This window comes from Spermophilus citellus (genome assembly GCF_964194105.1).
Source record: "Spermophilus citellus genome assembly, chromosome: 7".
In the NCBI taxonomy this organism is placed as follows: Eukaryota; Metazoa; Chordata; class Mammalia; order Rodentia; family Sciuridae; genus Spermophilus; species Spermophilus citellus.
This window is the reverse complement of record NC_138188.1, coordinates 47,781,856-47,925,429: the sequence shown is the minus strand read 5'-3', so window position 1 is coordinate 47,925,429 and position 143,574 is coordinate 47,781,856. Positions and strand designations below refer to the sequence as shown.

At 42.6% G+C, this 143,574-nt stretch overlaps 4 protein-coding genes across 4 annotated transcripts; 2 read left to right on the top strand and 2 right to left on the bottom strand.

The window, feature by feature from the left end:
* Window positions 1–14,991: 14,991 nt before the first annotated feature.
* MLF1 (myeloid leukemia factor 1) lies at window positions 14,992–53,509 on the top strand. Its single transcript, XM_081301210.1, has 8 exons — window positions 14,992–15,162; window positions 42,344–42,491; window positions 46,171–46,212; window positions 47,073–47,156; window positions 48,472–48,600; window positions 50,003–50,162; window positions 51,758–51,896; window positions 53,388–53,509. Exons 1-8 carry the CDS (start codon window positions 15,116–15,118, stop codon window positions 53,491–53,493), a joined length of 855 nt encoding a protein of 284 aa, XP_081157336.1. The 5' UTR covers window positions 14,992–15,115; the 3' UTR covers window positions 53,494–53,509.
* Window positions 53,510–57,246: 3,737 nt separating this feature from the next.
* On the top strand, window positions 57,247–98,461 carry GFM1 (G elongation factor mitochondrial 1). The gene is made up of 18 exons (XM_081300912.1): window positions 57,247–57,398; window positions 58,237–58,389; window positions 59,203–59,335; window positions 59,764–59,968; window positions 62,177–62,293; window positions 65,351–65,501; window positions 68,880–69,037; window positions 69,759–69,843; window positions 72,925–73,062; window positions 74,563–74,664; window positions 75,083–75,139; window positions 77,404–77,541; window positions 78,212–78,294; window positions 87,529–87,691; window positions 89,243–89,387; window positions 96,342–96,502; window positions 97,350–97,403; window positions 97,560–98,461. Exons 1-18 carry the CDS (start codon window positions 57,351–57,353, stop codon window positions 97,689–97,691), a joined length of 2,223 nt encoding a protein of 740 aa, XP_081157038.1. The 5' UTR covers window positions 57,247–57,350; the 3' UTR covers window positions 97,692–98,461.
* LXN (latexin) lies at window positions 78,362–84,746 on the bottom strand. Its single transcript, XM_081300913.1, has 6 exons — window positions 84,508–84,746; window positions 83,142–83,204; window positions 81,725–81,902; window positions 81,303–81,439; window positions 78,904–78,966; window positions 78,362–78,656 (listed from the first exon to the last, which is right to left on the bottom strand). Exons 1-6 carry the CDS (start codon window positions 84,634–84,636, stop codon window positions 78,558–78,560), a joined length of 669 nt encoding a protein of 222 aa, XP_081157039.1. The 5' UTR covers window positions 84,637–84,746; the 3' UTR covers window positions 78,362–78,557.
* Window positions 98,462–102,087: 3,626 nt separating the features above from the next.
* Window positions 102,088–134,902, bottom strand: RARRES1 (retinoic acid receptor responder 1). Its single transcript, XM_081302116.1, has 6 exons — window positions 134,306–134,902; window positions 114,528–114,590; window positions 112,264–112,447; window positions 108,006–108,142; window positions 102,835–102,897; window positions 102,088–102,755 (listed from the first exon to the last, which is right to left on the bottom strand). Exons 1-6 carry the CDS (start codon window positions 134,591–134,593, stop codon window positions 102,603–102,605), a joined length of 888 nt encoding a protein of 295 aa, XP_081158242.1. The 5' UTR covers window positions 134,594–134,902; the 3' UTR covers window positions 102,088–102,602.
* Window positions 134,903–143,574: the final 8,672 nt, after the last annotated feature.

Here is a 143,574-nt window from a genome sequence, read left to right as displayed (position 1 = left end):
CAGGCTTCATAGGAGAGAGATAACGGAACTAAGACTGGACGGGTGAGAAGGCTGTAGCCCCAGAACACGGATGCCTCCGTGCCTCTTGCTGAGGCTACTCCAGGAGGCTGTAAGCCAGGGACAGCGCTCTCATGGCAGAGTCCAGTGGAGAACTGGCTAGACAAAGCAAGACCTGGCGTGGCTGCCAGCATCACAGTGGTGCATGACACTGCAGGGCAGCCATGGTAGCCGAAGGGATTCCAGAGCCTCTAAGGAAGAATCGCATCTGCCTGGCCTGGCTCAGCTGTGTGACCCCTTTGTGCTCCCTGACACTCCTAGTTGAAAGTTCTGCTCTGCACTCCAAATGAGTTGATCCAGGATACTTGGCTTCTGTTGGCTTTTTCTTCTTTTCCCTACCTAAAAATTCCTCGCATTCCAGAAGAGCCTACAGGGTTCCTGGCCATTTTCAGTTGACACAAGCCTTGGATAGTTTCATCAACTTTTGCCTGCTGTCCTACAGGCCTTTCTGTGTGGAACTCTTGATGGGAAAGTGAAAGAGTGGGTCCTCTTCATCAGAAAACATCAAAGTCTTTGCAGCAGAGCAAAAATGGAGGTAAAAAGGAGCACTACAAATTCTGTAATCATCTTAACCATGTATAATGCAAATGGACATTGATACACTTTCACCATTTGTGAGGGCTTTTTCTTTAAAAAAAAATGCCCTAACAATATATTTTGATGTTATTTTTGCAATCATTTTTATCCCCAGAATTTGGCCCAATGCCTGACACAGAGGTCTCAAGTACTTTTTTATGAAGAAAGAATTAATTTGCCAATCTCACATGGGAAATCTATTTAACAGTTTGTTATTTAAGTTGTTCAAGCAGGGCTGTGGGTATATAGCTCAGTGGTAGAACACTTGGCCATCATGCATGAGACCAGGTGCTCAATTCCTACACCAAACATAAAAATAAGTTACTCAAGCCATTTGGAACCTATATAAAAATAAATAAATGATCTGGGCACAGTGGTGCATGCCTGTGATCCCAGTGAGTTGGAAGGCTGAGGCAGGAGGATCACCAAGTTTTGAGGCCAACCTGGGCAATTTAGCAAGACCATGTCTCAAAAAAGGACTGAGGATGCAGTGGTAGAGCACCCTTGGTTCAATTCTCAGTACCACAAAAATAATAATAAAACAAGTGAATTTTATAACCACGTTAGTTGATTTCTCTGATCTCTTTCTCCAGTGTCTCTAACAGAGGCCTTTGGACATCTTGAACTGCCACCCTTACTGCCTTAGAGACTGATATGCTGTCACTCTTACTGCCTTAGAGATTAGGAGCAAAGGCTGGTGTCAAAGCCAGGATCTTGTCAGTCCTATATTTGTCCCAGACCTTCATTCTAGTCTAATTATTATATAAATATTTCAAATAATATGGATGTGATCTTTCAGGGTCCACCCTCTGTTTCCTCTGATTTCTCTCCTTCCAAGGCACTAGGTCAGTTTTTAAGAAATAAAGCCTCCCAGCATAATAGGACAACACTCCAACTCCACAATGTAACGGTTTATTTTTAGGTCTTGAGGAGAGATGGTAAAATGATACCCCTGCAGTCCTCAAAGCATGAGGAACTGAACTGACCTCTTCTTGGCATCTTGTTACATGGCTCTCAGGAAAATCCCACAGCATAAAACCTGGTATAACTCCCTTTATAATCTTTTTAAAAATGAGTCTCCAAAATCCCAGGTTTTCAGTAATATCCACAACTTCAGTCTATCTACCTGTACATATTCTAAGAAAATTATAATAAACCTAAAATGGAGTAAAAAGCATAAAAAGGGACTGGGGTTGTGGCTCAGTGGTAGTGCACTTGCCTAGCATGTGTGAGGCATTAGGTTTGATTCTCAGCATCGCATATAAATAAATAAAATGAAGGTTCATCAACAACTAAAAATTTTTTTAAAGCAACTGGGAAATAAATACAAGCACAATAGATTGAATAACTATATTAAAATTGGATTTATTTTTTAAACATTTTGTAATTTGATTATTTAGCCATATAATAGCTTTTCTCTTTCCTCCTTCTGCTTTGGTCAGTATAATTGATGGAGCAGACAAGTTACTAACGAACTTAACAGTATGACAAAACAGGGTTGTTAAAGTCCTGCGTATTTGAGTCAGTTACAGTCTAATCACATGAGAAAATGGAAGGTCATCTAAAATTATGATCTTCAATAAGCATGCTAGTCCCCATTTTTAAAGTATTTAATAAAAACAGTTTTTGCATGCCTGCCTAGAGTGTAAGTAGCAGCCCTTGCCCTGTATCATGGAACAGCTGCTCCACCCAGAAAGAAACCAACTTGCTGTAGTAGCCGCAAGTCATTTCTAAGAGACATCATTTATTTAATTCCTGACTGCCTTGGAAGCGGGTTTACGAAGACACTGGAAATCTGGGAAAGCAAGTGCCATAAAAACATCATGCTCTTTCCCTTTCTTTACTAGCAGAGGCAGTGAAGGCCTGGGGCTCACATCCTGAAATCTTAGTGCTTCAGGTGGTGGGTGGCCACATACAGTTCCTTAAATCTGATATGATATCTTCCACATTTTGTGATTTTTTTTTTCATTGAGAAATACCAGAACACAAAAGGAAAAGACAATCATCCATGTGCAGCCAGCTTCAATGTGAAGAAAGTGCCTTTAACTGGCAATTTCCTCTCCCGCCCTCCCTGGGCTGCCCTCCTGGAGTCATGTGCGTAGAGACACATGGGCTTGCTCCCCAGACCATGGAACCCTGCAGGCTGTGAGAAGCATTGTCTGCGCTGACTGCTTCCCAACTCCATCTCACAACTGCAGAGCACCTCATCTGTGTGCTGGGTCTGATGTCTGAGTAGGTCCCTAAAGAGCTCTGCTGAGCCTTGGGGCCCACACGTCTCACTGCTAACTAGTGAACACGTGATCAACAGCAGGGAGTAAACGCTCCTTGGGTGATTTCATTGAAGCAACAGTTATATCAGTTGCTTCCTCAAAGCACTTAAGAACTAAAAGGTCACTTTGCAGTTAGGATCAGCAACATGAGCCCTGGCCCTCTGAGTGTGCCCTCGGGATCATCCTTCATTCACCCTTCTCCCCTGCTGTGTCCCAGGAGGCTCCACATTCTGCATGCCCAGCTTGCTGGGCCCTCTGCCTCCTGGGTACCTTCAGCCAGTAGGAGGCCCTGGCAAAATGTCAAAGGACAGGAGCAGGAGAACTAGCGTCTGTCCCCCTTCTGGGCCATGTTTCGGCTGCTGCTAAGGCCACACCTCTTGTTGGCCCTCCCTCACAGTGTTGCATTAACCCTGATGGTTCCCTGAGCCCTGCCAGCATCTGTATTTAGTGACTTCCCTGTGCCCTTTCAAGTGTGCCATGTATTTCCTACTCAGACTAAGCTGATACAATGTATCATTTAGGATTAAGTACAATTAATTGTGGTTCCATAATAACAGCACCAACAACTTAAGGAGGCTTAAATAAGAAATGTTTCTCAAGTGAGAAGGTATCACAGTATCTATGGTGGCTTTGTGTCAGGGACCTGGCTCCCTCTGTGTGATATGGAAGTTACTGAAGCTCTGGCCATTGTGCCTGCCCTCTGGTGGCATGAAGGATGACTCCTTCCTGTTTAAGGGACTGAGGAGTTTAAAGTCAAAGAAGCTTATAAATATATACTTCATTAACTAGAATAGAGTCAATGACTTGTCACATTCATAGCAGAACATATCCCATAATTATGAATCATAAGAAAATGTTTTCTTTAAAAATATAGTAAATTCCTGAAAAAGAACCTAGCTACGTGGCACATCTAATGTTTCACGACTGTTGCTGGGTAGCATAACCCCAACCCATTCTCCAAAAGCTACATGCCATGACATCTGGACATGGAGCAGGTGACATTTGGGCCCTGAATTCCTGAGCACCTCTGCCCTCAGCCCTCACCCAGGAATGTGCTGGACAGTGAGCTGATCCTGTCCAACTGAGAGATGCAGCAGGAATGTTCCCACTTGACTTTGTGTCATGTGGTGTGAGGATCTAGACACTGGAGGCACCAAGTCAGCAGTTGAGCTTGTGCTTGTTTGCCTCCTTGCTCATTTAAGTAGTTTCTGTGACTTAGGTAACGTCTCTATTCAGAGAAAGTTTTCATTCATCTTGTATTCTAGACGCATGGAACATGTGCAATTCCATTCTAACCCTACATTTACCAGCCCATCTTCACTATGATTTCTGTCTCCACCAGCAACGTCTTTCTGTCAACAAGTATTTTAATTTGCTGAGGATTGAATTAATGGGGTAAGTGAATAGATGTGAGTGAAACAATAAATTCATTTTTTTCTGGCCTGCACTTGGTCCTGAAAAGCCAAAAGAAACTGTGTGAGGGAATCAGGAGGCATGGCTTTTCTGCTTTGGAAGAAAGATTGAAAGGATTTAAAAAGACAGAAGGATTTAATGTTTCACTTCTTCCTTGGCCAAGTATCAAGGTAGCAGACCAACTAGAATTAGGGATCCAGTTCTGGTCAGTTATGGAGGTATCAGTGCCTGCAGCCACCCTGTGCTCATGTTTCTGGGAAACAAACGGATGACAGGAAGTGACTGGACGGAGAGTAGACCTAACCATGGAGACAGAGGACAACTCCAACACTAAGCCATAAGGAACAATTATGGTATGGTATCTGTGGCCTTCTGTGAAGGCTTTGAACCCTCTGAACATTCTTCAATTATTTGTATCAGTCTCAGGGACCTGTTTGTAACCAACAGATGGCCTGGGAACATGGCCTAGCCTGCCTTACCCCTTGTTCATGAATCGTGTCTGCCTGGCCTTCTTGAAACACACCCCTACACCCAGAGTTCCTCACAACACAGTGGCTCCTGCCTGGCCATGTGGCAGGAGCCACTGTGTTGTGAGGAAGCCAGGCCCCTCTGGAGTCACTTCACAGTGTCACTTCACAGTCCCAATGGAGTGTTTAGCCAGAAACCAGCATGACTGTGAAAATCCCATGGGTCAGGGAAGACATTTACAGCCTGGTCTAGGTCCCTCACCCACAGGATCTGTGCACATCATGCAGTGGCTTTAGAGACCACAAAGTCCGGGGTGGTTTGACCTTCAGCTTGGCAGCTGCCTCTCAAGCACATTTCAGGACCCAGGAAACAGCAGTCATGATTTCTGCCAAGCCCAGTTGCTGTATGAATGTGTGAAATAACACAAGGCCTAGCAAAAAAGCAGAGCCCATAGCAAAGAGTTCAAAATGGCCATAGAGCGATTTCTGCTTCTGTGTTCCCTGTCCTGCTCCCTGGTGAGGGACGTCTTCATGTTCATGAGCTGTCACCTTACTCTGAGGCATGCTCCCATGCATAGCTACGAGCCAGATACACCTGTGAGAGAGCTTGGATTAAACATAAGTGCAATTAGAGAACAAGAGAGCAGGCGTGGAGACAAACAGGGACATTCAGTGCCTCTGGCTGGACTCAAGCAGGTCCAAAGAGAGGACTGCCTGAGTAAGATGGAATGAGCCATAATCATCAAAATGACGGAGAGTTAGTAAGGAAAATTAATTCCCAAAAGAAATCACTGTAGATCTCATTATTTCAGAAATAACCCACCTTAGGACTTTAATTAAAAAAATATTTATTCAAAATAAATGAGTGCTGGCAGCTTTCTGCAGAATCTGTAATCGCAGTTGTACTACATCTTCTGTTGAGGCAGACGCCATTAATCTCATTTGAGATGCCCTCCAGTCTGACAGCCTTTACAGCACGGTGCACTCTCTTGCAGAAGCCTTTTTATCTTCCCCAAAGAGTTACAGCTCATGCAGATACCTAATGCAGGAAAGCCCGGGCAATTAGGGATCAGCTCTGGCACTTCCGGCATGCCAGCTAGTGTCTCCTGATGAGTTTGTTCTCCAGAGGAGGCCAGCGTCTCAACAGTGCCTTCAAGTTAAATGATGGTTACTTTCCCAATTTTATTCACAGCTACCATTCTTTGTTCAAAAAAAGCATCAGGTGTTCTATCAAAATGCATAAAATATGGTCAGGTAAAATAAAAATTCAGTAAGTCACTGGAGAAATGAGAGTAGATAAAGATAAGTTAGAAAGAGGTTAATATCGAAAACATACAATGTGAAGTTCTGTGGAAAGATACACTTTGAAGTTTGCCAGCTGATGTTTGGGTCATATTTCAAGTCTTATATAATGATTAACTCAGAAAGCTTTGTTTTGCACCCATTCCGATTATTTTATGAAATTCCCTAATAGATAGGTGTATTAGGTTAGTGTCCCCCAAGCATGTCCACCTGTAACCGGTGAATGTGACCTCATTTGGAAGTAGGATCTTTGCAGATGTAATCAAGTTAAGATGAGGTTTTATTGGATCAGAGGAAGCCCTAAATCCGGTGTCTGATGTTCTTTTAAGGAGAGGGATTTGGATTCAGAGACAGCAGTAAAGGCCATGTGATCACAGAGGCAGAGCCTGGATTGACTGGGCAAGCCAGGGAACACTGAAAGTGTCAGCAACCAGGACAAGGCAGAATGAGGCAAGAAAGGATTATGCCCTAGGAATCCCGGAGGGCACAGAACACCACAACCACTCAACTTGAGACTTTCAGCTTTCAGAACTATGGAAGAATCAATTCTTGTCCTTTTAAGCCATCCAGGTTGGGGTACTATTATAGCAGCAACCTGAGAAATTAATGAAATACCTAAAGATCTACCCTCTAAGATTCTTGAGTTCAGACTCAGCATAAAAGTTTGAAGGGGAAAAATAAAGTGAAAGAAATAATGTCCTAAAAATACTGGCTGGTGGGCTGGGGCTGGGGCTCAGTGGGAGAGCGCTTGCCTAGCATTTGTGAGGCACGGGGTTCCATCCTCAGCACCGCATATAAATAAATAAAATACAATCCATTGACAACTTAAAAAAAAACTAGCTGGTAAGCTTTTGTTTAACACCTATGACACCTATATTTGCTGACCAGTGACAAAGCAGGTAAGGGACAGACAGATGGCTACTATTGAGAGAAGCACGTCGGGAGCCGCAGGCTGCACGTAGCTTACCATCTCGTTCTTGTGTGGATACATAGGCTTTGGCTGTTTGACCACATGCATTGTTAGAGTTATTTTTGCCAAAGCTCTCCAGAGAAGATAGTCTTCAACAAAAAAATCAAACATTTTAAGGCAGAAGCCAAGATGATTTCAACCCACACTAAGATGGATTAAAGAAAACATAAAAAGTAGTTTTGTACTCAGACCTGAGAAACTTGCACTAAACTTTTTCAGCCCAGACAAAAAAAAATTAGTTTGTAATCTAAACACCCTACAGAAATGTAGCTACTGTCTCATGGCCCTGAGTTTTTAAAATACAAACTGCAGAGACATGGTTGGAACTAGTCATGGACAAAGTCCTGCTGCTTAGGTCATGGCGCATCTCAGCCTCTTAACTCACAGCGCGCCATCAATGTGGGTAGAGTTACACTCGGAAACTGGTATATGAATGGTTCCAGGCTTCCAAGTCTCTTTCCTGCCTTGGACACTCTCAGTAGCCAGATCACAGGAGGGTAGCCTGCAGGATAAATCTGGCCTCCAGGTGTCTGTCTCCCCATGGGTAGCCATGCTGCTCAGAGGCATGACCTCACTGGAGGCCATGTCCCAAGGAGGGTGCTAGATCTGAGGGGATGAGGCTTAGGAAGTTCCATGGAGTGTGTTGCCATTCATTCTTAACTCCTAGTCCCCCAGTACCTTGTTACCCTCATGGTATACACAGGAATGCCATTGAAACTGGCATGGTCTGGAGACTGAAATATCTGGGAGTCTGATATTCCCACCATTCAGTAGTGAAGGCTGGCATAGGTGGGCCTGAGGGCATTACCAGTACTCATCCTTTTCCAAAATGATCTTCTCATACCTTGGACAGACATCTCTTGGTTGCCCTATAATTGGAGCCTCTAGCTGCAACTTGGTCTCTCTCCACTTCTTATCAAGGATTTAAAAATAACTTTAAATATAGCCCTTCAAACAGCCACATTAAACCATGCCCGAGAACAGAGGCCTGAACAGCATTTTCTGAAGAATACTCTATACTAGGCAGTTGTTTTAGGCCCTGTAATTCTAACACTTTTCCTTTTCTAGAAGCAACAAAGTGCTCCTGTCCTGTGCTGGAAAGGCAGTAGCAAGTTTTATAGCAGAGTCCTCCTTAGGAAATTGCTGTCTGAGAAGAAAGGCTTCAGACTCTCAATGACAATAAAGTCAAGCATTTCTGAACATTAAGTTGATTTTTAAAAACTAATCAAGAAACATACAGGCATGGTTATATCATCCTGATTTTTAAAAGTCAGAAGGAAGAAAATACTCCAAAAGTCTGTCAGTGGTACACGGAAGAATCACCTTCCAGAATATGTCACAGCGATGGAAAGGAACAAGCGGCCACCACGGGCAACAAAGTGGATTAGTTTGCAAACAAACAGATGAAGGAAGAAGCAACCTTGGAATTCCGTGACCTTGAGGATATAGGCAGGGAAGAAACACAGGGAATTTTCTAGGGGCCTGGAAATGCCTCATTTCTTCCTCTGGATGGTATTTACCTAGGTAGGTACTTTGTAAGGGAAGACTATTAGACTCCTTTAAATCATTATTTTAAAAGACGACACATCCTCCTAAGCACCCACCCTTAAAGATTTGCATCAAGGAAATGTCTGTGCTTATTAACAGCAGGATAATCTTTGCTCAGCCAACCCTGCTGCAGTTCTTGACCTCTCTGCTTTTCCAGCACCCTGCCTCTCTGGAGCATCCCATTGCCTCTCTCAGTTCTCCCTGCACAGCAGTGTGGGGACCCATGGCAAGACCTGCCTCCTCAGCTCTGCCCACAAGCCTGCCTGGAGCATCTTTCCAAAAAGGCAGACCACCCAGAAGGTGACATTCACTCTGTATTTTTCAAAATAAAATAGGACTCAATTGTAACTTATGCACAATGAATGCTGGGCCATGAGTCCACATGTCCACAGAAAGCAAGTGGTAACAGCAAATAGACTGGAGTCTGTCAGGTTCCCAGCTTTGCTCCCTCCTGGCCCTTACCATCAATAACAGGCACCAAGGAGAAGTTGACATTGGAAAGCTCCCTTTGTGAACTCAAATTTTCTTTGGATTTTCACTTCATTGGTGGAAGAACCTGCACTAAAGAGTGCTTTTCAAAGGGAGAGGGATGTTACTGCTATTTGGTCAAAATAATTCCTCATTGTTTCAGACTGAGCCACACCTGTTAAAATGTGTAACCTCCTTAGCCCTACCCAGGGAGGGGATGAAGACACCTCAAGGACATAGCACAGAGGTTCCAGAAAAGGGGTTGGTCAGTGGAGTGGAGCCCAGATGATTAATTATGTTAAGTTGCAGGGAAGTAAAATTACATTTCTTGCACATAAGTTTGTGGATGGAGCTTGGCACTCATTAACTCCTGTCCAGGAGGAGAATTTCGCATGAGGAGTGGCCTGAAGTATGCAGAGAGCACCAGTCCTGCCAGGGATGGCACAGACTTGTATGTTAAGATCATTTTCCCCATTAATGGAAGTAGCTTGAAAAAGAGGAAGTTTTTCCTAATTTGAGCCATGATGACATGTGGACTAGAGTCGTCCATACTAGCAGTCCAAAGACCTTGGGACCTGTGATCTCATTAGATAAGTCTCTAAACCACCCACACCATTTCCACATCTTTAGAAGGTTATAAAGCAAACCTGTTAGAGCAAGACAGCTGGCTCACAAGAAGATAAACACCAGAAACAAACCACGTCTTTTTAGAGAAAATGGATGCATAATACAAATTATTTTAATTTTAAGGAAAGAAAGATTATGGGATTCCCAAACTATCTTAGTTCCTAAGCCTGCAGAGCCTCAATAATTTTTTCCTGGTACCCCGTGCATCTAGAGAAATGCTGAACAGGTCTGTTTATCATGTAGTAAGGCTTAAGCAACTTATGTTTTCTATCCTAAAAACTTGCTAACTTTTAAAAGTAAGGCACATAAAAGTAATGCAGTCAATCTAATATTGAAATGTGTAACTAACCCCAGCTGCTACCTGGCTCCATGACCAACACACGCCAGGGTTCTATTCCTGCAAAAATCTCCCCATCACCTGTGAATTTGTTGTGGCATCCATCCCAGAGCACTTCTGAACACTGTTTAAGATGGAGGGATCCAACAAAGGAACCCTAGCTACACTGAAATTAACCATGGAAAAATGTTTAGAGGCCTAATACCTTGGCTCTGGAGAGTAACAATTAAGTCAAGGTCCAATACTCACAAGCCTGCCTGATTCTTTTGTGGCACTTGAGATAATGTCATCAGAAATAGTCTGAAAAGTCCAAGGTGCTTGCCTTCCACACTCCAGCCTACTTATGGGTGATGGCTCATTTCCCTACCGTCTCTGAAGGTGAGATTTATAGCCTCAGTGTGTGCAATGGGAGTTGGTCTTAACCACTATCCAACAGGTCAATGCTACTCTGAACTCTCAACGTCTTGAGTGGAATTGTGAAGTTGGCTTGGGTTTCACTCAATCTTTGGATGTTCCTGGTCAGTGTACTTCCAAATTAAACATGAGCAATGGTGTAACTGGAGATTACACATGTATAAAGGCCTGCCATGCAGATGTGCTCAGTAAGTGATGCATTTACTTTTTCAAAATAGGGAGGCAAAGTAAATGGTGGAAAGAATATAGGCTTTGGAGTGGGACAAGTTCTAGAGCTGCCAGTTGTGTCCTAGGTGGGCTGGAGTGTGGAAGGCAAGCATGAGCCAAGGTGAGCCAGGGTGCATCCCCCTGTCCCACTACAGCAGCACAGCCTGGCCTGATGAGGACACCCGCAACCCAGATCCACAGTCTACGAACTCAACCTCCTGCTTCCTGACAAGGGGTGGGAAATCAGGAGTGGGACAGATCTGAATGAGATTGCAGGACTACCCAACAGCATTGGTACTTTCCCAAACCCTGATTAGCATAAATTTGACCAGTTGTGCTGACTGAAGTGCTATATAAGCCCCAGAATAGCACACTTAGGCAGCATCTCTATGGGGTCCTCCCCTTCCCATGATGAGGGAATTCTGTTTGTATTCTTCGGGTGTGAATAAATAATTTTCTTGTATTCCGCCACCTCCATGGATTTCATGCTTTGGATTTGTGAGATAAGAACCAGGAAAGAAGTTGGCAGTGAGCTGTGGGGTCTGTCACAACATCTGAGGGCATGGCCCCCATTAAGAGCTGTGATACTGAAAGCTGCCACTCAGTGGTAGTGGGGATGATTTGAACTTTGCCTGCAGTAAAACCCTTGACCCTCAGAGCTCATACAAGCAGTATCCCTGCTGTGATGAGCTGCTAACACTAAAACAGGCTTTCTTGGCACTAGAGGCTACAGTTCATACAGACCACCCACCAGCGGAAGCAGAGAATCAAGTTTCCTCTCAAACCCCAGTTTCACAAGTCTAGGTTTGAAATGGATAGACAGTCATCAACTTTGCATGTTGTTGTCTTCATATGTAACCCAGGGTTAAACTTCTCAGCATGCATAGTTAGCATGAGGGTTAAATGAGAATAGGTACCAAAGCACTTAGAACTGTGCTTTGAGCACCAGAAGTGTCATGGGAGCTACCATCCTAATGGGTGATTTCCATTTCACATGGTTCATCTCCCTGCTGTCTCTGAAGGTGAGCTTCAAGACATAGGAATGGAACTGTACATCATATGCACCAGACACATGCCACTTTATACCTCTGTACTGATCTAGAATGTTCTTCTGATATTGACTCCTTCCTATAAGTTTTTGCTCAAATTCACATTCAGTAATATACACTGTATTTTCCACAGCTGTAAACCTCCACCCCTTTCCCTGAACAATTTTCCCCTTAGCACTCATTGCCTTTTAATATACTACTTTGATTGTTGTTCATTTTGTCATAGTAACAGAAACCTCAGGAGGGCAGAAATTTTGGCGTGTTTTGTTCATGGATGCCTCCATCTGTCTATCCCATACAGGAGAGGCACTTAATTATTTGTGGAACTGAATGGACTTTATTTGAAGGAATTCTCACTGGATTTCATGCTTTGTGGTTAGGGTCCACTTAACTTGTTGGACTTATTCTGAGAAGTGATTACCTGCTTTTATCCTATACTCAGTAAGGTCTGCACTGTATTTTAATTGCTATGGTGTGAACCTTGGCAACTGGCTGGCCCATGTTTCAGTGGCATCATCTATATGTGGGGATAAGAGCATCTCTACTCCAGGAAACTGGTGAGCATCTGACAGGGTATGTACACACAGTACCTGGCATGCTAGGTAACACTGGCTGTTATGACATATTGGAGCCTACCCTAGGACCCTGTCCTCTCGTCCTGCTCCACATCTCTGCTGCTTGCTTGCCCAGATGTTCATTCTCCTGACCCACCCATTCTTTTTTGTTTCCTGCCTCTTAAAATTATCAGATCAAAAACAGATGTCAAGCTCTCTTCAGCAAGCCCTCCCCCACTTTTAAAAAATTTAAGCATTTGTCATTAGGTCCAAACTTCAGAAGTGCCAGGTAACTCCCAGACTAACCTGTGCCTAGAATAAAGCTTTCATGTTTTAACAATGTGATTCTGAGAAAAATTTCCATGAAACAAAAAGGCAATTATTTTCACAAGTTTCTTTGTTTGGCCTTAATCCAAAACTATTTTAATATTATTAACTATCACATAGCTTACCCCATTTTGATTTTTTCACCAATTCATTTTGATTTGATTTGATTCATTTCAGCTTAGTTAGCTTAGCCAGACTGTCAAAATTCAAAAGATAAAAAGGACTACGGATGGGGCTGGGCTTGTGGCTCAGTGGTAGAGCGCTCGCCTACTAGACGTGTGAGGTGCTGAGTTCGATCCTCAGCACCACATAAAAATAAATAAACAAAGGTATTGTGTCCAACTACAACTAAGAAAAAAAATTTTTAAAAAGGGACTAGGGATGTAGCTCAGTGTGGAATGTTTGCCTGAGCAAGACTAAAACCCTGTGTTCAATGGGGGCAGATAGTTATTTCAGGATGTTATAAAATAATTTATTTGTCTTAATATCAGTTTAGAATTTCCCTAATGTATATGCTTTGGGGCTTCATTCCAAGGCCAAAGAAAAAGAAAATATCCTATTCCCTGGAAGGGGCTGTTCCATCTTATCTTAGCATGTGAAGTCAGCCTTGTCTCATGCCACCAGCCTTAGCAGGAGGAGGTTGACAGAGAACTTGGCTAAGGTTGGGGTAAGAGGTCCAGAGGATTAAATTTCCAGCTCCCAAAATAACTCAAGTACTCCTGCCACATCCAAGTCAGAGTCTGCTGCTTATTCACACTGGCAGAGTGCCATCTCTCTAGCCTGATAAGCCACAGATGCTTCTCCTCTTCTCAGCCCTTCAGAGTCTGGAGGCCACACTGGATTAAGGGTGCACATGCAAGAAACATTCTCTTTGCACCTGTAACATTCTTCTCATTTAATTTCCCTCTCCTGCCTCCAGGGTCCTGGTAGGCACACAGTAATGCTTTCCAAAACTCAGTTATTTGAGCCTCACTGTCATGGAACCCCCCCCCCCCCACACACACACACCATATCCAAATCCACTACCATATTCAAATCCCACCAGTACTATTTCTTTTATTTCCCTCTCTTCCTTCCGACTTTTCTTTTTGCTGTGCTGAGGATTATACTCCAGGCCTTGAGTATGCCAGGCAAGCACTGAGCTACATCCCAGCCACCACCTGCATTATTTAAGTCAGATCACTTTTTCACTAAAATTTTTAAAGCCTAGCCTCAAATGCAGTATCAATTTTTGAATACTACTGCTTCAAAATCAAAATGAGTTTTCTAGACATAAATGAAGTCTCCTTCATAAAAACAATGAAAACAAAAATACATAGTAATGGAATTTCAGTTAGATAGGGCTTCCTGCCCTGCAAGCCCTTGTTTCTTAATCCTGCTGTTAGGTTAAGGAATGCTGGAGACTTTTTTTTGACACATCCTACATAAATGGAGTATAATGATTTCTCATACTTTGGTTGTACGTGTAGAATCACATCCGTCATGTTATCATACATGTACATAGGGTAATAATGTCCGATTCATTCATATCCTTCCTACCTCCATACTCCCCCTCCCCTCTATCTAATCCAAAGTAACTATTCTTCCCTAGCCCCATCTCCCCTCATCGTGAATTAGTATCTGCATATTAGAGAAAACATTTGGCCTTTGGTTTTGGGGACTAGCTTATTTTCTTAGCGTGATATTCTTCAGCTCCATCCATTTACCGGTAAATGCCATACTTTCTTTTTTTCTCTTTTCTTTCTTACTTTTCTTCTTTTTTTAACACCAGAGACTTTTTAACGGTTTCAAAATGACATATGGTCCTTGGAACAGACCTGAGAGGACCAAAAGAGGGCACCTTTCTCTTTTGCTTTTTGATCCCACGTCTACAACATGGCTCAAACGGTTCGCTCCCTGGGAAATATGCTCTGGGATTAGACTCACTAAGGGCAAATTTGTGAAATGTGACTGACACCTCCCCGTTTTCTTCGGGAGCGAGCGCACCCCTTGCAGACTGAGCTCCAGGGCTCTGAGCACGTGTTTCCTCAGCGGGCACGGAGCGCGGTCGATGGTTGGCCTCAACTGCCAGCCAGTCCCAAGCGTGCCTGCCCCCACGGCCGAAGAGGCTTTGGCGGTCTACGAGGGCGCGAAGCGGGCACCCTGAGGGCATCGGGGCACAGAGCCGCGGAGCCTGGCAGCTACCACCCCGTAAAGCGGCCTCAGTTGCCATGGCGGCGCGGGGTCCGCCCCTTATGATGTCACGAACATCGTCCAATGATAGGCCGCCTTGTCCCACATCTCCCTCACAAGTGCGGCTCTGGTTGCCAAGGCAGCGCACTTGCCACGCCCTCTTTGTGACGCAACTGGCCGCGTCCAATGGGAGGGCATCCCGGCTCGCGCTCTCCCAGGCTAGGGGCCCCAGTAGCTCAGAGCGTCGCGGGCTGGGAGCTGCGCGCGGGCGCGGCGGGGTCGCCGTTTTCCAGCCAGTCCGCGTTCGCGTCCGCGTCCGCGTCCGCGTCCGCGTCCGCCGCGCCGGCGGCTGCCAGGATGTTCAGGATGCTGAACAACGGCTTCGAGGACGACCCCTTTTTCTCGTGAGTGTCGGACCTGGAAAGAAGGGAGGGAATTGGGGCTCGGGGAAGAAAGGACGCGGAGACCTGGAGGGTCTGGGCGCGAGGCGGGGAGGGTCCGGGGACTCGGGAGCCAGGAGGCTGAGGACCTAAAGGTCCGGGGTCGCAGAGAGGACGTGGGGGCGCGGGGCGGGATAAGCGGACGCGAAGGCCAAGAGGGCCGAAGACCACAGGCTCTAGGGTCGCCGAGCGGGACGGGAGGACTTTGGGGCGTGGGACGATGAGGGGAGGATCTTGGGGCGCGGGACCCATGAGGGTCTGGGCGCGGAGCGGGGAGGGTCCGGGGCGCGGGGCGAGAGGGCTGAGGACCGCAGGGTCTTGGGGCGAGGGGAGAGGAGGACTCGGGGGCGTGGGGACCGCAGGGTCCGAGGCACGCGGCCGGGCGGGAGCGCTCGTGGGTGCGGACTGCGCTCGGACTGGTCACCAGACTGCCCTGACCTCGAGCAGATTTGCCTAGGCAAGTGCGGGGCCCTGTAGGTGACGCGGGCGCAGCTGCTGGCGAGAACTAGGCTCTCAGCACCTTTTCGCGACCACTTTTTCTGCGAATCCTGGCTGGGAACATCTCTTAGGACCCGAAGAGCTCTTAAATTGGGGACGTTTTATGGCTACTTGCTTGGTGTGAGTAGGTTGTGACCAGAGCCTCAGGTGCTAGGTGCAGGTTGCTAGGTGCACTGTTTGTTTCTTTGGTCGCCTTGCTCACAAAGCTAGCCCAGTTTGGAAAAGGGACCCCTTTCAAAAGTCCCAGTAGGGCACATAAGTGGACATCCAATACCTGGGTGAACAAGAGCGATTACTTTGTGAGTGGTTTCCAGGGGAGTAATGGCATGCCCCAGGAAGAAGGCATCTGGAGTTAAGTTTCACTAGGATCCATTTTTTTTTTTAATTCTTCCTTTGGCCATAACATCCTCTAATTGGATACTCAAGATAGCTAGCTTTGTGATGCTTTTTTGCCCAAGTGTTTTGCCAGTTTGAATTTTGACTTTGTCCTAATTTATTTTGATTATTGAATTTTGTCTAGCTTAGGGAACTTTTTTTTTTTTAACATGAAAAACCTAATTTCTTTAATTTCATTAAAATTCAAATAGTTAATTTTTGAGCAATAGGAATGGAAAAGAACTAAGGATGAAAGCTCTTTCTAAGGAGAGAGCAGAGACAATAGCTGACTTACTATCATCTCTCTGGTTTAGGCTTGCCAACCCAGGGCTTTTTTTTAAGGTTGAAATATTACAGCTTGCTGCTCAGGTTTTTAAATTTTGTTTTTAAAGAAAAAACTATCCGTAGATTATTAGTTCAGCCATTGAATAATTCTTATGCAAATGTGACATCAGTTCAGTGAACAGTTTGAGTTGCATTGTATCCCTGATTGTAAGAAAAGGAGCAATGACCTTAATTAAGCCATGAATGTAATTAAGTCTCCTTTCAAATGTCTAGCAGAAGTGTAATTTAAGTGTTGGGTGAGTCCTTCAGGGCAAAGCCATGGTTGAGATTCAGAGTCAGGAATAGTAACAGACCACAAATAGTAGGCATGCATCAAAGAACACTCTTCTCTGTGCTGAGCAGGAGAAAGCTATCAACTACCTTGAGTGGGGCTTTCTTCACTTTCTGTAGCTGCCTTCAAAAGCAGGCAGCCATATCAGAAAGTAGGATAACAGGATTGTGATTGACTTTACAAAAGCAATTTCATGCTTGCAATTTCTTTTCTTTAATTATACATAAAGTAAACACACTTGTGGATACAGGAAAAAGAATGAATTTATATTTTATCTCAGATAATCTTTCATTTGACTCACCCTTTTTATCCTAACCCCAAATGAAATGAGTATCCATTACTTTGATGAGTTAAAACACAAGGAATTTAGACGTGGCAAACATGTTAAATAATCCACTGACCATAAGAACATACAAGAGAAGTGGAACGCATATCCTGTGTCCACCATTTTCATATAGATACTGCCTGGGTTGTGAGCATTATAGTGACCTTTTGATTCCCTAGTGGAGAACTTAACAGGGAGAGTATTTAATAAAAGCTGTTCAGTGGTGATCTGGTGTCCTTCACTCTCTGTCTTGTAGTTAATTTGTAGTATTTTGTTGGTTGCTGAAAGTAATTACTATTTGCATTCAAAAATGCCATTAATGTTGGCATTTTCTAATGAGAGCACTACCATTTTCTACGTAATCCATTAGTTCACAGTTGAGCCTAGTCAAGCACATTCTACTAACTTACTAATTATTTAAAAATAGACAAAAATACATTGACTTCTTGGAAATAAAATTAGAATTATTAGTTTCTAACAAAATAGAGATAGATTAATAAAATATGATAGTCAGATAATAGTCAGATTATTAAATGTTTAAAAGATTTGAATAAAAAACCCTCTGTACTTTTGAATTCAAATATATCCAGTTTCAATGTTTACCTTCTCATAATAGTATATATTAAACAATTTGTTTATCAGAAAATTAAAGGAAAACTTTTGGGCCAGGGCTGGTCTCAGTGTTAGAGTGCTTGCCTCGCATGTGTGAGGCACTGGGTTCGATCCTTAGCACCACTTTCAAAAATAAGCAAATAAAATAAAGGCATACTGTCCATCAACAACTAAAAAAGAAAGAAGAAAAAAGGGAAACTTTTAAAATAATAGTTTAAAATTTGATGTTTAATGTTTTACTGTGTATTTGGGACTTAGAAAAAAAAACTTGTGTATCTAATTATGTCAGGAGCCGAATTTATTTCAATGAGAAAATTTCCTTATTTTCAAATATGCTTTCTTAAATAATATTGTAATTTGGTTAAAAGAACAAGTGTTAAGCACTTCCTGCCATGTAATTTTCTCTCAAGAATACTACTTTCTATCAAACTTGTATTTGCTAAATTTTAACAACCGTGTGTGCGCGTGTTTAGATATGTATAGACAGGAAAATTAATTTGAGGATAAAATGATTTTGGCATCATGATACCCTCAAGAATGTGGATTATAAAACTTCAGATATATTTAGCATAAGCCAGACTTTTCTACCTGGTATAGAAATGTGAACTTTGAATCTTATGAGCTACAGAAATGAGTTCCTGAACAGGAAAATCTACAAAGAATAGCTGTGTTACTACATATATTGGTTAGAGATGGAAGGCAAAGAGCAGGCTAGTGGATCTGCCTTATTTTTTTAGGAATCAGTTACTGTGGTACTGAGCCAGCCAGCTCTTGATATGAGCATAACATTGAGATCTGACCAGTCTTTGGTCCAAGTTCCCTATAGGTTTTTTCAGGAGTTGCTTCTGTTGTTTTTGGGTTGACAGGAGCTAAGATACACATACCCCCAGCCTCTGCTATTTCTTGTGCACCATAGAGATGACTGAGTTGATTGGAGAACACTGTTGATTGGAGAACCTGTGCACTGATGGCGCTGAGAGTGAGTGCACTCCTTGTGCAAGGGTGCATGGACTGTTCTGGTGGCTGGGAGCACTCTCACAGCAGGAAATAAAGGAGTCACAGCTTTCAGGGCTGCTTGCTTCCATGTTTTCCCAGTCAGTCTGAGGAGGGCCCTTTCCCAAGATGTCACAGTTGGGCCTGGTGTGGTGGCACATGCCTGTAATCCCAGAGGCTCAGGAGGCTGAGGCAGGAGGATCATGTGTTCAAAGCCAGCCCCCAGCAAAAGTGAGGCATTAAGCAACTCACTGAGACCCTGTCTCTAAGTAAAATACAAAATAGGGCTTGGGATGTGACATGCTCAGTGGTCGAGTGCCCTGAGTTCAATCCCCAGTATCCCTCCCCCCAAAAATGATGCTATAGTTGGGTTCTAATTAGTATTTTGACACCTTTCATTCTATTGCTTAATAAAGGCAAGGAGAATACTCAGCTAAAATACAGGGCTGTGATTTTCAAAGTCCAGCTTTATGCTAAGAACTCAGTAGCTATTGTGACTTTCAGCATCTACAGTAATTTTTTCAGAAATATTTTGATATGGAAATTTTTTGTAAGTAAATTTTGCAAATTTCAAGATCCTATTTGAGGGCTGGGGTTGTGGCTCAGTGGTAGAGTGCTTGCCCAGCATGTGTGAGACATTGGGGTTGATCCTCAGCACCACATACAAATAAATTAATAATGGTATTGTGTCCAGCTACAACTTAAAAAAATGTTTAAAAAATACTCTATTTCATAGAATGAAGCTCTATAATCCTTAGTCTTTAATTGAAGTAATATTTCAGGTAAATTATTCATTTGGGACATTATTTCTAATGTCAAAACTTGGATTATCCAAGTTTTTTTTTTTTAAGGGATCAGTCTACTTCAAACTAGGGAACACTTCTTTATGATCAAGAGCTGCTATAATCTTCTAGCCAAGCTTTTTACCAGGACTATGTACAGTAGAAGGGAGGGAGTCTCCTTAGTGAATGGGAGTGTCATGTCTGTGATCTGAGAACCTATGGAATGAAGTAATGCTTTCTTACTTAGAAGGACAGATAGCTATATACACACTAAAGAAAATTGTAACTTGGGTAAAGTATGTATTTTGTGTATGTGTGTGTGATAGAATCTTTAAAAAAGGAACTTATTCTGAAAGGAAACATTACCAGTCCTTAAAAAGAACAGCAATTCAGTAACTTTTGTGTTTTAATAATTTGCAAAAAAAAAAAAAAAGATAAGGGTTTTGACATATTTTGGGGGAGGCAACAATTTATTTTCCTGCTTTGTGAGATAATCTGGATGTTAAACAATATGGAGTAGAAAGAACATTTGGGACCAGATTTCTTTGAGCTTGGTTGTAGTTTGTGTCACCAGTCCTGAAAGACTTGGTTGGCCATGATGATAGGAAAAGTAAGTTTGTGCTGATTTTGCTTATGGAAAGTCTGAAAACCATAGGAAGTTTGGTAAAGAAAATAATGCAACCCTATTATCTAGGTGTATTTTGTTTCTATTTTCCATATATGAATTCTTCCCCATTGAGATCCGACTTTAAGGTTAAATATCTGTTTACTCAGTATATACCATGCACACTTCCCTCATCTTTAGCTATTTTTTCAAGTGTGATTTTAGAGTCTGCAAATGTTTGGATACACAAAGAATATTTTTCACATTAATCTAACTAATTTCAGATTATTACCTTAGACTAGCTCATGTACATGAAACAACTGTTGTAAGATATGAACTTCTTAAAGCCTCATGATATTTTCAATTGGCTGCCCTAGGATAATGAAATACTTATGTGCAAAAAATAACGTGAATGGGGGAGAAATACATAAAATACTATTTCTCATTTGAGAAAACAAATGATTAAAATTTTAAAATATTAAATCAACCTCTTGCTTTTAAAAGTTCTATTTTTACTTTGAGAAAAGTGAATTTAAATTTGAGCAGAGACCCTTATGACCATACCTATGAGCAGCAGCTCTTCTGGTAGACAAGCTGAAGCTTCTAGAAGGCCCACTGGCTCTTCCAGAATGGCCTGACCCACTTTTGTGGATCTTCTGTTCATGTTGCTCACAAATTCACATGATTTTACATATTTAGTGTATGTGTGAGTATGTCTACTCCTATTAAACAAAAACCTGGATAGCATTTTAAATTAGTCACATTTAGTTGATGAATGTGTGGCCCAATTATAATGCAGTGAGAAATACTCAGTACATTTTATGATTTTGTGGAAAAGTAATAGCTGTTTAATTCTCACTTATTCACAGAACAAAATCTGGTGTTCCCTGAAGAATTTTTCTTCATTGCAGTTGAATCTCATCCACATATTTAAAAGAAAAGTTGGCTGTTTTCCTAAGTAACTACAGAGTAGTAATACAGCCTTTATACTAGTTATGTACTCAAAGCTCTGTGTGTTCAGTGAGTGAAGCTCTGCACAGCTTAAATTGTCATCTTAAAATTAGTGGTCTGAAATCCCTTAACCCCATGTTCAACAAAGGTATAACAAATACTGTTAGCAATCTTATTTTTGAAGTGGGAATTAGAAATTGTTCTTTAGCAAGTCATTTATGACTTTTAGAGCTACTTGAACCTTCAAATAAAAAATAGGTAGATAGACAAAATTTTGATTTCTTAATTTTAACATAACTTTTTGATCTTTAGGTCTTGATTTCAGAAACACAAATCAGCTTCCTCTCTGCCCTCTAGTATGCTGAAACATGAGCTCTTCATTGTGTGCTGTTGATCCACTCCATTTGCAAGTTGACACAACTTTCTCTTAGCACTAGTTGCCTATGATTCTGCTAGAATAGTGTTATGGTTTGGATGTCAGATGTCCCCAAAAGCTCACATATGAGGCAATGCAAGAAGTTTAGAGGAGAAATGATTGGGGTTGTAAAAGTCTTAACCCAATCCTTGATAGGAATTGAGTGGTAACTGAAGTGGTTGGGTATGGTTGAAGGAGGTGGGAATTGGGTATGGATATGGGGTATATGTTTTGTATCTCAAAAATGGAGACTCTACTTACTGATCACCATGATTTGAGCTGCTTCCCTCTGCCACACACTCACCATGATGTTCAGCCTCACCTTGAGCCCAGACCAATGGAGCCGGCCTTCTATGAACTAAGACCTCTGAAACCATGAGCCCTCAAATAAAGTTTTCCTCCTCTACAGTTGTGCTGGTTGGGTCCTTTAGTCACAGCAGCAAAAAAGCTGACTAAAGCAAATAATGATTCTTCAATTTTTAACAGGTGGAAAGTCTGGGGATGGCAATCTGTTAAACTATTGTGGGGGGCTCAGGACGTGAGGAGCTGGGAGGTCATCACTTGATCCTGACAGCAACTTGAAAGTTGCACACACTGAAGACAACAGCTTTTCTTAGATCGTCAAAGTGCAATCACAGGATGACCAGCTGCCCCAGCAAGTGGACACAGGCGAATACAGAGGCTCACAACTCACCTAAACAGAAATCCACAACGAGAAACCATGTCAGAAACACCTGTGCCTTCTTTGTTTGGGGCTCAGTGTGAACAAGGGTGAGTTAAAAGCTGGAGAAGGACTGGATCATGGGGTGTTGGACCCTCACTTTTGTGAGTCTTATGCATTAGAGCTCTGGTGAATATTGGGAACAATCTCTTGGTTCTGGTAGGGTGTTTGGGAAAGTAGTCATCTTAAAATTAGCCACCTCATTCTGGTTTTTATTATTATTATTATTATGGTATTTGTAGATGTACAGAATGCCTTTTTAATTTATTTTTATGTAGTACTGAGGATTGAACCCAGTGCCTCATGCATGCTAGGCAAGCACTCTGCTGTTGAGCCATAGCCCCAGCCCCCTCATTCTGTTTTTTTTTTAAATATTTTTTAGTTATAGGTGGACACAATGTTTTTATTTTATATTTATGCAGTGCTGAGGATGGAACCCAGTGCCTCACGCATGCTAGTGAGCGCTCTACCTCTGAACCACAACCCCAGCCCCTCATTCTGTTTTTAATAAGGCCTGTGATCAGGAGAAAGAGTTTTAAACTATGGGATGGTGGGGGTACCCAACTCCAGCTTCTCCAGCTATCCTATCCCATTGAAGGAGGATCAAGACCCATTGGTGGCACTGAGTGTCCAGGGCACAGATTAACAGAAGCCTGAGACCCAGTCTTATGACTGCTGCCTCCCCACCTCATCAATACTTTAGCGAAGGGCTGGGCACCATGGGCCTTCATTCAGTATATCAAGTACACCCTTCAGCAAAGAGTCAGTAGGCATGGTCTGAAGGCAGAAATTGGTTTGAAGAGGCTGAACAAGCTTCTGAACTGAATTGGCTGTGGCATTGATATTGATGTGCTCAGACCAGGAAGTTAAAAAACTATGAGTAATATGCTAAAGGCCTTAGTAGGTAAAGCAGGCAACAAACAAGAACAGACAAAAGCAGAGAGATGGAACTTCTGAAGGGGGATAAGAGAAATGTTAGAGATTAAAAAAAAAAAAAAACACTAACAGAAAGAAGAATGCCTCTGCTGGGCTTACTGGTAGACCAACACAGCTGAGGAAAGAGTCACTGAGCTTGAGGAGACTGGAGCAGAGACTGAAGAAAGCAATATCGAAAGACTGGTTGGTGCAACTACAGAAGGTGTATTATGTATAGTGAAACTGCAGAAGCCAAAGAAAAAGAAAGGAGCAGGTGCAATACTTGTAGCAACAAGAGCCAAGAATTTCTCCAGATTGATGAAAGACATCAAACCACAGGTCCAGGAAGTTCGGCAAACACCAAGCAGGATAAATGCCAAATGCTGAACCTAGGTTATCATATTTGACCCTCAGGAAATCAAAGACAGAACATGGTGAAAGAAGCCAGAGGGAAAACATCCTACCTGAAGAAGATTAGAATATGAATTTTACCTGACTTCTCAGAAACCATGTAAACAAGAAGAGGGTGGCATGAAATACTTGATGTCAGGAGAAAAGACCCACAAACCTAGAATTCTGTATCATGTAAAATTTTTCTTCAAAAGTGAGGTGGAAATAAAGATTTTTTTAGACAAGCAAAAACTGGAGTTATTGCCCATAGACTGGCCCAGCAAGAAATGTCAATAGAAGATCTTCAGAGAAAAGGAAAATGAAACAGGTCAGACACTCTTCTCTACATACACAAAGGAAGAGCATAGGGAACAGGTGAGGGAAGTAAAAGCCTTTTTTTAATCTAACAGGGAAGTTTTTCCAGAGTAATGACATGTGTTTGATGATGTGGTGAATGACAACAGTGATGCAAGCAAGGGAAGGGGTTATTTGAATGTACTTGCCCCTTGAATCAGTGTGACGTTATTTGACAGTGGACTTGGAGAGTTGTAAATTTATATTGTAACTTCAGGACAACCTCCAGAAGTGAGCTTTCACAGAGCTATATGAAAAATGACCTTATGATTCTTGTATGCATTTTATCTCTATCTTTGTATGTATGTGCATATATATGTGTGTGAGTGTGTGTATGTGTGTGTGTTTGTGTGTGTGTGAAAGAGAATTTATTCTTTATTACATTGGTCTGTTTTAGTGGGAAAGGGTAAAATGTATAATAATCTCAATAAACCTAATACTCTGATGTCTTCATTTAAATATATTCATATACAAATTAATTTAGTAGAACTATAATTTTTATCTTGTTAATAACCAGCCTTCAACTATAGAACTGGTTCATTTGAAACATTTTATTTAACAAATTTTTACATTCATCTTTCAAAAATCTCAAATTGAGTTCAAGTTTTAATTTTTGGAATATAGTTTTTGCCTTAGCATATTTAAAAAATTAAATTCCCAAGTAATAACAGCTGGAAAGTGTTAATTTGTTGAAACACAAAAATTGCTAGCATCTTACCAGAAGCATAAAACTTTGAGCCATTTATATGCTTCCTCTCCTGTGTTGAGGAGGCTCAGATTTCTCTCCTATGCAGGTGCAAGAAGATCAATAGGGGAAATTCCAGGCACCCTGAAAGCCAGGAAATGCTTTTTCTAAAGGCATAACATTAGATAATAAGTATAATAATAATTATTGAAGCTGTACTGCTTACAGATGTAATCTATGTAAAAATACTAGCTACCACTCCAGAAGATGGCAGAGTGGAGCTAGGTGGTGATCCCCAACTCCTCCACAGCACAGAAGGGAGGTGGTAAAAAAATAGCTGACAGGAAAGAGCTTTACTACAAGTTCCTATCTGGATTAGAGGAACTGGGAAGAATAGTATCAACAAGTTTTTGTTATTTTCCTAAGATTGAATGTCTTTTCTCTGAAGTGATTTTAGTAAATAGGGTTCAGTAACTTACCTCAAAATGGTGCTAATATTGGGAACAGCAGAAGACACACATTGAGTGAAAGTATCAATACCTGGATATTTGCCCAGCCCGGGTCTCATAAGAGAAAGAAACATATAACTAGGCCCTTGGATAAAAGAAGTGTGATAATCAGTCCAATAGATGGATAAACCTACAAACAGTATGAAAAAGCAAGGGAACAAACCACCCCAAACAGCCCACAATATGTCAATAAAAAAATTAACCCCATTAACACCACAATGGAGGAAATGTCAGAGAAAGAATTTAGAAAGTTCATACTTGAACTATTCAGAGAGCTAAAAGATGATATAAAGAGTGAAATTAAAGAAAAAAATATAGGAAGTGTAATAAGATCACTTTAGTAAAAAGTAGAGATTCTAAAAAGAACTAACTGGAAATGCTGGAAATGAAAGACTCAATAAATCAAGTTATTGAGTTAAGAATTAATTTTAATAGGAAGCATCATAAATAGATTAGACCACTTTGAAGATAGATTTTCAGGCCTTGAAGAAAAAGTACATAATCTTAACTATAATGTCAACAATAAAAAAGTTGATCATGACCAGAATACTTAAGAAATTTGGGATAACATCAAGAGACCAAATTTAAGAATGATTAGGGTACAAAAAGACTCTGAAGTGCAAACTAAAGAAATGCTCAATCTCTTCACTTTCCAAATATTAGGAAAGATTATGGAAATTCAAATACAAGATGTATAAAGAATTCCAAATATACAAGATCAAAAGAAATCCTCTCCCAGACACATTACAATGATAATGCCTAATATATAGAAGGAGGATAGATTTTTAAAAGCTGCAAGAGAAAAATGACAGATCACATTTAGAGATAAGCAAATTCTGATTTTAATCGATTCCTCAACCCAGACTCTAAAAGCCAGAAGGGCTTGGAATAATATCTACCAAGACCTGAAAGAAAGCAGGTATCTTCAAGATTACAAAATCCAGAAAAACTATCCTTCAGAATTGATGATGAAATAAAAACTTTTAATGTTGAGTGGAAAGTAAAAAATCATAACCACTAAGCCTTCACTACAAAAACATACTCAATGAAATATTTCATGCGGAAGGAATGAAAAATAAAAATGAAAGCCAGCATAGGGATGAATTGCATAGTCTATGAAAGGAGAATCAAGTCTGAATTAAGCATTAGAAATAAGTCAAAATGGCAGGAAATAAAAATAATCTCTATGATAATATTTACTGTAAATAGTCTAAACACTTCAGTCAAAAGATATAGATTGGCAGATTGGATTAAAAAAGCAAGACCCAACCATGTGTTGTTTGCAAGAGACTTGCCTTATAAAGATATCCACAGACTGAAGGTGAATGAATGGGAAAATGATACCCTAAACAAGCAGGAGTGGCTGTTCTCCTAACAAAGTAGACTTCAAGCCAGAATTAATTAGAAGAGACTAAGAAGGTCCCTTAATACTGGTTAATAGAATCATCCAACAAGATTCAATGATTGTAAATATGCCCCAAGCAACAGTGAATATACATACACACAACAAATCTTTCTCAATATAATGAATCAAATAGACCCCAACATGGTATACTGGATGATTTCAACACAACTCTCTAGTAAATAGATCATCCAGACATAATATAAGTAAAGACTCTTGAGAACTAAAAAATATTATTAATCAGATGGACCTAACAGACATCTATAGACTATTTCATCCACTGACAACTGAATTTACTTTCTTTTTAGCAGAATATAGAATGTTCTTTAAAATAGATAATACTTCAGTGTACAAAGCAAATCTTAGTAAATGCAAAAAAATTAGACATGATTTCATACATCCTATCAGATAATAATGGAATAAAATGAGAAATCAGTGATAAGATAAAAATTCAAATCTCTAACACCTGGAGATTAAATAAATACTCTTTTGAATGATAAATGAGTAGCAATAGGAAATCAGAAGAAATTTTAAAACAATTCTTTGAAACAAAATGAGAATCGAGATACAACACATCAAAATCTCAGGGCAGTATAAAGGCAGTTTTAAAAGAAAAATTGATAGCACTGAGTTCCTACATTAAAAAAATAAATGTCAAATAATCTCACCTTACACCCCAAAGCCCTAGGAACAAACTCACACCAAAATCAATAGATAGGAAATAGTTAAAGTCAGAGGAAAAAATACAAATGATCAGTAAAAAAGGGTTAGTTGAATGCATAAGCAAGATTGATAAACCCTTAGCCAACTAACAACATGAAGACCCAAATTAATAAAATTAGAGATGAAAAAGGAGATATCACAGACACTACTGAAATCCAAAAGATCATTAGAAACCCTTTTGAAAATTTATACTGTAATAAGCTAAAAACTCTCAAAGATATCAGCAGATTTCTGAAGACATGACAAATTGAACTATGAGGATATAGAAAACTTAATATAAATTGATGAAATTGATGCAACTATTAAAACTACTTATTCCAACAAAGAAAAGCCTAGGGCCAGATGGATTCTCAGCTGAGTTTTACCTAACATGCCATGAAAGATGAGCTATACTAATTAATCAGAAGAAGTAACACTTAAAAAAAATTTGTAGTTGTAGACAGGCAGCATGCCTTTATTTTATTTATTTTTGTATGCGGTGCTAAGGATCAAACCCAGTGCCTCACACATGCTAGGCAAGTGCTTTGCCACTGAGCCACAGCCTCAGCCCCAAGAAGTCAATTAGCAGAACAAGGCTCTGCAAAGGGATAGTTCTCAAGTGAATTTTGTTTCTCATGTGGCTCTGAAAGTTTCAGTTAGATCACTGTTCTTGTGGATTTAACACAATAATTCCAGCTTACAATATAAAAAATTTTCTGAAGAATGTACTAGAAAATGACCAAAAGCAGAGACATACTGTAGAGGTCTGCACAGTTAGAAAAAGGATAAGACAACTCTAGCCTGAGGCGTACCCCATCTCCTCCACGGAGAATGGCTGGAACTCTACTGGAAGACTCAGTCTGGTTCAAAAATCAAGGACAGAGTTCAGTATAACACAGTCACTGAAAGGTAGAGGAGGGGATCCCAAAAAGGAAAGAACCAAGGGTTGCAACTGTGGTTCCAGTGGTAGAGCACTTGCCTAACATGTGTGAGCACTGGTTCAATCCTCAGCACCACATTAAAAAAAATAAAGATATAAATTTGCTGAACAGATTAGTAAAAAAAAAAAACAAAGAAAAGAAAAGAAAAAAGAAAGAACCAGAGAGGATAAACACCAAATACTATGAATAAAATATTAAGCTAAACTACCTGTGTATGGAACAGACTCAAAGAGCACTCAGAGTGATTTTTGCTGTCATTTAATACAGAACTTTTAGGGCTAACCAGATTAATTTTCTGCTTAAAATAAAATTCAATACTTCTAAAGAATATAGCAAAATCTAGATCTTCTACAAAATAGTAGCCACAATGTACAGATAAAGTTCAAAATTACTTAGCAAAGAAACAGATAAAAGATATTCTCCAGATAAGAGATAATCAATAGAGACTTACCTGAAGTGACTCATGTATTAGAATCAACAGACAAGAATTTTAAAGCATTTATTATAATTTTGCTTAATGATGTAAAGGAATATATGCTTGCAATGAGTGAAAAGATACAAAATCTCAGTAAAAGAAGTGAAATTATATACATATAAAACAATTGATACATACACACTAAATAAAAATTTTAGAAGTGAAAATATAAGAAAAAATCCTCTAGATGGGCTAAACAGAAAGGAGATTACAAGAAAAGTCAGTAAACTTGGAGATATGTAGTTAATCTAAATGTGAATTAACCTGAAAGCCAGAAAAAGAAAACTTAGGGTTGGGGAGAAGATGATGATCCTTAGGAGTCTCTAGCAGAATATTGGAATGTTGTCTAACATTAGATGTTACCGGAGGAGAAAGAATAGGGTATAAAAAGTAGTTGTAATAATAGTGGAAATGACTAGATTAGAGAGTTGAGAAGCTGTAAGAGAACTCGAAACAAGACAAACATAAGGAAACCAGGTGTAGGTCCATTATTTTCAGACTTCTAAAAGGAAGTGATGAAGAAAAAAATCTGGAAAACAATACATCAATTGGATGTAACAGAAAGACATTTTGAATCAAGCACTTTTGATATCTTACCAGAAACAGCAAGATAGCAGAGGCTGAAGTAGTCTTCAAAGTGTGGAATGGAAAAAAAGTCCACTTGCCTCATGAAAATATCTTTCAAGAGGAAATGGTGCCTATAATTCCATCACCTTGGGGGGAGCCTGAGACAGGAGGATCCCGGGTTCCAGGCCAGCCTTAGCAACTCACCCAGACCCTGTCTCAAAACAAAATATATAAAGAGGATTGGTGATGCAGCTCAGTGGTAGAGTACCCCTAGGTTCAGTACCAAAAGTAAATAAATAAAATAGAAGGAGAAGAAAAAATGGTGAAATGAATATTTTCAGATAAAAGAAAACCAAGAACTTGTTACAACGCATACCCAGGGGACAGGAATCGTGAAGTCAGCTCTTTAGTGAAGGACATGAAAACAGATGGCAACCTGGATGTTAGTGGAGGAGAAAAGAGCGCCAGAGGGTTAAACTTGTGGATAAATGTGGAGTATCTTCTGAGATGTCAGACGATACTGTAGACATTTAATAAGAACGAGAATTCCAGGAATTAAAATTTTGTTTTAAATTTAAAAAATAAAAGTGAGAGGCTGGGGATGTGGCTCAAGCGGTAGCGTGCTCGCCTGGCATGCAGGGAGAATGGGTTTGATCCTCAGCACCACATAAAAAATAAAATGAAGATATTGTATCCACTGAAAACTAAAAAATAAATGTTAAAAAAAATCCCCTCTCTCTCTCAAAAAAAATAATAATATTAAAATAAATAAGTAAATAAAAGTGGGTTCAGAAGCAAGAATGTTCATCACCAAAAAGTGAATTAGTACACTGGGAAATACTAGAATTTTCCTCCAATATGTAACACAGACTTAAGGGAGCAAGAAAGACTGGTTCTGAGAAGATGTGACAAGGAAGGCTCAGGTAGGCAGTATAGCGCACACCCAAAGGACAGTCTGAAGGTCACTGTTAGGACTGATGAAAGGCTGAAGTCTTTGGGACCCAGATTGAAAAGGTCAAATTTACATTTATAAGGATAGTTGTTGTTTTCTTTTCTTTTTTTTATTGTTGGTTGTTCAAAACATTACATAGTTCTTGTTATATCATATTTCACACTTTGATTCAAGTGGGTTATGAACTCCCATTTTTACCCCATATACAGATTGCAGAATCACATCAGTTACACTTCCATTGATTTACATATTGACATTCTAGTGTCTGATGTATTCTACTGCCTTTCCTATCCTCTACTATCCCCCCTCCCCTCTTCTCTCTCTACCCCCTCTACTGTAATTCATTCCTCCCCCTTGTATTATTTTTCCCTTTCCCCTCACTTCCTCTTGTATGTAATTTTGTATAACCCTGAGGGTCTCCTTCCATTTCCATGCAATTTCCCTTCTCTCTCCCTTTCCCTCCCACCTCTCATCCTTGTTTAATGTTGGTCTTCTTCTCTTGCTCTTCTTCCCTAGTCTGTTCTTAGTTACTCTCCTTATATCAAAGAAGACATTTGGCATTTGTTTTTTAGGGCTTGGCTAGCTTCACTTAGCATAATCTGCTCTAATGCCATCCATTTCCCTGCAAATTCTATGATTTTGTCATTTTTTTAATGCAGAGTAATACTCCATTGTGTATAAATGCCACATTTTTTTTATCCATTCGTCTATTGAAGGGCATCTAGGTTGCTTCCACAGTCTTGCTATTGTGAATTGTGCTGCTATGAACATCGATGTAGCAGTGTCCCTGTAGTATGCTCTTTTTAGGTCTTTAGGGAATAGACCGAGAAGGGGAATAGCTGGGTCAAATGGTGGTTCCATTCCCAGCTTTCCAAGAAATCTCCATACTGCTTTCCAAATTGGCTGCACCAATTTGCAGTCCCACCAACAATGTACAAGTGTACCCTTTTCCCCACATCGTCACCAGCACTTGTTGTTGTTTGACTTCATAATGGCTGCCAATCTTACTGGAGTGAGATGGTATCTTAGGGTGGTTTTGATTTGCATTTCTCTGACTGCTAGCGATGGTGAGCATTTTTCCATGTACTTGTTGATTGATTGTATGTCCTCCTCTGAGAAGTGTCTGTTCAGGTCCTTGGCCCATTTGTTGATTGGGTTATTTGTTATCTTATTGTCTAATTTTTTGAGTTCTTTATATACTCTGGATATTAGGGCTCTATCTGAAGTGTGAGGAGTAAAGATTTGTTCCCATGATGTAGGCTCCCTATTTACCTCTCTTATTGTTTCTTTTGCTGAGAAAAAACTTTTTAGTTTGAGTAAGTCCCATTTGTTGATTCTAGATGTTAACTCTTGTGCTATGGGTGTCCTATTGAGGAATTTGGAGCCCGACCCCACAGTATGTAGGTCGTAGCCAACTTTTTCTTCTATCAGATGCCGTGTCTCTGATTTGATATCAAGCTCCTTGATCCATTTTGAGTTAACTTTGTGCATGGCGAGAGAAAGGGATTCAGTTTCATTTTGTTGCATATGGATTTCCAGTTTTCCCAGCACCATTTGTTGAAGATGCTATCCTTCCTCCATTGCATGCTTTTAGCCCCTTTATCAAATATGAGAAAGTTGTAGTTTTGTGGGTTGGTTTCTGTGTCCTCTATTCTGTACCATTGGTCCACCCGCCTGTTTTGGTACCAGTACCATGCTGTTTTTGTTACTATTGCTCTGTAGTATAGTTTGAAGTCTGGTATCGCTATACCACCTGATTCACACTTCCTGCTTAGCATTGTTTTTGCTATTCTGGGTCTTTTATTTTTCCATATGAATTTCATGATTGCTTTCTCTATTTCTACAAGACATGCCGTTGGGATTTTGATTGGCATTGCATTAAACCTATAGAGAACTTTTGGTAATATCACCATTTTGATGATGTTAGTTCTGCCTATCCATGAACAGGGTATATTTTTCCATCTTCTGAGGTCTTCTTCTATATCTCTCTTTAGGATTCTGTAGTTTTCATTGTATAGGTCTTTCACCTCTTTTGTTAGGTTGATTCCCATGTATTTTATTTTTTTTGAGGATATCGTGAATGGAGTAGTTGTCCTCATTTCCGTTTCAGAGGATTTGTTGCTGATATACAGGAATGCATTTGATTTATGTGTGTTGATTTTATATCCTGCCACTTTGCTGAATTCATTTCTTAGCTCTAATAGTTTCTTTGTAGACCCTTTTGGGTCTGTTAGGTATAGAATCATATCATCTGCAAATAGTGATAATTTAAGTTCTTCTTTTCCTATTTTTATGCCTTTAATTTCTTTCGTCTAATTGCTCTGGCCTGTATTTCGAGGACTATGTTAAATAGAAGTGGTGAGAGAGGGCATCCCTGTCTTGTACCAGATCTTAGAGGGAATGCCTACAATTTTTCTCTATTCAGAATGATGCTGGCCTGTGGCTTATCATAGATTGCTTTTACAATGTTGAGGTATGATCCTGTTATCCCTAATTTTTCTAGTGTTTTGAACATAAAGGGATGCTGTACTTTGTCGAATGCTTTTTCTGCATCTATCGAGATGATCATATGGTTCTTATTTTTAAGTCTATTGATGTGGTGAATAACATTTATTGATCTCTGTATATTGAACCAGCCTTGCATCCCAGGGATGAATCCTACTTGATCATGGTGTATAATTTTTTTTATATGTTTTTGAATCTGATTTGCCAGAATTTTATTGAGGATTTTTGCATCTAGGTTCATTAGAGATATAGGTCTGTAGTTTTCTTTCTTTGAAGTGTCTCTGTCTGGTTTAGGCATCAGGGTGATGTTGGCCTCGTAGAATGTATTTGGAAGTTCTCCCTCTTTTTCTATTTCCTGAAATATCTTGAAAAGTATTGGTGTTAGTTCCTCTTTAAAGGTTTTGTAAAACTCTGCTGTATACCCGTCTGGTCCTGGGCTTTTCTTAGTTGGTAGTCTTTTGATGGTTTCTTCTATTTCCTCAATTGATATTGGTCTGTTTAGGTTGTCTATATCTTCCTGACTCAATCTGGGCAGATCATATGACTTAAGAAATTTATCTATGCCTTCACTATCTTCTATTTTATTGGAGTATAAGGATTCAAAATAATTTCTGATTATCTTCTGTATTTCTGAAGTGTCTGTTGTGATATTGCCTTTTTCATCCCGTATGCTAGTAATTTGGGTTCTCTCTCTTCCTCTCTTCGTTAGCATGGCTAAGGGTCTGTCGATTTTATTTATTTTTTCAAAGAACCAACTTTTAGTTTTGTCAATTTTTTCAATTGTTTCTTTTGTTTTGATTTCATTAATTTCAGCTCTGATTTTAATTATTTCTTGCCTTCTACTTCTTTTGCTGTTGTTTTGCTCTTCTTTTTCTAGGATTTTGAGATGAAGTATGAGATCATTTATTTGTTGGTTTTTTTTCTTTTTTTAAGGACTGAGCTCCAAACAATGAATTTTCCTCTTAGAACTGCTTTCAATGTGTCCCATAGATTCCAATATGTTGTGTCTATGTTTTCATTTAACTCTAAGAAGTTTTTAATTTCCTCCTTAATGTCTTCTATAACCTATTGATCATTCAGTAACCTATTGTTCATTCTCCAAGTGATGCATGATTTTTCCTTCCTTCTTTTATCGTTGATTTTCAGTTTCATTCCATTATGATCAGATAAGATGCATGGTATTATCTCTACTCCTTTATATTGTCTAAGAGTTGCCCTGTGACATAATATATGATCTATTTTTGAGAAGGATCCATGTGCTGCTGAGAAAAAAGTGTAACTGCTTGATGTTGGGTGGTATATTCTATATATGTCAATTAAGTCTAGGTTGTTAATTGTGTTATTGAGTTCTATAGTTTCCTTATTCAACTTTTGTTTGGAAGATCTGCCCAGTGGTGAGAGAGGTGTGTTGAAGTCTCCCATGATTATTGTATGGTGGTCTATTAGACTCTTGAACTTGAGAAGAGTTTGCTTGACGAACATAGCTGCACCATTGTTTGGGGCATATATATTTATGATTGTATATTTATGATTCCCTTGAGCAGTATGCAGTGTCCCTCTTTATCTCTTTTGATTAACTTTGGCTTGAAATCTATTTTATTTGATATGAGTATGGACACTCCTGCTTGTTTCCGCAGTCCATATGAGTGGAATGATTTTTCCCAACCTTTCACCTTCAGTGTATGTATATCTTTTCCTATCAAATGCGTCTCCTGTAGGCAGCATATTGTTGGGTCTTGTTTTGTGATCCATTCAACTAGCCTGTGTCTCTTAATTGGTGAGTTTAAGCCATTAACATTTAGGGTTATTATTGAGATATGGTTTGTTCCTCCAGCCATATTTGTTTATTAATGTTACTAAACCTGATTTGTTTTCCTCTTTGATTACTTTCCCCCCTTTACTGTCCTACCTCCCACTGTTGGTTTTCAATGTTATTTTCCATTTCCTCTTCCTTGCCGCAGTCTGGCTGGGCACAATTCAGGAGCCACTTGTCAAAAGAAACTAACTTTATTTTTAGAACTACAAACGCCAAACAAAACCGCTCCTCAGGAAAAACCCCTCAGAGCCCAACTGCCACCACCGGCTTCCCACAAGCCTCTCACCCCCACACAACCCTCACCACCTCCCACAATCCTCCTGTTCTTGAGGCCGATTGGCTGGGTTGCATGGGCGGAGCCAAAGAAGTCCCCCAATCAGCAGCTCCGTGGAGGAGCCAATCAGCTAGATGTTGCTGGGGCCTCTGTGAGCCAATCATCAGCTGGCAGTCTGAAGGGCAGGGAAACAGCCCAATGAACATCACCGCAGAGGAGCCAATCAGCTAGATGTTGCTGGGGCTGCTGTGAGTCAATCATCAGCTGGCAGTCTGAAGGGCGGGGAAATAGCCCAATGAACATCACCGCAGAGGAGCCAATCAGCTAGATGTTGCTGGGGCCGCTGTGAGCCAATCATCAGCTGGCAGCTGGTTGGGAAGTTTGCTGGCAGCTGGAAGTTTGCTGGGGCCCCTTTGGCTGTGGCTCTCAACACTTCCTGTAATGTTTTGCCAAGGATTTTTTGAAGAGATGGTTTTCTAGCTGCGAATTCTTTTAACTTTTGTTTATCGTGGAAGGTTTTAATTTCATCTTCCATCCTGAAGCTTAATTTCGCCGGATATACGATTCTTGGTTGGAACCCATTTTCTTTCAGTGTTTGAAATATGTTATTCCAGGATCTTCTAGCTTTCAGAGTCTGTGTTGAGAGATCAGCTGTTATCCTGATTGGTTTACCCCTAAATGTAATCTGCTTCCTTTCTCTTGTAGCTTTTAAAATTCTCTCCTTATTCTGTATGTTGGGCATCTTCATTATAATGTGTCTAGGTGTGGATCTCTTATGATTTTGCACATTCGGTGTCCTGTAGGCTTCTAGGATTTGGGATTCTGTCTCATTCTTCAAGTCTGGGAAGTTTTCTCGTATTATTTCATTGAATAGATTGTTTATTCCATTGGTTTGGACCTCTATGCCTTCCTGTATCCCAATGACTCTTAAGTTTGGTCTCTTTATGTTATCCCATATTTCTTGGATGTTCTGCTCATGGTTTCTTAACAGTCTTGCTGAGCTGTCTATGTTCTTTTCAAGTTGAAATACTTTGTCTTCATTGTCTGATGTTCTATCTTCTAAGTGTTCTACTCTGCTGGTAGTATTCTCAATTGAGTTTTTAAGTTGGTTTGTTGCTTCCTGCATTTCTAGGATTTCTATTTGTTTGTTTTTTATTACCTCTATCTCCCTGTGTAATTGATCTTTTGCTTCTTGGATTTGTTTATGTAATTCATTGTCAAAGTGATCTTTCATTGTCTGATTTTGCTGTCTCATGTCTTCCTTGAGACTCCAGATCATCTGAAGCATGTATATCCTGAATTCTTTATCTGACATTCCATCTGTTGCAGCTATTACCTCTTCTAGAGTTGAGTTGACCTGCATTGCTTGTGGTCCTTTCTTTCCTTGTCTTTTCATACTGCTTGCGTTTCTTTCTGCTTGGTGAAACTGTTGTGTTTTTGAAAATTTCCCTCTATTTATATTACTCTTGTATAGTTGAAAAATCTCCCTTGCTGGGCGGGTAGTGGCTGTGATCCTCCTCTAATTGGGGTGATCCGTGTACCACGTTGGCGGGCCGCTAGGTCTGCTCTGCCGGTCGGTCGCAGGTCTGCCCACCCTGCGGGCGCGGGTGGTGGCTCTGCTCTGCCCCCACTCCAATTGTGATGACGTGACTACCACACCCTCGGGTTGTTGGGCCTGATCCGGGTGCGGGCGGCAGCTCTGCTCGGCCCCTACTCCAATTGGTGTGACGTGTCGACCACGCTGGCAGGCCTCTGGGCCTGTTCTGCCGGTGGGTCGCAGGTCCGCCTACCTTGCAGGTGCGGGGGGAGGGGGTGGCTCTGCCCCTCAGCAGGCTGCTGGGCCTGATCTGCCGGTCATCACAGTTCCGCCTACCTTGCAGGCATGGGGGGAGGGGGTGGCTCTGCCCCTCAGCAGGCCGCTGGACCTGTTCTGCTGGTGGGTCGCAGGTCCGCCTACCTTGCAGATGCGGGGGGGGTGGGGGAGGGGGCGGCTCTGCCCCTCAGCAGGCCACTGGACCTGTTCTGCTGGTGGGTCGCAGGTCCGCCTATCCTGCAGGCGCGTGGGGCAGCTCTGCCACTCCGCAGGTTGCTGGGCCTGACCTTAGTTGTTGTTTTCTAAATCCACATTTGATCCCATGATTATGTGACTTTAGTATGTTAAAATATATATAAAGAATCACAAGACTCATGTAATAGATTTTTACAAAAAATATGAAAAACAGCCATTGATTTCTCTTAGCATCACTAGATGCAAGAAGATAATTGAGCTGTGTCCTCGGAATACAGAGAGGAGGTTTTGTTGATTTCTATGCCCAGGTAGGCCATTGTTTAACTTTAAAAAATTTAGCTAGGCATGGTGGTGCATGCCTGTAATCTCAGCAGCTTGAGAGGCTGAGGCAGGAGGATCACAAGTTCAAAGCCAGCCTCAGCAACTTAGCAAGGCATTTAGCAACTCAGCGAGACCCTGTCTCTAAACATTTTAAAAGGGCTGGGGATGTGTCTCAGTGGCCGAGTGTCCCTGGATTCAATCCCTGGTACAAGAAAAAAATAGATGATATGAGATTACTATGCTCAGATTACGAATGTTGGAATCCAGGAAGGAGAGAGAATACAAAAGCAACGTCAATTCAGAAGTCAACTGAACTTTGACAGACAAAACTAGCACCCTCCTTTCCCATATTCTTGCAGTGGCATTGTTTTTCCTTTCCCTCACTTGGAGAGAGCACAGAAGGGAGTGCAGCCACCATCCAGCCCACACCTGAAGTTCTGAACCTGGATGACTTGGAGCAGGCTGGCTGCACCTCTAGGAGAACAGACACAGGAAGAGGAAAAGATGGCCAAGGAGCAAGTCAGGGTTGCCACTGTGAGGTTGCAGTTGTTCTGATGCAAAGAGACAAATGTTTAATCATCACTTCATCAGTATTTTTCAATTTCCTGAATTATTTAGAAAGTATTCCAGCCAACAGGAAGTTGAAAACTGGCTTTAGCTCTCCAGAAGTCAGGGCTCTACCTACCCCACTGCCCAACCCAGTACCTTTGACATAGGTAGTCAGTAAATATTTGTTAAATAAATGGAAGCTGTTTGCATTGAAGTAAGCAAAAACTGAACAAGAGGACCCTGACAAAACAGTTGAATAGGTTCATGGTTCTTCATGTGCAGCCCTTAGAACCTCTGCATTAGGATTGTTCGAATTACTTGCTAAAATGCAAGCTGCTAGGCCATGATATAGATATAGCAAATTAAAATCCTGGGTGTCAATCCAGCATGTTATTTCATGAAGTGCCTCTAGTGGGTTTTAATGTGTTCACGTTAAAAGAAATAGTCTTTAGAGGGCAGGGAAAAGAAGATCAAACCCAGAGAAAAAAAGCATATCTTTAGGGGACAAAGCTTTTCAACATTTCAATGCCATTTGCACTTAGAAAACGTGTATGTGTACCTGGGAGAAGATGGGAGCTAGATGTTATCAGCTCCACTTGGCCTCACTGGTTACCCAAGGCTGAGTATCAGTGTTTTGATATCTAGTAACCTATCTGTGACACTCAGAAGCTCTAGAAGCACAAGAAGTTAGAAAAAACAGTCGAAGAAGAACTTCTGTGTTTTATCCATCAAGGCTCAAAACAGTGCACTGTTCCCATTGCTGATATTCAAGGAGAAAGAGAAATGACTTTTGGGTTTCCATATCTGGGTGGGCAAGGGAGTCCTTGCAGTTACAGTGCACAGGTGCAGGAAGCAAGAGGTGTTTGTGAAAAACAGGGTGAAGAAGCCACAAGGAAGTAGGAGGCACGTACGCATAGTGCCAAAGGAAGGAAGAGAAGAGCTCAAAGAGTATCAGGGAAGGGCAAGAAGGAAGGAAAGAATGGAGAAGGCTTTGCTTGCTAGATTAAAACAAACAGTTCTCATGGTCGTGGATTTCATCAATTCTGCTCACTCTGCTTTTAACAAACTAATTGTTTAGTAGTCTTAGGATCTCAACTGTCCACTTGAGTTGTAACAGGAAATAATAGTCACAGATAAAGCCACTTAGTGAGGAGATGATGCCCTGGGGAAGGGTGTTCCTTCAAGAGCTGATGTTTTCAGGGTCTCTTTAGCTCATCCTAACTTGATATGTTTTTAATATACTGCTCTCTTTGTCACCATCTGTAGATACCCTCTCCAGCCATATAGATGCCCTCAGTGCCATGTTAGTCTCAAGCTGCATTTTGCAACATCTCAATCCTTAGGGACTGTTTTGTGCAATCTGAAAACAGTCAGATGGTTGTTCTTAAAATTGCTTAAATGACATTATTTTAGAAACATACCTGGTAAGTGAAGTCATGGGTCCTCTAATGACATTCAAATGCTAATTCCTGGAACCTTCGAGTGTACATGGGCAAGGAGAACTGTGTTCTCCAAGAGAACTAGGTTGTTAGTTGGCTGACCTTAAAGAGGGGACCCTGGGATTCAGGAGGGCTCACTTGAATCACTGGGATCCTTTAAATGTATAAGAAGGAGGCAGAAGAGTCAGAGATGTGGGGTTGCTGTGCTGCTGACTTCAAAGATGGAGGAAGGGTCTAGAAGCTGAGGAATAGTCTTCAGGAGCTGGAAGAGGTGGGGGAACTGGCTTCCTCTGCCTCCAGAGGGACTGCAGCCCTGCCACATCTTGACAGCCCACTGTAGACTACCGTCCTCTGCTGGAAGATGGTGTGGGGCCACCCATGAGCTGTATTAAGCATTCTCTCTCAGCCTTGAGCCAAGGGGTGTTGGTCTGGCATTGCACTCGGACTGGGCTGCGCAATGCAGGTGGCCTCTACTTTCACTTGGCAGAGAGTCTGCTTCCTCTGGCTCTGGACCTGGGAATTACCATTGTAATCCTTGCCTTATTTGGTGAAGAACATCCTATCGAAACTCCTTTGTTAATTTCCCTATAAATAAAGGGATTCCAGGTGCACGCTCTCTCCAGTGTGGAAGCTGACCCTTCAGGTCCCACTCTCGATTTGAAAAATTTATATCTGTGCTGTGTGATTTTTCTCCGCCTTCTTAGCTTAATGTTGCAGCCAGCCCATTTAAACCCAGTTTGACTCATCTGAGCGGGACAAGAGAAGATAATAGGTTTATGACTCTGGAAGTCACTGGATTAATGGCATTTTGTTAGAGCAGCAATAGGAATCTAATAAAATATCCAAGTATTATAGCCTTAATTTAAAAATATGTAAAAGTCTCATTCTCTGTTAGACTGTTATTGTACCAAGAACTATCCCATTATTCAATCTTACTGCAAGTCTCTGCTTGACACTCAGGGTGCATAATAAACATTTACCGAATTCTAATCATCTCCTGTAGCAGATGGTCTCCCACCATTTCTTGGGAAAGTGTTTGACCATTCTTCAGTGAAGGATGTGTTTCCTTTGATGCTCACTGCCCAAAAAAGCATCTCATATCCATTGCAATCAATACCTGTGGGTCTTCTCCCTTAGTGACTTTTGATTTAGGGGACAAACTCATTTAAACTGAGTTAGTTTTCTCTGGCCCAGGTGTGTTAGTAAGTGGGACGTGGGTTCTGTGGCTTCTTAGGTCTCAGCTGCAGCTGCTCTGGAGCCAGACCACTTGACTGCCTGAGGACTCCACCCTCAACTTTTATGTCCTCGAAGCTTGTGTTGTAATACAGATCATCCCAAAATAGACTTGGCTTGTGGCAAAAATCTATAAAACTACTTATGATACATAAGCCAATTTGTAAACTATTTAGTTTTGTAGATTTGTGTTCAATTTTCTTATGTCTTTGGATGAAACTAACAAAATCAATAGGATGATGGCAGTTTTAAACATGCTGTATGTGGGATGTGGCGTGTGCTGGGCCCTTTGCTGCTGTAACTTAGAGCAGCTGAAAGCAAGCGTGTATCAGGACACAGTTCGCATTGGTTAAGAACCAGAGCACTTGGGCTGGGTGGCTCTGCCCAGAGCCATCTCAGGAGTCTGCAGCCTTCTTGGGTCTTGATTGGTACAGAAACCACTCCTAAGTGCGAGTCGCATGGCTGTTGGCTGGTCCGGACAAGCTGCCCTTTGGTCCCTTAGGAGGCCTGTCCACAGGCTGTTGGTAGGTGGCAGGGGAGCCAGCATGCTGAGTGTGGACACTCACCATGGAGCCAAGGGCTGCTTAATTTCAGAAGCCACACCCCGTCACTTGTGTCCTCTTCATTAGAAGCATATCATGGAGTCCAGCCCACATTCAGGGGAGCTGACATCAGGGCACCAGCATCAGGGCGGGGGCCATGGGAGCTGACCTAGTGGCTGACCACCACAGTGCATCAACTTATAACTTTCCCACCTGAAACTAAGTTCAATAACAAGGGCTTGTGCGGCATGCCACAAATAGGCCTTCCATTTTAAATGACATGAAGTGAAAACGGAAGCCTTTGAGCTTTCAGACAGGAAATTCAGAACACGCTTGAGGATAACCATCACAGGCACTGGGACTGCGGCTCAGTGGCAGAGCACGTGCCTAACACATGAGGCACTGGGTTCAATCCTCAGCACCACATGAAAATAAAAATAAATAAATGGTTCTTTTTAGTTATACATAACATTGGGATTCATTTTTACTTAATTAAAAAAGCATGGAATATAATTTGCTCTAATTCATTCCCCAGTATTTCCCCATCCCTTCCCCTCTACTCTATTGATCTTTCTGGTATTTACATAATTTTTAAAATCAGTGTCTGGTGGATATGCACGATGGTGAGATTCCCTGTGGAAGAGTCATATATGTACATATAGGAAAGTCAGTTCAGGTTATTCCGCTGTTCTTCCCTTACCACCCCTGCCCATCTCCTTCATCTAGACCACTGATCTATCTTCTATTTTGATGGATTCTCTACCTTTTCCCCAACCCCACTAAATCTTAATAGTGTTTCTCAAACTTTTTGAGATTACAAACTAACCCACAAGTTGTTTGGCAGAAAGATCAAAAGAACCACCACCAACAACAAAAAAGATGTAGCAGAAGGCTGAGACTGTAGCTCAGTGGTAGAGTGCTTGCCTAGCATGGGTTGAGGCATTGGGTTTGATCCTCGACACCACATAAAAAAATAAAGTTATAAAAAATACATATATCAAAAAATACTCATTAAAAAAAAAGATGTAGAGAGATTTAGCTGTGTGATGATTCTCATGTCTAAGCTCTTAGAACAGAACTCAGCCTTGGATTGTCTGTAGCTTTGTCTGTTACAACATGGCATCTTCATAGTGTTTCCAACATAGCAGTGGCTCTCAATGCTCATATTTCATAAATAAGAGTTAAATATAGGCCAATGTTCCTTATTATTCCTCATTAGAATCTAAACTGCTGATTGCCAAGGTGGCCCCTGCCTGGCAGCAATATTTTTCAGGTTTCTGGTTTTGCCATTCTCTCAGTTTTCTTGCCTTTTTTTTTTTGTTGTTGTTCTCTCTGCCTGAGGTATGTTACTTCATATTTACTGTTTTTATACAGAAGGAGATAAATAAGGGACCAGTGGATTGGTGACTTTTTATGGAATAAATGAAGGTATAATTATGTTAATATAATAAGTGAATTATATAATTATGTTAATGTATTAAGTGAATTATAGTAGGTAACAGTAGAAGAACAGGTTTGCATAAATTGTATTGATAAGTGTAAGTTTTTTAATGAAATAATTCTACTTTATTTTTTTGCCCCTTTAACAAGCATATTAGCCACAAATAATTCTTTGTAGTATTTAGCCCACTTGTTATTTAAATCCCAAGTCTTACCTCTTCTCTGTCTTTTCAGTGATTCTTTTCATGCACACCGAGAAAATATGCGGCAGATGATGAGGAGTTTCTCTGTTCCGTTTGGGAGAGACATGCTCAGTGTCTCTGAGTGTGGAGGGAGACCTTGCAGCCACAGGGGATGGGACGACAACGAAGACTCCTTTACTGTAAGTTCCTTGCACTGGCTATGGGAAGTGTTGAGGCCATGTGTCTGGCACAGCTGCCAACTGCAGGGGCCCACCATGCCATCAGAGCCTGGAGGACCACAGGGTTGTGGTCACAAGCCAGAGTTGAACTTCTTATTTTCATAGACATACTTCTCACCTCAAAACCTCCTCCAATGTCTTAAATTAGAGCAAACCAGGAAAATTTCCTCCGTATACTCTCTAAAAAATCTTTTGACACATGGTGAAACCTGTAGTATAAGTTTTATCTTATTGGACCAGGGAACAGTGACCTTCTGCAAGATGCCTGTTCTACAGGGCATGGTTAGCCTTCAGCCACATCTCGGAAACCTTGCCCAACACAGCATGTTCCCACGTCTCATCTTTGAGTAGGGCTGAAGGCTAAAACATCCTCTGCTCAAAAAGTTCAAGGACATTCATGGCTTCACTGTTTTCTCTTTTGCTGATTCTGCTTCTGTTGTATTTTCAGCCTTGGGAATGGTAGTTCTAGAGTAACAAATCCATAAGGGATTCTCTGCTATTGCAATGTGGATCTCTGAAACTCAAGGAACATTGAATTGGCTAATGGGAAACCTCCAGAATCTTCCAGAAAAACATTTTTTAATTTTCTCTTTGCAGTAAGCTTATGTAGAGCAAAATATTTTAGATAGTCCTAAGAACATTACATTTGCCACTTAAAATGAAAATAGCCTTTACATTCTCTTTCATCAATATTATTGCCAAGCAACAACTCACAAATTTATTTTCTTTTAATTAGTGAGTGGTATTATCATTATATATATATATATATATAAAAAACATATGAGACATTATATATATAAGCATATATGACACTAAAATATATATATTTTAGTGCTAGTCAGTTTATTTAAAAGTTTAACATCAGGGAAAAAAATTTCTAAAATGAATTATGGACATGAAAAATCATCAGAGCATTAAACGATTTTTTATGCCTGCTCTAACCATGGCAAGGAACGAATAGGCTACATATAGCACTTTATATTTATGTGCATAAATTGGCTACTTGCAGCTTTTGTTCAGGAAGCAGGAGGTGGCAGTTTCATTGCCCTGCTTTGTAAGCATAGAGAGGAGACCTGTCTAATTCAGTTGAGATTTCCTGTTGAAGACACTTGTGCACGCTAGCTATGGCTCTGCTGGTCATCCATTGAAAGCAGAGGTGAGCATTTCTTTCCTGGACACTTGTGTTTAAAGCACTGAATGTTTAATAGGAAATAGAGTAAGAAATATATAATCAAATAGAAAAATTTTGTGAAACTACAGTTTATGAGTTTTATAATTTAGCCTATTATCATTTTACCATGTTTCATATTTCATATTACATTTGCCTTGAGAAAGTGGCCTTAAATCAAGAAAAAACAGCAAAGGTATAAGATTGCATAATTGTGATTATCAAATAATAAAAGTCAAGTAGAAAAAAGTCAAGACCAATATTTGAATAAAAACTAAAATAACTGCTCCCTTATTCTCATAATTGGGCTAACATAACAAAATCCTTTGAACTGGGCAGCTTATAAACAACAGAAATTTACTTCTCACAGTTCCCAAGACTGGGAATTGCGGGATCAAAGTGTGAGCAGAATCTCTGATGAGCGAGCACTCTGCTTCATAGACACTGTGGAAGAATGGCAAACCCTCAGGCCTCTTCTGTAAACCTCCATTCTCCTTCTGAATGGCAGCGTTGTGAATGTGCACGGTGCAGTATGGCAGCCCCTAGCCTCACATCTCCTGACCACTTGAAATGTGCCTTGTGTTCAAGCAGAATCAAAATTAAATAAAGGGGTCTAGGGTTGTGGCTCAGTGGTAGAGCACTCGTCTAGCACATGCAAGGCCCTGGGTTCGATCCTCAGCACCACATTAATTAATTGATTAATTAATTAATTAATTAATTAAATGGGTCCAACTACAACTAAAAAATAAATATTAAACAAAATTAGATAAAGGGGTAGTATCAAACTAAAAAGCCTTCTGTATAGCAAAGCCAACAAGTAACAAAGTGGTGAGAGAGCCCAGAGAATGGAAGAAAATATTTGCAAACCATATATTTGAAAAAAAATTAAAATATATAAGGAACTCAAACAACTCAGTAGCAAGAAAACAAATAACCCTAATTAAAAATGGACAAAGGATCCGAACAGACATTTCTGAAAAGAAGACAGGCAGGGCTGGGTTTTGTAGCTCAGTGGAAGAGCACTTTCCTAGCATGTGTGAGGCACTGGGTTTAATTTTCAGCACCACATTAATACAATAAAGGTCCATTGACAACTAAAAAATATTTAAAAAAAGAAGATAGGCAAATGACCAATAGGTACATGAAGAAATTTTCAGCACCGCTGATAATTAGAGAAGTACAAATTAAAACCACAATGAGCCAGGTGTGGTTGGCACATGCCTGTAATCCCATCAGCTCAGGAGGCTGAGGCAGGAGGATCATGAGTTCAAGGCCAGCTTCAGCAATTTAGGTAGGCCCTAAGCAACTCAGCTAGACCCCTGTCTCTAAATCAAAACAAGACTCAGTGGTTGAGTGTTTCTGTGTTCAATCCTCAGTACCAAAAAAAAAAAAAAGAAAGAAAGAAAGAAAGAAAGAAAAACAACCACAGTGAGAGAGTGCCTCATCTATTAGAATGGTTTTTTAAAAAGATGAAAGATAAGGCTGGGTTTGTGGCTCAGTGGCAGAGCACTTGCCTTGAACTTGTAAGGCACTGGGTTTGATCTTCAATACCACATGAAAATAAATAAACAAAATATATTGTGTCCATGTATAACTAAAAAAGTATTTAAAAGAAAAAAGTTGAAAGATAGTTAATGTTGAAGAGGATACAGAGAAAAGGGAATGCTTGTTGGTGGGAATGTAATTACTACAGAAAATGGGGTGGAGCATCCTCAAAAAACTAAAAAGAGAGCCCCCATGTGACTCAATGATCCCACTTCTGAGTATCCAGAGAAAATGAAATCAGGTGTCTAGGGGGATGTCTGCACTGTGTATTTGTTGTAGCATTATGCACAGTAGCCAAGAGAAGGAAAGGATTGTCTGTCAACAGGTCCATGCATAAAGAAAATGTGGTGTATATACACAATGGAATATAATTCAGCCTTCAGAAAGAGGGGAGATCCTGTCATTTGTGAGAACATGGATGAATCTGGAGGACATTATGCTAAATGAAAGAAACTAGACCCAGGAAACAAATAACCAGCCGATCTCACTGTTAATTGGTTACAGGCAAGATTAACAGATCTTTATTTAAAAGTATAGAATAATTGAGCAAAGGAAAGATAATCATAATCATTATACCTTATGTTTTAATTAAGTCTGGTATAAAGTTGCATTTCCTTTGAGAAATGTGTACCTTAATCTATAGCACATAAATTTTCTTTCAACTGCCCTACCATAGAGTAGTCATACTTCAAGTGACATATGGCCTCTCTGTTTGTCCGCCAGGCTCCTGTCGGGCTCTGTGATGAATATGACAGACAATTTAGAAATACATTTGAATAAAAAAAAGAAATACATTTGAGTCTTTTTTATTAAAAGTTACTGTAATATTTGCAGCTGTGAGTAATGTGGTTGTTTAGTGTGTTTTTATATTTTTCAGGGACTACTATAAATATCATAACCAAAATTAATATGACATTATCTTTCTAGGCAAGGAGTTCTCTCATGCCTTTCGGCAGTTTTGGCGGTTTGGTTCGTATCATGAGACATAAATAATTTTAGCAATTTTTTTGACAAATATTTATTTTTCATGAACTTAGACTGAATTGGCATGCATCTCACTACTAATGCTTTTTCATAACGCTTTTTAGTATTTGTACTGAAACCTTTCCTTTCAAATTTTAAATTTATCATAGTGTTTAGACATGTGTCACATAAAAATACATAAAGTCAGTCTTTGGAAATAAAATATAGATTTTGATAGACTTAAGATTCACTTGCTTTGGCTCCTCACTTGTGTTGGAGAGTCGCGGGTCTTGACATGCTTGTGGTGACTTTCTAGAAGATGGGGAAGGAGTTTGGAAGAGCTCAGATTGGCTGCCCTCTTTAGGAGTTTGTGGCCAGCATGTCCAAGCTGCTTTTTCTTGCCTAGGCACACATATGGATGCTCTGCTTTTGTCATTTCTCCATGCCTGATTCTTTGGGCTTTGGTTCTGAGTCTGTTGCTAGTTTCCAGCATACCTAAAAGCATTCCATGGAGTAGCATAGAGTACCTCAAATGTGGAACGTTTGTGTCTGTTTTCTCTGGAAAAGTGTTTTTTATTCCTTTGTGCTAGATTTGAGCCATCATGGCACATATGACCTCTGTGCCCATGTATATAGTATTATAGTTCCCTAATCATTTACCATTTTTTGGCATTTTTGCATATGCTTTAATTGCTTCCTTAACAAACCGCTCTCATTTTATAGTTTTAAAATTATTTTTGCCTGATTGCTGCGTGAGATCCCATTAAGTGAACTGGGGAGAAGTTTTTCAGCTATTTGGGGAAGATTGTGGTTTGCTGTTTTGTGTGGTACTTGGGGTGAATAACATGCTTCCTGATGTCCTGCAGCACGCCGATGGCAACCCTTTCCAGGCAATGAACCGAATGATGCAAAATATGGGAAACAATATGCAGGAGTTACAAAGGAATTTTGTAAGTACTAAAAATAGTGATAAGAACATGGTTTCAGTCATCGGCACCCTATATTAGAGTGGCTGTTTGTTTATCTAGTACCAGGGATTGAACACAGAGTGCTGTACCACTGAGCCACTTTCCACTCTCCTTACTTTTTATTTCAAGACAGGGTCTAAGTTGCTGAGGTTGCCTTTGAACTTATAGTCTTCATAGTAATAGTAGCTTTTAAACATTTTTAACTCTTAGTCTGCAGTAGCCAAAAATGTCTTACATGATTAATCCATACACAGTACTTATATACTTTATAAATATACCTGAAACAAAAGTTTCATGAGGGCTAGGGTTGTAGGTCAGTGGTAGAGTGCTTGCCTCACATGTGGAAGACACTGTGTTTGAGCCTCAGCACCATGTAAAAATAAAATAAAGGTATTGTGTCCATCTACAACTAAAAAGAAAATTTTAAAAAGTTTCATGAGAAAATGATCATAATATTCAGTGTGTATTGATATTTTCCATTTTATTCCATGTTTTAAAATTCCTGGTCATATTCCACTAAATTTATTTCACAACCTACAAGTGGGAAAGGTAACATTAGATAACTTTCATAATTAAAAAAAAATCAACCTCTAAACATTATTCTGCTGAGTAACTAATATAATTAAACCTTTTATTTGAATTTAATAATTTGTCTTATTTATAACCTGTCTACTTAAAAATATCCATAGCATCTAAGAAATGAACTTGTTATATTAAAAAACTGAGAACAGAAACTTCAGGCATGATTTTAGGGGCTGGAGTCAGGCAGTCCAGGTGCTCATAAACCTGTTCGAGGGCACCTGCCCTTCTCCCATATATTATGTGGAAAAGAAGTAACTCCTTCTGAAGAAGACTTGAGGCACACGGTCTTTGGGTTGTTTCAGGGTGCCCTGGGGCCAGGCATCATCAGTCCTTTCCTAGTGTCTCGCACTGGTACCCATGCAGGGCGTCAAACTTCCTGGCCTATGTATGGTTGCCCATGTGGGCAGGAGTGCATGGAGGGTCAGCCACTGACTGGGATGTGTTTCGAGCTTCAAGGGCACAACATCTTTACTTAAATCTGAGCCGGAGAGACCCAAAGACTCAAGTGGACCACTTGTTCTTTGCAAGGAGAAAGGGAATTGGTATCAAAAAGTGAAGGATGTTAGTACCCCTGGGTGCCGTCTGGATAAACCATATTGGTATTGTAGAAACCTTGGTAGAGTTGAGAGCTAGTCTTGTTACTTATTTGGACCCTTTGGCATTAATTCTTTCAATTTCACTAGACTCTGAATTTAATATTTCTTTTTGCCTCTAGGGTCAGCTTTCAATGGATCCAAATGGACATTCATTTTGTTCTTCTTCAGTGATGACATACTCCAAAGTAGGAGATGAGCCTCCCAAGGTTTTCCAGGCCTCCACTCAGACCCGTATGGCTCCGGGAGGAGTACGTATTGAGTCAGCCTTCTCAGAGCTTGCGGGCTGGGGCTGTGGTGGCGCTGGGAGCCAGTGCAGCTCGGCTGCATTCAGTTATGGTGCTTTGTTGGCGCCCCATGATGGTGACTCCCTTCTCCTGAGTGACTGCTGATGTTTATTACCTTTGCATATTGACGAGGGACACTAAAAGAAGCCTTTGTGTCATGAATTACCTACTTTCAGTTTATTTGAAGTAAATGAATTTAATGAAATATTTTAAGTTACAGAAAGGACATAAGATGGTTACCTTATTCCTGCCACCCCACTTAGTCAAACCACAATGTTTCTCTCCTTTGCCTTAAGTTGTCTAAGTAAAAATGTTACATACACTTAAAGCTTCCAATGTAGTCCTCCAGAGGTCCCTTTCTTCTTTCTTCCTCCAAGAGATATCTTTTTTCTGGCTTGTCATTCTCATATGTGTTTTACAATTTTCTTATTTATGGAGGCATCATAGAATACAATGGGTTATTTTTTCAGGTTCCTGTACTTCCTGCATGTGGCATCATTGCTGCATGTGTGCTCTGCAGCTTCTGAGGTTATTAACTTGATACCCGTAGCCTTGCTTTTTAAATTTCAACTTCTATGTGTTCCTTCTCTTAGAAATGACCATGTTGCTATCCCACAGTGACCAAAACTGTTGGCTTCTACAAACTTTGGCATGGGAATTCCCATTTCTTTGTGTCCTTATTGGTACTGGTAATAAAACTTGAGGTTCACCGGACTCTACTGGAAGTGAGGTGGTTCATTCTGTAGTTCTTATACACACCTCGCCCTTTTGTGCTGCCCTTGCTGTGGTTCAGCACAAGCTTTATGCACATTTTGGTCTTCAGTTGCTGAAAGCAGCATCATCTTCAATGTTAACAGTTGAATCGTGGCTGTCTCACAGCAATCATGTTGCTGTCTCTGGCTGTCATAGTGTGCTCACCCTTCCATAGAGCTGAGAGCATCATCACCATGAGATTCAAGCCTGTCAGCCTGCCTGGGGAGTGAGTAGCAGCCTTATTTAGGTGGGCAGTGAACTAACTTCTGTTAAACTGCCAAAGACTAGGCCCTTGAAGGCATTGTACTTTACAGAATTGGAGCATCCTCTGTTTCAATATTTGGTTACAGTTTGGAAAAAGGTTAAATTGCATTGGTTCTGACTGTTCTGGGGTCTTCATTTTCAGCAGTTCAGGAAATATCAGAGACCAGATGCCAGTTTAATTGCCCCCTGGTGGGAGGGCCAGAACTGAGTGGTTACTGAGAACTTCTGGAGTATGACTCTGTGGCCCCATCTCCATAAGCTATGTGCCTCTGGAGATTTATGTCAAAGCCGTCTATTCTGTATATATTTAAGTAATAACAAAATCATTTTTCCCCCTCATTTTTTGCAGATAAAGGAAACCAGGAGAGCAATGAGAGATACTGACAGGGGACTAGAAAAGATGGCTGTTGGCCATCATATCCAGGACCGGGCTCACATCATCAAAAAGTGCAAGAACAGCAAGACTGGGGATGAAGAGGTCAACCAGGAGTTCTTCAACATGTGTGAGAGTGAGTGGCCAGGCCGCCTCCGCCTCCCACAGGGAAGCAGCTCTGCATGTGCAGACTTGGCTTTCTCTGAACAGCACATCCTGAGCTGTGCTTCATGACCAGTGTGGAGCGAACACAATAGGACTGTGTCTCAGCCGTCAACGGCACATCTCTTTTACAGGGATTCTTGGCAATGTGGAGTCTCATTTATTTTTCTTGTCTTATAAAATGGACTTTTTGAATTATGTTTTAATAATATCAGTAGGCAAAACTAGTTTTTAGATATGTTTTATTATCAAGGAAGTACATTTGAAAAGGATGACATAAAAATAAAAATCATCTACAACCCAACCCCATATAAGTGTCAGCTATGCTTTAGTGAATTCCTTCCAGCAATTTTATGGACACAAATGCACACACATTTTTCAGGTTACATTTTACCACCTAGCTTATGTGTGTGTATCTGAACTCACCCACCCATCGTGTTTTTTTCAAAAAACATCTTGGTAATTACCTAAGTGTTAATCACAAATTCACCATCATTTATTTAAACCATTCTGCATTTTGAGCAGTTAGATCTAAAGATTTCAATTCCTGGTATATGCCATATAAAATATTATGCATATATATGAAGTAGATATTTTCATTTTCTTGATTTTATATTCATTCTTCAGTGTATTTAAGCCTTTCCAGTATCCTACCCTTTCTTATTAAAGTTTTTATTATATTTAAATGTATTAGCAATCTTAATAAACAAATTTCGATTTTTGGCGGGGGTACTGGGGATTGAACTTAGGGCACTTAACCACTGAACCACATCCCCAGCCCTATTTTGTCTTTAATTTAGAGACAGGGTCTTATTGAGTTGCTTAACACCTCGCTTTTCTGCTGAAATTGGCTTTAAACTCGAAGTCCTCCTGCCTCAGCCTCCTGAACCTCTGGGATTACAGGCCTGCACCACTGTGCCTGGCTAACAAATTTTAATTTTATTTTAGTCAATATTAATAATCCAGCTTTTGCATTTTAAAAGTGAAACTACTTAAACTTAATTGTATTCATCTCCTATTTTCAGAAAGTATTCTGAATGTTTTATAGTGTAGGGTTTAAATAATTAAGTCATTTTAGAAAAAATTCTTTTGAGATAGTTTGATAAAGCCATTATTATGCAATAAGAGGGAAGCCTCCATATCTTGACCTTTTTGAAATTGTAATCTTTGTAATTTTACCATTTAAATACACAGAGTATTTCACATAATCAACATGCTGGAGAAACTATAGTTCAGGAAAACACTACCCTGGAAGAATAGGAGCTGTGGTCTCTGCTGGAAGTTGTGGAGACTGGGTCACCTGCTCACACCAGAAGCTAAGAGCCAAGGGAGGAGCCTCTTAGGGGAAGGACAGCAGAGCAGAGAGGCCCTTGGATAGGAAGATGATAAACAGAAAGCTACCCCGGAGGCGGCAGGCCAGGGCTGGATGTCCAGGGAAGCCAGCCTTCAGCTAAGGGGAGAGGGCGGGGACTCCCTGACTGAGGCCACATACCTGGCACAGCCCTGGCCTCCTGGAGCCCACTGCCCCTGCTGCACACAGTACTGTCCTGTGCTCTGGTTTCAATGCAGGTGATGCACATGCCTTTGATGATGAGTGGCAAACTGAGGTCCTGAAGTACAACCCTGGGGGGCGGCCGCGCAAAGTGGAGAACACCAGGATGCGCAGCGTCGGTCACGAGAATGCAGGACTCCGGGAGGTGAAAAGAAGGTAAAGACCATTTGCCCAGTGCGTTTTTAAGGGAAAATTAGGCAGCTGTACCTCTTACCAGAAAGTTCTGACATCCAAGTTGTATGCACGGTATTGTTCCTAAAATATATAAAAATTTCACATTATGTCTGAGTATTCATTACAAATTTAACTTTGTATTTAAAAAACCTACTGTTTTAGCATTGTATGGTTAGTAATTCACCAGCAATCTACACTTCAGAAGACAGAGGCCAAAATCCTCTTAAGGAAAATTAATATACTGTAATGCAGTTCTTCTTGCAAAATGAATTCTAATCTAGATGTGGATAAAGTCCTATATGTCACAGGAGCTAAAGATATTTGCATCTAGAGGGATGATAAAAGGAGAGGGAGAGCTATATTTGGAAGATTAACTTCCCTAAAAGTTCAAAATTTAGTATTTATGGTAAATGAATTTTTAGACATGTATAATATGTAAGACAGTATATGAAATACAACATTTTATGTATATTAGATAATTTGGAAGAATGTTGCAAAAAGTTTAGCCTTTCTTTGAATTATCCTTTGCAATACCTGGGAAAAAATTATCCTTTGTGAAACCAGCACCATACTTTGCCACTGTCTTCTGACATCTGTGCTTGAGTGATGTTAATAAAGATTTAAATAATTTATCTCAAATTTCATAAAGCATATATTAAAAGTTATAGATTTTAGTACATATTCTGGAGTTACCATGGAAGTTGGTTCTCTGGAGGAAACTAAAATGATACCCAATTCCTAGTTGAAATTACCCTGGAGAGAGCACGGCCTCCCCAGGCCTTCAAGCAGAACCCTGTTGAGGGCTGTGTAGAAGGCAGAGGTTTCCTATGCCACAGGACAAGTGGTGTCCAGCCAACCAGAACCTTGTGCAGAATGTCAGGTGCCAGACCCCGTAAAGTACTTGCTCAGGAATTCAGAGCACTAGTATTTTCTATTAAATGCTTAAATACTTGCTCTCATCTTAATTTTAGATAATATCTGTCCTACTTTAAAATTTGATGGTTAAAAATCGAGTAGTGCTAAGTTTGAATATGAAATCCAGGTCCCAATTAGAGAAGATAAACTCTTTATGGATGATTTATAGATCTGTGGCCCTAATCAGCAACATTTTAACCAGTACTGCCCAATAGCATTGTCTAAAATGTTTTTCTACAGTGATGAAAATGTTATATATTTATACTGTGCAATATTATAACTATTAAACACATGTGTCTATTAAGTCACACTGGAATATAGCAGGCACAACGGAGGAGTTATTTTTAATTAAATATATATGTGGCTAGTGGCTGCATATTGAACCAGTACTGTTAAATTGCAAACACTTAGATCTTAGGTAAACAGCTATTGCTTTCTTAACTGTTCAATGAAGTAGTGCTTTCTTAAGTTACAGTGGTTTTTAAACATATTTGCAATGACTCAAAAAACACTGAGCATTTTAAAAGTGGTATCAACATGCATGTATTCATTTCTCAGGGATAAATCTCATCATAGTCCAGCCCTTGAAAGTGGAAGAAAACCAAAAGTTTTTGGAGACAAACTCAACATCAAAGGATCACCTGTGAAAATCAACAAAAAATAAACAGCCATGCCCTTGACTCATTTTGTGTTGGTTGTTTTAATGACGTCGTGGTGCCGGGCAGTAAACGTGGGCCAGTCTCCTCTTGTGAAACCAGCACCATACTTTGCCACTGTCTTCTGACATCTGTGCTTGAGTGATGTTATTAAAGATTTAAATAATTTATCTCAAATTTCATAATGTCAGCTAATTTTATAATGCCAGCTAGCATAAGGCTTTAAAAAGAATAATATAAACTAGTAGTGCTGCTATATAAGAAATCAGCTCTTATTTTGACAAAGGGAAAGAATAAATAGTTCATTAAAAAAAACTATTTTGGCTGATTGTGGTGACACATATATGTAATCTCAGAGGCTTGGGAGGCTTAGGCAGGAGGATTGCAAGTTCAAGGCTAGCCTTAGCCACTTAGTGAAGCCATCATGTCTCAAAATTTTTTAAAAAATACAGAAGGACTGGGGACATAGTTTAGTGGTACAGTGTCCCTGGTTTAGTCCTCAGTATACAAAAAAATAAAGAAAATTTTAAAATTTAAATTACTAATGAACATGAGTATTGTATTCAGACATTATATTCTTTGCTTTGTTGTATGCTTACCCTTGACATTTCTGCTCTTTCCCACAGTTGACTGTTTTACTCATCTGTTTTAGGCCTTTAGTCACTAAAATGCAAATGTGTTAATTCATTTTTATAGCTGAAATTAATTGGCATAATCTCACACATACTCTATTATACTAACATATTATAATAACATTCTAGAACATACTGGGAAGTTGTCAAAAGCCATAACTTTTCAAGTAACACTCTTGCTAAATTGACTTAACAACAGAATCTCAATAGACACTTTCATTGTTCTCCTTTTGCCTAAATCATTACATTGATAACTTGAACAATTATGTTCAAATATGAAAACACATTTTAATAAACTATGCTTAATAGTATAATTTCTTCCCATTACATGGCAGAGAATTCACAGAACTTTGTTCCCCACTGCTATGGTTTGGATGTGAGGTGTCCCCCAAAAGCTGACATATGAGACAATGCAAGAAGGTTCAGAGGAGAAATGATTGGGTTGTGAGAGTCTAAACTGAATCAGTGAATTAATCCCCTGATAGGGATTAACTGAGTGATAACTGAAGTGGTGGGGTGTGGCTGGAGGTGGTGGGAATTAGGGCGTGACCCTGAGGTATATATTTGTATCTGGCAAGTGGAGTTCTCTGTCTGCTTCCACATCACTGTCATGTGAGCAGCTTCCCTTTGCCAGGCTCTTCTGCCATGATGTTCAGCCTCACGTCAAGCCCTGAGGAATGGAGCTGGCCTTCTCTGGAATCAGACCTCTGAAACCATGAGCCCTCAAATAACCTTTTCTTCCCTTGCAGGTGTGCTGGTCAGATCCTTTAGTCACAATAGCAAAAAGCTGACTAAAACACTAATTACTTGCTATGAAAATAAAAATTGAAGTAAACCTATATTTCTTCTTAAGCCACAATGCTTTCTTAGAGGACATTTATAAAATGTGACATTTAGAAATCATCAGTGTTCTGTATGTGGCCTCAGGTGTATAAGATTTTTTTCAATGGTCCTACTTGGGCCCTAAAAAGAACCCAACTGTGGAAAATTTCTCATAGACAAAAGAGACAGACTGATCACCTGATGTATTTACACTTATTCAAATATGAGACTTGCTAACAAAGTATTCAACAGTATGCTACAGGTGCATAATTATCTTTGACCACTAACATTTGAACTAATATAAACTGATCTTTCTCCTTTCTAATTTTTAAAAAATTATTTGGTAGTTATAGGTGGACACAGTACTTTTATCTTATTTTTATGTGGTGGTGCTGAAGATTGAACCCAGGGCCTCATGCGTGCTAGGCGAGTGCTCTTCCTATGAGCCCCAACCCCAGGCTCTTAACACTCATTTTTGTCTAGTGTAAATCATAAATGTAAAATGTCTTTCTATAAAAGCCATAACACTTGAGTAAGATTTTATTTAAGCTAACTTTTTGAGTTAATTTATATGCATTGTTTGCTAGCTTAAATTGCTGAAAGTAGAGGCAGAAGTTTGCTTTAAAAATGCAGACACACAGAGCTGGGGCTGTAGCTCAGTGGTAGAGCTCTTGCCTAGCATGCATGAGGTACTGTTTTCGCTCCTCATGCACCACAACATAAAATAAAGGCATGCTGTCCATCTACAGTTACAATAACAAAAAGCCACAGCCTCAGTTCCCAAAAGCAGATGTCCCAAAGCCACTCTCCATCCCTTTGTGATCAATGGCAGAGACAGCCACGGAGGTTAACTGTTTCCTTGGTTTTAGTAGAATTAAAAAAGACATTCTTGATTTTATTAAAAAAAAAAGACTTCCTTGTTTCTACCTTCAAAATCATCCTCTAAATCACTGGACTGCAGCATAAACGAGAAACACAAGATTCTGCCTATTCTACAGAGGCTATTGTTTATTCTGTGGAAGTTGAAATTATAAAATGTATGTGGGGGACATTCTACAAAACACCTGACTAGTGTGCCTGAAGACCATGGGGTCAGGAAACAATAGGAGCACTGCAGCTATAGAGACCAGAGATGGCACCTCCCTGGGGGAAGCCCTCTGATTCCCATAGGGCTGAGCCAGAAGCCTTTCCCTGCTTCTGCCCCCTTGGGAGGGGGTGCTTTTGTGGCACTTTTGGATTAAAGGACTCTTTCAGCACCCAGTCGATGATTGACAAAATGCAAAAGGAAAACAACCCGGGGAACCACTACTGATTTAAGGGTCAGATTCAGGACTGGGGCTGTGGCTCAGTGATAAGAGTACTTGCCTAGCCTGCGTGAGGTGAGGCGTTGGGTTCTTGAGGCCTTGGGAAAGGGCAGGCAGGGAAGGTGCCAGCGGGGAGCTGTCCAGTCTCCAGGAAGCCTCTCCAGGTTTTAAAAAATCTACGTGTTAAGGAAAACACTGAACTTGCACCAAGGCAGAGCAAAGAGCAACCCCGCATTCACTGGGCGGAGCAGTTTCAGCAGAGAGGCCTCTGCCCGCTTAAGAGGGCCATCAGTCACTGGGCCTTAGCCAGGGCAGAGGCGGGCACTCAGAGCCACAGGAGCGTCAGGAGGAAGGAGAGGGGACAAACAGGGCTGGTCCACAAGGAGGAGGGAGAGGAGACAGGGTTGGAGTACCAGGAGGAGAGAGAGGGGACAATCAGGGCTGGGGGCAGCAGGAGGAGGGAGGGGGACAGTGTGGAGGGAGCCTCAGGAGGATTTCCTTCGTGCACCAGGAAGGCTGCTGGGAGGGTTTGAGACAGAATTTTGGACCTATCAGGCCACGTCCTTGGAGACGGGAGGTGGCACCTGAACTGCAGGTCGCTGCCTTCCACCTGGTCTGGCGGCGCAGCTGACAACTCGGAGCAATGCAACCTTGTGAGATAAGAGCAGTAGTCTGCAGTCGGTAGTCGACCTCTTGGCTCCAGGTTCTTGGGGCTCGACCACAGGCACGTTTCAGGCGCGCGGGAATCTATAACACTGCGCGAACCTCGTCGGCAATTTGGCATTCTTTTCACTTAAATTCTGTTATGAACACCTCCCCACGCCGGAATACAAACAGCCCTGTTTAAAGTCTTTGTCTTTCGCAGCCGTCCTGGTTCTACAGGATTAAACCGCTCTCCCCGGGGAACTAGGCTCTGCGCTGGGCAGTGCACTTCCTCCTCCAGGCGGCAGAGGGCGCCGCCGCCCGTCCGCCGGAGGCTCCGCACCTAGCGCCTCCGTGCTTTCGCCCCGGAAGTGCTCTGCCGAGCGGCCGGCGTGACTCCGAGCGGGAGTGGTGGTGACTTCCTGCGGGAGCCGGTACTGAAGGACTGGCTTAGGTTCGCTAAGCATGCTGCTGGTGCGTGCCGCCTCGGCTCTGTGCCGGCGAGGGAGGCAGGTACGTGCGGCGGGGTGTCAGCCTCGGTCCTCAGGAGGAGCCCGGGCTGCGACCCCTCGGTCCCCAGGAGCTGCCCAAGCCCCGCGTCTGCCTGGGTTATTGACTTGCGCTCCGCTGCTGGCGCTTCTCCGTGGTCGGTGTCCGCCAAGGTTCAGGTTGATAACGGGCGGGCCCGGGCGCAGCCGGCCCTGTCCTTGCGTCTCGTGTCACTCGCTCTCTGTGGATCAGCAAGGCTGTCACCTTTTCCACGTCCTTTTGCCGCCTCCTTTGCAGAAGTGACTGCTGTGCACTTTGGATGTGCAGTTCTGTAGGAAGAAGTTTGTTTTGGCCATGAAGTCCAGTGTCCCGCCCCTTGCTAGTGTAGTTTTAAAAATATTTCATTATTTTTTGTAGAGAAAGTCTGGAGCCTTTGCCGGGCTGCCTTGAAGCTACTGCTTGGGATTGTAAATCCTCAAAACGCCCTTGCTGTGAGCCACAGTGAAGAGGAAGGAGAGAAAGTTTATGGAAAATTTAAATTAAATTCTTTATTTCGTATTTAAATAGTTTTAGGAGCTATTTTCTGATTTTATTTTAAGCAGCTCCAATGTATTTCCAAGCTAACATTTGGCAAAGGTATTTTTCTGTTTTAATTTAGCTAATTCTAAAGAGTATATGTTCTTTGCCTTCTTTTGTGGCTACTACTTTGGTGTTGCAGGTTTAAACATTTCCCCTTCTGCCTCTCCAGGATTTCTTGTATTCATTGAAATTCTTTGGAGGAAAGATGCCCACCATTCTTTCATTTTAATTGCCTATTATCCTTCTAAAAAGTGCATTGAATTGAGCCCTTTCATTTCTTCAGGTTAATTGGAAGGCCTGCCGATGGTGTTCATCAGGAATAATTCCTAATGAAAAAATCCGAAACATCGGAATCTCCGCTCACATTGACTCTGGGAAGACCACGTTAACAGAGCGGGTGCTGTACTATACTGGCAGGATCACAAAGATGCATGAGGTATGTGGTTCACAGTTGATGCCAGATAATTAGAGCTTGGTTTTAGTTGTCTTATATTTATGATTTAGTGAACCTCAAAAAATCTGAGAGAATAAGAAGAGCAGTAACATTGGCTTTTTAACCACAGTCACATACACAGAGGCGAGAGCCCATGTTGGCTCCAGAGACTGTCACTGTTAGTATCCTGAGCAGATTATGTTTTAAGAATGTTAAACCAATAAAATCTATTCTTAAGCAACTGTTAAAATAGTTCTTATATAGTTTTTAATAATGGGTAGACATTTATAATGTTAAATGGACACATGGGTTTAAAATGACATATAGTTTGAGCTTAAAATAAATGTTGGAAAAAAATGTATTTTAAAAAAATTTGAGTCTCCTGAACACATGTGGCATGGAGTAACTTAACTCTCCATCCTGAACTATTTTTTCAGGTAAAGAGTATTTTGTTAAATTACATACTCTCAAGAGCAGAATCCTTCCTGTGAATGCCTCTGTCCAGCTGAGGCAGAACTGGGAAGGATTAACACCTGTTGATGAACTGAGGTAGGGCTGGTGGGAAGGAGCTGTGCAGAGGGAGCAAGGATATTTCTAAGACTGGCATGTTCCCCTGGTCTGTCCTAGCAGTAAGGAGGACAGCTTTGTGGCTGTTAAGACATGCTGACTGTTATCTACTTTTTGAGATGCTGTAGTTTAACTGTTAGATGTCTGAAGATTGTCCAAGTTAACTGTATATTGTTTCCATTTCAGTAGAGATCGCTTTCCTTGTTGGGATGCAAAGACAGAAGTCTGAATTGTTATACTTGTGTTTAGGTGAAAGGTAAAGATGGAGTTGGTGCAGTCATGGATTCCATGGAACTAGAGAGACAGCGAGGAATCACGATTCAGTCAGCAGCTACATATACCATGTGGAAAGATGTCAACATCAACATCATAGATACTCCTGGTGAGTTAGGGTCTTGCCTTTATTGTAGCTCTGTTGCAGAAGCACATTTGGTTCCTTCTTCTACTCTGACCCAGTTTAATTTTGAGTATCAAATTAAATCAATATTACTAATGATTTCTTATTAGAGAAAATAGATGTGGGACCTGAAGCACTTGTTGATTTCCTTGAAAAATAATGCACATACATGTGAGTATTAAGTTCTTGCCTTTTACAGATTGTAGCTGACTCCACAGTTGCCCAGGCCCTTATATTTTGTAGGAGTGATCTCTCTGGACCTGATGGGGGTGAATGGCATTGGTGAGCAGAGGAAACTGCATTCTAATTAGAAGACTTACATAAGCAGCAGTGCTACAGAGCCTTCTAATAGTGCCTGGATTAAAACTTCAGACCACTCTTTCACCACCTTACATGCTGCTTTGTCTCACCAGGCCATGTGGACTTCACGATAGAGGTCGAAAGGGCTCTGAGAGTGCTGGATGGCGCCATCCTTGTTCTCTGTGCCGTCGGAGGGGTACAGTGCCAGACCTTGACCGTCCATCGTCAGATGAAACGCTACAGTGTTCCTTTTTTAACTTTCATTAACAAACTGGACCGGATGGGCTCCAACCCGGCCAGAGCCCTGCAGCAAATGAGGTACTGAGCCTCAGAAGAGAGGGTGTCCTGATCTGGACAACTAGCTTTGCTTCCAGAAGGCCCATTCATAGTATGTTGCTAAGCTCTGTCTTTATGCTTTCCTTGATTAAAAACATGTCTGTAAGTAACTTAGTAAATGAAGCACTGAATTCATTAGTTTGGGTTATGGTGTAATTTGATCAGCCACTTCCTCTGTGAAATGGGGGAAAAATGATGAACTCTAGGGAGGTTAAAGATGACTTCAGAAGATATCTGGCAGTTGATATTGCTTTGCTGTAATTAGAGAAGGTGTAATCTAGGTTCTAGAAGTAGTTTGCATTCTATTTAGACAACCTGAAGGATCACTTCTGTTTTAATTTTGGGGGTTTTTGATAGATTTTAGTGAATGTGTTTACATAGTGTGCACAGAGACGCAGTCTCCTTGCTTTCTGATGATAAGGCATGTGCAAGACAACAGTGAGGCATCCCGCACAAGCTGTGGCCAGTGGTGCTTATGGCCTTTCATGTTTCCTGGTTTTTCACATTTCCTACGGTGTGTTTCACCTGGCTTTTCAAGTGAAGGGCTTGCTTTTCACTTTTGTGGACATGTGAGTGCAGCCGTAGTGTCCTGCTCAAGTTTCACAGCACAGCTAATGGGTGCAGGTGGTAAATGTGTGGACAGGCTGAGAGTGATGTATCTGAAACAGAAAATTGAATGGGAGTGGCATATTTGAGAAAGTGAAAGTCATGTTTTTCTTTTGGGGGCTGTTTGTAATGTTTTCTTGGTAAAAACTAAATGTTCTTACTTTTTGTCCTGACTTTCTTGGACTGAGCTGCACATGGATTTTTTCCTACCAAGTCTTCCTGAATTCCCAAGAAAATTGTCTTTCATCATTTTTTGATTACTTTGGTTCTTTCTTTGCTCCACTCCTATTTATCTGCTTTCTCATTTTGTAACTCATTAAGCTGATTTTGGAATGTCTAGATTTGGCTTCTGTGGCTTCACTTTTCTATCAAGCTTTTTGTTATTTTGTGCTGGATCATGAGAGAATTTTTTTTTTTCTTTTTGGTTCTGGGGATTGAACCAAGGGGCACTTAATCCCTGGACCACATCCCCAGCTCTTTTTTATATTTTAGTTAGAGACAGGGTCTCCTGAAGTTGCTTAGGGCCTCCCTTAAGTTGTTGAGGCTGGCTTTGAACTTGTGATCCTCCTGCTTTAGCCTTCCGAGCCGCTGGGATTACAGGCATTCACCACCACACCCAGCAACATGTGAGAATTATTAAGGTTAATATTCTAGCTTGTGAATTTGATACTAATCTGTGTCCCCCTGAGTATTTAGCCCTCCCCCCCCCCCTTTTTGGTACTGGTTAACCCAGGGGCACTTAACCACTGAGCCACATTCCCAGCCTTTTTTATTTTGAGACAGGGCCTCGCTGAGCTGCTGAGGCTGGCTTTGAACTTGCCATCCTCTTGCCTCAGCCTCCCAAGTTGCTGGGTATTTAGCCTATCTTTTGAAAATATTTCAGCAATTATGTAGTTAATTTTTATAAGCTTTCTTGTTTATTGGAACACTTTTAATAGAGGTAATTCACAAATTTTTAGTTTTCTTTATTCTGGTAGCTCTGGAGGTTAGTGCTGTTTCTTGAGTTCATATTTCTCTCACAAGTTCTTAGTTTCCTTCAGGTAGCAATCCTCAGATTCTCTCCCATAGTTACCCATGCAAGTCTAGAGTCCAGGCTCCATAATGCAGCTAGATGTTTCTTCTCCCCTGGGAATCCTGCCAGGTCAGTGCAGTTCCTATCAGTGACTGTGCCTGGTTGGGGGACAGACTTATGAGTGTGTCCTATGAAAATTCTCTCTCCAGATAGCTGCACTTAGTTTTGCTGTCAGGATCAAAGAACGAGAGGTGGCTCAGCTATTCCACCATCCTTTAATTTCCTTGCCAGCCCCTTGTTTTTCTTTTTCCCTGTGTTTCTGATTTTGCATGCTCAGGAGATGCGGTGGGAAGCCTCTTGCTCTGGAGTTCTTTTTGTTGCCTTAGCAGGGCTGTGGGCATCCCGAGCTCTTGGAGGCTGGCTGCCAGTCCTCTCTCACTGCTTGTCTCTTCTAAAATGCTGATGTTAACCCTTCTCGTTTCTACAGTGTCTGCCATTGATTTATATTTACATTTGTTACTTGAAAGAGATTTTGAGAGAAGAAAAGTAAGTAGGGTATTTTTATCTTTCAGGTCTAAACTAAGTCATAATGCAGCATTTGTGCAAATACCCATTGGTTTGGAGGGTAATTTTCGAGGAATTATAGATCTCATTGAGGAACGTGCCATCTTTTTTGATGGAGACTTTGGGTAAGTGCTAAAAAAGATACTTTTTTTTTTTTTGATACTGAAGATTTAACCCCTGGGCATTCAGCCACTGAGCCACATCCCTAGCCCCCTTTTTTTGTTTGTTTTTGAGACAGGGTCTTGTGAAGTTGCTTGGGGCCTCACTGAGTAACTGAGGCTGACCTTAAACTTATGATCCTCTTGCCTCAGCCCTTTGAGCCACTGGGATTGCAGGCATGCGCCTCCATGCCTAACTAAAAATATATCCTTATATATACTTTAGAAAACACCAAAGTGGCAAGAGTATGCTCTTTAAATGTAGAGTAAACATGTTTTAGAAACGTGGCTGGAAGAATATTCTCCAGAGGGACTATATTTTAGTTCCTTTGGTCCTGGTTTTCTTGGTGTGCATTCTGACAGAGAGCATGTTAGGTTTCGGGCAACTGCTCCAATCATGTTGCTACACGTGGGTGCTTTCAGGGTGGGCGCTTCTGGGTTGAACTGCTAGTATCTCTTTCCCTCTGGTTCATTGGTCCCTTCATTCACTCATGCTGTGGACTTAAAAGGCAGCATTGCTGTGTCTTGGGTGTTGTGGTAAAAATAGAGATAAGGATTGTTAAGTATTTGCTGTACCTGCTTCATGATATTACAAAGGTAAAACAGTTCATATGTGAAAACTTACAATTGTGTGAATGTGGTTTAGGAAATGCAAGAAGCAAGTTTATAACTTTTTTTCCTTCATGTGGTGCTGGAGATGGAACCCAGGGCTTCATGGATGCTGGGGAGGCCCTGTGCCACTGAGCTATATCCCAGCCCTTTTTATTTTATTTAAGGCAGGGTCTCACCAAGTCACCCAGGCTGGTCTTGAACTTGGGACCCTCCTGCCCCAGCTTCCCGAGTAATTGGAAGTACTTAATGTGTGTGCCACTGTGCCCAGCTTGGTAGCTTTTCCGTGTTGTATTTGTTTAGTCAACATTTCAGTGACTTCTGCCTGCACACTACTGTCATTTCCCAGTGGTTATCATATCCTAGTATTCATACAAATCAAGAGCTCATTAAAACAGGTAGCCTGGGTTCACCTCCAGAGATTCTGATTTAGTAGCTCTGGTGTTGGGGTTAGAATTTGTATTTTTGGAAAGTTCTCAGGCAGTGCACTACTGTATTGCTACAGATCACACTTTGAGGATACAGATCTGGTGATGTGGAGAGTCATGTGTTCTGGGGAGCAAGCCCGGTAGGGGGTAGCTTCTCCAGAGCTACTGCTGTTTGAGGGACCTCCTCCTTCTGCTGTGAAGTTAGAATCACAGGTCTGACAGGTAGGGGAGTGACACTGCGATCCTGAACTGTGAACTCTGTCCTCATCAGCCAGCTTGCAGGCAGGAAGAGGATACAGGCTGCCCAGAAAACAAGGTTCCTCTCCCTGTGTGACAGCTAAGTGAGGATGGCTGCATTGACCTGTCATCCTTAACATAAGGCCCAAGGTTCTGTTGCTATTGCTTTACAGTCCAGCTTTTTTCAGGGCAGGGACTTAGAAAGGTGTTTTTGAATGAGTGAAGGAGTCCACTTCCTAGAGTTTGCAAGGAATTATCAGGTAGCTATTTCTCAGGTAGAGGTCCTTTTGTGTTCTTTTACATCAGAATGATAGGTGGGGCTTCTCAAAGTGCATGGGGGTGTCTGTCTGTCAGAAGGTGCAGGGAAGGCTGAAGTCTGTGGAGCCTGCCTGGATGAAGGAGTCAAGATCCAAGGCTGTGAAGGGTGTCCTTCAGGATGTTAAGGATTATTTTCTAACTGTAGTTATCTTTTGTCTTAAAGAATGTGTTTTCTGGGGCTGGGGATGTGGCTCAAGTGGTAGCGCGATCGCCTGGCATGCATGCGGCCCGGGTTCGATCCTCAGCACCACATACAAACAAAAATGTTGTGTCTGCCGAAAACTAAAAAAAAAAAAAATATTAAAAAAAATTCTCGGGCTGGGGATGTGGCTCAAGCGGTAGCGCGCTCGCCTGGCATGCGTGCGGCCCGGGTTCGATCCTCAGCACCACATACCAACAAAGATGTTGTGTCCGCCGAGAACTAAGAAAAAATAAATAAAAATATTAAAATTCTCTCTCTCTCTCTCTCTGTCCTCCTCTCTCTCTCACTCTCTCTTTAAAAAAAAAAATTCTCTCTCTTTAAAAAAAAAAAAGAATGTTTTCTTAAAAGCTAATTATTTTTGCATTAATTTTTTTTTATAAACACCTTGAAAAACTTTCAGACTGTTGTTAAATAAGCAAATATGGTGACTTTGCAAGTTTTTTTTTTTTTTTTTTTTTTTTTTTTGGTGATTTTATCTGCTTTGCTCCTAGAGTGGAGACAGGTCTCAAGATGGAAATATGCCATGTTGTCCCACCTTACTTACCACAAACTGTAGTCAGGGTTGTTATTTTTTTAAAAAGGAGTAGAGTGAGATCTCTAATCCTGCTTGCTAGAGAATGTGATGTTCTGATAAACAAGTTTATGGTTTGTAGGATTTTCAAGAGCTCAGATGGACTTCAAACATAAAATCAAGATTATGTACTTTCCAGTTAGGATGCAATAAAATGGGTTCTGTAACTACATTGAAAAGAAGTTTAATGTCTGCTTTAGTTGATACATTTCCAAGTGATTTTTTGATTTTATAGTATATACTCATTTTGGATTTCTAGAATGAGGTCAGACTAGTTTGTATTAAATTGGGAAGGATTTTGCGTTATATCATTTAGCATAATCTTCTGTAAAATTTGGCTGACATAAAAGTAGAATTGATCTCTATTAAAAAATGAAGGGGTTTTTTCCTCATTATAGTGGACCATTTTAAATGTTGGCTCCTCTATGTGCTAGTTGTACAACCCTGAGTAAGTTGCTTTGCTGTTTAAAGTACCTTTGCCCACTATTCTGAATGAATTTTAAAGACATATTAGTCATATTTGCTGATTGAGTACAAATATATCATGCTTTTCCTTACCTATAAAAAATGTATTAGCCATTATTTATATCTTCTCATTGGTGCTTTGTATGTTTAACTGAATACCATTAAAGTACTAAGTGAAACTTTTCTTTTCTCAGTCAGACTGTTCGATATGGTGAAATTCCTGCTGAATTGAGGGCTGCTGCAGCAGACCACCGGCAGGAGCTGATCGAATGTGTTGCCAACTCAGATGAGCAGCTTGGGGAGCTGTTCCTAGAGGAGAAAGTCCCCTCCATCTCTGACTTAAAGGCAAGTTCTCTCAAAATAATTCTTAGCCAGGTGTGGTGGCCCTCATGTGTAATCCCAGCAACTCAGGAGACTGAGGCAAGAGGACTGCAAGTTCAAAATCAGCCTCAGCAACTTGGTAAAAAGGGCTGGGGATGTGGCTCAGTGGTTAAGTGCCACTAGGTTCAATTCATGGTTCCAAAAAGAAAGAAAGGATCAATATAATTCTTATACTAGCAGATAGGGTTTTTTCCTTCTTTATTTGGGGGAGGGCACATGATGCTTTTATGCACAAGTTTTATTAACAAGATATGAGTGAAATTTATTTAACATATCTGCTTCCTTGAATAGTGTTTGGCATGTCATATTACTTTTTTTGAAAGTAGCTAGTTGTGTAATGTCTTCAAATGAGAAAGGGGTCATAATTTGTTCTAGAAAAAAGATACTGAAACAGTCAACCTCTTGGCTATGTCCTTATTAAAAAGAGAGAAAATAAATGTAAAAAAGTTATAGCAGCAGGGGCTGGGATTGTGGCTCAGAGGTAGGGTGCTCGCCTAGCACGCGTGAAGCACTGGGTTCGATCCTCAGCACCATATAAAAATGAAATAAAGATATTGTGTCCACCTACAACTAAAAAGTAAATATATATTTTTTTTAAAAAAGTTATAGCAGTAAGACAGGTTAAGATATGAGGTTGCTAAGTATTAACAGACTAATTCTTGGTAGTAACACTGCTCTAATATTGGGAAACATTGCATGAAGCCTTATTGTTTCCTTCACTTGATTGTTAGCTCTATAAAAATAGGGAGATTCTTGTCTATGACCAATAATCATTTTTTGAATAAACATTCTCCAAAGCAGATATATAAATGGTCAGTACAAGAAAGGATGCTAAACGTTACTGATCATTAGGGAAATGGAAATCAAACAGCAATGAGATTCCACTTAATACCCATTAGGATGAGTCTTATTCCAAGCAGTACAAACTAAATAAGAGCTGCTGGCAAGGATGTGGAGGTTAGAACCCTTGTGCACCACTGTGGAAAATGGCATGGCAGTTCCTCAGAAATGAAAGACAATTACTGTTTGATCCGGCAGTTTTCCTTCTGGGGGTATATCCAAAATAGAAGGGTCTCAAGCAGTTATATTCAGTCACTGTAGCTGCACTCCTGAAGTACCAAAAGGCAAAATATTCCATATGTCCTTTAGTGAATGAGTGATAAACAAAATGTGGTATTTTTTTAGATCTAAAAAGAGTGAAATTTTGGAGGTTGGGAATATAGATCAGTTGGTAGACTGCTTGCCTCACATGCACAAGGCCCTAGGTTCAATCCCCAGCAACACACATACATACTCACACACACACAAGAAAGAAAGAAATTTTGGTACATGCTGCCACATGGATGAGTCTTGAAGACATTCTAAATGAAATAAGCTAAGTTGCAAAAGAACAGATAGGTTGTCATTCCACCTCTAATCACAGCAGGGCTGGTGGGAGGGTTAGTGGGGAGTTACTGTTTCATAGATACAGTTTCAGTTTGGGATAATGAAAAAGTTCTGAAGATGGATGGTAGGGATGGATATATGACCTGGTGAGTGTATGTAATGCTGCTAAGCTATACACTTGAATATGGTAAAAGTGGTAAATTTCATCTTATGTAGGTTTTACTACAATTTTTAAAAAGACTGAAGTTAGTTTTCCCAAAAACTATTAAAGTCTATTAAAGGGCTCTCCGGGACCACTCCCAGGGTCAGTGATTCACTAGGACTTACAGGACTCGGCACATAGTCATCATTACTGTGAGAGGGTACATAGCAAATTCAGCCCAGGAACATGGCACATGAGATGAAGCCACGGGTAGCCAACAGTGTCCTCTCCCAGTGGAATTACCCAGGACTGCTGAGGTCCTCTGGCATGGGTGTGGCCATTAGGGAAGCTCGTTAGAGACAGGGTGCCTTGCATAGACACCCTCTACCTAGCTCATACCCATAACTCAAATTTCCATAAAGAAAGCAAGTGTTTAGCACACACCATGTTGTGCACAGCAAATCATTCTTGCCAGTTCTGAGAATGGTGAGGACCCTCCTGAAATCCGAGTTCCCAGAGAGCAGGCATAGGCCAGCCTTGCAGGCAGCCTTTGCCGGGAAGGCTGTGGTCCTGTTGACTCTGCTGCACGGTGCACATGGTGTCCTCTGTTTCCAGATTGTGGTAGGATGTGCTACCAAGAACATGGAGAGGCAGCAGTGATTCTTAAGAAACAAGCACTGGGGAAAACAGACTTTGTTGGGCACATTTCAGTCTCTTTGTTTCTATTTACCTACCACTCTCATGTGTTTCTTTGTTCTGTAGGTGTAAAGTAAGTATGGTAAGATGGTCTTATGTCCGTACTTGTATATTTGGGGCAAGTGGGGAGTCAAAGATGTGACCTGGTAGCTCATGGTAGCTGATGTAGCCTAAGTAGTTAGTGACCTAACAATTTCTGGTTCCTAACAAGAGCAGAAGTGAGGCTTTCAGACAGTTTTCAGCCATAATTGCTTACTTCCCATGCATATTTTCCTCTTTTTATACCCTCTTTTATTGTGCTCAGCTCTTGTCCTGCTTTTCCTTGTAGTAATGTTTAGAAATGTCTGTACATGTTCTCCTTGAAGTGTCTCGGGGTAACCAGTTCTGTGTTTTTTTGTGACGACTAAGAAATGATTGCATGCTGCCATATTTCTGCCATGGCGATTTGCAACCGCTGCACTCTTGGCCTCTTCCAACTGCTAGAGCTAACACTCTACCACATCGCCATTGAGCAGCCCTCGCTCAGCCTGCAGAACAGCTTTATTGGGCTTGCACAAAGGGGTGGGGGAAGAGTCCTTTTTCTAGAGTCTGCTACTATCCTGTTCCTTCATTTATGAGTGGTTTGTACGGTTTGGTTTTCTGTGCATATTCAATTTTTTAAAAATAGATATTACTTTCATACAGTTTAATTTAAAAAGTATATTCAAAGGCATTCAGTAAAAGCCCTTCTGTCTTCTCCGATTTGCCCAGTTCTCTGTGCCTCCCTAAAATAGGTTACCTGCGAATAGATCTTTTTTTGCATATATATTGCCTTTTCCTCTGTTTTACACATTTATTAGTATACAATTTGCATTGATCTAATTTCTATGTGTACATACTTTTTTGATTAAAAAAAATTAGTGATTTCAGGAATGTTAAGTGTGAAAAAGGGAATTATTATTATTGTATTTTGACCTTAAGTTATAAGTTATTGGGGCCTGATTTTGGTCTCCACTAGAGTCAGCACTCTTCTGAAGAGTGTCAGTTCACTTTATTCATTTATTGGTTTATAATTGCCCTGAAGCACAAAATGAAATGTTAACATGAATGAATCATTAATTTTCTTTCATTTTTTGAAGCTTGCAATCCGAAGGGCTACTCTAAATAGATCATTTACTCCTGTGTTTTTGGGAAGTGCCTTAAAGAACAAAGGAGTCCAACCTCTTCTAGATGCGGTTCTAGAATATCTCCCAGATCCATCGGAGGTCCCGAATTATGCTGTTCTCAATCAGGAGAAGTAAGTCTTGGCACTTAAATCTTAATTTATGCAAAAACTTCAGACCCTAAGAATGAGTCTTCTAGTCACATTTATGACTTTGTTTCATAATTTGCAAAAATTGATCACAGTTCTAGTTGGGTAACAATTTTGGGATATAGAAAGATGTTTGTTATTCTAGTTCCCTATCATGTTTGTGAGTTAGAAGTACCGTCTGTCTCTCAAGCTTTATATCATTAGAAGATTTTCTCATTTGAGACCAGCTCCTTTTAGCTCTTCTCTCTCTCTCTCTCTCTCTCTCTCTCTCTCTCTCTCTCTCTCTCTCACACACACACACACACACACACACACACACACACACACACACACACTCTTTTTTGTTGTCATGCTAGGAAACAAAGCCAGGGCCTCATGCATGCTAGGCTTGCACTGTGCTTCTGAACTACATCCCTATCCCAGTCAGACCTAATTTTAAGAACTATTTTTAAGAAACAAACTTTTTTTAAGCTCTTATTTATTATTTTTCTTTCTATATCAAACCTTTTCAGTTTTTTAGTGTACTGTGGTCCTATCTCTATGTAGAAACTAAGCCCTAAGTACTTAATTCTTACTGATCTCTTTCAGTAAAATTTTATTGTGGGTGAGGTCAGAAATGTCATGTGTGCTTTTTTCTTGGATAATACGCTGATAAAATATATTTGAAATATTTTACCCCATAGATTTATATTTATTTTATTTTCAGTGACTCAAAAGAGAAAACCAAAATCTTAATGAACTCCCAAAGGGATAACTCCCACCCATTTGTAGGCCTGGCTTTTAAACTTGAGGTAAGTTGCTTTCTAGTGTATTTAACTTCTGTCAGTAGGAATTTTATTTTCTTTTAGGCTCTATTCCTATCACAAAATGACTCTGTACCTCATATGAAAGATTTGGAAAACAGGAAAAGTAGAAAGAACAAATAAGGAATTTCTGAAGTTCTTGGGTTGACAGTCCCATGTTTTTAGAAGCATTTCCTCTCATTGTGGTTTAAAATAATAGATTTTTTATGTATCATACTACTTTATAACTTTTGTTTTCATTTAATATCATAATACATATGACCCATGTTTCTATAAATAGTTTAAACATTTAAAAAAACTTTTTGTAGTTGTAGATGGACAGAATGACTTTATTTTTATGTGGTGCTGAGGATCGAACCCAGTGCCTCAAACATGCTAGGCAAACGCTCTGCCACTGAGTAACAGCCCCAGCCCTTAAAAGTTTAAACATTGGGGTTGGGATTGTGGCTTAGCGGTAGAGTACTCACCTAGTATATGCAAGGCCCTGGGTTTGACCCTCAGCACCACATAAAAATAAATAAATAGAATAAAGATATTGCACCCAACTACAACTAAAAAAAATATATAAAAAAAAGAGTTTAAACATTTAAATGGCAACTTAATACTCTTAGATATACTATCATTTGCTTAAAATTTTGTAATTATTGCACGTTTTTGTTTCCAGGCTTTCATTGTTGTAAATAACAGTGGGTTTGCTTTGGGGAATCTGTCCTGAGGAACTCATGAAGGGTCATGTGCTAATATTAGCTCTAGTTTGCTCACATCTTTGTTGATAAAATGGAACTCTTTACTGTGAATATTACTCAGACATTAAAAATTGTGTTTAGATGCATATTTTTTGACATGGAAAGATGTCACCACTGATGGACCAGTATTTTATATATTGTACTTAAATAAAATCCATGCTTTATTCAAATTTCCTTGGGTTTTGCCTATGTCCCATTTCTATCTCAGTGTCCCATCATGTGTCCTACGTCTCCTTAGGCTTCTCTAGACTATAACAGCTTCTTAGACTTCTCTTATTTATGACCTTGCTATTTCTGAGACATGCTAGTCAAATGCTTTGTAGACTGCCCCCTGAGTTTCTTTAGTGATTAGATGGGGGTCATATGTTTATAGGAGGATGACTGAAAAGATAGAGTGTCATTCTTGTCACATCACATTAAGGGCACAGACTGTCACCATGGCTTGTCACTGTCGATGTTAGCTGGGGTAGGGTTTATCAGTTTTCTCTGCTACCAGGTGATTCTTTGCTCCTCTTACTGCACTCTTTAGAAGTCCCTCTCCGCTCACACTTTGGGGTGGAAATTACCCTCTACATCTTTAAGAGAATAGAATCTACATAGGGTGGTTGGAATTCGGTATGGGAGACTTGCTCTTCTCCCCATTTATTTATTTATTCAGTTGGTCACTTATTTTTATTGGTATGAACTTAATGGATATTTACATTGTACTTGAAGTTATAATCCCTAATATGTTATTTTTGTTGCTCAGATTGGCCAGGCTTGGCCATAGGGAGCTCTTGCCCAGCCCTAAAAGCAGCCATTTCTCCAAGGAGTCCTGTTTCCTTTTTCTGGATAGCAGTATTAGAATCCAAGGTTCAGTGCTAAATGTGTTTCTGTTGGGGTATTGCTTCTGTTCTTAATATTTTTAATGGGGAAAATACTGGATAGGCTGCAAGTGTTAAAAATAGTTTAAGTAATTTTAAATTAAAATGTAACATTGCAGTGAGAACTTTTCCTAGAAGAGTAATTACTGAATTCAACTTACAAAAAAAATCTTAATATTTAATGTATTAATTTATATTACCAGATTGCTTCAGATTGCTTTCACACTCTCAGAATTTATGGTTATTTCAGTGACGATAGTACAGAATATTATGATTTTATTGATTTAATTAATGAAAAATCATGTAGTGTTCATCTTGCGCTACTTCCCACTGACAAAGAACTCTCAATGGTATATTTACAGTGCAGTTAGATTTTCTCTTTTCTAATTGTCTTTTTGTTTTGTCTGTTTTTTTCTTATTGGAGTCACATGTGTTATTTATACCAGTTTTCTCTAATGAAGTTGATTTTTTAAAAAATAATTAGCAGTTTAAAATTTATAGTCAAATATATCAGTCTTTTTCTTTAGTCATTCTATCATTTTTAACATTAGAAACCCTCTTCTTTGTATATATTTTGTCAATGTTTACTTTTGTTTCCTTTGCTTTCTTATGGTTTTGTTTTTCCATTGTTGATCCTGCTAGAATTTGGTTCTGGTGTATGTTGTGAGGTAGATTTTAATGTATCTCTTCTGACTCCAAATAGAAACCAGTTGTCTAGTTGCCAGTTTATAAACAATTCTGTTCTTTCTTTTCCAGTGATTCATCATGTTTCCTTTATCTATTGACAAACATTTAATATTTAAATATTTATATTGTACCTTATGGACTGTTAAGTCTAATTGTTCTGATTCTGTACTTTTTGAGCACTTAGCATTTTTATAAACTAAATTTTAAAGATCTGTTTGGATTTTATTGCTATAGTATTAAGCCTGTAAATTAACTTAGTAAAAACTGGCAGCTTTTAAATATATATTTAATTGGTCAGTGTTAGTGTACTCAGTCCCTTCACAGAATTCTTGTGTTTTTTCCATGTGGTTACCAAAGGCGGCTTTAGATATGTAGTATGCTCCTGCCATTTGTGGTTTTTTTAAATTGTTTTTTCAGTAATTATGCCTCATTTCTGTTTCCTGTCTTACAGTATTAAACTGAACTTAAGAAATAATATTAGAAGGCAAAGGTGTACTTCCTTACGTAAACAAATTTCTTTGCTAATAACCTTTATTTCAGAGGAAATATAAAAAGTATTCTGGGTTATGATACCAAAAGGTGGATCAGCAGCAACCATTTAATTTCTTTTGTTTTCCAAGCCAGTGTCATGTAATTTGAGATGATAAACTGATATGTATGTAAGATGGGCTACTAAAATTGAAAGTATTTGCAGGTAGCTGAGAAGTTTTTCTCTTGATTTTGACTCTTACATTTTTCTTTATTCTTCTACCACACCCCATCTTGACTTCTAGGCGGGTCGATTTGGACAGTTAACTTACGTCCGGAATTACCAGGGGTTGCTACAGAAGGGTGACACCATCTACAACACGAGGACCAGAAAGAGAGTGCGGGTGCAGCGGCTAGTGCGCATGCACGCTGACATGATGGAGGCAAGTGAGGGCTGTGCACCATCCCTGCGGAAGCAGTCCATTATGCTGGCGCCCCCGCCCTGCTAGGAAACCACCTCTGGTTGAATACACGCGTCTTCCTTGCATGTGCTGTCTCTGAAGGAGTGTGCTGCTGTAAGCCAGATAGGCATGTTTGGGGCTTGTTGCCTGCCACTGGTTGTGAGTTTCCTCCACGGCCAGGATGCAGTGAAAGGACAGGTTGTTCCCTAGGACTCCACACAAGGTACAGCACTCTCCTCATGAGCAGCAGTGAGTGTACTAGGTAGGCATTTAGGACAGCAGAATGTAGTTCCTACAGATCAGTGAGGGTTGCACATTCATGTGATTTTCCACATGGCTCAGTGTGTTCACTTTCTGAAATGTGGTGGTATGAAAGATCTGTTTAACCTTAGAGCTTTCAGTCCTGTTGTAGATCCCCTTGCAGGGCCATGTGGTCAAATCTGCTCAGGGTCCAGTCTGGTTCATTGACTTTGGGCTTGAGTTGGCTCTGAATCTGTCCTAGTCTTCTTAGTCCTTCTGGTTAGGGCTTGGCAGAAACCCCGAGTACATGAGGTTGCGCCCACTCCCACTCTTCCAGCCCTGTATTCCTGGAGAAATTCTTCAGTCTAAGCAAAATCTTAGGAATTTTGGGGGAGGGGCCATGACTTTTATCTCTCTTGGGAAGAGGAATAGGCTGACTTGAAGTCGGAAATCTCTGCTGCTTTGTGAGATAGACAGCAGGGGGCAGGCTGGGAGGATGAGTGCTTGTCATAGCCTTTTCAAGAAAATACATACCCCTCTGTAGTCATCAAAGCAAGACGCAAGGCTGCATCATCACTCCACAGCTGTTGTGTATGACTGTCAATCTCAGAGGAAATTGCTGGGAAGCATGCAGCTGGTCTTGGTTCTTAAACTTCCTCCTGTGTTTTTGACTGCTCGCCTCTGTTAGAAATTTAATGTATTTTTAGTACAGTGTGCTCCATTCGCTTCCTTTGTTTGCAAAACTTCCTTTGCAGTTTTTCCTTGTACATGCCTGTTTTTATGATCTCATTGTCTAACTTTGGTAGCACAGATAGTACATGCTTTTTAATTTTTTTTAATATTGTTAGTTGTAGATGAACACAGTATTATTATTTTGCTTATTTAGTTTTTTTATGTGGTGCTGGGTATCAAACCCAGTGCCGCATGCATGCTAGGCAAGTGCTGTACCACTGAGCCACAACCCCAGCATGTTCTTTAAAAATAACTTTAGAATTGTGAGGCACAGTCACTACTTGAATACTTCAGATCCTTCAGGTGATGAAGCCATAGCTCTGAGTTTTCCATTAGGGGGAAAATCTTGTCTGTTGAGGTGTACTTAAGTAGAAGCTGTCTTGGCATGATTGGTGGTTGGTGCTGCATGGGTTACTCTCTGCAGAAGGAAGTTCTGCTTTGTTTTTCTGTAGTTTTTCTTGTGCAGTTACTTTGTAGTTGTGTCTTGATTTGTATTGCTGCTTTTCTCAGGATGTTGAGGAAGTGTATGCTGGAGACATCTTTGCCTTGTTTGGCATTGACTGTGCTAGTGGAGACACGTTCACAACCAAAGAGAACAGTGACCTTTCTATGGTAAGCTCTTCCATTTCAAAGCTTTTTATCACTTGCATGCCAGAAGTCTGTGTTTTTTTTTTTTTTTAATTGTTTTAGTTGTAGATGGACACAATATCTTTATTTTTATGTGGTTCTGAGGATCAAACCCGTTGCCTCACACATGCAAGACAGGTGCTCTACCACTGAGCCCCAGCCCCTGTTAAAGGAGGAAATGCTTATTTGGGGGCTCATGGTTTCATCATATTAGTGAACAGCTTTATTAATATATTACATTAATATATTTCCCTTTTTAGCATAAAAACCAACCAAGATATAAATTGGCTAAAGATGTTGTCTGGTGTTTGTCCTTTTGTAATGTAGCACATTAAATGAATCCATCCTATACTGTTTAATACAGTTTTTGAATTTTTCTCTGTTCTTTTAAAAAATATTTTAGGAGTCAATTCATGTTCCCGATCCTGTCATTTCAATAGCAATGAAGCCTTCTAACAAGGTAGGAGTTTGATTTAAAGTTCATTATATCACAATAAAAACTTGAGATCTTTTTTTAATCTGTACTGGAATACACATGTATCTTGTGATAAACAGCAGTCCTAATGGTCTGTTTCCTCTTTTGGTATTAAGATTTTCTTTTTAAATTTATCAGTGTGATGGCAATAATTCCTCAGTATTTTTTAAGAAAATGGTGATATTTTAATACTCACCAGACTATTTTATAGCTCTTTATTATGTCATAGTGGTTGATGTTCCTTCTTGCATTCTTGAAATATGGAAAATGGGAAATAAGAATATTTGTCCTGAGTTTTAGTGAAACCCACTGTAAAGTACGTGTGCATGTTGGGTAGATGTTTTAGTCAGCTTTTTCACTGCTGTGACCAAAAGAACTAAAAAGAACAGTTAAAGGAGGAAATGCTATTTGGGGGCTCATGGTTTCATAGGTCTCAGTACATAGACTGAGACCATACTTCACCTGTTTGAGAAATCATGAGGTTTTCTAGTTCTTTTCTCAGTGTAGAAAAGAAAGTAGAGGAGGCAAGATACATGAAATGGTTGCCTATTCCCAGAGACTCCAGGAGGTGCAGCCTTTCCTCCTTCCTAGTAAATGTCATAATTTGTTCCAGGTGTTTTGCTGAGATTGTCAAAATTTCCCTTTGGAAAAGTGAGGTTAGAAATGAAACATATTATGCCTTTTCATCCCAAAGTCCAGAGTTTATGTACAACATTTGACTGGATAATTCAAATGCATCCATAATCCAAAAGGTTTTTGTTTTTTTGAAGTTGTTTATATGTTTAAAAGTTCGAAAAGTGTCTGCTTGCTGGAGTAAATTATTTCAAACCAAATAATGAAGTGTCTGCATTAAGCCATGAGACATCGTCGGTAGGAAGTGGGTAGGAGGCACAGACAGTGCAGCGAAGATGCTTCCACTGTGCTGAGAGTATTTGGCTGGTGCAGGGAAAGGCAAGAGACCAACCCGATCCCTAACCTGGGATTTAGTCCCAGTATTGCCACCAACCTGACCTCTCTGTACATAGTTCCCTCCTCTGTAAAAGATGAATAGTTCTATCTTTCAGCATCAAGGTTAGGTTTAAGATAATGTGCAGAATGCATGCTTCAGCTCCAGGCATGTGGGAAACAGTGGCTGTGAATACTGGCAGTGTGGGGCGTGTTTTCTGTTGCTGTCATAAGAGGTTGCCACAAGCTTAGTAGCTTAAAGTAACAAAAATGTACTCTTTACAGTCCTCTAGGTCAGAGACTGACATTCTCAGTGGGCTAAGTTAACCAAACAGGGCTGTGTTCTTTTTGGAGTTTCTAGGGTAGAGTATCTTGCCTTGCTTACTCAGGTTGTGGGCAGAATCCAGTTCCTGTGGGTATATTATTGGGGTCCCCATTTCCTCTGTCATCTGAGGACCATTCTTAGCTTCTAGTGACTGCCTACCTTCCTTGACACATGGCTTTCTTTCATCTTTAATGCCTGCAGGAGTGGGTTGAGTCCCTCTTGTGTTTAGCTTTCTGCCTCTTCTTCCATACTGCATCTTACCCACCCTCCTTTCTGCCTTCCTCTTCCATTTTTAAAGGTCTTCATGATTACTTTACTCCACCCAGGTAATTCACAACAATTTCCCTATTGTAAGTTCTGCAACCTTGATCACATCTTCAAAATCCTCTTTGCCATGTGAAGTAACATATTTACAGGTTGGGAGGATTAGGGCATCTTTGCAGATCTGTTATTCTGCTCACCATGTGGAATTACATCAAGGACTAAAGGTGCATTTTACTGTATCCAAGCAGACTATTTTGAAAGGGGGAGTCTCAGTGTGCCGTTCACCTTATTATTGGTCTTAACAGTCAGTCAGTCCTCCTGAATCTATGAGAGAGTCTTGGTAGATATGCTGAGTGTTTTCTATTGATGGGTAGCATTTCTAAAATGTAACAGAAGTCTCTTTCCACTTAATGAGTAGCTTTACACATATGAAGTTTTTGCAGTGTAATAGGAAAGGGCATAGAGTTAAGTCTTGGACTCCTGTTCTCTGTCTTGGCATGAAGAAAGAATCCTATTAGCTGGTTATTCACTCATGTCTGGCTGTGTGGTGTTCAAGCTCATATTTTTTTAAAAAGGCATGGAATAGAGCTAGGTAAGGGTTATCTTTATTTCTTAACTGCTGGCATATTTGATTTCATTCAGTAATGTTCTTTCAAAAAATACCATTGCTCATTGTGCTTTGTAAAACACATGACTTTTCTTCCTTCTTTTGAAGAATGATCTGGAAAAATTTTCAAAAGGTATTGGCAGGTTTACAAGAGAAGATCCCACATTTAAAGTGCACTTTGACAATGAGAGCAAAGAGACTATTGTATCTGGAATGGGAGAATTACACCTGGAAATCTATGCTCAGGTAATGACTAACTAGGAAGTTAAGTGGGGTTATGTAATTACTGTTAAGTCAATAATGCTCAGTATAATTACTGTAAACTCCATGCTTCTCCAAGTTTCACTCTGGTTTGTATCCACATGTGGTGTACAGTTTCTTCCACTGTGTATCAGTTATTTTTTTGCTTCCAGTTGTTCAGTATTGTGGAGTTCTAGAATTGGGGCTGAGAGGATTTGCAACAAGATTATCCATCTAGGTCAAAAAATTTCTGGTCCTAGCCTTGGGAGACTACTGGCAGTTGTACCCACTCTTTAGGCCATTTCTTCTCAAGTCTGTGCTTAAAGACCATTGTAGGATAGTTAAAGAATATTCCTGGGAAAGGTCATACATGTACATGTAAATGAAAGCAAAAGATATGTCACTGGAAATTATGGAGTGACCATTTCTTTGAAGCTGAGGTAGAAAATTCTGACAGAAAAATATGGAATAGTGGTGAAATTTTAGCAGATAAATTAATTGGCAGTAAGTATAAATTAAGCATTAAATATCACATATTTAATCCTTAATGAGACACTGCAGTGATTTAAGATCTGTTTAAAAAGCTGCTTAGGATTTTTCTTCAGTTCATTTTAAAAATTTCATTATGCCAAAAAATAATCTTCCCCCTCCCTTTTTTTTTTTTTTTTTTTTTAAGAGAATGGAAAGAGAATATGGCTGCCCTTGTATCACAGGAAAGCCAAAAGTTGCCTTTCGAGAGACCATTACTGCCCCTGTCCCGTAAGTATGCAATGTAATCATACACTGTGAGAGTGAAACTGTAACTTAATTATGAGATGTACAAAATCATTACTGGTATAAAGACATTTTTATGTAGTAGTATTTTTTATTATGGAATCGGTACAGTTCTATACCGTAAGCATGACATTATATAGAATGGTACTTCAGGATTTGTTTGGCTCCCCCAGGCCAGATTCTAGTGAGGACTGACTTGCACATCATTAATAGACATGTCTGCACTCCATCTCAATGGAAGGGTCTTTTTATTCCAGCTGTGCTTCCTTTGGGAGACGACTGTCATGTTTTACTTTTGTCCCATATTGTGGGTGCCAGAGAACTTGCATTTGCCAGGGGATAATCTCCTGGAAGTAAGGAAAAGTAGTGGTATGATAAATTTTAGAGAACAATTCAGAAGATACAGTGGGTTTAGACTTTGTTAGTGACAACACAGTCTCCATGAGGAATAGCAAAAAGCAGGCTAGATTGCTACAAATATAATCTGTTTCGGCCTAGTCCCTGTCTGAGTCTACACAGATTCCGAGTTAGATACAGAATTAATAAAACCTACTGTGGCTCTGAAAGACATGGAACAGACAGGTGATATTGTACCTGTGATACGATGTCATGAAGCAGGATGATGTAGTCTAGTTCAATGAAGTCATCGTTCCTTTGCTGTGATAAACAAAAGCCTGGTGTTTAAAACTGCAGCTTTAATTTTAAAATGAGCTTTGATTATTAGATGATTATAATACTCCCACTTAGGTAAAAAAAAAAAAAAAAAAAAAAGGTGTCATGATTTATTTCAGTTTAGCCTGACAAAAAGTAGTCTTCTAAATAAGTATTCTGTCAAACTATATTTTAAAGTCATGATTGTTCTATTTGTTACTCTAAAAGTTGTTTGTATGTTTTTACCTTCCAAGTTATGGTAGCCACTTAGCCTTATTCTGTGTAGCTTATTACTTAAGAACCTTTAGTGTTTCTGTTGTTGATAAAATTATCACTTAAGAGAAACCATAGCAATAAATGTTCACATTAAGAAGCCAGTTTTACGATAGAGATTCTCTTCTAGAAAATGGAAAATTGTAATATATAATCAGTGTGGTCATCTCATTTTATAATTAAACTTTTGTTCCATACTCTTTATTATTTTGGGAATAAAAAGTATCAGCCACACAGAACTGCTGTGCTTGCACAGTTTAAAACCATCACCAGAGATTTGCTGTGCCATACATGTCTCCGTAAGGCTTAGGAGTGACGTGCTGAGCCAAGCCCTGGAGTCCAAGGTGCAGCACAGCTCCTGGGGCTCCTTTGTTTAAATGTGGTTGTCAGTGTGGCCTAGGGTCAGATAAGAGCATACTCCTCTCTTCATAGTGTCTTCAAGTAATCCTTCCTTTGACAATATCAGCAAAGAATAGTGCATACATAAGGGTTTTTATATGTTGGATCTTAATAAGTAAAGATAGATAATATATAGAAAGTAAAGCTGTGATTAAACCCCTCTTGAGATTTTCATTAATGCTTTAAAAATCATCATTTGATGAAGGGTTTCAGGAGTTTGTTGTTTTTGTTTTTTGTCAAACTACTAACATTGTTTTGTACACATATTGCTAAAGACTTGGCTTGAAAAATCACGGTAATGATTTTAGGACTCTCTGTACCTGGAGTCAGTTACTGAGGCTTAGGTACCCTTATGGGAATGTTGTAAGCAGGGTTGATGTCTGTGAAATCTGTTTCTCAAAATGTTGTGCTGTGTAGGCTGGGCTTTTGGCATCGACTCTGAGTACTGTAATTGGGCATCTTGCCCTCCAGTGCCCATAGTTGTCTAAAGTGGTTACAAAAGCCTGCAAAGAAAAGGTGCTCCAGCTGCCTCACAGTTTGTCGCCAGCAAGCTGAAACAAGTCAGCAGGGAAGTCCTTTTCTCTCATAGAGCTGACTCAAACTGTTGTGGCTTCTTTGCATTCTGTGTTTCTTGATTCCCATTAGGTTCTAGTTGAAATTTTTCTCTTCTTAACCACTTAATAAAGCTAAAATCAAAGAATTTATTCATAGATTTTTTTAAGATCTAGAAAGATGTACTTCTTAATAGATGTCATATCAGACATAAGGAAACATAAGGCTAGCAACAGGAGGCGAGGTTGTAAAGTGTGACTAAGTGGGTTATGAAAGAAAACTGCAGCAAGCTCAGGAGCGAGTAGTGGAATTATTTGAGAGGCAGTACAGCAGGCTTCACAGAGACTGTAGTGCTTCTGCTCTTCAAGCTGAGCCTTGGGGAAAAGGCCAGGCATATCTCTTAAGTACCAGTGGCACCAGCATTCAGCAGAGAACAAAAGCAGAGTCCAGGATAGTGCACAAGTGATGTGAACATGAATTTTGGTTGCTAAAGGGAATAATGTGTATTGGGCGCAAAACTATTCTTGAGAGCTCAGCTTCACGTGACTGCCATAGAAGGTGGTTCTGAGAATCTGTGCATAGCACGTTAAAGACAGTCATGCAAGGATTTGGGTGCCTGGGGTTCTGTCTTGCCTCTGCTAATAAAACTCTACAGACCTTTTTGCTCAAGAAGAGGGTTTGAGTGAAACATCAGAGCTATATTTCAAGCCAACATGAAAGGTGAAGAACCATCATGACTGCAGTGCCTGGGGAAGGTGCAGTCTAAGTACTGCTCATTACGAGATCCTTGACTTTGCCTTGCTGCTGTTATGCTTCCTTGTCAGCATGTGCCCAGGGAATGCAGACTAACCTGGCACTGGGAAGAGGAACCCAACTTTGGAGGCAAAGGGGGCCTGTGGTTTGCATCTATTGGCCAACCCAACCACGTGACTGGATCAGTTGCTGTTCTTTGGACTCTTCCTACAACTCTTTATATTCTCTACTCAGGATTGACTTCTTCAAAACACCAGCTTCACTATGTTAAATGCAAAATGACTAGAATACTGTCCAACTGTGAATTGCAATACTTTTAGTCAGCATTCATCCTGCCAATAATGTGCTTTATAGAGAGTACTTACCACTTGCTTGACAGTTTGAATTTTGGCCATTTTATAACATGTGTTTTCAGTAGAATTCTGCCATATTATATAACCACAGGCAACCCAGGCTAAGTGCCGAACTGGATTCATTTGTGGAGACACATTTCCGAAACTGTCTGGTGGGGAGACATATGAGAAATGTAATTATATCACATACACAGTTCTAACCTTTGAAAAAAAATCTAAATTCTAAGTCACGTCTTAGTTTTCTTCAAATGTGTGCAGAAAATAATTAAGCCATGGATCTCTAAAGTTCCAAGGCTTCTTTTTTTGTTGGCTTCATTGGAAATTAATCTTGTTGTCAAAGCCAGGATATTTCCAACATGGTTAACATCTGACAATTTTGAGCATAGAGTTAATTGAGGTTAATCTTAACATTTTTTTCTATGTCCTATATATACCTGGGATATTTTGTGCTTCTAGTGGTTCCTTTGTGGACTTGAGTCTTTGATAGAATGTGTTATCCTCTTCATCTGGACTCTTCCCAGTCTCTCCTTCAAATGTGAAGGAGACTTCTGGTGCAGTGCCATGTCCCACTGGAGGGTAAAGTACTTCAGCTGTGCAGTTCACTGTGACTTGCTGTTGGAAACATGTTTGCAAAAGATCGGTATGTAGAGATGGCATGCATTACTGATTATTCTGTGAGATGGCTTTAAAGCATCAACCCTAAAGGGGTTTCAGACTTGACCCAGAGTGCCTGATTTCAGAGACATCTAATTGGGCCTATCCTATTCCTTTTCTAAAGTTAACAGGCAAGTACCCTAAAGTGAATTTTTTAATTACAACTTTTAAGTATCACAATCTTACAAATCCTAAACCTAAAGCTTTGAGTATATTTCAGTATTAATGGAGTATCCATTTGTGAGATCAGATTTTAATCTGGATTTATATACCAACCTAACACTGGTTACTTTTTAAGTTTTTCCACTACTCTTAACTTCCTGCTCCTGAAATAATTTCCTTTCAAACACAGATAAAGCAGTCTGTGTCTAGATATAAAATTAAAAGATTGCAGCACTGAATTATGCTTTGAAAAGCTGTCTCTGTCTAGTAGCTCAAATACTGTTTAATGAATTTCTTTATTAGTCTGTATCTCTTCATAATTAGACTCAAAAAAGAGCAGGGTTTTAAAAATTCCAAGATAGTTATGGTGCAAATTGCAGTTTCTTTTAAATTTTCTAAAATAATTCGACACATGTATAATTATTTAAAATTTCTCTGCCCCACAGAGGGCCTTAGCAGTGGTATCAGTTGGTCACTGTGTTGCTCATGGATACCTGAAAGCACTTGCCTGCCTTCTCTAAATGCTGGCATAAGGACTGGAAAGTAAATGACTTCACTCAGCCATGTTGGACATAAACTCAGGCTGCCTGTGAGCATGTAACTTCTTAATATATTTGAACTGAAGTATAATCTGTTTTCTAAATAGTTCAGAAGAAATAATTCAGGATGTATATCAGAATACACAAAGATCGTAAATTTTGGAGTGAGCTTACAAAGCTGGCCCTTGTAAGCTGTGACCATATGACTAGATGGTCAGTGTTTAAAAAAGGAGTCAAGGATCTCACAACAATTTAAAAAAAGTAAAAATCTAAAATGCTATAGATTTGATCAACAAAGATGATTTTAAATATTCAGAATAACATTTTATTTATACAAAAGGATATTTCACTTACTTTTTTAAAACTTTTTTTAGTTGTAGACAGACACAAAACCTTTATTTTATTTTTATGTGGTGCTGAGGATTGAACTCAGTGCCTCACACATACTAAACAAATGCTCTGTCAACTGAGCCACCATCCCAGCCCCTTCACTTACTTTTTGTGTCATTTCCTCCACAGAAAATTTAAGGTGGTACTTGTGTCCTCTTCCTGGAATATCCTAAATTTAAGAAAATGTGTAAAAAAGAAAATAAGTCAAATAGTCACATTTTTAGGAAATGCATTCTTCTTTAATGGGGAGAGGAGGGCTGGCTGGTGAGGGGCATGATTAAAGCCATGCATCTTGAGAGAGGCATGTCACCAGTTAACATTTAATTGAGCAGATTCTCTGTCCAGTCTGTTTGGATTAGGACAAGGGTAGAAGAGAAGTATACAAATAAAAAGGACACAGCTCAATTTTTAATCATCATCAGACTCCAACCCCTAGATCTGTAAACTTTAATTCTCTACATAAATAATTTTCAAAGAGCTTTTAATCTAAAGATGACAAATAGGATATACCTTTTAAAAGACTTTTCATAAAGCCCATGGTGCCCTCCAAGTGTTCAGTGAACATGGATTCCATGTTGAGGCAGATTACTGCAGTGTTTGGAGACTCGCTGTACTTAAGTACTGTTTTAACTTGTGTATTAGTGGCCCTGCAAAATGGTACTTCAACAGTTTTTTACAGGAGTAAGGCAAACATTTAGATACTTGTCAATCAAGAGACAGATTAGGAGTTTATACTACTTGTACTATCTGTTGCAGTTTTGGAGTAGAATCTATTCCCTGTCAGCTCTGAAAACCATCAGTGGTTAAAAATTATATCTGATAAATAAAAATAAGGGACTACCAAAATCTAGTAAGGTGGGCATTCTGCAGCCTCGAGCATCCTCCAGTTGCACCCTTCAGCCCGGAGCAGCCCAAAGGCAGCCATGTGATGTGATGGTGGTTACCTCCAAGCTCAGCTCAGAGGCTTTTCTTTTCTGACTTTGGAGGTCAGCTTCTTTTGCTCTTGGTCTTCCCCTTCATTTTGGTCAAAGGGTCTAATAAGGATTGGTCTTACAGTTTAGGCAGTGGAGTCCTTTGGAAGGCAGATTAGCAGATAAGAAACAGTAGCAGTTTTAAGATTCTTTTGAATGATTCCTATGGTGTCCCCTAGGGAAAGTGTTAAAGTCAGCTCTAAGTCCCTATTTCCTTGTCAGGGTGGGCACTGAAATGGTATTGGCGTTTCTCCCTTACCGTGAAGAGAACGAACGAAGGGACTGGAGCTTAGACTACCCCAGGAACGTTAACTTGGGGGCCAGAGGGCCCAGGCCTGCACCCCCGCAGTACCCACCTCCAGGCTCGCTCGTCCTGGGTCTGCCCCAGGGACACCTGGCGGTTCCTGCGCAACTCACCCCTCTCGGGACTCGCTCCTCGCTACCACTCCAGCAGGTCCCACCTTGCCCACCCGACATCTGGCTGGGTCCTATTGGACTCACCTCCAAGCGGGCCTCCTCCACCTTCTGCACCAGAAACACCTGGTGGGGGGTTCCGTGCTGGTAGTTGATGCAGCTCTCGGCCACCGAGACCGCCCTGGAGGCCGCGTAGTGTTCTGGCGGAATCTCCATGTTACAGCAGCTGCCTGGACCCAGCTCTGTGCTGCAAGCTCTGCCTTGGCTGGGCTGGGCGGCGCGGGCGCTGCCCTCTACTTCCTCCCGGCTTAGGAGGCTGCCGTGGCCCCGCCCCTTGGCCCCGCCCGCCCAGCGGCTGCGAGGCCTGCGCCGCCTGCAGGCGGGAGGAAGGGAGTTGGGCCGCTAGGGCTGCGGGGACTTGGTCTTTCCTTAACCCTTAGGCAAACAGGGCTCTCTGGCCTTTGCGTTGCTGGGGCCTCTTAAGTAGTCTGCGTCTAGATATAAAATTAAAAGATTGCAGCACTGAATTATGCTTTGAAAAGCTGTCTTTGTCTAGCGCTCAAATACTATTTAATGAATTTCCTTATTAGTCTGTAACTCGTAAGAATTAGACTAAAAAGAGAGACTGCCTGCCTGCTTTTCTTTCAGATTAGAGCACAACTTTCTTAATACAGCAGGGCCTTACATAGGGCAGGTTGCAGAGGTGTCATAGGTAGTGTGATTTGCCCCTTCTTTCTCAGTTTTCTGTGGGGTTGGATCAGGTCTAACCAAATCCAAGTATGAGAGACTACAAATTATAGTATTAAATTGGGGACTAAGTAATTTGGGTGGGGGAGGGGGAGATGCATCTGCACTCCACTCCTCCTTTGCTGATCTTAGATGAGGTTTTCGATACAACACCATGCATCTGACTCGAATCACTTTGAAAATTTTGCTCTGAAACATACCTAAAAACTGAACACAACAGGACTACATTGAAGTAGCTCTGACAAAAGTGAGGTTTTACAGCTGCTTCAACAGGAGAGCTTTTAGAAGGCAGTGAATTTCCACTATCCAGTTTTTTGAAATATTCCTTTTGCCACCTTTAAAGATTTGCAACTTAGGCATTTCTCTGGGTTTGCTGAAGATCAGGAAGTAAGGTTCCTTTTCATCAGGCCTATGGTTAGAACTTCACCTTAATTGGTTGGCATGGAAATAGAGATTCTTTTCTCTTTTACTTAAAAATGGGTTTTTGAAGTTTTGTAGCTTCATTAATGGTTAGTACTCAGTCCATCCTCAGACTTGAATAATGTGTAGATTTATAATTCAAAGTAAGATTTATGATTCTCTGGGATCAGGTAGATTATACTATAATCTTATGTGACTATATAAGCATAAAACAGTAAAAATGGCTGTGGCTTGCAACTTTATTATGACTGTAAAGTCAAAACAAGTCTATAGGTTAGAGATAAACAGCAAAATCAACATAGTTCTAATTTAACATTAATTTAAGTGTGAGGATGAAGTTTTGTCAAAACTACCTTGCCTTTCACAGCATGCATGGTCTGACTGCGGGCAGGGCTCTTTTGCTGTCACCATGTCTGTTTAGAGTGTTTCTGTTCTTCAGTGTCTTTACCTAAACTGCTGCAAAACCTTCCTTCATGCAGTGCCTCCTTGAAGGTTTTAAGATGAGTGGTTATCAGTTTATATCATTAGCCTTCTAGAAGAGTACTTGGTTAAGAGCATCGGTTTTGGGTTCAAAGGCCCTGGCTGTGCCTCTTAGTAGCTCTGTCACGTTGGTCAAGTGACTTAGCCTCTCTGATCCTTGGGTTTCTTATCTGTAGAGTGATGATTAAAGAGCACCTACTTCATGGGTATGTGGTGAAGAACAAGGGGACCGTCCATGTGCAGTGCTTAGCACAGTCCTTGCACCGCTCCGCAGCCTCTCAATCACAAATTCAGACATGGTCCCTGAAACTGTGGGACTCCTCATTTGCATGTTGGTCCTCCAGAGCGTTGCTGCCCAGTAGATCTCTGGAAGTGTTCTGTGTCCCCCCTCCATGTGGGCCTGTGGAGGGCTTGGGTTGTGACTGGTGCAACCGATAAGCTGAGTTTTTTTGTTTTATTTAATTGTGATGTGTAAGTAGCTAGGGGTAGTGATCACTGTGCTGACAGTACAGATGGAGAGTGTGTGTTGATGTCCTATCATATAAAATTGAAGATAAGGCTTAAAATATCACATAGTAAACTTTATGTCTATGTGTCAATGTGCTGTGGATTTGGAAATCCCCTCGAAGCTGTTCTATGGTGATTTGGCAGTTGTTTTCCCACTTTCCCTTCAGCCATCCCGAAGCCCCTGACTGCTGGAAGATCATTGAGAGGCGGCTAGTCCAGGTTCTTCATATGTGGACTGTTTAGGAAGTGGCCTGTTCCAAGCTGGCATCTCCTAGCCAGGCTGATATTTATTCCACCTATACCCAGAGCACTTCCCCATTCGTGTCCACTTACCTGCAGATACTCTTGAAAGTGACCTTTTCCATCCGTGGTCTTGAGGAGGGCTTCAGGTTAAGGCAATAAATTGTTTGCAGGCATACTCACAAAGTGTTTTTCCTGTGAAATAGCCTGTGTTTACATATTTTAATATGTATATAAAATGTTTGTTCTACCGTATTTGTGATGCTGTATTTGCCGCAGACACAGATTTGTGTCTGAAGTGACTTTCGTAACTTATTTATGTTGGTTGCTGTCATTTAGCCATGAATCATTTTCAGGTGTTGATTATTCCATCTGGAATGAATGCCCTTATAATCTATATGCCTAAATAGCAAAGTCAGATAGGAATGACCTGAGTAAATCAGCCGTCCACAGTGAGAGATGCAGAAAAGGCTGTGTTCCAGGGAAGGAGGGGTTCCAGAGTGGGCAGCTCCCTGGAATGCGGGCCATTAGAACAAGCGCCTCCAGCTGGACTCTTAATTACCTTTTTTTTTTTTTTTTTTTAAATGTGTGCATTGATGGTATACAGAAAAATATGTGTTTTTTTTTTTTTTCCATTTGAATTAGTAGGAGTCAACTCCATTTTGGTAATCATGTAATGCTCTGTTGGTTTTCTGCCTCTTAAATCTCTTCCAGGTTTGAGTTTACCCATAAGAGGCAATCAGGCGGTGCAGGCCAGTTTGGAAAAGTGATAGGTGTGCTGGAGCCTCTAGACCCAGAGAACTACACCAAGTTGGAGTTTTCAGATGAAACGTTTGGGTCAAATGTTCCAAAGCAGTTTGTGCCTGCTGTAGAAAAGGTGCGTTTCACAAAATTGTGTTGTGTTTTCATTTATTAAAATCAGTTCAGTGAGCATGGAATCATACTTCTCTTTTGGTATATTGTCCACCCTGTTCATTTTGGTTGCAGGCCTGCTTCTCTGACTGACTGTTCAGCTTTACTTCTGATGTGAAACTTTCAGCTCACTGAGCTCAAACAATATGGATATGTGCTGTGGCAATGATGGGAAATCATTTGTTTCTTAATCGTAGTTATATTTTTCTTCATAAACGGAAGCTGCTATGTTGCTTGACATCAGCAGTTGACATTTGTTCTGGTCCTTAGGGAATTATGGAATGTTCACATCCTGTTGTAGTGGAATGACATTAAGATGCTGAACACCTGGGCACCGGGTCATCTTTGCTGCTTGCAGATCAGTGAGCCCCTGGGCTCAGTGTTAGAACCAGTTTTCTAATTTGTAAACTGAGAGTAAAATACTTGAACCTGCCCCCCTTCACAAAACTGAGATGTTAGACTCTCGCATCCTGGGGAATCATGAGGTGTTCTGCTGTCCAGATCGCCAGATGGGTTCCAAGTGGTTTTGCTTGTTTGTTTTTTAACCTTTTAACTTAAAATTCCTTATTAATGGGCCATTCTTTTGGCTGTAGTGATGGTGGTGGTGTTTTGGTGGGTGGTGTGTACTGTGCACTGCACTCTTACTTCAAGACTGTTCACACACTTCAAGATACATTATCTCTCTAACATAGGTGAAGGAGAGCTTAGGTATTTTTATCAAACACAATTCACAGTTTTAAAATGTCAGAAATATACTGTATGTGCAGCCATGTGATTGGCTTGACAGGGAAAACTAATTCAATTATAGGAGTTTTATGTGACTAGGTAAAAAAGAATTGCCAGCTTACCAAATTTCACTCTTAAATACGTGCAGCTTATTGTGTATCCATTATGTATATAGATAGATAGATAGATAGATAGATAAATATATATATATCAATGAAACTGGCTTTTTAAAAGAGTTGCATTTGGAAAAGTGAAATAACCTTTGAAGGCCACTTCTTACTGGCATGGTCTGACTTTACACTTTGCGTCTTTATAACATAGTGAAGCGCCCTCAAGGCATAGCAGAGATAGGGTGAGTAGGGGCTTCAGACACAGCTGTGAGGTAAACACCAAAGCTGATGCAAGGTTTCTCTTAGGAGGTTCCTTAGATTTGCTCTTCCTCTGTTTCCTCCGTATAAAATCAAGGATCATGCTGTTGCCTCTCCATGGGTTGTGGGTTGAGGGATTCTGGAAGGCGGGGCTGTGAGAAAGTGATTGTTAGCATCCTCTCCAGCTAGCTCACACCTGGAAGTCATATACTTTCCCAAGGGCTTGCTCATCTAGATGCCACAGTACAGATACTTAACGAGTAATTATGTTGATTTAACATTCTTGAGGGATGAAACCCAGCATACATCCTAAGAACAGTGCACTTCTGAACAGGCTAGTGCATCTTTTCATTTGACATTTTTGGTAATGCATCTTGAAGTGAAATCCACTCCTTCCAAAAGTTGTTTTCATTCATTGACAGGGGTTTTTGGATGCCTGTGAGAAGGGCCCTCTTTCTGGTCACAAGCTCTCTGGGCTCCGGTTTGTTCTGCAGGATGGAGCACACCACATGGTCGATTCCAACGAAATCTCTTTCATCAGAGCTGGAGAAGGTGCTCTGAAACAAGGTAAGCTGCCTCCCAGCGCCCACACCGTGCCGTGTCTGTCCCCTCTGGTAGACCTGCAGGAAGCAATGCTATCCTTAGTCTTTCCACCCAGACACTACATACCATAACCAAGGGATGCGGTAGGTAATGGACAAATATTTATAGAATTGAGTTGAGGTGAGGGTTGATTACCGCATTCAAAACCTACCTAATTCTTCTAAATCATCTGGGTTTTTTCCACGTTTGAATTCATCAATAATCAAGTTCTATTTTTAATAGAGAAGACAAGTGCTCACAATTCTAAGAAATGTTTTAAAAATATTTTAATTATAGTCAGACTATTTTTGTTGATTTAATTGTCAAGAAGTTCATAAGTTTGTAAGTAGTTTTTTTTTTTCTTATATCACATTGCAAGCAAGGCTTTTAGGCATTTTAAGGATAGTAGAAGATTTTGAAAGAACTCAGTAAACCTTATTCACAATGCAAACTTCTTGTTAAACTGCTAAAATTATCCACCTTTTCCAGAGAATAATACATGTATAAAACTGATGAACTAGAATCCTCAGCAAGAAGAAAGCAAATGATAACATAGCCGTTTGTTATCAAGGTTATTCAACAAAGGAACTTTAAAAAAAAGTTTTTGTTCTTCTTAGATATACATGACAATAGAGTATATTTTGACATACATACAGGAGGTATAGTTTCTCATTCTTATAGTTGTACGTGATGTGGAGTTTCACTGGTCGTGTATTCATATATGAACATAGGAAAGTTATGTCCAGTTTGTTCCACTGTCTTTACTAATTCCATACCTTCTCCCTTCCCTTCCCTTCCTTCCCTTCATTCTCCTTTGTCTAATCCAGTGAACTTCTGTTCTTCCCTCTCCCCTCTTTACTGTGTGTTAGCATCCACATATCAGAGAGAACATTTGGCCTTTGGGTTTTCTTGGGATTGTTATTTCACTTAGCATCTTAGTCTCCAGTTCCATCCAGTTACTAGCAAATGCCATAATTTCATTCTTCTTTATGGCTGAGTAATATTCCATTGTATATACATACCATTTTTTTTATCCATTCATCTGTTGAAGGGCATCTAGGTTGGTTCAATAGCTTAGCTATTGTGAATTGAGCTGCTCTAAACATTGATGTGGCTGTATCACTATAGCATGCTGATTTTAAGTCCTCTGGGTATGTGCCAATGAGTGGGTTCACTGGGTCAAATGCTGGTTCCATTCCAAGTTTTCTGAGGAATCTCTATACTGCTTTCCAGAGTGTCAACAAAGGAACTTTGAAATTATGTCCTCAAGCCAGAAAATTCATTCTCTGTTCTGTTTCTTCCATTGCCATTATTTGGTAATTCATTAGTAATGTCCAGATGTGTCTTCACACAGGAAAATTGTGATTCACAAAATGTCAAATATTTTCATCAAAGATGATTGAAATGGACAATAAAGAGTTAGTCACAGTCCCATTCCCTAAACAGTCTGTAAGTCAGGATCTGATTGGTTCTGTATGAATTTTGGATTGTATGGTGCCTTTGGCTCAGTTTGCATCTGTGATCAGGTGTGGGGCTGAGGCTGGAGAAGGTTGCTGATTCCTTATTGTTCTTCACTTATATAGGAGCCTTTAGAAATTTATGTTCCAGTGTCCCATTGTAAAATTGAAAAAGGGCTCTCCATTTCCTTCATATAAGCTCTCTATTAAAAATGCCTCTGTAGTCTGTATTATAGAAATTTGGTACAATCTCAAGATTGTGTCAGATGGAAACAGGAAAAATCACAAAAAAATTGGATTTATTAAGTATGACTCCTATTAAAATTCCTCTAAGTCTTGACCACTTTAATAAGCCTTCAACTGACAAGTTAGTTAAAACTTTTATATGTTTTAGAAATACAGTGAAAACAAACTCGGCACCACGTGTTCTGTGGAGGCTCTTACTGGGTGCTGGTGGCTTTCCTGGTAGGAGTGGCTACAGAAAGCCAGATGGTAGATAAGAACGCCATTCTTGTTACCTGCTTCTATGTTTAAATATAATAAGTACGTGTTTATGTCATGATATGCATGTATATCTATGGAAAACCTTGACATTAAACATGATTGCCATCTAGTAGAGGTGCAGAGAAAAACACTGAATTACAGATGCTTTGAGAGGCTTTATTTCCTCCCAGGTTGTGCAGGTGAGCAGGGGCCAGCATGAAAAACAAATGGCTTTGGTGTTTCTTCATCTGACCCTGTTTCTCCATGATTAAAAGATAAACGTGTTTGAAACATCACATTTTACCCCATAATTATTATTTGTCAACTAAAGTTAAATAAAATTTAAACATTGGCATAGAATAAAAATTAAAATAGACTTACATTCCTAAAAGAGATAAAAATGTAAAATATCAGTTATGAGGAAATTCTTCCCAAATTTTGTAACAGAAACCAACTTTTTAACACATGCCTCTGTTGAATGCCACATCAGAGTTTCCATGTGAAAACATTGGTAAGTGAGCTTAATATAAGAATAGCATTTGCTTATAAGTTATTGTTATATGATGGCAAAGTGTAATACATTTTATGTATTAAGATTAGAAGAAAAACAGCTTGAATTTTTACGTATTCTGGTCTGACTCAGATTTTAAACTTCGTCCTGAGATTAAGCAATGATGTAACTGAAATCTGAAGTGTGAAATGGGATGTTCAGTTTGGCCATATTTCTCCCTGTTGATGTGACCATTGCCATCATTTTGTGGCCAGTTTTTTTTTTTTCTTCTCTAAAAGAAGCCCTGAACCTGTAGCTACTTTGCAAGAGAAATAAAGGCCCAGCCAAGTTACATTGCCAGCTCATTTGATACCACGGTGTCCTGCACTTGTCCATTGCTCACCAGCTGTGAGTTTGAATCTTATCTACTGTGTGGCATTGGGCACATCATCTGAGCTTCGCCAGCCTGCTGGGTGGTGAAAATTCCCAAATATTAAATGGGATGAACTTAAAAAGACCAATGTACATATTTGGGCATAGTGAATGCCAGGTCCTTTCCCTGTCATATTGCTTTTGTGCCGCAGTCTTGGCTGGGCACAGAATCACGAGCCACCACACAGCTTTGTAGATTCAAACAGCAATTCTTTATTCCCGAACTCACACCGGCCTCCACACACGCTCTGGGGCAATCCCAGTTCTCCTGCCAACCAATTCACCTACTCCACGAGGCTTTCTTCCCCAAAATCCTCTCTGAATCTCAGGAGAACTCAGGCAGCAGGAACGCCCTAATTCCAGCAGCAATAATCCTCAACATCGAACTTCCCTAAAATCCAAAGTCTTAAACTGGGAACGCCCTTAACCCAAGGAGCGGGATACTTCCTCAAACTGCAGGACACACCCTAATCCTGGATCCACCCTCGTCCTTGGGCAGGGTCACCTAACATGCAATGTCAACAGCGAAATTAACATGGGGTACGCTGGCAAGGAAATTTCCTACTTGGTAATGGCCCTCAGCACTTTTGACCTAGTATTGTGCCTTGCCACCCATTCCCCAGCTAGTTGTCTCCAGAGTGGCCATAATAACATTGATAGCTTGCTTAGCTTACTGTGCTGTGGATTATGTGAAGTACATGAATTAGGAAGGTGAATGGCCACATATCACAGTGATTTCATAGCTGAGAAGACTGTGACTCAGAGCAGTTAGTTGAAGACCTAGACTTACATGCTGGTTAGTGGTGGAGCTTAAAGTTAAACCCGGGCCACATTGCCTGCTCACACAGCTGCATTAGCACTGGTCTGGCATTATGGATGTCATCACAAGTGGGTTGAAGTGGAGACATGACCATCTCTACCCACCACTTTGGTTTAAAAGGTCCTATGATGACATTAGTATTTTGACCCCATACTGTAAGAAGCTGCAGACCACATGAACCTGCTTTTAGGACTTCGCTGCCATGTGGCTTTTGAAAACTGATAGGGTGATATTAGCTCTGGAATCTTTTGATACAGGGCTAAAGGAAGGCAGAAGGGCAAGGTTCAGTTGGAAATGAATCAGGAGATGGATTTGGGACACAACAGGAAGTTAAATGGAAGGAACAGGGTGAAAGAATATGAACAGAACTGGACAGGCCACCCTAAATATTTGGGTGATGGGCACTGAACATGGCCCTTTCCTTCAAAATGTAACCCTTGACAGTCTATTCTTTCTACATTACTGACCTGTTGAAATGGAGGGCAGTGTGTAATTCAGTCTGGACAGCTGCTCACTGCTCTTGTTCTGAGCGCCTTTTCTGTATTAATTATGTGTCTTCAGAGCCAGGGAGATGCTACTGTTTTGCTAACCAAAGAAAATATAAAAATGAAGCTGTGCCTGCAGCCTGGGGTTCTCTGTCTGATTCAGGTATCTGTGGGGTTTGTCAGAGCCAAGCCAGTGTAACTTGTCAGTTGGTAATATTTTTGTGAGTTCAGGCATTCATCTTTTCACAAGAAAATTCACTAATTGAGACTATTAGTCAAAGGTAGTTTTGAGCTAGAATATGATTTGAGTTAATATTTCTAAGAAGTATGAAATCTGTCAGCCCCCTGTATCCATGGGTTCTGTATCTGTGGAGTCAACAAACCACAGATTGAAAAAAAAAACTTTCAGAAAAAAATTCTAGAAAGCTGAAAAAGGACAACTTGAGTTTGCTTTGTGTTTAGTTTTAGTACTGTGCCAGATCCAGGTGGGCGAGTCCCAGGTGGGCTGTGTGCAACCACTGTTTGACAGCCCTCAGCCTCCCTGCTCCAGCATCATTTGTCCCAGGTTTTGTTCCTGTACTGTGCAGCCAGGCCTGGGATGCTCGAGCTGCTCTGAACAAAGGTACATGCTTTCCCTGTCTGCTCCCTACACGGTACCGTGGATTAGCGGTGTGTGCTGGGTGTTGTAAGTCATGTAGAGGTGATTGAGCAGTAGTGAGAGGATGTGCTCCGGTGGCGTGCAGATACCAGCCATCTGTGGATTCGCGAATCATTGGGGTCAGGGTGTCAGTACCCCCCCCCCCCAAACACCAAGGAGAGCTGTGTGTTGCATTCTGTTCTTGTGGTTACTGCACTTAAACCAGGGGTGTCTTTGTCCTTTTTTTTTTTTTTTTTTTTTTTTTTTTTTTTTTTTTGCGGTGCTGGGATTGTTTGGAATCCAGGGCCTTGGTCATGCTAGGCAAGTGCTGTACCAGAGCCACATCCTGTCCCTAAGACAAATGGGGGAAGGAGCACTAATGAGAAACCAGCCTCTACCTCACAGCAAAGCCTGTTCAAAGAAGGGGGCATGACCTTTGTCCTTAGAAAAACTGACAGAGCACTCCTAGGCACATTCCCACCCTGCTAAGTTGTTTATCTACAAATAACAGGAGAGATCTGCTGCGCCAGGTGTCCCTGACTCAGTCAGGCTAGATGAGGACCCATAGCAACCCCCTAGCAACCACCAATTAGCATGAAACAGGGAAAATATCTGGGATGCTAGATGACCCTCCCAGTAGTTTATGGTGGTTGATAACATAACATGTTGGGAAACTGTGTAGTTCAGCACTACTCCCCTCGTGGCTTAAACCAATCCGTTCAAATGAATCCCCCTCTTGTACTGACCAATCACCCTTACCCAACTTGTTCCCACCAGTGAATGTACTAATCATGTTTTAGAGTTGTTTTATGATTTTCTCGCGGTGTGTGATGATTTGCTAAGAGATGCTATGATGTATGTGAAGTCCCTGCCTTCCCCAAAGAGTGTATAAAACTGCTGCAAACCCTGGGTTCGGGGCCTTTCAGCATCACCAGTTGCTGTGTGCGCATGGAGGACCGAGCTAGCTCTCAATAAACGCCTCTTTGCTGCTTACATCGATCTTGGTCTCTGGTGGTCCTGTGTTAATGAATTTACAAGAATGATTTGCTAGTTAAATCAATTCTTGTGGAAAAGTTTTTAAACAAAACACTTTCTTTGTCAACTTTTCTATCTTGCTTAAAGCCTTATTTGGACGTCATGTAGCCAATCAGGCTACAACATTATTCTGCACTAGCGCAACCTCCAAAGTAAGTATAAATATTTGAAGTTTTATTATACTTTTTCCATATTATATTTAAACATCAGTCAGCATTTGTAACTGTAAGAAGTATTCTGATTATCTATCAAATGGGATAAAAAAACAAATACACATTTTTACTACTGGAATGGTTCTTAACATCTAGCCTAGGATCTTTATTTTGTCTGTGAAGAAGCTTAAGACCCGAGCAGACTGTTTTTACAGAAGGCATATAGACTTGTTTGAGGTAGAGCAGAAGCTGTAAACGTGGACTTCTGATTCTCAATCAGGTGGTGGAATCATTTAGCCTAGAAAAAGAAAGAAGTGAGGCTTGACTTGATTGTTATCCTAAGCATATGGGGGGCATGGTCTGCACCCTCTCCCACCCTGCGATAACTGCTCTTTTTTTTTTTAATGTTTTTTTGTTTGTTTGTTTTTTAGTTGTAGTTGGACATAATACCTTCATTTCACTTATTTATTTTTATGTGGTGCTGAGGATCGAACCCAGGGTCTTCAGAGTGCGAGGCGAGTGCTCTACCGCTGAGCCACAACCCCAGCCCCAAATGCTCTTTTCTTACAGTAAAAAATAATGTCTGCCAGGAACAAACAAGAAGGCTTGGGTTTTCTTTGGTTAGAGACTTACCAATTCATGTCTTTATCCCTGAAGATCTCCAGAGAAATGAGCAACTGGATAATTTACCTGGTATAAAGCATTTGATAAATGAGTTTTAAGAATAAAAATACTGTAATGGAAACTCTAATACTAGAATTAAACGTTGTCTTATTGGAATTTCCACACAGAAAAATGACTTATTGCTACCAGAAAAATGAGTCCAGACCAGATACTTGAAGCACATCATTTGTGTGTGTGTCCCTCCTCTTTTGTGAAGCTGGAAAGGGAAGAGTGTCCAGTTTGTTTAATTGCTAATACACTTGATTTTGTTTGTTTGTTTAACAGCCTTGGCAAATGCAACATTGTGTATTCTTGAACCTGTTATGTCTGTGGAAGTTATAGCCCCTAATGAATTTCAGGGACCAGTAATTGCAGGAATTAACCGGCGGCATGGAGTGATCACAGGGCAAGACGGAATTGAGGACTATTTTACAGTGTATGCGGATGTAAGTACTATTGATTATTGATAGTCTTGCATTTTTTACCCACAGAAAGAAGTCATTTAGCTTTGGTTTTTTAAGATTATAGAGCAAATTTACACATTTCTGTATTGAAATCTTGCCTATATATATATCTGGGAATTTCTGTAATCTGTTGCTAGAGAAATTCTTAAGTGCAGAAGCAAAAATAAGATGCATTCACCTTGGCCTGTTGTGCATATGCCTGGTTTTTAGGTGTAGATTTTTTCCCTCCTTTTAGCTTTATTTGAATAGCTGCTTTATGATGTGCTCTCTAGCTTATTGGGGTAACATTAATTCCCTTGCCTCTGTGTCTTGATTTAAGTCTGGAGAGGAATACTTGTCATATTTCCAAAGCCCCTGCATTATACTGCCACCAGCACACGACATACCAGGAGCCAACCCAGGGCTGAGTGTGGCTCAGTGCTGGGGCTTGCCCAGCACAGATGAGGCCTCATCCACTCCCCAGCACCACAGAAGGAACACAGCCAGCATCCAGCGGAAATTTATATTAACATTTCCACAGAAGGATCACTTCTGAGTGATTGAGCCAGGGACAGGGTGGAGTGAGATGAGGAAGGAAAGGCCATCAGTGGTGTCTGTTCTGTGAAACTGGAAATTGGCTTCCAGCTGTGACCAGCAAGTGAAACAATTTTCAAATAGGGTTTCCACCTGGAATAAGGCAAAAGGGTTTTCTTTGGGCTTTTAAGTCTTTTAAACCAAAAGAAGTGAGTTGAAATCCAAATTTAAGGCATTAAGTAGCCAATATGTCTCTGTATTTTTCTCAGGTATTTTTTAGCAAGCAATGCTAATAACATCTGTCGTTTGTTTTTAGGTCCCTCTGAATGATATGTTCGGTTATTCCACTGAACTTAGGTCTTGCACAGAGGTAAGCAAGTGTTTATCTTTACCACAGTGCTCTTCAAAAGATCATCCTACACAGTCATGAGATTTATGAGATTGTGGCTTTACATGATTCCATAGTTGTAAAAAAAAAAAAAAAATCTCTCTGTTCTGTCTCTCTCTCTGCCTTTTAAATTCCTAGGGAAAAGGAGAATACACCATGGAATATTGCAGATACCAGCCATGTTTACCTTCTACACAGGAAGACCTCATTAATAAGCACCTGGAAGCAACAGGTCAACTTCCTGTAAAAAAAGGAAAAGCCAAGAACTGACTTTCCTTGTTGTGAGTTTAGTAACTTTAAGTGAATATGCAAGACTTAGATATGATGAATTCCAGCGGAGTGAAATCAGGTTGCTGAAACAAGTTTTAGAAGCACTTCCTATTTTAAATTCAGGAGCTTCTATTACATATATTCTAAGATAATTCTATGTATGTCTCAACTCTGTTGGTTGGTTTTTGTAGTTCATTGAAAAATCAAATAAAATATTCCTGAAATATACTTAATATTTATTTAAGGGAGAAAGGGATTAATTTCAATTATGCTCCTAAACTTAGAATAGGTGTATAAACCTCCTTTCCATATTTTCTTTTTCATGACAATTTTCAACATATGGAAAAGTTGGAATTGGAACAGCCATGTACCTTCCATCTAGATTCAGCAATGGGCAATGGACACTTTTGTTAACAGTTTGTTTATCAAACAATAATTTTATTGTCTGTGTCTCCTACATTGAATTTTTAAGTTATTTTGCTGAAGACTTGCAAGTGAATTTTGTACATTATAATGTTTGATAATGTCATTAATGGGCAGGCCATCCTGTTTAAGAGGGCATGTCATATGTCCCTGCTAGGGAACAGCTGATTCATATATGGCTGATTGCTTCAGTTTATGGATTCTGCACATTTGTAACTGCCTCTGTTTTAGGAGTACATATGTTACTTGCAGTCCTCTCTGAAGTAAAATAGACCTTCACATGTGCTGTTCTGGATTGTGTTCGCCTAAATGTTTCTGTAGCCCTAAATAATAAAGTATGATTTACAGAATTGTTGCCCTGTCAGTTCACTCACCTAGTAAACGCTAGTTGAATTTTGAGTCTACTAGAATTTGTCACATATTCATTGAGATTGTGAGAGAACAAACATTTCAGCTTTGGTTTCCACAATAAGTTAGGTTTTCCCAGGCAGTTCACCATACTATCCCAAATTTCTTAATCCAAAAATTATCTTGTACTATACACATCTCCTAGTCTTTTTCCTTACTGGATTATAGAAATGAAATAACTGATTTTAAGTGCTTTTGGGCTTTTTGATTTATAGATTGGACTGTATAATTTAAGATTTCTAGGTTGAAAAAAAAAGGATTAAATATTGAGCACATGTTTTCAAGACATTTGCTGAGTAGTTTGTTAAGTGAATTACCTTATTTAATTCTCTCAACCCCGTGAGAGAGTTTTTTTTGCAATAGAGAAAGTGAAGGTAAATTTTTGCAAGCCCACACAGCTCATTAAGTGTTAAAATGTATACTTTGGTTGCTGTTGAGGAAGCACCTTAAACCCTTCTTGATGATTTTCAATACTGTTCTGCATGAGCCAATACACAAATTATAGCAGGGTACATCTGGCCATTAAGAATATCAGAAAGATGGGTAAATTTGGATACATCCTTAATTTGTTAAATATTCTGGTTATAAAGTTGCAATGTCAAAAAGGACTTTAGGTATCTAATGCATCACCAACATATCATAGGCAGTGACACCAACCCAGCTTAGGGGAATGTCTTGAACAGCACCCTGTGGAGACAGCTCCAGGACCAGAACCCACAGTCCCTGCTAACTCATTAGCTTAGTGGTAGTTAGTAAACACTACATGCCAACCAAAGTGAGAAGAATGGGAAAGATTAATGAGAGTATTCATAAATGAGAGCTTCTGTATTACTCTTGTGAAGGTAACTGCTGCCTGACTTAAGGAAAGACAGCACTGCTGTGTCAGCTGGTAGGCACACACGAGGAGGTACTGCACGGGTGCCCAGGCCTGACTGCACCCTAAAATCACTTGGGAGCTTAAAGCTAAATACTCTGAAACTTTTCTAGATGATTCCAAAATGCATTCAGTGCTGAAGATAACTGCAGGATGGTCTGCACTTACACCCAAGACAGGAAATGAAAGATGTTTGCAATTCAGATGTGACATATTATTAATATTCTTTTGTGTGATATAAGAATTTAGACTATTGGTTCACCATTTGATAACTTTAAAACTTTTTTTTTTTTCCTGTTACTCATTTCCTCACTGCTCATTCTTAGACTGTGTAGTTTGCAAAATCACTAAAATTGAATCAGTTCTGAAGTTTGGGATTTTTCATGGTTTAGAAATTGGAGTGAGTCTCAAATTTGGCAGCCCCAGAAAGGAGTAAGCTGAGACATTCTGGGATGTAGTCCATTTGCATTGCTGGCACTACAGATTGTTGAATTGAAGCTTGAATTGCAGTTCACCTATTTCAGATAAATAGCACTATAATGCATCATTGAAATCAGTTAATTGTGTTCACAGGAAACTTAGGTGAGCATTCACTCATTTATCCATTCAAATAAGTGCCAGAGAGCATGAAATGATTTTTGTACTCCAAAAGCTAGAAAGGTCACAGAACAGGTCAGAATTTTCTAATCTGGGAAAAATGGGCATGATAAACTAAGATGTAGATGTCCAAGTGCAAAATACAAAGCCTCCCTTAACTTTCAGAAGAACTTGTTAGCAAGTTGTCCCTTGTAACGACTGATGCTTCAGGTGGGAAAACTGAAACCTAGTGGGATAAAGTGGAGTACAGGGAAAGTCCTGGCTCCATTTTGCATGTCTTAAAGTTTTTGAAAATTATGAAGAATTCAGACAAGTGAATGTGGTGTTGGATGGTATTATCATTGGCATCAGGGCTTCACACTCATAAGGAAAGACAGCTTAGGGTACTTAGGTTTTCATTTTATGCCAAACCAAATGCAGTAATTTTTCTCTGTAGTTACTAGTAAAATCAGTTAGAAAAATCAAGTCAGCAGTTTTAGAGTTTGTGCCAGAAAGAATAGTCTAATGATGATAGTGAGAAAATTTTTAGTTGGTTTAGCTTTCATAAGTTTTGTAAATGAGGTAATTGTGTTTGTTGTTTGCCTGTGTGATTTCCCCTTCATAATTGTTACACCAAAGCAGAGTCTGTTCGAGGGTTACCTTAGAATCCTTCCCTGGGTGAATTATGGTCACATTTGCAAGACTGATCTCACTAATGGAAATTCCCTTTGCCAGTGAAGACCTGGAGAAAGCCGACACACCACCAATTTCCCCCTTTCTAGTCCCTAATGCGATACTAAAAGAAGTTGAAGATCACAGGACATGGAGTATGCTATAATGATGTTGTATTTTTACCGTGGGTTGACCCAAGTGCACTTAATCACTGAGCCATATCCCCAGCTCTTTTTTTTTTTTTTTTTTTTTAATTAGCGACAGGGCCTTGTCCCACTAAGTTGCTGAGGCTGGCTTTGAACTCACATCCTTCTGCCTTGACTGCTGGGGTTACAGGCATGCACCACCACACCTGGCAAAATAATGCTCTTGAGAGCTACTTTTGAAGATGATTTAGGGGAAGAACTTTGGTTAGAGAAGTTTCTCTCTTGATTTTTGGTGTGATTAAACATTGTAGACTGTTTTTATATTTTCAAAGAAGTACTTCTTTTTTTTATCGCATAGGTCGGGAGGGCCTGAGTTGCCTTTAAGTGACCGCGTACAGTGCTTCAGAGTACTTAGAACACTTTAAAACAGTTGGATCTGGGGAAGGTAAATGCAAAGTTGGGGTTTTAAATAGAAAAACACATAAATTAGATCCGCTTATCTTTATGAGAGTCCTTATCTTTTTTTGTCTTTTCTATCAGTTTTTCCAGTTATCCAATAGTGCAGACTAATAGACCACTCTGACTGAGCGGGTTCGACTTGGGGTTTTTCAACTTCATAGTGGTGTGAAAGTGATATGCCTTGGAGAGAAGCCATACGTAGAATTCTGGTCTTCCCCCAAGCTGGCAGTGGGCATGTGCTCACCCCCTTGAAATGCTGGGTGGTACAGGAGCCGGCACTACAGGGTATAATGTTGCTAAGCCAGGGTGTTTGATGGGTTAGGTGTATTAAACACATTTTAAACCTGTGGTGTTTTCAATTTACAATGGAGTTTTCAATGTAAAAACCCCATTGTGAGTCAAGTTGTGTATGTATTTTGTTATAATTTAAGGTTGATGCTTCCTAATCAATTATTGAGTGAGGAACCTGGCCTAAGGTTCTAGACACTGATAGAAGTGTTCCATTACATTATAATAATTCATAGAGGCAATGATGGTAATATTTCCTGGGTCAGTTCTTCCTGCCTCGGGCAGGTACTCCACTGAATTTGATTATGGTACATGTTGTTTGCTTTTATAAATTACTTAGGCCAACTCTGGATCCAGATTGTCCTTGTAAATGAAGATTGTTAATGTTTGGTATACTTTGAGTTAATGTGTATTTGCAGGCAGCCACTTGATCTAGTGAGATATGGTATTATTTAAAATTTGAATCAAGCAATATTAAGGTTTTTATTTAATTTCAGCTTAGCATAAATGTTGCCTATGCATACAAATCTCTGCAAACACATTTAACACATTTTATTATTTAGAACTATGAACATTTATTTAAAAGTAGATGCCAAGTTAAAAAGGAATACTTGCTTGAAGTAACAAAACAGTGGAATTCCTTAAACAGTTATTATTTTCCCTATAGTTTTCTTTGACTGAAAATATACTTGTTGACATACAGGATAGGAGCAATTGTGCGACATAAAATAGTTACAGTATATTAAGAAGAGTAAGAAATGCAAATTCAGAGTTGAAACCATTTTTTTTTTTTTTAATAATTATCAGCCTCTGCAGCAGGTACTGATACTGATTGCCTGGATTTCACATTCCAGGGCTGAAACTCCAAGGAGCCTGCTAGTGGGTGCCCAGCATGAGCAAAGCTCAGCATGCCCCTGCGGCCCAGAGGTAGACCACACAGGCCAGCTGAGTAGCAGCTGATACATTTGAGTTTTTGCTGATAGTCACAGGCTCCAGAACTAAAGTAATTGTTTAGGCTAGGAAAGTCATTTTGTCTAGAATTTGGTATAATCAGCTTTTTGTTTTTTAGAAATTACTAAACTCTGTTGGTGCCACAGCAGATCCTTCCTCAGTTCCAGAAGAAGCTTCAACCGGGGTTTGTATCTCTTCACACCGGTACTTGACTTTAAGTGGCTTGCCGGGGTACCAGATCAGGTGAATATGGCAGGGAATGATTTCCTAGGACACAGAGTTATAAAATATTAAACCGCACAGAACTTAAGGTAGAAATACTTCTCTGTACAAGCTTGTGTTTTACCTGTGTTGGGAATTCATGCAGCAGGACAGTGTAATCAAAGTCGATTGCGTGATCACTGGTTTTCTGGAGGAAAAAAACAGAGTGAGTATAACAGAATGGGGAGCTTGGACACACATGTTCTTGGTTTGGAGGGGTACCTTGACTCTCTGCAGCCCTAAGATTTGAGCCCTATTTCCTTCATTGTATTCTGTATCAAGGTGCATCAAGGTGTGGGTTCTCCCTTTGGTTTTATCACTAAGTAGCACAAAATGCTGGTCGGATGTCTTTATCACTTTTCTTTCTGATACTGTAATTTGGGATGAGGGCCGAGGTCTGTGGGGTAGGCTGGCTCTTGGCAGCACAGCTCCTGTGTGCACTGTAAGCTGCTGGGTCAGCCCTGCCACCCCAGGCAGCAGCACAGGGAAAGGCAGCCAGCATTTCTGGAGTGTCTGCCAGGGACCCTGTTCTGTGCCCCGTCCTGTGCTGGGCACTGCGCACACATTCTTGTGTGGTTCTCCATCCCTCCCAGATGACTCTCCCCAAACCACCTTCGTCACGTACCGGAACCATTTGTAAACCAGAGTATTGGGGCCTCTCAGTGGACAAGCACTTATCCTCACCTCTTTTATTTATGTGATTTCTATGCATTTTACTAGTAAGCAAGCCAATTTTCTGTTTTCTTTTTGACATTTCCTTTTTTTGATGTCAAGTGTACTTATTTCTTTACTAGTAACAATGGAAGACAGGAAGAATTTCTTAAAACCTTCAATTTGGAATATAGTTTTAGTATCCTACCAGGTTTTTATTGAGACTATGAAAAAGCAAAAACAAACAAACAAAAAGTTAATTTTGCACTGGTGGAGTTTTCCAAGTCAGGAGTGTGAGTAGGTGTGGAGGGTGCTACGGGGCAGAACCTGCCTGAGTGAATCACAGGTAGACTGCTTTTCATGTAGTGCTGCTTTGTGTTGCGTGGTGGCTCCTCCCCTGCCTGGCATCGTGCCCACTAGTGTTCACAGCAGGTGTCTGACACGGAGCAACAAGTCTGGGAACTCATCAGAGAAAGTTCCATGTCTTTCAGGAGAGAACAAGCTACAGGAAGTTCCAGATAGAGTCGGCCCTTCATATCCAGGTGTTCTGTATCCAGGCATGCGCCAACTAAGGGTCAAAATGGTTTTTGAAGTTGTGTCTGCACCGAACACATGTGGGCTTTTTTTTGGTCATTATTTTCTAAACATTACAGTATAACACTATTCACATGTCACTGTATTACCTACCAAAAGAAATCTAGACATGACTAAAGTATACGAGGCTATGTATGTAGGTTATATGCAAATGCCAAGCCATTTTATATAAATAACTTAACATCATGGTATTTGGTATGTGGTGAGGGCCTGGAAACCGTTCCCCACATACACCAGCAGATGACTGTCAGGCTGGTGGTATTTCTTTGGGGGTATATTTAGCCTTGTTTGACCTTCATTTGGAGACTGTCTTGACCTTGGAAGGAAGTGGCTCTCTCCTGGGATGTTTCACACCAGCTGCTGTCCATGTAATATATTGGGCTTTTGTGCTGTCTGCACAAGGTCTGTTCACTGTGTTTTTTTATAATTTAAAAATTGGTTTTGCTTAGAAACTTAGAGTGTTTGTTCAGGACAGTATCTGTTTTGCTTTTGAAAGTAGCATTTCTGAAGGAAATCGTGGCAGTCTCCAGATCCTAGGCAAAAAAGAGACAGGTCTTAGAACAAATGCTAGCCCTGCACTCTGTCTGACTCACCATCCTGCTGTTGACTCAGTGGCACTCAGTCTATGATGAAGTCTAAAAGGTGATGATGCTTGGAAGCCCTGTGCGTTTGATTGAGAATTCCTTGACGCAGTTGTTGGGACACCCTTTACACTGTAGGAGGAAGCACCCTTGACCCAATCTACAGAGCAGAGCCCCTGGAGAACTACAGGGAGGACATTGCACTTCCCAGTATAGCAGAGCACCCCAGGATGGGACCACCCCTGCTCGGTCAAGCTCTGCCAAGAAGTCATTATTTTTAATATTATTCAGAACAATCTCTTTGGCTTCTGTCCAAATCCTTGTAGTCCAAATTGATGGTGATTTAGTGTGGTATTTTTTAATCACTCAGCACTCTGATCTTCCTGGAAGCAGCCTGGATGTGGTGTTTGTCCCCTCCACCTCCCATCTGATAGGGAGGAGGCTGAAGTTCAGATCAGCCATCACAAGTAGCTTTCTCAGCAGACCAGGTTAGTGGATGGGATGTTGCTGTAACATGCCTGTGGCTTCTGGAGAGTCACACTGGTGGCAGCCACATGCTGCTGGTTATATGGTTGGATGCTTACACAATCTGGCGCCAGTGGAGCAGCTTAGGAGGCATGAGGTCAAGGCTGAGTGCGTGGGAAGTCCCTCTGTCTCCCAGCCGGTGCGTCTCCCTTGTCCTTGACACAGTCCTTGTGGTATAGGGACAACATGGATTCTTCAGTTCTAAAGATATAATTTTTAGTGAGGTGGGTCTCATTTTATAGCTGTCTTTTGAATTCTTCCTTTCTTTTCTCACTGAGGCCTTGTTCACCTGGGTTGTGCATTTATAACTTGTCATGCCCTTGCACAGTTGTATTGAAAGGTGAGTTTAACCCCCAGTATAAAGACGATGACCCCATGGGGAGAGTTCTTGTGCTGTTTTGAGTACCTCTAGTCACTTCTGGCCTCTACATTTTGGCTTTACCTGCCCTGTTTCTGTCCCCCAGAACCTTTCTTAGAGCTTTTAAAAACATTGCTTGTTTTGCTTCTTATTTATGTTGCTGCTTTTGCTGAAAGATATGGAAATTCTTGGTGGCCACTGAACAGCAGAATTTGAAAATCTGTAGATGTGTGTGGACAGTACTTCTCATTAAGAGAACTCCTAAAAGAACTCTAAGATGAAATGCCCATCTAACTGGACACCAACTTCACACTGCCTTGTGAGGTTAGGTTGATGTTAAGGGCTTCAATCACTTTGTTAGTCCTCATTGTAGAACCTGAGAGATGAAGTGATTTGCCTTGGGTGACCAGGTCAGTTGTCTACTCAAATATTTATCTAAAATTCAAACCTCACAGGGTTTAAAAAAAAATCTAAAATTCCTAGTAACCATTCTCCCTCATTATTTTTCTTTTTAATAGTGTAGTTTTCATGTATGTCTCTACTGTCGCACTTGCAGTGAGTCAGACTTGCATCTAACTAACTCTGTATCCTGAGTAGTCACATAGAATCAACTAGATGGTGATTTCTATTAAAAATCACTCTGTAAGGAGAAGAAAAAGTAAGTAAAGAAGGGCCGCTAAAAGTGGCCTTTTAGCTGGTTGTGGTGGCACACACCTGTAATCCCAGCCTCTGGGGAGGCTGAGGCAAGAGAATTGTGAGTTCAAAACCAGCCTCAGCAACAACGGAGAGGCACTAAGCAACTCAGTGAGAACCTGTTTCTAATAAAATACAAAACAGGGCTGGGGATGTGGCTCAGTGGTTGAAAATAAAAGTGGCCTTCAGAAGGCACACCAAACTTCCAGATGCTGAAATGCTGACTCATGCTGGCCAAATCTTAGTACTCAGAGAACTCATTGATGAGTTATCCAGGGATACATCCATGAAAAAATGAATTTTAATTTTGGTATATGATGTGAGTTAAAAGTCAAAGTTCATTTTTTAGCAATTATTGAGAACTATTTTAACTTTTTTATAATGCTGGGGATAGAGTCCAGGGTCTTTTGCACAAGCTATGTAGGCACTCTATCTCTGAACTATATCCCCAGGCCCCTAAAAAAAAAAAAAAAGAAGAATTATTTTAAGAATTGGTACTTCCAATTAGTTCCACCTGCCTCTCAGGGAAGTTGATTTTGTTTTCTGTGGATACATGCCTTCTGCCGTATCACACTTGCCTGACGGAAGATCCCAGCATCGTTAAATTCAGTGCTGGGCTCCCTTTGCACCCATGCCCACCCAGAAGAAACTGGTCCTCTGAATCCAAGCCTTGCAGGACCTGAGGGGCTCATAGTGCCTCAACACTCTCAGTACCTCCTCTGGGCCTGCTCTCAGCTGACAACTGCCCCTCAGTGAGGAGACAGAACCAGCTGGCACTGAAGGGCCGCTGGCTCCCACATGGCGGCTACCTCCTGCCAGCACCCCACTGCCATCCTCTGGTCTCTAGACAACCTCTACTCCTGTCTTGAGATCAGAGGTTACAAGGCTCCAGGATTCAGTCCTTCAGCAGCTGATTTGTCTCCCCTACTGCCCATGATCTCATCCAGCCCTGTGGCTTCATATACCCCTATATGGTCGTGACTCCAGCCCATTCCTCCCCGATCAGACCTGTAGGTCTAGGTGACTGCCCAGGCTCTCTACTTGTCTACAGGATTTAGCATACCACAATTCGAGATCATTTCCCCCAAATCTTCCCCAATCAGAAAATGTAAACCCTATCCTTCCAGAATTAGGCCCAAGTTCTAAGATCATCCTGAAGCTGATCGTTTTCTGACTCTTGGGTCCAGCCCAGGAGCAGATCCCAGCAGTCTTCCGCACCATCTCCACTGCACGCTGGCCTTGCCTCCATCACTGCAGTAGGCACTGGTCTTTGCTTCTCTCTGGCCTCCCTACAGCCCCTTAATGTAGTGGCCAGAATGGTCCTTTATGAATGGGGTTGTGTCACTCTTCTGCTAATAGGAGAAAGAGCAAAGTTCCAGACTCTTCTAATGACCTCCAAGGCCTTGCAAGAACAGCTGCCCTCCCCATGCTCTTGTCCCCTGCACAGTCCCCTTCTCACTCCATCCCTACCAGCCTCACCGCTGCCTCTCCATCCCAGCAGCCATACCTCTGCCTGAAACCCCTGGGCTCCCTTGGTCCTCTGCTCAGCTCAGCCTCACTTCAGGCTGAAGTAAGTCTCCTATTAAGACCCAGAACCTCTGCCTGCCTTCTTTATGTAGCACTTGCACATGTGAAGCATACTTATGAGTTCACTGTCTTATCTCCTGAATTCTCAGTGAGGGCAACAGCATTGTTCCTACTCACTGTCACATCTTCAGTCCCTTAAATAATACCTGGCCTGCTGCAGGCATTCATGTACTATTGAGTGAATGAGATGCAGATGATTCACACAACTTCGGTCTAAGGACACCGCATTGTTGGGTCTCGGGTGCCAGGGAGCCTCAGAGTCCTTACCCACTGCTTCACCCTGCTGAGCTGTAACGGGTAGTAGTATGAAAACTGGGTCGTCCTTTCCCACATCACGTAAGAGCTGCCAAGAACAGCCAAGTCCCAGATTGGTCTCACTGAGGGATCGATATATCCGTAATCATCTAAGAGGGGGGGAAAAGCATATTAAGGCATTTTTTTAGACAAAATTCAGAATTTCAGTCATGATTAAGGTTCAGATTTGGTCGTATCAGGTCATCTCTCACAGCAAGACCTTGGGGCAGACCTACGATTGCTGGCATCTGTGTTGACTTGGAGACTTGGGCCTCACCTAGACACGGACATCCACTGGGAAACAACTCGGTGGCTGTAATGATGCTGAAAGTTGACCTAAAGCTGTTAGGGGAGTAGCATTATTCATTAGATCAAAAAAGGCTGGTGATCTCCTTATGTCCTGGTGGTTGGGTCTTTCCAAACTCATTGCTTCCTCGTCTGCTGAATGGCTTTCTCTTACCATTGGCTTTAAATGTAATCAGTGATTGGCAGCATCTCTGCCACTTCTTTTGAACACTTGAAGAAATCAGATGGGTTTTTCCTGTGGCATTGTTGTTTTGCACCCCAAAATCTATAATTTGGAAGACATTTTTTAAACCTACTTAATATGAGACTGCTGTGATTATTGATTTGGTTTGCACATGAGGTGTACCCCAAAAGCTCACATGTGAGACAATGCCAGAGGTACATAGGAGAAGTGATTGGGTTGTGAGAGTCTTAACCCAATGAGAGATTTGATCCCCTGATGGGATTATCAGTGGTGGCTGAAGTGGTGGGTGTTCCTGGCTGAGGTGGGAACTGAGGTGTGGCTTTGGGTATATACATTTGTATCTGGCAGGTGGAATCACTGTAATGTGAGCTGATCACTGTGATGTGAGCTGCTTTCCTGTGCCACCCTCTCCCACCATGACATTCAGCCTCACCTCGAACCCTGAGGAGTGGAGCCGGCCTTCTAAACTAAGACCTCTGAAACTGTGAGCCCCCAAATAAACTCTTCTTCCTCTACAATTGTGCTGGATGGGTCTTTAAGTCAGAGCAGCAAAAAAGCTGACTAAAACAATTATTACCTTTCATGACTTTTAGAAACTCAAATCTCAGTAACTTAGAAGATAACTTTCATGAATCATCATTGTATGTGGAGACAGTCTATTAAGACAGTCATAGCACAATCTGTGAGGGATGCCTATAAGCTGATTTGGAAACTCATTCTTCTTGGCTGAATAATTTTTGTATAAATTCCATTTATTGACAGTCCTTGGCTTGGCTGTCTTAAAATGATAGGCAACTCCAGGATTACTCCTTTTATCTTTGTGTGAGACAAGATGGGTCTCTGCCTCCACTCAGGTGGCACAGAGATGCAGTCATGTATTCCTTAAGACAGGCAGGAGCAGCGCTCTGAGGGAAGTTTCTCTGGACTGGAGAGGTTTGGGGGAGGCTTCACAGAAATGAGATTTCACCAGGCTGTGGATTCCTGTCACCTATGTGGGTGGGAAGAGCACAAGCTAGTGAGTACCCCGAGCTAGGAGGGCATGGGCAGGGTCAAGAATATAAAACGTGCTGACCGCACATGCAGTACCAGGGGTGTGCACTGAGTTGTAGGCATGGGATGATGACTTGGTTCTGTCACAGGACAGATAGGGGTGACTGAAATCTACAGACTGGACAGGAGGCTCCTGCTGTGGTCCTGGAGGAAGCCCTGTGGGCATGAAGGATACTGATGGTGGGTCCAGGGTACTTCTTGGAGGTAGGCTTTATCAGAAATGGTGGCCAGGTATTAAATGTTAAAAGGTGACCAAAGAGTCCAGTTGCCAAACTCCAGGAAAGGAGTAATATTCAAATAAATGACCAGAAGTGCAAACCTTCTGGGTGGAAACAAGCTGAGTGTTAGGCTTATTAAATACAGCGTGAGATGAGCTGTGGGAGTAGATGACATAAAATGCCACAGTGAGATCAAGGAGAAGGACGCCCACTGGTTTGGTGATCTGGTGGTCTCCAGCGACCCAAGGGAGAGCAGCTTCTGTTATGTACATAGCTCAGAAACTGGCCAGGAAGAGGCAGTGTGTGTGGAAGGAGGTGAAGCCCTTGGTCAGTCTTGGCATTGCTTCAAGGAGGCTTCAGAGATAAGGAGGATATTGATGGGCACAGTCACGGAAGCAGCAGAAAAATTGGAATCAAGAATTTATCAATTAAAGGAGAGAACTGGGAGAGACCAAGATGGGGTGTCTGGATGCGCAGGCATCTCAGGCTAAGCCAGTAGAAGCGAACTCCAGATGCCAGGGATCTGTGATGTGACCTGATGAAGGCTGTTTCAGAAAGGAAGTTCTAGACGGTGCTTCCACGCACCTTCATGAAGGGACTTCTGTTCGCCCCATGTTGAGTGGCTGACCCACTGGGATTTCAGGACCGCACTGTTGGTGATGCTGTTCCCTTGCTTTATTAAGGTCCCTTCCCCCTCATCTTCGTTGACTGATACCTCCCCCTTACAGCTCACCCTCTCAGGTTCATCTTACAATGCTATGAATTTAGATTGGGGACATCACATCCATTCCTCTTGGAGATAGAGAAGTCTCACTGGACACTGGGGCCAGCGAGGATGTGGAGAAGCTCCCCACACAGAGGGGCTTTGGCTCTGTAGGTTCTTCCTGTGTGCTTGGAATCACCTATGGGGAGTCTACCCATTCTTTAGAGAAAGTGACAATTTCACTTATAATAAAAATAAGATAACTGCATTTTAAAGGGAAAAACAATGTGGAGCAAAGTTAGATCCTCATAGTTAAAAATTATGCACAGTAGCCCAGTATCATGGACTGATTAATACTGAACAGAATCTGCTAGGGTCTGAACTAGACATTCCAGGGATATCACCATACTCTTTATTCACTTTATCTAACCTTTGTGGTTTTAAAGTAGATAATTGTAGGTCCATGGGCAGGCTATACATAGCACATAAGCGTCTGAGTGCAGAGCTTACTGTTGATGAGCAGGCGCCTTCTTAGGATTTTCCTGAAGGTTCGTAGTAGCACATTGTTAGAAAGTTATGGAAGCTCTTATGTGTGTACAGGACTCACTAACTGAACAAGAGCCAGTAGCATGTGCTATTGAAAAGTAACCCAAATCTAGTGATCCTGTGCAAATATTCAAAGAAAAAGGCCTGTATAATTTTTGAATTTGTGTCTTAAGGAAACCAGATAAGCCCCGTTTCCCAAACTGAATGGGAAAATATCCCTTAACAACTAAGTGCTAAATGTTAGTCATTAGCTCAGTTATTTCAGGGACACCTAGTAGAAACACATTCTTGGGTTTGGAATTGCTCCTCATAATTTTTTGACACAGCATTCAATCCACATTGTCAGGAAACTATTGTGTGAGAATCATCCATGGCTCTGAATCTCAGAACACAAGCAGTGTTCCACATCTAGCTCTCAAGAGCATCTGGTCAGTACCAGCCAGCCAATGGGGACAGACACCTTGGGCCTGGAGCCTGCAGTCCTCTGGAGCCAGCCTGGGGTGTCTGGGCAAATGAGCAAATCAAGGGGGAGGGTGTGTGTGGTAGGGAGTAGGGGTCAGATGGCAAGCTTGATGCCCAAGTGTGAGTCCAGAGACAACTTTCGTGGTTTTAGAAATTGGATTTGCCAGTAAGTGCCAAGTCTCAGCTGCTGCCCACACACTGAGTACTTGGACAAATGAGCTCTGCTCCACTTCAGCTGAGTCACTGTGGAGAGCAGGGCTCAGCCATTAGAGACGGCACCACTGCCATTAGCCACTGCCCTGAAATGAAATAATCAGAGCTTCATCCAGCACCCCAGAGACAGCCACTCGCCTGCCTGCTGCACAGGGCAGAGAGGAGACAGGAGGGTGGCTTCTCACCTAGTTTCCAAGGCTGCCACCAAAGATCTCTGGAAGGGCCCCTCAAGTTCTGAACTGTACCCTGAAAACCACCCCAGGTCACATTCTGTGGAAAAGATTCCTTTACCCCCTACCTGGGGCTCAGCTCTTCCTGGGCCCTGCTTCACAGGAGCTAGTGGGCGGAGGCCTCCCAGCTTCTGGAGTAGTTACTCTGTTGTATTGAGATGAAGAACAGAAAAAGATACCTCGGAATTCTAATTGAGGAGGCGTGTCATGATCTGGAGCTCAGTTGAAGAGTCACTTTAGGGATACATTTAAAAGAGCGCTCTCTAAGATTCAGTGACTACACAGTCGGGAACACTGGACAGCAGAGGCTGGTTCATACCAGGTATGCCGCCCACGGTCAAGGCATCCTTCATTTGCTTCAGCTGCTCGTACAGCAGGTGATCCTCTTGTAGTGTTCTGTTTTTCTCCCTGAGCCCTGTGCAGGTCATGGTGATGGCTGGCCTGGGTTTCTGATTCTGGAAAAACACTCGAGCAAAACATTTCCCCAAGCGTGGCTTACCGTCCTGAAGTAGAGATGGTGGCATTAAGCAGGATGGTCACTTACCGCCCCACCCTCACCAGACTGACAACTCCTCGTGACACCAGGAGCACCCTGGCTTTGCAGAAAGTGAACTTTCATATTTGCATTCATCTAAACTTGACATCTTTATAATAATTTTGGCCTAGTGCTGTCTGTGGAGCACTGCTTGGCCCAGCTGTAGGGTAGCAAATACCTTGCCCTCTTCTGTGGACCAGCGTAATGCTTAGCTGGATGTTGAGACTGTTCCTCTGAACAAAAAACGTCATGCTGTCTTATGAATTAGCTCCTTTCATTCTAGTTTTAAAGACTAAGGTACTAAATTTTAAAGAGAAGTCTTCTGTGTCTCCCAGCTAGTAAGTGGTAAGCCAGGATTTGAGTGCACTTCTAATTTAGTTCAACTTACTGAGGTTGAACTAACCCCTCTGTGCTGCTCTAGATCTAGTCCAGAGGTGGAGGCATAGGTCCTCTGCCTGGGCTGACCAATTGCCTGGACTGCGCTGATCCACATTCATGGGTAAGTGGAGATTACTGGGTGTCCTGGGAGCACTCTCAATTATCCAGCTCAGAGACATCACAGTTTCAGTTAAACATTAGGTATGATTCATTTCTAGGGCAGTCAGTCATTCTTCACCCTTTCAGGTCACAGATTCCTTAACCTGATAATAAAAGCCAGGGACCCTGTTCCCAGAAAATGCACTTGATCATACCGTCAGCACCAGGCCTAGAGTTTGAGGCAGTCTGTGGGCCTCATACCAGCCATGGACCCCTAGTCAGAATCTCTCCTTAAAAAGTGGATGCAATGACTTCTTCGATTCTACAGTTTAAACAGGAAGGAATCCCAGTTAAAACCACCACCAAAACAAAGCCCACAGGAAGATCAGAAGTGGATCTGCTAAGAAAGCCTATTTCCAGAACCAACTCAAAACATCATGGTGGGCTTTCCAGTGGGCTGCTTTCCCCTGTGAGTACCAGCTTTGAGAGAGCATCTTGGGTACATTAAGATGCTAATTACAGGTGCAGACAGAGAAGGTAGTGCAGGGCTTTCAGGAGGAGGGTGTGATAGGTGCCACAGGGCTCTCTGAGGCTCCTCTCTTGTCCTTTCAGGAAGGAGAAAAAGAATAGGCATTGCTTTTCCTCCTTTGCTTTGTTCACCCCCCCTCCCCCACACACAAACCTTCAGGGAACAAAGCACCTGGTGAAGATGGAAGACCTCTCCCCTTGGTGCACCCACAGGGTACAGTGGTGGCATGCTATTGCTCCTTGTAATCTAGTAACTGGTTTCCCTTCAGCTTTAACCAGTTTGCAATAGAGAGCTCACATGCTTCCTCCTAATCCTTGTACAGTTTGAGTCCTGCGGTCAATAAAGTCAGGGCATACTTGATTCTGGTGAGCCTTCATCCAGAAGCCTGGAGTACAGAATCATGCCTTCACTCTGAAGCTCTGCCTCCCTGTGATACTTTGATGCCAGGCACTGCCTGTCCTTCCCAGGCTGCCTGGCTCAGAGCACCACTGGAGAAGTCAGGGCTGGTCTCCCCCATGTCCCTTGCTGCCTCCCAGCCTGCCCAGCACATGAAGTTCATCTGGCTCTAATCTCCACTTAAATTTTCTGTTTACTCTCTTCCTGAAAACAGGGCAGAGGAAACTTGGCAAATGTTAGCTGCTTGGTGGGAACTGCAGCAGGCTAGTGCCTGTCGCACGCAGGGACCACCGTGTTTCATAGGATGCCTCTGCGTAAATCCTGGAATCGGCCTCAGGCTGTGCCGGCCTGGCAACCAGAAATGTCACCAGCAAACACTACAAAAAAGGACAAGTTGATGTTTAGAGTGAGTCATCCCCAGGGCTCTGAGGTGTGGGAGGGGGTCCCAGGGAAGGGGGAGTGAGCAGCGTGATCTGATGTGCGTGTATAGGGCCGTGAAGTTGAAATAGTTGGATCCTTCCCTCCTGTTTGGCCCTGTTCTTCATTATTTGTCGTCTTTATAATAAGGCAGGAGGAAAGTGGCACAGAGCTCCCAGGCTGTTCACAGGAGTCGCCAGCAGGGCCCTTCACTGATCTGGCCGCTTACCTGCAGGTGGTAGGACTCTGTGCTAAACACCAGGTTGATGTGATAGCCCCTCCGTGGATCCACCTGAAATACAGAAATCATCTTAGCATTGTGAGGGCTCCACTGAGCCTCATGACCAAGAACTGCACTCTCAGGGTGGCATGGCGTGCAGATGGTGACAGTTATACCTGAAGAAAACATTTTTATTGCTGAATTTTTTTACAAACTGTTTTTGTTACTCAGTTTGCTAGTTTGACACTCACACAGTAAGAGGCAGAAAAGGGACACAGTATGTTCATCTGGAAGCTGACTTTGTAAGAGCAGCTAGACAGGCACTGTCGGGTACAGGGAGCTGTGATGAATTCCTCCACCCCCTGATAGTTAGAGCTCCCTGTCCGGGCTGCTGGGGCCACAGAAAGACTAGGACTCTCCCTCGTGCCAATCTCAGTCACATGGACACAGTAAACGTGTAAGGACATGTTTTCAGGAGGTGACAGGTGAAGAGATGGGTAGTCTAGGAGCCACTTAGGAGAAGCCTTCAAGCACCTCCTAAAGGAAGGCAAGGACACCTGTGGGCAAGGAAGGTCCATGGCTGGGGGCGAGATGGCCTGGACAACACTAGGAATGGCCTCATGTGACTATGTCTCTGCTGTAGTTTGGATCTCGCATGTCTCCCAAAGATCCATATATTGAAGGGTTGGTCCCCAGAGAGGTGCCCTTGGGAGATTAGGGCCTAGTGGGAGGTCTTCTGGTTATGGGAGGCTCTCTTCCTCTCTGCTCCCTGGCCATTCTCATTCCTACTATGATGTGCTGCCCCAGCACAGGCTATAAAGCAACAGGGCCAGTGGATCATAGACTAGAATCTTCCAAACCATGAGCCCAAATAAACCTTCCTTCTCCATAAGGTGATCATCTCGGGCATTTTTCATAGCCACAGAAAGCTGCTAGGCACTGTTCTTACAGGCAGGTAAGTGTCTGAGCTTTTGAAATGCATCTTTAGCCTTTTTAAACTTCTGAATATTGAGTCTAATGCCAACTTTTTGGTAGTATCCATCCCCATATTGTTGTGGCAGTTTCAGCTACTTAAAACCTATATTATCTTCCATTATTTTTTATTTAAGAGAGCAAAGTGGTTATTCAGCTAAGTGTTTTTTTTTTTTTTTCCTATAGAAGGAAACTCTGTGCTCCATGGAGCTGCAGTTATTTCATCCAGTCTTGATTAAATTAGATTCTGTAAACATCAGTTTCTTTTTTTTTTTTTTAAATCTGACCCAGGAACACAATAACCAAACAAGGTTGTCTTATAAATAGAACAAGTATCATGACTTCTACCTAAAGATTGTTTTAAAACACTGGGAAACTGTAGAGAAGGGAGGGATAAGGTTCATAGGCAGCTATTCACATAGAAAATATTCAAACGTGTATGTATATCACTGCAGTTGCTGGGAGGGAGGACAGGACCCAAGAGCTGGGCACTAGAGCAGGGTGCCTGGGCTCATTCCCATCTTCACTCATGTTGGTATGAGGTGAAGCACTGACCTTGGTTCACAAAACACACGTTCTAGTCCCTTCACTCGCTCCAATCCCCCCGCTGTGCCAGGCACTGAGGAGATGCAGAGAAACCAAGTCTCCTGTCAGCCTTCCCTAGCAGGCCTGCAGCTAGAGTGGACACAGGTAGGTGGATAGCAGCAGGCCAGGCTGGCAGTGTGGCTGATGAGTGGGGCAAGACCCTGCCTGGTGCAGTGGGTGCGCTCAGGAAGCATCTGGCTGGCCATAGCCAAGCAGGGGAGGGAGGGAGGACTGGGCTGGCACCTGGATAAGGAGGCTGGAGAATACCAGGCATGGGTACGGAGGGCAAGGTAGCACTTGAGATCGTGAGGCTGGAAAGGGCCTTTGAGGCTTTTATTTTTAATTTATTTTTTAGTTATAGGTGGACACAATATATTTATTTGTGGTAGCTGAGGATCGAAGCCAGCGCCTCATGCATGCTAGGTGAGCGCTCTACCTCTGGGCCACAACCCCAGCCCTTGGAGCCTCACTTTTTAATGAGGACTTGGAACTGGATCCCAAGCCCATGGGAGCTGCATTGAATAGCCACAGTACACAGGGTGTTGTGACCGGTGGGATGAGGCATAAACGTCGGCCAGAGTAGGTCAATGTGTGGTCTCTATTTTTATTAAAATCTGTGGTCCCGTGACACTAGGAGAACCATGCTGGACACCTGAGTGGTCCAAGCCTGGGGATAGGAGGAGCAGTGAGAGACTCCCCTTGGGTTGCTTTACTTTGTCTGCCCCTGCAACACCCCATGAGCAGGGCAGACCTGCAGGGAAGCTGCTGGACCAAGCCGCAGGGCCTCTGCTGGGAAGATGCCTAAGGTCCAGTGCCTTTAGCGCCCACCACAGGGGAAGAACCCAGAACAGTGGGTTTGAGCCTGATGCCCAGCCACACTGGTCCCACATGCACCAGTGCTCACAGCTGGCAGTTCTCAGGCTTGTCCTCAGCTCCTGGGCCCCAGAAGCTTGCTGCACACCCAGGCTTTCCCAGCCCTGCCTTGTCCCTGCACGAGAGGGGCGCTACCCTCCTGTTCCAGCTGGGAGTGAGACTGTGCTGCTGGAGACATTGGACAGTTTTTCTCTGGTGTGGGGTCGCTTATGCATGAGAATGTGCGGGAGGATGCAGGGTATGTAAAAGCAGGCAGATCTGGTGGGGTGGCGTGGGGCTGGGGTGGGACGCGGTTCCCCAGGGAAGGTGCATGGGATGGGAGGAGTCAGCCCAGACTTACTGCACACAAGGCTTCTCACCAGTGTCTCTCATTCTCAAGATAGTTGTTCATTTTGGAAAGAGAACTGAAGATAAAATGTAGCTTGGCAGTTCTTTTGAAACCCATGGAGGCAAAGTGGAGTCTCTGGGACTATTCTTTGTAGGGAAAGAAGCAACTGGGTTAACCTGGGCCAAGGCAGTATGGAGTCTGTCTTTTTTAAATTGTAGATGGACATAATACCTTTTGTTATTTTTTTAATGTGGTGCTGAGGATCGAACTCTATGTCTGTCCTTTTGAAAAGCTATTTTCTTGGCTGATTTGATTTAACACTCTTAAAAGTGTCCACATTTCATCCAAAATAGGATTTTTGTATTTTTTGATTCTACTTTATCCAGATGCAGTCCTTTTATCTCCCCCAAAGGCCTCCCCTCCCTTCCTCAGAGTTACAAGTTCCTGGGGCTTGCGAGGACTTGGTGTCAGGCAGGGCCCTTTGTCTGCACATGGTGTCTCATGCTCCTTGGCTTTAGGACTGGGTATCTCTTTGCCCTTATTCAAAATACTCAGTGCACCCCAGGGTTTACCAGTGTATACCTTACTCCAAGCACTGTGCCCCCTACTCCAAGCACTGTGCCAGGTGCAGGAACTACAGCGGGCAGAGCAGTACCACCTGCCCTTCCATCTAGGGAAGGCCAGAGTGGCCACTGCAGAGCTGACTGTGGCTGGCCATAGGCCATGAAGGGAGAACCAGAGGATTGATTAGGGCAGGGACCAGGGAGGTGCCAATGGAGTTGAACTCTAAGGAGTTGATTTTGGGGCTGGGGCAGCTGGTAAACCATTCCACACTGAAGGAACAGGGCTGATGTCCCCGAGGAGCCGCAGTGGGGCCAGTGGCCAGAAGGTCTGGAGCTGGCAGGTGGGGAGAGGCTGACCAGGTGGGAGGGGTTGTGTCCTGATGAAAAGGAAAGCCATGGCCTAGAAAGAAGAACTTTGAATAGATCCTCTTGCTGGAGCATGCAGGAGTGATGCTGGAGTGAAGAGGTGTCCAGAAGGGGTATGGATAGAGTAGAAGGCTAGGTGGGGGGCAGGTGAGGGGCAGGACCGTGAGCCAAGGTGGGACAGTAGAAATGGACAGAGTGCGTGGCAGACAGATGGGACCCATTAGCAGGTAAATAGTGAAGGCTGGGGTGTGGCTTGGTGGTGGAGCACTTGGCTAGCACATACAGGGCCCCGAGCCCCATTCCCAGCACCTTGCATGCACATACAAAAGGAGGAGGTCAAAAGTGAAGTTATATGCAGTTGTGCACAGTGTAGCAATGTTCTGGCCAGCCAGCATCACACATGCAGGGATGGTGCTGCAGAGTGATGGTGGAGCTGAAAAATCCCTCCGACTGGGACATGGTACCCAGGTGTTTGTGGTGACATGGTGTGACAGACCCGCTCCTTGGCAGCACGTGGTGGGGATGCCCAACCTGCTGGTTTAGTGCCTGCTGTGCTTCATCATCTCAGAATGTGCTGCTCCCACTCATGAAAGTTGGCCGTGTCACAGCCACAGCCTCCACGACTCCTGCTTATGCATCTCTCAATCACATCAAGAAGACACACGGAGCCATCACCTTACACCATCTAAGTCTGCGACAGGATACTGTGATGTTCACACAGTGACAAAGTGGCCCAATTGCCCAGTGCTCAGAACATATCCCCAGTGTCAAGTGACATGACTGTAAACCAAGATCAGAAAGTACTATGTCAGTGATTAAGACGTCATTAATATCAGGGACAGAGCAATAGCAAGCACCCTCCCAGGCCAATGCCAAGGCCTGTCCCAAACTCCACATGAGGGGTGCTTGCCTTCAATGCTCAGAAGTCCTGCTGAAACAGAGATCGTAGGGACACAGATCAGAGCAGCAGTGTAGTGTGCTGTGCAACTACTGGACTGGAAGAGAGGCTGGGCCTCAGGGCTCCCTGCCCTCACCTGCTGCTGGGGCTGTCTGCATACCTGGCCAGGTAGAGCCTACATGGGCACACCTGCAATGCAGAACTCCCACTCTAGGCCACATCCAGAGAATTAGGATGTCAGCGTGCCAGGGTGTATGGTTTGGATGTGAGGTATCCTCCAAAAGCTCATGTGTGAGATGATGTAAGGTATACATTTTGTTTCTAGAGAGTGGAGTCTCTCTCTGCTTCCTGATCATCATGTGAGCTGCTTCCCTCTGCCACATTCTTCTGCCATGATCTACTTCACCTCAAGCCCCAAGGAATGGAGCTGGCCTTCTATAGACTGAGACCTCTGAAACCGTGAGCCCCTAAATAAACCTTTCTTCCTTTATAGTTGTTCTGGTCGGGTCGTTTAGTCACAGCAGCAGAAAAGCTGACTAAGGACAGGGCCTGCCTCCTATGAGGATGCTCCCCAAGGCGTTCTGCCGGCAGCAGGGCCCGCCTGCGTCCACCCTGCGGCCTGGACTGCTAAAATGGAGAGCTGAGCAGCTGAGGCAACAAACCAGCATGTTCACAGCGACTCAAGTCAGTCCTGAAAACAGCCCAATCTTTGTGCACATGCCACGGAACCAAAACTACTAAGCAAAGCGCACCCAGAGCATGGTACCTGGCAACATGGCAGGAGGCCGCACTGCCAGCTGGGGGCAGGGGACCCACATGCAAGGGAGCAAACTTCCACGCAGAAGAGGAGCCTCCATGGGCCAAAAATGGTGATGGGCCCTGAACCCAGGATTTAGCTTCTGGCACCAGCAAGCTCAGAACCAGACCTTTAGAAAGCTGCAAAGTCACTTGAGAACCGTGAATCCAGTCCAGAGTAACTTGGCGTGGCTGACCCGCCAGAGCTTCCAAGCGTTCTCCTCTGTTTTCCCTCTTAATTATGACTAGTTTTGAGGGCATGGTAATCTCCTTGCCATGTGGGGGTTTTGAACCTGGAAGTGGGCTCCCAGGTGGAGCCAGCTGACCTTCGCCTCACCTGGTGGCCATCCACTGTGACCTGAATCAGTTTGCAACAGTCGCAAGGTGCAAAGTGAGCCTATTATGTTCAAGGCCATCTTTTAGAAGAAGCATTTTTGAGGAGCTGGATCCCCACAGGGCAGTGGAGAGACCAGCCCCCACATTCTTGAGGCAGGGAATGGCTATGGCGGGAAACACAACTGTGATGCCTGGTACCTACACCACCCAGTCGGTCCACCTGCACACAGGTGAGCAAGCCAGAGGCCAGGCACACTATTCTAGTCTTTTCCAGAATGATCCTCCACTTGAGAAAAAGTCCAAACACAAAGCAAGTAGCCATGTGACGGCATGACCTGGAGGAGGCTTGTCATTGTGTGCAAAGGGTTGTGTGCGGTAGCTCAGTGCTAAGTGCCCTCTGTCAGGGACCACACTGACAAGGTTCACGATTCTAACCCAGGTTGTGTTTTGTTTACTTTAGATTCCTCAATTTGGGGTCCCATTGGCCAACCAGAGGAGTGCTCCACAGCACACCCCCAGGGCGAGCACCCTCAACCCCCTGGCAGTCCTTCTACACCCCTCCCCCACACAGGTGCTGTAGGCCAGGTTTGGCTGGACCTGCCATCAGGTCGGCTGGGAGGAGCCAGGCCCCTTTCAAAGCCCTGTTTGAGAAAGTATCTATGGAACTTGGCCTCCAAGGACTGGGTTCATCACTCAGGGTTGGTGCTATTTCTTGGTAAAAGAGAAATGCTCCTCGTGTCCTTATCAAGTCAGTAGCAAGCACCCCACCAGCCACTGCAGAGTCATCATGAACGACCATCCTGAGAACCTCTCCATGCGGGGGAAGGGCATGCATGGCTCTACGTGTAGAGGGATCTGTGGCTACATGGACGTGTTCTGCTGTCCCATGCCTCACCTGACATGGTGTGGTGCCCATGTATTCGTTCCTATAAAACCCTTTGAGGTAGGTATTACTGTTACCCCCCTTTTAAAGGTGAAGAAAATGAGATTCTTGCCCCAAAATACAGAACTGCCCAAAGGCCCAGAGTTAGTCCATAGCCAAGACTGTCTTCAGAGCGGCAGCCCTTCCTGCCTACAGCAGAGACTGTGCATATGGCCCAGCAATCCCGGCCTAAGGAAAGGCAGAAAGAAAGCTGCTGCTTGCCCCCGTGGGTTGGGGCTGTGCTTAGAACCAGGCTCCTTGGACAAGACCCCCACCGCCTTCTGGGAACACCACAGTCAGGAAGGGCTGTGTATCCGTTTACTAGGGCTGTCATAACAAAGTACCATAAACAGATGGCTTAAAACAACACACATGTTCTCCGAGTTCTGGAGGCCAGGCTTCCAGTATTCAGGGTCACGGGGCCTGGCTCCCTCTGAGACTCCCACTGGACTCCTGCCTCTTCTGGTTTCGGATGGTGGCTCCTAATCCTGGTGTTCTTTGGGCTGCAGCTGCATCTCTCTGATCTCTGGGTCAGCCTGTGTTGTTCTTCCCTCTGTGTCTGTATCTTCACGTGGCCTTTTCATAAGTACACCAGTCATTGGATTTAGAGCCCACGCTAATGCAGTGACCTCATGTAACTTGATTTCATTGCAGAGACTCTCTTTGTGCCCACAAGCACTGAGGTTGCCACTTTAAGGTTTCTTTTTGGAAGACACAATCCATTAGAGATGGAAGTAAGATGCCCTGAGGCTAGAGAAGGAGCCCCTGGGCACAGACCCTTTCAGACAGGTTATAAATGGAAGCAAGACCCTGTGCTGTGGGGAGTCTCCAGAAAGGACCAGGATGAGACAAGCCAGGAGAAGCAGAGCATGTGTGACGAATAGGGGTGACAGCCCAGCTTGGGGACATCAGCAGGTGAGCGCAGGCAAACCTGGGTTGAGATGACAGTGGGGGTGGGGACCAGAGGGTCTCAAACTAGGGTGTGCAGCAGAATGCGCTAGAGGGCTTGCTAAAGCAGCGCAGGCCCTCCCCCAGAGTGCCGATTCAGGGGTCTGGGGTCAGGTGCACAGCCTCCATTTCATTAAGCTCCAGGGGAGGCTGCGGCCCCAGGGATGGCATGAGAACATCTCTCTAGCTGCTGAGTGGAGCCTGACATCCTGGGGACAGCGGGAAGTGGAACAGCTCCCAGAACATCACTAGAACACAGCTGAGCCACTAAGTGGGAAACTGAGAACAAGGGGGTCAGTCCTCTCCAAAGGCTGAGTTGCCATCAGCACCCTGTGAAAGGAAAAGCAGCCCAAAGTTGGTTGACACAGGCGCCTGGAGCTTCTGGCAGTCAGGTACAACCCTCAGAAGGGCAGCAGGTAGGTCTGCCCTCGGCTTCAGCAGCGCTGCTGATGGGCCCCTGGCCACTTGGCACGTGGGCTTTTTTGAGAAGAAACATTTGAAGAAAGCAGTCTGGGCTAAAATAATTTTTGAAAGAACATTATTCCTTGCTTCTTGTTGCACAAACGGGTACTTTGCTACACATCGGGCCCTCTTTATCTTCAGGGCACATTCCAAGACCCCCAGTAGATGCCTGAAATGGTAAAGAGTAACAAACCCTATATTTACTACATTTTCTCCTATTAATAAATGCCGGGCTGGGGATATAGCTCAGTTGGTAGAGTGCTTGCCTCACATGCACAAGGCCCTGGGTTCAGTCTTCAGCACCACAAAAATAAATGAATAAATAGACAAGTAAATACTGCCTATCTGTGAAACTTTAATTTATAAATTAGGCACAGTAAGAGATTAATAACTGGTGGTTGATCTTAGTTGTTAACTATATTGAGCAGTACATCCCTGGGTATGTCTCTGTGGGTCTTTCTAGACATGACTGGCATGTGGATCAGCAAACAGAGTTGGGAAGGCCCACCGTGAATGTGAGTGGCACCATCTAAGGGCTGGGGGCTCAGTTAGAACAAAGAGCAAAGGAGGGGATGCTCACACACGCACATGTCAGATTCTCTTTGAAGGAATAGGTGTTTGCTGCTACCATCGCCCATGGACATCCACTCCAGGTTCTTCCGCCTGGGACACAGCCTCTCACCAATGACTCTCCAGTGGCTCCTAAGCCTTCAGCCTCTGGCTGGGGCTGCATCCATGGCTCCCCCTTCTTCAGAGGTACCACATCTTTGGACCAAACACAGCTGGTTTCTCCCAGCCTGGCAGACAGCCTTTGAGGGACTTTGAGAGCCTCTAACTGTGGGCACCATCTAAAATTTGCCCATTATAAATATAATATATTGTTTTTGTGACTTGGGAAAATGCTGAATAACTAATAATAGAACAATTGTAACAATATACTGTACTAAGAGTTTGCACTTTGGCGTCATTAAGTAATACAAGTCACTTGAATACATCACTGTGACAGCTGATCTGATAGCTGGGAGAGCTACATGACTCACAGGTGGTCACGTACACAGTGTGGACATGCTGCACAACAGGATGGTCCATACACAGAAAGACAGCACGAGATTTCATTATGCTCTTCCAGATGAGTGGCACGATTTAAAACTTGTGAACTGTTCATTTCTGGAACTTTCCATTTAACGTTTTTGCAATTGTATGGATAATAAACCACAGGAAGACAAACCACCGAGTGGGAGAACCTGCTGCATAATGATGCCTGTGTGTACTTCAAGGAGTCAAAATTGCATGTTCTAATAGCAGCCCTACAAATTTGTCTTTTTTTTTTAACGTTTATCATAAAACACAAAACTGTCTTCATTCTTATGGATCAAAGATTTTTCTCCACCATGTGTCTGAACTATCTTTACATTAGGCACTATCCAAGATAGGATGAATAAATACCTATTCTCCCCTAAAACCACACTTTACAACCCAGCTCCCCCTTTCAACTCACTCAGAACACAGACACTTGAATGATGTGCTAGGGAAACCAGGGTGGGCCTTCCCTTGGGGGCTGTAAAACATCACTGACCCCCAGTCTCCAGAGTCAGGATCCTCTGGAAGCTCATCTTCAGAAAGGAGGGAGCCCCATGCTTTAGGGAAACATTCCTTCTTTTTCCTCCCTATGCTGGTCCCTTCCCGTTGTCTTGTGACAACTTTAAACTTCACATTTCCATGCTGAAGGGTGGGTAGTGAGGGCCAGTCTATGTTAAGAGCTCACAAGGGATTCTAATCTCCCCCGCACACACCCTGAAATCCAGGGGTCAAACACAGTTTCTAAATGTCCCCTCCAGCCTACATATTTGGTAAAAGAACAAATATCATGCTATTCCAGTAAAGGCGAACTTTTTCATTTTATAAGGTTACTATATGAGTCAGGCTCAGTTGGAGACAAAACAACTCATTTGTGAATAAAAATTACTGTTCTGTTCTTAGGTTCTGTACAGATAGAGCATTCAGTCTATTGCATTAGACCCTGGAATTACCTTATTAGTTTTCCTTCTTTCAGGCAAGGCCAGAAAAGCAAATACAGCTTTTGTTACAAAAGTCAGGCCAGGCCTGATCCATCGGGCCCAGGGAGATCTCTGCATGTGGACACTTCCTACCAGCTGAAGAGCTGTGGAGAGAATGAATACTGTGTGAACCCCGCCTGGCCAAGTCTGGGGTGAGTTCTTGGGCTCCAGAAGGGAGCTGGCTGGGGACAACTGTGGAAAGAGCTGCAATAAGACAGGTGACCTGCCATCTCCTCTCCTACGGGGAGTGAGGGGACCTGTTGCAACTCCTCCTCTTTGTGCCCCATGGTAGCAACACCCTTCCACTACTATTCCTGCATCTAACAAATATTTAACATGCGTCTCTAGCAGGGACCAGGCTAGTGCAAGGGAGGAGACAGATGTGAGGGCTGGCTCCACCCAGTCTGGGAGAGGCAGCCACACCCACAGAGTGGAAATTCAGTCAAGAGCTAGGTCAAAACAGCCAGGGGCCAGGTAACAAGGCACAGGTAGAGGGCAGCCTTGGAGACCAGCCAGCAAGAGTGGGAGCAGCAGCAGCCATGGTCGGTAGCTTGGGAAGTCGCTGCCCAAGGCAGAGATCAGAGCCCTCGTCGGGTAAATAAGGCCCCTACAGACGGCCATATCCTGCAAAGGAGCCGAAATCACACACTGGAGAAAAGACAGTCTTGAAAAAAATACTAATGGTGCTGGAAAAATGGATTATCCATAGGTAGGAGAATGAGACTAGACCCTTCACTCTCACTCTACATAAAAATCAACTCACACGAATCAAAGACCTGGGAATTAGACTAGAAACCATGCAGCTCCTAAAGGAAAACACAGGCATTGCAACACACAGGCACAGGCAATGTCCTTCTCAATAGGACCCCTGAAACCCAGGAAATAATGCCAAGAGTTAATAAATGGGACAACATCAAATTAAAAAGCTTCTGCACAGCAAAGGAAACAATTAGGAATATGAAGAAAATTACAACAGAATGGGAGAAAACTGCTAACTGTTCTTCTGACAGAGGGTTAATATCTAGAATATGTAAAGAACTCAAAAAGGAAATTCCTATGTACATATACCAATACACCACAGTGAATCTCACCATCATGTACATCCACAAGACTGGGATCCTAATTAGAATAAGGTCCACTCCATGCTTGTATAAACATGACAAAATTTTATACTCTATCATGTATAACTAAAGAACAAAATCTTTACACCGAAAAAAATCAAACAACCCAATTAATAAATGGGCAAATTAATTAAACAGACTCTTCTCAAAATACAAATGACCAACAAATTATGAAAAAATGGTCAACATCATTAGCAATTAAGGAAATGGAAATCAAAAGTACATGGATTTCATCTTAAACCAGTCAGAATGGCAGCGATCAAGAATACAAATAATAATAAATGCTGGAGAGAATGTGGAGAAAAAGGAACACTTGTACACTCACTGTTGGTTGTTGTAAATTAGTACAACCACAGTGGAAATCAGTATGGAGGTTCCTCAAAAAGACCAGGAATGGAACGACCATGTGACTCAGATATCAGTATTTATCCCAAAGAAATAAAGTTATCATACTATAATGATACATGAATACCCATGTTTATAGCAGCACAATTCACAATAGCCAAACTATGGAACCAGCCTAGGTGTCCATCAACTGATGAATGGATACAGAAAATCAGGTATAGGTACACCAGTGAGTTTAATTAGCCATAAAGAAAAATGAAATTATTTGCAGGAAAATGAATTAAACTTGAAACCATATGTTAAGCTAAATAAGCCAAATTCAGAAGGGCAAGGGCCTATGTTTTCTCTCATGTGGAAGCTAGAGTGGAAATTTTTTTTTAAAAAAAAGGGCTGGAGGAATGTCATGAAAAAAATCAAGGGGAGATCAGAATAGAGGAAAGGGACCAGGGGTTGGGAGGCAGGGATGGGGGAGAGGAAGAGCAGGGGAGTGATACTGGCCAAATTATATTGCCATATTGTGTGCAAGAACCAATATGTAACAACAAACCTCACCATTATGTACAACTATAATGTACCAATAAAAAATGTTCATCCCTGTTCTAATCCCCAGGTTTTACACTGCAGAAGGGATTTGCCAATGCAATTAAGTTAGTGACCAGGAAATGGACAGGTCCAGGGCCATCACAGGGTCCTCAGAAGAAGATAGGGCACAATCAGGAGATAGGGCAGAACCATGAACCCAGGAGAGGAAGGTGGCCCTCAGAAACCCCATAGATACCTTATCTGTAGCCCAGGGACATCCATTGCCAATCTCTGATGTCCAGGACTACAAGTGAATAAACTTGTGTGACTGTAATCCCCTGGGTTTGTGGCAATTTGCTGTATCAGTGATGGTCAAGTGGCAACTCCTTCCTGTTTCTTTTTATCTCATTAATAGCTACGACCTGCTCATTTCTGCTGCTGTATTCATGCTTGCTCAGCAGCTGTGGCAGGAACCAGAGCTGCCTGGAGAAAGAGGGCGACATCAAGGTTACTTGCATGAGAACCCAGATGTCTGTCCTGTGTAAAAGATCCTGAAAACAAAGAGGTGATGCTCAGCTTCTGGGGAAGATTCCCCGAGTCTGCACCCATGCTGAGTAAACCTCGCTCTCCTACATCTCCTTTCCAGTGCCATAATCTTCAGTAACATATTTTGGTGCATCGGCCGGGAAACTAACAACCAAGCTGGCCATTTGTGTCAACATTGTCGGGGAACTAGAGAAGGCCTTGGCCACCAGCCTAGTGACAGACAGATAGGTGCCACCTGACAACTTGCCAGATCCTGACTCTCACTCCAGCTGGCCCTGGCTCTCATTACCTTATTAAATGACTCAGAAGGAAGGCCACCAAACTGGTAAGTCCTGGGGGCATCTGCCAGATTCTATCCTATGTCAGAAGGGGAAACTGACCACTTCCCAGGGACCACAGTGTCACTCAGTACAGGATTTGCTTACTAGGGGGCCTGTCAATTCTGGGGTGCGTGTGACTGCAGATCCATGGTGACCTCATAAGCTTTAAGATAGCTCCAGCCTCTAGGAGATCAAAAGTCCCTCTCTTCAGGGTTAGCCTGAGTCAGGGGCTTCTACTGACCTACCAATGATGCTAAGAGGCACCTAAATCTCTGCGAAGAGAGTGGCCAGGTGCACAAAAGTGTGCGTGTGTCCCCTCCTCATTGAGCAACTCCACCTCAGGGTGGGAACTGTCACATATGGGAAGCTCAGCTTCAAAACCTCTAATCTAGAGAAAGAGGGTGCTGGCAGGGGAAGAGACCCAGACATTTCTCCAGATACACTCTGGGTCTTGTATTAAAATATTTTTAAAATTCCAGGAAAAAATAATCCAAGAGATGATAAAATACTGTTGTTTTATTTGGACTCAGGAAGCTATCCAAAGCCTTCAGTGTTCTGACTCCAACTTTAGGCCTCTTCAAGGTCAAAACTCCCCGACTGTACCTCAGGGAATCATGCCAGCAATGACAGGGGAGAAAATCCACAGCCAGCCTCAGCGGCTCCCACTGTTCTTCCTGCCCTTGTCCTTCACCAGCCAGGTTAAGGAAGGAATTAGGGCAAAGCCAACAGATATTCAGATGTCATTTGGGAGGAAGAACAAGGAATGGTTTGAAAGACAACAATAACAGCTTGAGAGTAATTATGGCCATGTCGTTTCTTAAAATTCAAACCTCTGTCTCATTTAAGCCTGTGGTTTCTAAGATAAATTCACATTTGGTCTTGGGCACATAAATTAATACATTTTGTTCCAGTCTTATTTTGTCCAACTCGAGTTTTTAATCCTCTGTTTATTCTACTGTCTTTGTTCAGAGGTCATTTATTCAAGAAAAAAGCTGCAAAATCTGTTTCCTGATGGTTTTTATATATTTGTATACATCTGTATATTGTATGCTATATCTACATATATATCATGTACATGGTATCAAAAATTAGACTATAGATAAGTACTCATATATTTAATAAATGGATACAAATGCTTTTTAGTCCACATAGCTTACAGTTTTTTAAATATTTATTTTTTAGTTGTAGTTGGACACAATATCTTTATTTTTATGTGGTGTTGGGGATCGAATACAGGGCCTCTCCTGTGCTAGGCGAGCGCTCTACCACTGAGCCACAGCCCCCGCCCCAGCTTACACATTTTTAAAAGAAAGCTCAATTTAAATTGCCTAGAAAAGACATTTAGTTAATTTACAAAGACACTAAAATATCAACTGCTAAACATAAATTCAAGTACTTATGACTTCTTAAATCCACAGGTAACATATTTGAGTATTATACGTTTTTATAAATTGGTAAAAACAACAGCACACACACACACACAAAATGTCCCTAATGTTTCTAAGGGAAGCCACACAGGGTCAACAAAACCCTTCAAACTGGAGCAAAGGACAGGTAGTAGTCAGCGTAGATAATAAATGATCAGGTTGGAAAGATGGAGGCTAATTCAAACAAAAGGAGCAGAGAGGCTTCTCACTAGTCCCCAAGGGTAACTCCCTGAGGAGTCTCAGCTGACTAATCCTCACACAGACAAGCTTGAGGAACCAACCACTGGCTGATCAATGGCTCTTATTTTCTACGTTGATATATGTACTGTGACACTTTGGCACTGCCCCCTTTACCTTTCTCAGTTGTTTTAGCCTTCGCTTTTGTTGTAGGATTAACAAGAACTGCTCCAGCCAGTTGGCAGGAGGTTAACAGCTTCCATTGGCAGGTCTTTTCCTCCTTTTAACAAGGTAGGTGCTTTGTTATATTGGTTGTCTGATCTGTGGACTTGAACCTCTCACCTGTGACCCATGTCTTCATGACTCCATCAAGCCAAGATATCACCACCACCCTACTTGATCATACCCATTTCTCCTACCAGGGGACTATCCAGGCTGGATTAAAAAAAAAAAACCCACATCCCAGGGCAGACCTGGAAAGGTTCAAACCCCAGGAAATTATTTAAAAGATGGGTTTTAACTTTTGGGGAAATACAAGAATGTCCTAAGTATCATGGAGAACACTGCAGGTCAGCACCACTGGGTCCTTACACTTGGGGTGCTCCTAGAGTCACATGCATGCTGGACACAGCCATAAGAGTCTCCCTTATAAGTGGACTTCCCTGGATGGAGACATCCTGAACAACCATAGCACGTGACCTAGAGCGGACCCTTGTTATGGCTGCTATCCTCAGACACTACGGGACTGGCTCTAAAGCATTCAACTGAGGCACCATTACAAGGGCTGTTAAGTGTCCTGGCTGCATAAGAGAACAGGACTGGGGTAGTTCATTGCCAACAATGACTGAGCAAGGGTCAGGCTGGATTTGGGAGAGGGGAGAGAGTTGCATATTTAACATCCCGAGCCTCAAATCTCTTTATGGTAGTCATTTGGGGGCAGAAGAATCTGGAGCCCCACCAGACTCTTGGTGGTTACAATCGCCATCTGTGGTCTGTCCTTGGAGGCTACTGATGCCCTGTGGTTGCACCATTCCTGGCTCCACAGCTGGAAAGCCAAGTGGAAAATGTGGACTGGTTAAAAAAATGTGGTTTAAAAAGTTTATTAGAAGATGGTTAGAAGAGGTTAAAACATTCCTACTCACTAGCTCATCTGGTGCATCTGGATTGGGTGACTGGCAAAATGCCAGGGAAGCCAAAGCTTCACTCCAGGGCCTGCTGGTCTCTCCCATTTCTGCCAGCAGAGCTGCAGACCAGGAGGGCAGGTGGTGGAGGAACTGGATGCACCTGTGCCTTTCAGCATAAGCAGGGCCTGGGCAGGAGGAGCCCCTGTGTGCTGTGCCCCAAGGCCTTGGCAGGAGGGTGCTTCCATGTCCTGCCCCAGGGCTTGGGTAGAAGGGGCCTCTGGGCTGTGCCCAGCACTCCTGAGAAGATCCTAGGGCTTGAAGAGAATGGTTCCTCTCATTGCTGCCTCCACTTCCCATTGTTCTCTCCCAAGGGCTCTCTAAAAGCAAGGAAGAGCTGTTCTTACAGAAAATAGACGATCATCTCACTATGCGTTTGAACTTCTCTTTTCTCCTCCATCAGGGTTGAAGCCTGTAATGCTCCAGTTCTTGCTTATGTGGCCTACATAATGTATAGCTTTCCTATTCTGAATGATCACCTCTGAATTATTGACATTAATGGAGCAAAGAGTTCAAGGGGAGCTGTGATCTGATGATTATGTATTGAAGTGCTTTAAAAGTTGAGAGGACTTTTAAAGAGAACAGGACTAGGGTGGTTCATTGCCAACAGCGACTCGCCAGGATAAAGCCTTTCTTAAAGTTGGTATTCTCCTGCCTGTGACCCAGGGACAAGCTGGGTTTCTGCTGTCAGATCCAGGGTATCTGACCCTGGAAGGACCAGGGCTTAGACTCCTGGCCTCTCGGGTGGCTGACCTTCCTCCAGACCTGCTCAGCCTGCCGAACATATCACCTCATCACTTGATTAAATGCGACATAAATTGGTAAGAGTTCACAAAGTCATGTCCACAAAGTCCAAGTTCAGTGCTTTAGAAAGAATAGATAGAGGCAAGAGTCTAAACTTAGCTGTTGAATCAGGTTTGTGTGAGTCACAGCTAGGGAAGAATAAGTAGAAGATTATGCCATCTTATTATCTGCAAGTGTTCACTCCACTGTTGGCCAAAATGGACATTGCAGATGATCCCCTGTGGGACATTTCCTTGCTAGGAGCTCCAATTAAAGGCCAAGGCCCTATTATCAAAAAAAAAAAAAAAAAACAGACTATAAATTTACCCTTAGCAATTACAATTGAAATGGAAACAAGGCCTGGTTGTGACACATGCTACCCACACACTTTGGCCAGCTGTTTCAAAGTCTCCACCCACTGGTCCTGGTCCCCTCCAACACCAGTCCACACACAGCATCTGATTCCCCAGCCAGCAGACTTCCTCAGGAGGTCACCAAGGAAAACTTGGGTCAGCCTCTAATGAGAGGGAGAGCACACGTGTGTGTGTGTGTGTGTGTGTGTGTGTGTGTGTGTGTGTGTGTGTCCTAGAACTCCCTGGGGGCAGAAGGGGACCCAGCTGGCCAGGATGTGCAGATCCATCCCCAGCTCCACCCAGAGCCTCCCACTGCCCTACCTGTGGGCCTGAGCCTGTGCCACATGAAGCTTCACTGGCATAGGAAAGGTGGCCTGAGGCCAGGAGAGGGCCTCGGGCAATTGTTACTTGAGCCGCTTTTTGACTTTTCTAAAGGGTTAGTGCTGTACCGCCTTTCACCACTAGAGGTCCACGGCGTTTCTAAAATGAGGGCCCTTGCGAGGCTGCGGGATCCCAGAGGGGAGTGATTCCAGGGCTGCTGGAGGGACTGAAACCCTTTGGTATGCGGCTGTTCAGCTTTGCCCAGGACATCCTCGTCATGACCTCGTTCACACACACACATCCACATCTCCAAAATGTTCTGAGACAACACTCACCCTTGCTTTTGCAGTGCACTCACAAGGTTTGTATTTCTAATCATTTCAATTAAAAAAATAATGAAACAAGGCTGGCGGGGGGGCGGGGGTAGCTCAGTAGTGCAGCATGTGTCTAGCACATAGAAGGCCCTGGGCTCAATCCCTGAACCCAAACCCAAACACCTGGACCTAGTAAATTGAGTTTATCACTCACTAGTGGGCCCCGAGTTTGAAAAACCCTGACTTAGCCTCAGCCTCTCATCTTGCAGTGGCATGTGGCCACCTGCTTGCTCTGGTGGGTCCTGACTGCAGCACTGAGCTCTCAGTTGATGCACAGATGGGATGAAGGGGCATCTTTCACTTTATCCCTCATGCTGGTGCCACAACTGCTCTCCTTACTAAGGCAGAGATTCCTCTAGCCACCATGCTGGGTGCTGCACGGGACTTGTCTTTGCTCCTCACACAGGCACCTCAGTGCTTCAGAACTAATCGGACCTCAGAGGCCTTCCCTAAGGACACTGCCCCAAGTCTGAGTGAGGGCCACCATGTCCAGCCTAGAACACTGTTGGTGTCAAGAAACAGCTGAGGGTTGAGCGCTGCCCCTGTGGTGATAACTCACATTCCTAGACCCTGGGCAGTGTACACACATCCTCTGTCGTGACTCTTAAAACCACCCTGCAGGATGGCAGAGCACGAATTATTTCCATTCCAAATGGGGAAATGGCCAGAGAAAACTGACACTGTCTCTAGGTTGTGTGGCGGCCGAGCAGGGCTCCCTACAGCACCCTGAGATTTTTGGCTGAATCTCTTTTCCTTGGTGGCTATAGCCAGACAAATGTTTTACACCAGGGAAGAAATGGCAGGTAAACCGATGACAACAAGAAGCAGCCATTTCTCAAAGATTTTACTGCACACCTGCCTGCCCTAATCCATTGATTTCCTTTCTTTCTTCCCCAACGCCCCCTCTGAGGAGAACCTTTAAAATTCAGGACCATTACACTATTACAGATGAAAAGCAGTAATGCAGTCTTGTATGGAAGAGAAAGGGAGTGCATTGTTACTTAACTCACTCAGGTTCTGAGAGTTAGTTTAATTATTTTATGAAAGGTGCCAAGAATGTTATTTTCAAGGGGGTGACTAAATGCATGAAATTATTATATTTAAATCCCTGAAACTTGAATGCTGGTGTACTCTAGAAATCTGAGCTTGGTTTTCTGTAGGGAATCACCCCCACTGATATCCAGGGAGCAAATTTTTAGGGTCCCTCTGGGCCTTTGGGTGGGGGCAGCATCTCTCCCACCCTGATGAAGAGCTCAAGCTCCCTGCCACCTTTGCTGGACTAGAAAAACCAGACGTGTGTGTCCCAGAGGCAGAGAAAATGGTTAAAAATAGGTAACAAAAATAGGGTGCCCTTTCCTAGCAGCAAGTTGATTCTGTCATTCAATAAAGTTAGCCCAACTGGGTGCAGGAGGAAGTCTTTAAAGAACCAAGGCTGAGCTTCCAAAAAGCCATTTCCCACCTCTGATGCCAGGCCAGGGGCAATTAAACGACCATCCTGCTGCCACTCAATTTGAAACCCACCTGTTTAAATCCAACACTTAATTCTAGGTTGAGGCTGTTTGTGTATCTGCAGGCTTCATGGAATATTTGAGTTTGCTAGATAAGGCCACTTTGCTTAACTTCTGTAACTTGTTTGGTGAAGAAAGCCACTAGCTCCACACAGAAATAACCTGGAGCCTGCTCCTTGAAACGGAAGCAACCAACCAGGAGAAATTCCCAATCTTTAATTCACGTAGAAAAGTACGCCCGGAGTCAATCCCTTCCATCATATTTAGCGGATCCCAGCGCTGGAAGGTTCCTGCCCAGATGGATGTGTGGATTCCAACCAAATCATCCGGAAGCCCTGCTGGTGGCTTGAAATTAGCAAGAGTTTCGCGGTCCTGCATGGGAACTGATTCAGATTTTGGAAATCAGAGTTTGGCGGGAGCCACTGGTGGGTCGTGCCCTCAGTGCGTCCCGAAAAGGTCAGTGCTGGGCTTGGACCTCTTCCTCAGTTTCCCTAGTGCATCTCTCACCCAGGTGTGAGTGCTGTCAAAAGCCGGGACCTGGGAAAGATCTAAACACCTTGAGGACGCGCCAGCTTTCCGCGGTCTCTGCGCGCCAAAAACCGCTCCACGCTTGGAGCCCGACGGTACTCCGCGAGATCGCGCTCCCTCCCAGCGCCGCCCGCCCGGCAGTCGCTCAAGTGTCGCTGCTCGGCGCCGCCACTCACCTGCCAGCCGCCTGTCTGCACATTGGCCAGCACTCGGAGCTCGCTGGGCGAGCCGGAGTGGAAGTTGAAGAAGTGCAGCGCGACGCGCGCCGCCTGCTGCAGCATCGCCCACGAGGGTGGCGCTGGGCCGTCTGTGCCCCTGGGGCCCTGGAGCGGCACCACGGGGTCCTGGAGAGGCACCGCCGCGCCCCGCAGTGTGAGCAGCAGCAGCAGCAAGAGCAGCGCCCGCGGCGGGGCGTAGGGGCGCGCGGGCCCGGGCGCGGACGGGGGTTGCCCGCGGGGCTGCATGGACGCGGGCTGGCGGGGCTCTACCGACGCGGACCGACCCGGTTCGTAGCCTGGCGGGCTGCGCTCGCAGAAATAAGGCGGCAGCGGCCCCTCCCTCCCCCGGCGCCCCGCCCGGTGCGGCCCGGTGGCGCCTCCGCGGCGCGGGCCCAGCGTGTGCCCGGACGAGCGGACAGACGAGGGGCAGGGGGCGGGCCTGATTTCTGCCCTGAGTTGCCGCGATTTCCCGATCCTGGGTCTCTGGGCCTGCTTGGACTCTCCCAGGGTGGGGCTGGGACTTCCCAGCGAGAGAAAATGGGGCCGGCGGAGGAAAGCGTGGCTGCAGGGGGACTGGAAGGGCAGGAGTGCAGGAAGCTGGAGTGAGGGGGAGAGGCGCAGAGGGAGGAGTGGGCAGCAGGGCGGTGGCCAAGGCCTTTAGGCACGAACAGTCTTGATAACCCGGCGTGAGGCTGATTCAAAGGCAGGGGTAAGCCGGGTTCCAGTGGGGTGTGGGTTGGCTCAGGCCCAGGCGGTGCAGGGATGAGGTAGCTCCTGTTTCTAAACCACAGACCAGAGGGATCCGGTAGAAGGGGTACTGAAGGGCACTCAGGGTTCCCCGCCCCCTCCAGCACTCACCCAGCCCCGCTGTGGTTGAGGCCCGGTGTGCCATTTCTGGATGAGCGGGGAAGCCTCTGGAAACATCCCACACCCTGCCTTCCGCTGGATGTTGTCTGTCCATCATGTCTTTCCTTCCTTTTGAAGGTCTTCGTGGAACACCAGCTCCCCTGGGCTCTGGGAAAATGAGGATGAGCAAGCAGATAGACACACCTCTGCTCTCCTGGAGCACATCTGGGCAGGAGAGGCCATGTTAGATGCAGCTGCAAGCTGTGGAGACAAATGGCTGTGGAAAGGCCAGGTGGAGTCAGGTGGTTATCATCTTAGTGTGGACATCTGGAGAAGGTGAGAGCCAGGAGGATGCAGGCAGGAAGACCAAGGAGGTGGCAGGAACTAAAAGTGCCCAGGCTCAAAGCAGGAGTACCCTAGGCCTGCTTGAAGAAGAGCCAGGAGGTCTGGCTGGAGGGAGGAAAAAATGGAGAGAGCATAGCCCCTGGGTTATGGCCTGGTCACATCTGAACATACTCCTGTCTTCCCAGCAGCTGGAGGGAGAAGTCGTTCCAAGGATGGCAGCACAGAAACACCGGAGGACCTGGGTTGTGAAAAATCACCACAGTCGGGCTCCTCTTCCTCCCTCTGAGCCGTGCTGTCCACATGCTTCTTTGCCTCAGGTCCAGTCTCCCTTCCCTACAGTACAGCTTCTAGCAAAGGAAAGGAGGCCTGGATTTGCCTGTTCTCTGATTGCTGGGCTCACCCCAGTACACCCTGCAGGTGCTTGGCCAAGTACTCTTGCCAGGAGACCCAGTCCCAGAATGGTGTGCTGAGAGAAGGGCCTAGTTTCCCAGCTATTCCTGGCTCTTGGGCAGTGAGTAAGGGGACCAGGAGCCAGCTCCCATGAGCCTCAGGCCCTCAGAATCCTCCAAGAGCAGGTGTGGCCAGCTGTCCCCCTTCCTCCTGGAGATGCTGCTCCGATTTCCATTTTTCAACCTCTCTCCAATGCTCTCCACCCGACCTCCCCCCCCCCAGTGGTCTCTGACTCTCACTCTCTGTTCACTGGGGGCTCAGGGATAGCCAGAAGGACTTTTCAGAGTGGCTGGGAGAGAGGCTCCTGCCCTCCCCAGAGCAGGTGCTTCCCCCTCCTTTCTCTCCCATGAGATCAAGCCTGTGTCCCCAGAGCCACTGGTGCCATCTTTCCTCTCTTGACACCTGGATGCAACAGGCCCACTGGAGGCAGAGAGAGGCATGGAAGAAAGGCGGGTCATTGGGGGATGTTACAGACCCATTGGATCCAACCCCTCTGAAGCCCACTGTATTTGTGGACATTGGTAGGAACCAGTAAGCCAGCTGTATTGTTTAAGCCAACTTTCCTGTAACATGGTTGGGAAGTTCCCAGTGCATTGCTTATGTAGTTACTATTGGCAGGAACCACAGATTCAAAGTTGCCCTTGGGAGTCTGTTTGTGCTAGGAGCTGGGGGGTTGGGGGAAGCCAAGTGCAGCTCTGGAAATCACAGCTGGGCCCACCATCCTCAGACTCCACCAACTGGAGGTTCCATTCCTTTCCCCCAGCATCTTGGCCTGGCTGTAGAGCCTCATTAGGGGCAGGGCTGGCCCAGGCTGTGACCCTGACTGAGCACCGGAGCCTTCTGGCTGGCAAGTGTCTGTCCCCATTTAGCACCATTGCTTAGCTCTGCAGACCTGCTGCCTGACTCTAAGATTGAGAGAAGACTGACACAGGAGTGAAAGAGGAAAGAGGACCCTGGGGAAAGAAGAGGATTCCCCGAGAGAGACTGTAACCTGGGCCATGATTGGGAGCCATCTCCAGAGAAGACAATAGAATGGACATTTCACAAAGGTCTAGGACCCTCAGTTGACACTTTGGAGTTTTCTCCTCTTTTCTCACCAGTGTAAGCACCTGCCTGGGGGCTGAAAAGCAAAGTCGTCAGTTGCTAGGAGACAGCATGTCTGTGGGTACCTGAGTGAGGCTGGTGCCTGGGTGATGTCTCTGGAGGAGTAGAAGAGAGCCAGCTGACTGTGGCTGCCCAGGAGAGGGGAATGAGGGGACAGGAGGGAAGGGCTGACTCTAACTCTGGGTCCTTCCTATTACCATTGGAGGTAGTGCTGCAGCTCAGGGCACGGGAGCCAGGCGCCCAGGCCCCTCCTGTGGGCTGAGGGGTGCTTGGCCTGCCCATGGCTCACCGAGTGGGTGGTGAGGGTCAGGTATGCCCTATCCATACTCAGGTAAAGTATCAGGACTGTGCCTGGTACACAATAATGGCCATATCCATGGCCCCATTGTTATTGCCATTAACTTAAAAACCAGATTATCTTGAAAAAGAATGTCACCCCCTTGTGGATTTCTTTTCACAGATGAAGGTATAGCAGGGACTGGAAACTGCTGGGCCACTCAGTGAAATCCCAGCTATTTCTTCAACGTTTTTTACAGCTCTTAGCAATTAAGGAAGATGAGGCTCTGTGTCCTTTGGATTCTTCTCCCTGGCTGAAGTGAAGGTAGGGGAGGTTGGCAGATATGGACACCCCATCCCTGACTACTGCAAGGCCATTAGCCAGAGCTCAGGTGAGGATGATTCTATTTCAGAGCCCTGGAACCCAGAACACTGGAGAAAAGGCAGCTTGCCTGGGTCCTCGCCTGCATGACAGTCTCTCTGGGGACCTTGATTTCTACTAGGATAGGCCCTGTGAGCCTGCACACTCCCAGACCATGTTTCCAGTTGCATGGAGCCTCCCCTGCACCCCATAGGAAGGCTTGACTGCCACAGTAGGGCAGAGGCGCCCTCAGTGCAGCCAGCTGTTAAGCCGTGTTTGACTTCCTGTTCCGTCCTGTGAGGTGCTAGAGAATCATGGGGGATCCAGTGTCCTAAATATGGTGCCCATAACCTTCCTGAGACTCATGCTGCAGGGAGGTGGTGCTTTGCCTAGAGCCAGGTCTTGGAGCCTCCAGCACCGTGCTCACCCCCCCCACACCCCCCGGATAGGCCTTGGAAGACCTGGGCCCTGGTGGAACAGCTCAGGAACGTTTTCTGGACCCACGAGGTTAAGGAGGAACCTTTCCACCTGAATCCAGAGGGACCAAATTCTTTGGGGATGCAGAACTGGAGACAAGGCTCTTTTTAGTAGTGTCACAGAAAATACGGTGGCAGTGTTTACTCCTGTCATCAGGAAGGATTTCACATGCCATAGATTGAGAAGAGACTGGCTTCGACATGTCAGGAAGCCTCAGAATCTAATCAGATAAGGCAGCTGGCAATGTCCAGCAGGACTTTGAAAAGAAAGCCACATGCGGTCACCAAGTCCTTCAAGTGTGACAAGGGTGGTGAAAGAATTTTTACTATCATTTTATTTAAGCTGATTGAAATATACACACTCATTTGTGGCTGGTGATCACTAACTATATTCTACAGTGCAGTTGTAAACAAATGATTTTCATGGCATGATTCTTTTGAAGAAAGGGAAAGTGTGTTTGGGGCCTTGTGTTTCAGACTTGGTGCTAGGTGCTTCCCCCCAGAATGATCTGCTAAGTCTCCACAGCTTAGTGAGCTGGAGACCAGGGAGGGGTTAAGTAACTTGCCTAGTGTTGCGTTCCCAGTGGGGGTTAAGGGAGGGATTTAGACTCAGTCTGGCCCTCTGGGATGGTCTTAGAGCAAGGTGGGCTTGAAGGGTGAGATTAAGCAGCCAAGAGAGTCCAGGGGAGTTGCGATGATTTCAAGAAAAGGATACTGAAGGGGGCACACAACCTTTAGTACCCAACTAAAAGTTCATTTGCAGAGGAGTTTGGCTGATTGTCACATCCATGAAAGCTTCATTGCATTCTGGCTGAGGTGGGGGACACGGAAGCATGTGATGCAGTCCTGATACCAAGACCTCTATTCACATGCCAATGTGCCTGCGTGGACAGCAGGCCATATGGGGCTGGTGCGTGGTCCAGGAGGGCTGGGCTTGGCCCCTGAACCCTGTGAGAGGGGAAAGTGAGAGCTGCCAGGTCCTGCACTCAGGTTGCTCTGTGGGGTCCACACTGGCTGTTGGCAACAGCACACAGTAGGGCCCTCTTGCTCCAGTGCTCTTCAGTGAGATGCTACTCAGCTGAAGCAGTTTCAAAAATCTCTAATCTGTGGGCACAAAATGATCCTCCTAAAACCCACCAGGTGGGCAGGGCGTTCACATTTGAAACAGTGATTTAGGCCAGATGGATTCCAGGAACATTGCTTCTGCTGTAAGGATTTGACAAGTCCATTCAGACATGTAATGGCCAACAGATGGTTTTTTAAATGTAATGAAATGAAAATGACCAGCAGCTTGTGTTAGATCTTGCAGTTTTCCAAAGTGAGCCCTCATCCTTGGTATGTCACACTCCTTAAGAACACAATGTCTTCATAGCTCAATCATGCGTTTTCTGGTGAATTTGGAAAGGTATTTTGTTTTTGATCAGTCGCTTAAGACAGGACATTTGCCCTTCCAAGGATGAACTAACATCCTCCTTGGTGAGCTACAAATTGAGATGACAAATAGATTATAAAATGGGACCTTTAATGTTCTAGTCATAGGGCATTTAAATAAAGCTCAAAATAATAAACTCCATTTTTTCCTGGTTAAGGAGATTCTGTATTCATCAGAATGAAATAAAGAATGTTGAAGTTATTTTTTTTTTAGCAACAATACTTGGAATTTTGCATTCTTCAAGGAAAATTGTAACAAAAAAATTCATTAACAGTTGCTAATGCTGGTATGCCGTGAGCTTCCTGGAGTGAGTGATGAAACTGTTTATGACATTAGTGTTTGCAGGTCAAATTTACATAGTTTGTTATTAGGGCAAACCCAAACCAACTTCTCATGCCACACAGCTGGCCTCTACCCACACGTGGTGGCCTAGATAACAGGACCAGGGACCAGAAAGCCCACATTGTTTGTCTCCTCCTCGCCATTCTTTCCACAGGGAGCCTGACAGGGAGTGCACGTGATGAGGAGGACAAACAGGAGCACTGACTATACACGCATGACACATCACCTAGGTGACTTAGGACACGTAAATACACACAGACCATGGTCGGTCAAGTTCCTCGGAATGCAACCATGCTGTGGGTGGATCTTCACATTGGAGCTAATCAAGAAAAGCTGGACTTGCGGGGATTTGAAAGTATCAGCAAGTCGTGAGGCCAGCAAGGGGCATCTGTTCCAGGCAGGCACAGGGGCCTCGAGGGGGCAACTGGGGGGAAGACCAGGCAGGGCAGCAGTGGGCTGGATGCTGCCATCCGGAAGTTCCCTTAGGCAGAGGAGAAAGGAGGAGGGACTTGAAGACCAGCCATAGCACCTACTCTTGGGGTGGTCTCGGAAGTTATGCATACCTGGGCTGAGAAGTGCCCAAAGGGCACAGGATGAGTCAAACTGCGTGCAAATTATTTTCTAAATGAATGCTGGTGTGAAAATATTTTCACAGATAAATAATGGATCAGGCTTCAGGATAAGGAGGCACTATTGGCTAAGATGTATCTTAGCTTTTGACTCTTAAAGGACTCACTAGGACGGCATAGTGCAAAGCATTCTGATCTGGGCCAGAAGGAGTGAGGTCTAGTCCCAGCTCAGATACCCAATCTGGCTTCATCTCCTCTGGGTAGCATGCTGGGTATGAGGTGGACTGCATGTTAATCAGAGGGAACTTGTGGCTTGAAGCACAGTGGTTTTACTGGCTTCTGGCTATGTGTACCTAGGGTCCACAGCCTTGCCAAGAATCCTTTCTTTCTTTCTTTTCTCTTTTCTTTCTTTCTTTCTTTCTTTCTTTCTTTCTTTCTTTCTTTCTTTCTTTCTTTTCTTTTCTTTCTTTCTTTCTTTTTGGTATTGGGGATTAAATCCAAGGTGCTCTACCACTGAAATTTTTATTTTTATGTATTTTTTATCCAGATCTTTTAATTTTGAGACAGGATCTCACTAAGTTGCTTAAGGCCTTGCTAAGTTACTGAGGATGGCTTTGAATTTGCGATCCTCCTGCCTTAGCCTCCCCAGCCACTGGTATTACAGGTATGTACTCTAACCACCCTTTCTTTAATCTTGGAAACACCTTCCTACCTTCTGCACTGCCCTCATACCATCCTGCAGGGCCCACACATGGCCTGACCAGCAGATAGTTTGTTTTTAAAATTCCACACTTGATGGGGCTGGGGATGTGGCTCAAGCGGTAGTGCGCTCGCCTGGCATGCGTGCGGCCCAGGTTCGATTCTCAGCACCACATACAAACAAAGATGTTGTATCCGCCGAAAACTAAAAAATAAATATTAAAAAATTATCTCTCTCTCACTTTAAAAAAAAAATAAAATTCCACACTTGAAAAGAACAATACTTTAATTGATATGCCCATTGTTTGAATTAAATAAAACAACTGTATGTTTGAAATTTGATAAATTATATGAATCATGCTTTAATTGTGGTAGCTGGGGTAGGCTGCAGAATCAACAACACCTGCATCCTGGGGCTCATGACAAAGGCCTGTCTGTGCTGTCACTGGGCCTCCACTGCACCTCCTTGTCCTTGTTTCATGAGCCAGGCTGATGGAGCATCCTTTTCTTGAGTACTCCTTATTCCTAAGACCAAGGGGAAAAGAGAATGGGGCAAATCATGCTAAGTCTCAAAGTCCCTGTCCAGGAGTGACCCCCATTGCTTCTGCTCACCTTTTATTGCAGTATGTGATAGGCTCAGGCCTATGTTCTCCAGTGGGTGGGATGGTGCAGTGCTAAGAGCCACAGCCAAGTAATATGATGCATGGCATTTTTGGTTGAAAGGTGATGCCAGCAAGCCATTGAGACGATATGATTATGTTAAGATTTGCATTCATATGGATATTGGGGAAGTGCGGTAGGAGGGAATTCCAGAGGAGGGACTTCCTATTGGGATCCAGGAGAAAGCCGCGTAGGTCAGTGGACAATCTTCCCGGGAGCATACGGGGCATTGGCGGCAGTTTCAAAAAATAAAGTTTGTTCCTGCTTGAGTGGCTCGTGATTTTGTGCCCAGCCAGACTGCAGCAGTGCAGTATCAGTATGTGCTCCGGAAGGCACACAGCTGGAAATATTTGGGATAGTACACACACCTACCCCAAGGCAATGCAGGTGAGGCCAACGTGGCAGTCTTTTGTACAGGGTATTAGTCAGCTCAGGTTGCCATAGCAAAACGCCATAGGTTGGGTGGCTAAAATACCAGAAATTTATTTCCCCAAAGTTCTGGAGGCTGGAAGTCCAACATCTGGTGTAGACATCCTTATGTTCCTGGGAAACCTGTGAGCTGAGCTTGCAGATGGCTGCCTTCCCTCTGTGTCTTCCCATGGTTGTCCCTCTACATCTGTGTCCTGACCTCCTCCTCTTATGAGAAAGACCAGGCTACTTGGATTAGGGACTATCCTAACAAACTTGTTCTAACCTAATTACCCTCCAAGGATGCTATCTTCAAATAGTCACATTCTGAGGAACTAGGAATTAGGAGTTCAGAACATGAATTCTGGGGGACACTATTTTACCCCTAACATAGACCATGCTAAAATTAGAGCTTTGCCTCATTAACTGAGGCCGTAACAATGATAGTAATCACCAAAACTTTTCAATAAATCTTGTTCCTATATTTGATGCCAAAAAGTTGGACAAGGTTTATATTTGCAAATAAATAATTTCTTATTGTTTTTATTTAATTTTTAGGTGTAGATGGACACAACACAATGCCTTTATTTTTATGTGGTGCTGAGGATCAAATCCGGGTCCTGCCGGTGCTAGGCCAGTGCTCTACTGCTGAGCCACAATCCCAGCCCCTCATTTCTTATTTTTAAATAAAAAATGTTTCAGAACCATTCAGAATGTCAACAAAACTTCATCGACAGTTTATTTTTGCCATTAAAGAGAGGCACTCAGCAGAACAGTGATTTCACAGAAGCTGCATGGGACACAACTGGAGGGGAGGGAACCGCGTCATGGAGCACTTGTGCTGTACACCCAGAGCCTGCCCTCACCCTCCAGGCCGGTTCACAGCCCGAGCTGGACCAGCAAAGCTAGTGGCCCCTGGAAGACCCAGGATGGGCTGTCTGGAGACACGTTCACGTGGGTTAGCCACACGGAAAGGACACCGGGCAGCCTGCGGCAGATGGCACCCGGCCTGCATTTCTATTCTTCAGTGTCCAGGGCTCAGCCCTCCACAGACAGAAAAACCCTGCGGGAACCTCTGAGTCCTCTTCCCTCCTCCATCGCCATCTTCCCGCCCCCTCCGGCCTCCCTCCTCCCCCTTCTCCTTCTGGCCTTCATGCCCAGCCTGCTGGCCTCCAGCAGCTCCTGTCCCCACTTCCCTTCACACTGTCCTTCCACAGCGCTGCCAAGTTCCCTGGGAGGGGCTCCAGGCACAGGCCGGG

Bases quoted from the DNA above. Each gene is read 5' to 3' on its own strand.
- GFM1 (XM_081300912.1), top strand. From the start codon at position 57,351: ATGCTGCTGGTGCGTGCCGCCTCGGCTCTGTGCCGGCGAGGGAGGCAG. The intron at 59,336-59,763 runs GTGAGTTAGGGT...TTGTCTCACCAG, and splicing joins CAACATCATAGATACTCCTG to GCCATGTGGACTTCACGATA. The intron at 97,404-97,559 runs GTAAGCAAGTGT...TTAAATTCCTAG, and splicing joins AACTTAGGTCTTGCACAGAG to GGAAAAGGAGAATACACCAT.
- RARRES1 (XM_081302116.1), bottom strand. From the start codon at position 134,593: ATGCAGCCCCGCGGGCAACCCCCGTCCGCGCCCGGGCCCGCGCGCCCC. The intron at 108,143-112,263 runs GTATGAACCAGC...CCCCCCTCTTAG, and splicing joins GACCGTGGGCGGCATACCTG to ATGATTACGGATATATCGAT. The intron at 102,898-108,005 runs GTAAGGACTCTG...TTTTTCCTCCAG, and splicing joins TCAGCAGGGTGAAGCAGTGG to AAAACCAGTGATCACGCAAT.
- MLF1 (XM_081301210.1), top strand. From the start codon at position 15,116: ATGTTCAGGATGCTGAACAACGGCTTCGAGGACGACCCCTTTTTCTC. The intron at 46,213-47,072 runs GTTCGTATCATG...GATGTCCTGCAG, and splicing joins TCGGCAGTTTTGGCGGTTTG to CACGCCGATGGCAACCCTTT. The intron at 51,897-53,387 runs GTAAAGACCATT...TTCATTTCTCAG, and splicing joins CTCCGGGAGGTGAAAAGAAG to GGATAAATCTCATCATAGTC.
- LXN (XM_081300913.1), bottom strand. From the start codon at position 84,636: ATGGAGATTCCGCCAGAACACTACGCGGCCTCCAGGGCGGTCTCGGTG. The intron at 81,440-81,724 runs GTATATATAGGA...TCTCCCCACCAG, and splicing joins AGAAGCACAAAATATCCCAG to ACAGTTTCGGAAATGTGTCT. The intron at 78,657-78,903 runs GTACAATATCAC...CCTTACTTCCAG, and splicing joins TTCATGACATCGTATCACAG to GAGATTATCCCCTGGCAAAT.